We start from the raw sequence: 144179 nt of genomic DNA, 5'->3' as shown, positions 1-144179 counted from the left end.
GTGTCAGGTTAGCAAACTATCTAGCTCCTGCAAGCCCGAACAGATCCAACTTGGCAGAGCCATGCTATCCTTTGATTAACATGAAGCAAAGAGCTGTATACACCTCAAGAAATCCATATAGCATGCAGGCATAATTAAAGTAATACACCTTGCTCTTTGTCTAAACAATACCAGGTTTCCTACTGTGTAAGTTAAAAAAAAAATCTAAAAAAACAGACAGTGCAATGACAGTGCTGTATTAGGAAAGAACAGTAGCTACCTTGTGCGCATCTAAAATTAGAGCTAAAGCGCAAGGTTTGTGCACTACGAGGTCTCACCCCAAGCCTGCCAACCAAGAAACAGCTAAGACACACAGCATACAGCCTTGTGTACCTGCCCCTGCCTACTGTGAAGGCTTCATACCAAGTTAAAGGCAGCTGAGCACAGCTACCATCATACTGCATGCTACAGAAAGCACTGAATGTGAACGTGTTATCTGCCAGGCTGCAACAAAAGAGCAAGATCCCGCAGACAGCTGTTGTGGCTTTCATTAGTTCCTTTAGGATAACTTTTCCACACAGCACAGGCTACTTAGTCATGCAGTTTCTTTTAACACCAGTGGGAACCATGCAGTGGGTGGAAGATGCAGCCATTTAACTTATCTCTCCTGCCTTTAAGTTGCCCATCACGTGCCTCATTCACCAGGCACCTTACTGGCAAAGTTCCCGTGCCTTCCACCAAGTCCCTGCTACCCACAAGCCTGTGTCCACCCCGGCAACCTCCCTGTGCCACCATCAGACACTTAGTCCTCACTCTGGATGTATCCCATCATGCTTCAAAAGTAGCAAGGTGAAGAGGAGACACAGAGGCGACAGCCTGCTTCATGCAAAACAGGTGGTGAAGAGGTAGGAATAGAAGAGAAAGAACAGCGGCCAAACCCCACAGAGGCAGCGGGATCGTTCATGTTCAGACAGCTCACCCGCTCCCTGCCTCTTAAAGGTCTGTATGAGAAGAGACACGTGAGCAGTCACTGGGGAGGGGAGCTGCTCGTGCTTCCCTGCCCGCAGCCCAGCAACATCACCCTACTGCCAGATCCCAGATCCAAAGGGCATTTTCCACAAAACTTTCCTTTCTCGGTTTGTTTTAAATTGAGTGTGCTGTACACGCAGATTTTCAGCTGCTTCTGTCTTTTGCAGATATTTCATAGAATCATTAGGGTTGGAAAAGACCACTAGGACCACTCAGTCCAACCATCAGCCCATCCCCACCACGCCCACCAACCGCATGCCTCAGTGCCACATTATTTCCATTCTAGTTTATGAAAAACACTCGCTTGCAAGGGTTTAGATGCTTGAATTGGTTAAATTATTTTATGGAGCTTTTACAGAAACTAAAATCTCTCTTCCCTCCCATTCAACTACAAGGGTTACTGAAGCTATTCCTGAGCAGCGCCGGCGTCTACCTCTGAGATTGGAAACTGACAGCTCCTGATAGCCCACCCTGAAGTGTGCATGCAGTTCTAGATGTCATCTTTCTGCAAACAAGACTCAAGCACCCACCACAACAGACTCAGGTCAGAGTTCACCCAAAGGTTTTCTTCATCAAATAGGTAACATAAAGCGATCAGATTAATTTTTAATCTCTATTGGCATATCCAGTATTTGTCCCTGGCCAAACTCTCTGTGCACTTGGCTATTGAGAATGCCACTGAATCTGTCCTTTTAACAGGAAGCATTAGGAACTATCTCCCTGCAGATCTGTTTTTTATCTGTGATGTTTGCAGTGGTTTCCTCAGAGGAGCAGAAACCATGGTGAAACATCCATTCTAAACCATCATGAATGTTCATGAGCACAGCAGGAATGGTCTTGGTACCTCCTCTGTGTCACCATTAGAGAATTGATCTAGGTGAAAATCAGCTCGGTTGGCTGGGCTCTAAGAGCCAGGTAGCAACAGCCCTCCACGGAAACCTTCATCTGGAGGGGTGGGAAACAGAGAAGGGACTCCGAGCACAACAAAGCCTCTTCTCATTTCTAATAACAGGAGAGCACCTGTAGCTAATAAAATGTCTGTTAACTACATCAGCTAGTCTAATAAAAGAGAGAACCTCTCTTTACCAGCCTGGCCTCCAGGTGTTACCTCTACCTACAGTACATTAAGAAGCTTTACCATCAATTTTCAACCTGACTAAGCTTCTTCTCACTTCAAACTCTAAATGTTGCAGCCCTTCCCTTCAGCTGAAGGTAACTAAACGTGGACAGGACACCTGTGTAAACTGAGAGCACAGCAGCAAACTTTATACTGGTTTAAGCTGGAACAAGAGTGGGATGAAAAGCCAATACAGTGAGGTTGAGCAGTACACAGCTGAGACAGCTAATCTCCAATCACGCTCTTCAAAACAAAATCTGAGAGATGAAAAATAACTGGTGGGATTTGCTTGTGTATGTGTCTACATGGAGAGACTACATATACACACTATTGCATGTATATACACACCTATATATACAAATACACACACATATATATGACCTACAAAAGCCAGACAGGATAATAAAAAAAAAAAAATAAAAAACAACAAGGGATTATAAATAATGTTTTCATCCAAAAGTATTAAGTTGCAGGCTGATTTCATTTTAAAAACTTGAACAAAAAGTAGTTCCCTTCAAAAGATAAGGAACCTGGAAAGTAGTAACAGAATACATGGGCATGGTAGCTGGCCATAAGTCAGAGAGATGCCTGCATGTGGGACATGTATTCCCCTGCAGTTGGCTCTGGGGAAAGATCCCACTGGAGCAGTGCTGGATGCAGCATCACTTTCCCAGCTCCAGCTCCCTGCAGACAATTGCCAGAGACCAAGGAACTCAGAGGAGGGATCCTGAGTTTGAACAAGGGATGGTAGGGCAGAAGAACAAACTTTCTAGATGTGGTCCAAGTGAGCAAAAACTAGGTATTAAGGAGGTATGCAAGCATTTGAAAGCTGCATCTATGAAACACTGGAGAAAGGAGTAAGGCAGATCTCATTGATCCAGACAGAAGGAACAGCTCAAAATTAAGGAAAAATGCAGACTCTTGGTTGCTAGTAAAGCTTGCTGGGGTATGCAATAATTCTCAAGGAATTCACACTGCTCAAGTCAGTCCAGAACAACAGGACATGGAGGGGAAGGGAGCTCCCACCTCAGACTTTTCAGAGCAGGAGGCATGCATACATCGTACAAATGACAGCAAAGCCTTATTCCAAGTTATACATATTACATACATACATTTAGAATCAGCAAGGAATCCCCCATCGTGAGAAAACTAATAAATACACAGCTATCTATGTCTTGGCTCAGACTAATCTCTCCTCTTAATTATCCTCCCAATAACCAAATTCAGCACACACACTTATGTAACAGGCAGGAGACAGCTTTAAGATATGGAGGCACCCACTTGATGATAAGTTCTGTGCAACACTGCTGCATTAGTCATCATCCTCTCTTGGGGTTTTTACAGTAAGTGTTGTGCTTGTAAAAGAAGAAGGGCGTGTTTCCATTGAACTAGCAATATGGCTCAGCTTTTCTAATGTACTCTACTGCAAGACTGTTTCCTGGCTCAAGGGCAAACAGCTTATAAAAATCCTCCCTACCTCCAAACTCTTCTTTTGCAGTCTGCAACATCTCTTCACTCACTTTAGGATCCTATTAGGGACAGGTCACCTACTAAATTAACACTAACATTTTAAAAGTAAAAACACTTCAATCATCACCTTCATTAGCCTTCCAGCAAGAAAATGCACATTAAATGAAGCTGCAGGGTCTGAAATTTAATTACAAGTTTCACATCACACAAAAAGAAGGTTTGGGGCCATATTTTTAAAGCAAAAGCTCCTCAAAGAATATGTACATCTCTTATTTTGCATGTAGGTTTGTAGGTCTGCTTTGCTGCTTGGAGGACTTTCCAAGATGGCTACAGACCTGAACGACTTCTGGATGAAAAAGGCTGGGATTAGACTATTCTCTTCTGAGCTTAATGGGAAAAGCCTGAAGAATGTGCTCCATATATGAAACACAAAGAAACAACAGCTTAGGGATGTCAACAATTACCTCAGCTGAAAAAATTTTGGCGCATTTTGCACTTTGCCCCTCGTATTACATCACCTTGCAGATATAGCCTATACAGCAGGCAGAGTACTAGGCAGCATTTCAACCTCTTGAAATGGTGAGAAAAAAATACAGCCTTCATGTCTTGGCTCATGGATGAGTCAAGAATTAGGAATGTAAAAGTTATGCAAGCAAGCATAAACTTTAGATGAATAAATACTGAGGAAAGGCCTCTGAGAATATGTGTGAGAATATGCTTTGAACAGTTCAGATCCCGATGTTCTGACCATAATATACCAGGGACTGCCTGCAACTGCCTCATATCTCAGGCAAAAGATCTTCCTAAGAAGTAAACTTTCTAGGCCATTACACAGCCTAGGAAAAAGCTGAGAAAGCATCAGGTCTGATTCCATTAGGCACACGCTGCAGCCCTCTCAAGACATCAGGAAAGGTGTTTTTATCTACTGAAAACTTCATTTTTAGAGTAGTACAGCGAGATCACAGCCATTTGCCCACTTTGAGGAGGACAGAAAAAACAAGGAAAGGATGGATGCTGGCACTGGAAGATCTATGACTACATGTGCCGAACTGCATCAGCCAGGGTTAGAGTTGGGCCACTGATCTGAAGGAAAAAAAAAATATATATATATAGATAGATAATCAAGAAAAATATATATTTCAGTCTCTTTCCTCTCCAAAAGGAAGCACCAGAAAGCAGACACAATCTCTTCAATACAGCTGTCAAAACAGAGAAGGCCAACAAATTTGCCAGCTTACTCTGGAAAAGGATACTGGCAAGAATTCTGCAGTGAGACAGCCACAGAAACTTCCCTGAGCAACCTCTCAGTAAGCATAAGCAGTCACGACAGAGATAATTTTTCGTTGTAAATGCTCTGAACAAAAGGAAGAAGAAAATTAGTTGCCACTAGGAAGGCTCTGCTTCTATGGATTCTACTGTAAATGAGATTTGGGTATTTAGCAGTGCATACGCAGCCCAGACCTAAACAAAACAAGGTTGTCACTGGGAGATGTGGAGCAACTGTAGATGATTTAGATATTCACACTGCTTTGCTCTCCCCATTTTCATCTGCCTGATGACCCTACTTTAGGAAAACCTATAACAGAACCCATTACATTTGCAAAAACAGAACTCGCTACACTAGCACTCTACTAAAATGTCAGGAGGGTCCTCAACTCTGCCTCCATTTATATACCAAAACAGTGCATAAATCAGGTAGGCGACTTTGGGGATTGGAACAGTTAGGTATTTTTCTAACTCAAAAGTAGTGCTTCTGGGTTTCCTCCAGACTCTTGGGTTTGGCAAAAGCCATGCAGGAATTTGCAAAAGCGCATTTGGGGCTCAGAGCACCAAGACATACCTTGACGTGGTAGTGGGCATCAAGCAGGATGTTGGCAGGCTTGAGGTCCAGGTGGAGCAGTGGAGGGGACATGCAGTGCAGGAAATTCATGCCTACAGCTGTCTCGTGGATGATTCGGAAGCGCAATTCCCATGGCAGAGGTTCAGAAGCCAGGAGCTTTTCCAGAGATCCCGTCTCCATATATTCCATCACCAAGCCAACCGGCTCTTTACAGATGCCATAAACAGGAAGGATATAGCGAAATTTTGCCATTTCCATCTTCCTAGCTTCTTCCAGTAACTCCATACGCTCCCTAGGTAGGAGAGAATACACGGTGAAAGATGGACTACCTGCTTCCTCCATCAAAACAACACTTGAACCTGAAAAAACATGTTTTGTGGCCATTGCCTGCCTGAATCACACTGCATGTCTCCAGCCTATATACCCCAGGAATATTTTCACATCTACTGACTTGACAGTTCACAGTTACTGAACTGAGCCACAGGCAAGCTTGCACACTTCAGCAGCACAGGCCCCCCTAGTGCAAAGCCCACCTCACTATTTCAATGTGTACATGATATGGTTAAGAACAAGGATGAGATATGTAATGGTCAGATTCACCACTGCGGTAACTCCCTGGGGTGAAGTAATATTAGCCTTTTGTGAGTCATAAGGCTGCGATCAGAAGTGAGCATGGACAGCACTGCTTCAGCTGCCCTGCACAGACCCTGGCAGATGCTGGCAACAAGAGTCCCTCAGATCCAACATTTAGGGGAGAAAACTCCCTGCTGCAACCAGGTGGGGCATAGTAGAAGCCTTCTTTCCACCAAAATGCAATGTGGCTCTGAGGGACATGGGTTAGTGAGCATGGTGGCAATGTGTTGATGGTTGGAGTAGATTATTTGGTCTTTTCCAATCTTAATGATTCTGTGATTCTAAAATCACTTCAGTAAGACACTTGCCACACCACAGCTAATGCTGGCATTCATTAGGTAACAAGAATAGCACAGGTAACAAGCACCTATGGGTTGATTGCAGGTGGTGGCTGGCCTGACCCCACAGCATTAGTCAGGCTAAGACACAGCATCCCAGGTCAGGACCCTTAATTGCCACGACCTCCTTCTGCACAGCTGTGAGCTGCAACGCCCCAACATTATCTGTCTGCAGCCGAGGTCAAAGCACAAAGCAGCAGTCGTGTTGCACAGAGCTCCCCTTGACGGGTGCAGTACAAGTCAGTCAGAAGTTAAAATATGGAAGGGAATGGGCAGCATGCAGAGCACCTTTGGGTCACAGGTATTAGCACAGCACAGCAGCTGCCATCCACCCACTAACAGACCAGGACATGAAGTGGTCAGAGATTTAATATTCCTGGAGCCTTCCGCACGCCTCCTGTCTAGGACCGAACTGCTGGGGATTCTTGGGGATGGACAGGTGACAGCTGCAAGATTTGTGTAGGAACACTGCTGGCAAAAAGCTCCCAGTATGCTCCCACGGTGACTGCAAGAGCCATCATTAGATACCCAGCCTGTGCCCTGGGGCTTCACATGAAGGCCTACCACAATGGCATCCCCCAGGGCAGAGGCAAGAAGGCCCTGCTTTGCCCAGCATAGGACAGGCAGCTTGGGATTAGCTCTGCCTTACAGGTAACAGCTGAGGAAGCTGGAGCTGTTCAGTCTGAAGAAGAGGAAACTCAGGAAAGACCTTATCATTCTCTACAATCGTCTGAAAGAAGATTGAGGCAAGGTGGGAGTCAGCCTCATTGCCCAGGTAACAGCAATGGGATGAGAGGTAACGGCCTTAAGTTGCACCAGGGGAGCTTCAGGTTGGATATTAGGAGAAACTTCTCCAAAAGAGTGGTGATTTATAGGCTGCCTGGAGAGGTGCTGGAGTCACCATAACTGGAGGCGCTTGACAAAAGGGTAGATGTACTTAGGGACATGGTTTAGCAGGCAACATTGGTGGTAGGTAGATGATTGGAGTAGATTTTCTTAGAGATCTTTTCCAACCTTAGAGATTATATGATCTCCTAGTAGAAACCTTGATCAGCTGCAGCACTCTGCAGTGATCTGATACGCTGAACATTTCTCCGCAGGAGTGGCTCTAACCTAGCAAGAAGCTGCAGACCTATTTCAAAGGCAAGATCTGGCTGAAAAAATGATTGAAGAGGGAAGCACACAGTATTGGAAGGATAAAAAGATAAGATAAATCTTTCTTCTCTATTAACCATGTCGACTCCTGCTGCTCCCTACAGCAGCTTTCTTGTGAAATAATTGCCTTTGTAGACAAGTACCCAGTTTGCTCTGTGGCATGCTGGAAGGGAGCGCCTCTGAATAACACAACCAACTCCTTGCCCCCAAGCCACATGCATAGCCAGCATAATTCATCAGGCTTCAGCGAGCTGAGGGCTGGAGTCAGTGATGTAAAACACCCGTCTGAGCCCTCCAAGGCAGAGCAGGAACCCAGCCACAGCTGGAATGGAGCAGGAGCCACTGGGCCTAGGCACAAGGGGGTTCCCTGGCTAAGGAAGCATTGCCAAAATCAGAGATCAGCTGCTAAAATGGAGCATTTTCCCCAGCAGAGAGGGAGCTTCCACTTAGAACAAAACAAAAACTTTGTTTTCTGTTTCAGCCAGGCTCAGTTAATTAGTCAAGTTATTTACTCAACTAACAGACAAGTATCCTAAATCTGATTTGCTCGTTTAAATAAAAAAATCCCACACAATTGCCATTTTCAGGTTCTTCCCATACAGAGTCCATTTGAAAATGAAACAGATGCTGATCTGGCACAGCCATTACAGTGTAGGTAGTTTAATTTTCAAACACAGCCCCCTGTCACCTTCAGAAAACAGACAGAAAAAGTGACAGAAGAAACAGACAGAACGCAACTTAATTATTAGTTAAGCTCATGAGTGCATTTTCTTTAATCTTTTTAACACAAACATCTTAGACAGGCAAGGCCACCTCCATCAGGACAAGTAAAGACCTTTCATCTTTTGCTTCCCACTTGGTGCAAGGATCTGCTGGCACTCAGCACTCAGTCTGCCTACTGCCTCGGTACACAAATGTTAACACTACAAGGACGCTGCAGGTATCACTGTAGCTCAGTTTTAATAGATCCAAGCATGGTCGTTATGCTGCCCAGTTACTCCTAGTGCCTAGAAATTACTCTGCATTGCCACCAAGAAACAATCACCTCCCCCTCCAAATACAAGGGAAGAATCCTTGTGAGGCTTCTAAGTCAAGAGGCACAGGACTAGCCTCTGTTGTAGTTTCTTATTTTACACCCACAAGGTTGAAGAGTCAGAATTATCTTCTCTAACCACTTTCACTCCATTGCCTTTTCCTCTCCCAGTATTCTAGCATTACAGCAATTAAAAAGATTTGCATCCAGGACAGTTTAGCTCCCATAAATCTAGGGGTAGGAAGGCTCTCCCACAAAAAACATTGGAGGAGAGAGGCATGCACAGCAGGAGACCTAACTCCAGATTCAGTGGCAAGTGACACCTGCCACAGAAGACAATGACAGATCAGCCATTTTTAAAACAATCAGAAATACTGGGTAAATCACTATACACGACCTCTAGCATCTCTGAAGGCAGACTGAGCTGCATGCCTTCAGTTCTCTGGAAGGGACAAGGGAATTGCTCCTGCTCCAACTTTCAGCTCAGAAATTATGACTGTGCCCACACTTGTATGTACTTGATCTTTACTCTCTAAAGATAATGTTCTGTGTGCAAAGACACAACCTGTAGCTCATGAGGCAGTTCTTCCCACACTGCTTTCCAGCTGGGAACACACATTACCCCAGCAAGTTGCTGGCAGCGAACACTGGGTCCACAAAAATATGACACCCCTGAACTTTTCATGCACTCTTTCACCTGCATCAAGACATTTAAGAGAACGCTATGACCTCTGCTGTGCCATCTACAGTGTTAATGACCTTCATGCTACTGATCCTTAGAGAGGAATATGAATAAGAGAAGAAAAAACATTGGATGGTTAGAGCAGAATATGCTTTGGGCAGAAAATCCCTTCCTTCAGGTTAAAATGACTCTCAGACTTGATGACAGATCTCTGCTGCACAGCCCTGGCATGACAGAATTATAGGCAAAACAGCACAGTTGGGCTCATGCTGCTTCTAAAGGGGAGTGAGGTGAGCATGAAGTTCTACCTACACATCCAGTGACTGCCCGCATACATTCGTCACCTCCGTCACCTGCCTAAACAGATGCAGCACCTGCTAACAGCAACACATTCCTACACCCCACTCCATTCCTAACTTCTACCCCATTTCCAAACCCAGGTGTGCAGAAGATTTTGTTCATTTTTTCCCAGGCACAAAGGCACACCTTTCCACCCCCGCATCCAGCAGGCACCCTCACCAACCAGCACACTTAGCCAGGAGCCTGCACTGGGAACCGTTACGTCGCTCACACTCCTTACGATCCATACAGTCACGTCCAACTCTTAAGAAACCCACAGTGATTTCCAGGCTGCTCCCTTAGAGCCTGTCACCTTTTCTCCACACCAGTCCTCTGTTCTGGCCAGCGAAGGTATGGAAAAGACTTGGTTTTCTGCCTGTGGGTCCTGGGGGCTGCCCCCTCCACTCTGTTCTTTAGCCTTAAACTACCTGTAGCCTACCCATCATGACAGCACCTGGAGCTGCACGTGAGAATTCCAGGTCAGGGGAGGGAAAGTGGGAGCGAATATAGCCTATTAAATGGGATTGGCTAGACAGCCAGAGAGGGCTCAGATTTAAAAGTAAAAATATTTCTGGCTGTACACTCAATTTTTTTCTGCTTGAGGCTGCTTCACTCTACGGTGAGATAATTGCCAGGAAAATTGCTCCAAATCTCTTATTGTCTGCAGAAACACTAGAGGAGACACTACAGAGTACTACCAACACCAAACCAGTACAAACGGAGTTTTAATGTGGTCCCAGCTAAATAAAGAAAAGCCTCTGCACAATTCAGCTAATGTTTCTGATACCTCTGGTAGCTCGGATTCTGCCACTTCAGACACTTCCAAGACATGGTTCGTCAAGTTAATCTCCTGGATTAACAGTTCAATTATACAGCCTTGTTTCAACTAGCTCCAAAACCTGTGAATATGGGGAGTGTTTTATTGTGTCTGTGCCCCACTGCTATTTGAATATACAATTTGCAGAAGCAATCTTTTCAAAGGCCAAAGTCCCCTCCCCCCCACCCCCAAAAAAAACTTCTAATCAATGCTCCCCTTAAGCACCTAAAACAAATTCTGCAGCAAAACAAATACACTCCTGTTTTTCCTGGACTGCTAAAATGAAACATGTGCTGCAGGAACCCCCTGCACTCAGTGTTCCAGAAGTCTCAAACTGCTTTAGTTCACTGCACCTCAAGTTCACGTGATTTCCCTCATACTTGCAGACCCTGTAACCGCTGGAAGAGAGGCAGCTCTCCATTGCACACAGAGTACTGCTAAGGGAGACATGGACCTGTTGGAGCATGTCCAGAGTGCCATAAAAATGCTCCAATGATTGGAACACCTCTCCTTCAAGGACAGGCTGAGAGAGCTGGGGCTGTTCAGCATGAAGAGAAGGCTTCAGGGAGAGCTGAAAGCAGCATTTCAGTGTCTACGGGGGGGGGGGGGGGGGGGGGGGGGATAGAAGAAGGAAGGGAAGGGGACAAACTCTTCAGTGGGGTCTTTTGTGACAGGACAAGGGGAAATGGTTTCAAACTGAAAGGGAAGATTTAGACTGGATATAAGAGGAAGATTTTTACTGTAAGGCTCTGGCACAGGTTGCCTAGAGAGGTGGTGGATGCTCCATCCCTGGCTGCACTCAGAGTCAGGCTGGATGGGGCTCTGAGCAACCTGATGGAGCTGTAGGTGTCCCTGTTCATTGCAGGGGAGTCGGACCACATGGCCTTTGAAGGCCCCTCCCAACGATTTTAGGACTCTACCACAGAAATTTGGTGTCATCTCTCAAAACTAATCACTCGCATTACGGTAGGTGGCAGCACGGTTCATCTCACGCTGTATAACAAACTGAATACACTTCTAAAACGTTCAGCAAACAAGGAGCATAAAAACCATTCTAACTTATTTTAAGGGGTATTTTAAAGGCAAAACCTATCAGTTACGGCACTGTTTTGTTTAGGGCTTAGCAAGCATCAAGTTGGAAAACCACGTAAAGTGGCAGCGGCAGAGTGGCGGAGCTGCACGGCTCATTCCCGACGGGGAACGGACGTAAAGGTGCAGGTGGTGGCCCTGACGTGTGGCAGAGGTCCGAGGAGCGCTTATCGCCCAGGCTCCCCGCGCACGGACGCTCTGGGCTACGTTGCCTGGTCCGTCCGTCGAAAAATAAGGTGACACCAGCGGGGCAAACTGAAGCGTCTGAGAGGCTGTAAAACTCCGCGAGCACGACCAGTGTAGGTTAAGCAATAAATAGAAGGAAGGAAAACAAGAAGGATCCCTGCGCTCTCCGCGTCCCGGTGCAGACAGCCGTCCCGCCCCGTCCCCATCCGCCTTACCGAGGCGCTGCCCTCCCGCCTCGCCCCCTCTTCCCCTTCCCCAGCCGCTGCCCCGAGCCGAGCCGCCTTACTTCTCGTCCACGTGCAGGCTGGGCGAGCACTTGATAGCGAGCCAGGTCTTCCAGTGGAGGTGGCGCACCTTGTACACCTGCCCGAAACCCCCCGAGCCGATCTTCTCCCAGCTGCCGAACTCGCTCTCCTCGAAGGTCTTCAGCAGCCCCATGGCCCACGGGGAGCCGCTGTCCCGCGCCATGCCGCCCCTCGACCGCCACCTCCGCCCGACTCCGCGCTCCGCCGCCTCCCCCCGGCCCAGGTGAGTCAGGTGCGCCCCGGGGGGGCCGGGCCCGGCCCAGGAAGTGACGGCGGCCCGGCCCCGCCGCCATGGCGCTGGCACGGGGCGGTGCTCCGGGACAGTGCTCGCTGTCGGGCTGCGGGCAGCGCCATCGTTCTTGTGGCTCCTCTGGGGCGAGCACAAAAACGGTGAGTGAGACGGCGACCTGCCTCATCGAATCGCAGAATATCCCGAGCTGGAAGGGATCGTCGAGTCCGACTCCGGGCTCCACGCAGAACCACCCAAAGTCAAAGCCTGTGACTGTGAGCAACGTCCGAATGCTCCTTCAACTCTGGCAGCTTGGGGCCGTGCCCGTTGCCCCGGGAAGGGAAGCATCAATGACTCTATTCTTTGCCTTTCCCATAAACAGGGCCTATTCTGGGAGCCTCACCTGGGCTGCAGCCAAAGAGAAAGAGAAACCTTTCATCCACACATCCTGCTTCAGTCTGGGAGACACAGTCCCACCTGTGCCGTGCTGCAGCCTGCAGTCTGTCTGGGTGTGCTTGGAAGCAATGTTTCTTTGTCTCTGGGAAACTGCACTGCCTAATACTGATGTGTCTGTGGCTTTTACCTGCTCCTGGGTCGAGGGGCTTTGGTAGCTCAGTTGCAGATTTCAGTGCCTGATTCCTTCTGTGCATCTAATTGCAAGTAGAATCACAGACTTGTGAATTGGAAGGGACCCTTAAAGACCGACTGGTCCAACTCCCAGGGACACCTACAGTTACATCAGGTTGCTTAGAGCCCCTCCAGCCTCACCATGAGTGCCTTCAGGATCAGGGCATACACCCCCTCTCTGGGCAACCTATGCCAGTGCCTAAATACCCTTACTGTAAAAAACTTCTTCCTTATATCCAGTCTGAATCTCCCCTCTTTCAGTTTTAAACCATTTCCCCTCATCCTGTCACAACAGACCCTGCTGAAGAGTCTGTGCTCTTTCTTACAGCTCCCTTTAGATACTGAAAGACTGCTCACGGCTCTCCACAAAGCCTTCTCTTCTCCATGCTGAACAGCCCCAGCTGTCTCAACTAGTCCTTGTAGGAGAGGAGTTCCATCCTTTGGATCATTTTTGAGGCCTTTCTCTGCTCCAACAGGTCCCTGTCTGGATGCAGTGCTCCAGGTGAGGTCTCACCAGTGCAGAGCAGAGGGGCAGGATCACCTCCCTCGCCCTGCTGGCCACACTTCTTTGGATGCAACTCAGATACTCCAGGACTTGGACCAAGGCATAGTGACTATGAATCTGTTGCTGAGATACTGCAGTTGTGAGGAAGGAGATTGCAACCTTTGGTAAGCAGCATAATCGTAAAGAGGCTATTCCTATCTGCATCGTGACCTTCATACGTATCACAGGTCTAAAGGTTAATAAAGCTTGTGATTGTTTGTTATGGTGAATATCAGACTTTATTGTTCAAGGCATTCAGTGTGTGATCATTTAATCTGCCAAGTTAGGCAACAGATGGAGGACAATATGTTTTAAAGCTGAGATAATAGCTGTAGTCACTCTGTTGTCTTTGCAAAGCTCCATTTAGAAAGATTTTGTAGAAACATTTAATTATTTTCAAGATGAGACATCTAGTCTCTTCGCAGGGCTTTATTCCACATGAACTGCTTCCTGTTTAATTTAGTCCGGATTAAACTAAACACTTGCTTACTCTAAATGAGAACATCTATATGTACATAAATTACAATCAAGAAATAACTGTGTGTAGAGTCAAGCCCTTAGTCCCTCTGTCTGGCTTCCTCCTCCTGCCTACCATCCTAACTTCCTTTTTCTTTTGATTTGGGTTCAGCTATAGCTGGATCTGTGTGGAGAGATGTCTGTGCTCAAAGGGAGCTCTGCTTAAACTGAAGCAATCTGCAGAACAGGTGCCTTGAACACTTCCTTCCTGGGGAGTGCATGACTTGGTTCCTAGTGGCACATCAAATATTTCATTCCATCAGTGATACATTGCAATTCAAACATCTATTTCACTGGTGAGATGGCAAAGACAGTAAACTAAAATAAGCTAGACCAAACCCAACTCGCATTTAGCTTGCAGTTGATTTTAAGCAAGAAATTGATAGTACACCTTCTACCCACTCAGTGACTGCAAAGCTAATTCAGCACGCACAGCAGCAGCAAAGGAGAGCTCATGAGCAAACATGAAAAGAGCTGTTCTAAGAGAATTTATGTTGCCCAAGTGCCTTCATGAAGGTTAGGCCTAAATAAAATTCACATTTACATTGCCTAGAGAATGGCTGCTCAGCCTTGGAGGTTTTGATTGGTGGAGTGTCAGGAGGTTGGAAAAGGGCACCAGAAGAGCTTGTCTTTAAGAGGAAGATGGCAAGGGAATTCCAGTGCTGTCTGCTCCCCAATAAAAATAAACAGATAAACTATGCTAGTAGATAGGCGGGATGACAAAAGAGCAGTCCGTACTGGGTTTATTGAGAACAAATCTCTTTGTGGCAAGGTAACCAGGCCTGTCCATGTCCTTCTCTCCAGTGCATTAGCACTGGAAAAAAGCACGAAGAAAACACTCTTCCTACTTTGTTTCACTGCCTTGCAGTGTTCCTTTGTCCTATCAGAGAACAGAGCTTTAGCCTTTCCATTTTATGTGCATGTCCTTCTAAAGCTTTGCTTGATGTATACACAGTAAACCAAGGTTCAGTAGGATATGGGGCACCTTTTACTCCATTAAAGGCAAAAAGTTTTTCTCCTCTAGTCTATAAAGGGATAGCAGATTTCAACTACGTAACAGCTTTAAAGCTGATACAAAGAAACACTGATTAGTAACTTTCCAAAAGATAAAGTAGAAAATCCATCTGTCCACCCAGGCTGCAAGCCTCTAGGCTGGGGCTTAACCTTTTTTTATAGAAGCGGTTCAGTTCTGTAGTTAGCTTAAGCCAATCTGAAATGGCATCTTGCTGAAGGACGTTTACCTACCCCATTTTTGTATTGGCACTGGCGTTCACATGGCTGAAGAGTAATCAGCTCAATGATCTCATTTAAAAAAGAAAAAGAAAACAACCAAGCAACAGAAAGCCAAACCACCACTCCCTTATTAGTGTGCAGACAGATTTTAAACTGGCCTGACTTACCACAAGCTCACTGATGTCAACAGAGAGGGGGGTGAGCAGGAAGGAAATCACCTCTGAAGAAGGTGGTGAAAGGGGCATGGTTACACATGGCAGCAGATGCAGTGGTGAACTCAGCATATGGAATTCCTTGCTGATCTCATTTAAGCACAACTGCTCACTTAAAGAACAGTGACAGACAGTAACAGAACGCACACTGTATTTCATTGGATCTAGTAAGAAAATTATGGTTTCAGGGCCATAGGGAGGCTTTGCATCGTGCTTTTGACATGTCCTACTAATTTGAAAGTACAGTGAAATAAAAAAAAAAAAAGCAAATACTCATCTCCCAAATGCTATACTTTAAAGCAAGTGCAAAATAATAGAACTAGAACTAGTGATCCAGTAAGGAGGATTTTTTGCAAGGATGCTTTTCATAACTGCTTTCAACTATTGAACTGTTTTTGTTAACACTGTTCCTTTGTAAGGATAATATACAGCCCTGAAATCGGGCACTTAAATGAGAAGGATTAAGTGACAACTCATTAGGAACTCTGTTTGTAATGGTAGAGAGCTTATAAAAGTGACAAAACACAGTATAAGAATTATTAAAAGATCACATTAGCATAACCAGTGAATAGCAGAGTTGTTTCTGGGGTGTTAAGAATGCCTAGGTTTACATCTTCATTCTGAAACCTCGGCAAACGAAAAAGGTGTTCTGCATGACTTCCTCAAGCTGGATCTTGCTCTGCCTCTTGGCAGACACCATCATTTTTCAGGTACATTTTTTCCCCGCTGCTAGCTGCGCTGCAGGGCACCATCTCCTAGGTCATCATCAAAGGATTTCTTTGTCAGCCAGGAAAACTGGCTCCTTCTCTCTCTGCAAAGCCAGAGCCATTCTGCTCCCACTGATATTCACAATGGCTCCGTGCCAGACCCGCAGCGACGCGTTGCTCTCCATGTTCCGGCAGACCCGTGCCAGTTTGCCTTATCTGATGTTCTGGCTCCATGAGAACAAGTCCCTCATGACTCATGCCCACCTCATGCCTGATGTGCACGGGAAGGAGTTGTTTTTCAAGCTAGGTCCCACCGATTTCTTGCTTCTCACAGAGCTATCTACTGGGAAGCATGGAATACATACGCGTTCAAGGCACATCTCTGCCGAGCTCGTAGCCCACGTTACTTGCGGGGCGGCTTGGAGCACCCAGCCCGCGGGCACCCTCTGTGGGCTCTGCTGGAAACAGCACTCGTGTGGGTGTGTAACTTCAGAAGGGCAGGACCTAAAAACTAGTTCTCCAAACTGAATAGTTTTAGACACGTTCATTACGTTAAAAATAACCAGCATGAAAAACGCATAAGTCGTTATCAATTCCAATAAGTTCCTATTAATAAATGATCAGCCCTCCTTGTCTGACCCCACCGTTGATTTTGCCTTCCAAAATACATTCGTTGGGCTCACATATATCCTGCCCTTCAAGTGTGGTTCCACAGCTCAAAACCACGCATGTTTAAGCCTGTCATGGGAAAGCCCTGGTCCTGAATGGGCTTTGTGTAAATTAGCCCTGATACCTGCAACGCAGCAAACTCCAAATCAGGCAGGCAGAGGCAACTGCCCTAAGGAGTAAATTGTTGGATAAAGGATTAGAGGCTTTTGGTAAACTATCATAAAAGATATGCATTTTGGTTGACTAATACTTTCCATTATAAAGGACTCTTTCTTTGGGAAGCATTAACACCTCTGTTTGTTGCAGGCCTTTGATATTTAGCAGGGGAAGTCCCAGAGGCTATAGTGGTGCCTATTCTTTGCCCAGAGACACGTGAGTCAGTTTTACCTGTATGGTAAAGAATTAAAAATGTTGGGTCTCTGATTCATGCACAAAGGCAGATTAAAATCAGGTTACCACCCACATCTGTCTGGCCTGCCCCCTCCGTAAAGATGGCTCAACTGCTCTTGAAACATCAGCTGAATTGCCACAAATTACAGCCAGGCAAATTTAATAATATTAAAAGGCAAACGCAAAGATCTCAGCTGCTTGCAGAGCAGAAGCTTTCCAGGTGGTAACAAGGTAGATGGCTTTGGCAGGAAATTTTTACTGCTACTGTTTTAAGTCTGCCCGAACTGTCGACAGAGACCTTATGTTGCTTTACATTCTCTTGCTGAGATGGCCTAACATTGCAGATAGCCTGCTCTAGATCGTTAGATTGAAGCAGCAGTGTGCATTGCTCTCTGAACACGGGGCCACTCTGTCAGAGGCATGACTTCAGGCTCTCTGTGGCAAGTCCCTCTCTCATTCATAGTGGGAATGTCACAAATAGCATAATCTTCTGCTGGCTCTCCCTCCACACAATTTGGGACTGCAAATGCAGCAGGAACTGAGCCCAGCTGCCTCAGTGCATGAGGAAGTAGAAGGAACAGTTAATGTATGAGTGTAATAAGCCTGATTCTGACACCACCAATTCACCCCCTCCTACCAGCCTATGTGGGAGCCTGTGCTTTTCCAGCTGTGTAGCTGAGAGGAGAGGAGTCCTCATCCCTTCCTCCAGCACAGCATGTTGGCCCAGCCTGTCGTTGTAGTCCTTCCATGAAACAGCTGTAGGCAGTCAGGGGTCAGTTCAGCAGAGTCAGCTTTCTACAGAAGATGCACAGTGCAAATCCTCGCAGATAAAAGTGTCCCAGAATCCCTGACTGCTTTGCAATTATATGGCAAGCTCACTTTGATTATTTCCAGTCTATTTGATACTCTGTCCTTGGTGGCTGGGGACTCACCCAGGTGCAGGATTGTTCAGGTAAGGAAATGAGCATTCAGTAAGCCATGGTAATCACACCATCTACCATCCTGTTTTTAAGGGTCTTGCCTTGAAAGTTCCTGTTTGCAGGCAGCAGAGCAATCCACTCCCATAGATTACCTCTGGCTCCTCAAGGGATGCTGGCTTGTAGTAACTAATACACTGTCAACCAGTCTTCCAGCTGACTGAATACTACCTCACCTCCTTTTGTGTACAAGTCTTACACTTGTAACTTGGAGAGCTTGTTGGCTTCTTGTAAAAAAGGTTTTGAGCCATTTCAATTTCACTTTGATGAAAGAGAGCTGTCTTTCTGTCTATGCCTATTATACAATAATCAAATGAATAATTGTCTTTGCTTTTCCTAGCAGGTCAGAATAACAATGGCTATATGGGATGATTTATGGAAATACAGTTAGGCACACTGAGCCACACTGCCAATACCATTACGTTGCTTTCTTGTATTGTACCCGCAGCAGCCAACAAATTACTACAAAATTTCAATTACAGCAAAGGGCACGTAAATCCTAAGTTCAATTCTGTGAATATCTTTAACTTTTATTTACACATAACCTTTTTAAAAATTATTTCATTTTAGTGCATTCATTCTGCAGCTCAGAAGTCCATTATAAAAATGTCTCTTTAATAACTCTTGAAAGAATTTTCAAGACACTACATAAAGCTAAGAACCCCCCAGCCCCCCAAAAAAATTTGATATATCCATTTATCTTGTAAGCTGTTATCTAATTTCTAATAAATAACATGGTGAGATAATGGAATTCATTAGCTACCATTTCAAACTTTGTCTCATGTGCTATGTCAATGCTTTTCCTCATGGGCTTTATTTGTTTTATAAATAAACAGAAATACACATATGCATATATGCAGTATGAACGTGTGAAACTTCAGACTTTCTCTCCAAAGAGTTATTAATGAAAGTATTATGCATGCATAATGTTGTGTAGATCTTGCACATAATTCTCTAAGCACCTTAGAATAATTTAACATGAAAGCAGAGAATGGGCAAACAGTGTTAAATACAAGATTTCAACAAGGATAATGAAGAATAGTCTTCTTACTACGTTTTATTAAAAAATACAACAGTAACAACAAAGCTCCTTCTGAAGAGTACTCTTTTCACAGAAAAATTCACAAAAATGCTCTTTCTAAAAATCCATCTGAATTGCCCAGCCCAGCTCAATTTCTATGAGCTTTTCCTTCACATTCACTGATGTTGCTACATCAGATCTAGAGGAAGTAAAACATTTTTTTAAATGCCTGTGCAGTGGTTTGAAGTTCTGAATATACAGACTCTCGTATAGAAATCTCTGCTCCTACAGCAGTGCTTTCCCAGTAGCTTGTGACCATGGCTGAAGTTGTGCTTAAAGTTGGAGTCTCCTTCTCCTCTACAACAATTTTCTTTTACTGAAGACTTAGTTGTTATCATCCTGTTATCAGGAGCCTGACCTAAATGAGGGACTGCATTATGTACTGCTAAATTTAAACTCATATGACCCTCATCATCTTCGTTATATCCAAGGGAACAGAATATACTGAAAATACAAGTTACATACATAGTATTTATGGAAGAAAATAAGAATAACCTCTAATTAGACCACCAAAATTGAAGTTGTCATCAATTAAAAGATGAATCAGACTTCTATTTATTATATTGTATTAAAACCAAAAATACTCAATGTGAAGGGAACTGACTGCAGGAGGCTTCCAATAAGTAGTCCTCATCAAATACACAACTGAACAGAAAACAACATACACCTATCTGCAATTAAATCTTATTTGCTGATTTTTCTTCTGCCAAAATGGAGAGTACAGCACTGTAGAAGCTACAGTACAAACAGCACAGCTTCTTTCCGCAACAGATACAACTAAAATATCAATAAATGTTCTTACAACAATCTAGAATTGCAAAATTTCCCAGTAGTAAAAACTATAAGAACAAGAAGACTTACACCATCTTTACACTAGATTTTCCACAATGATAGCAAAATCTAAGTGAATTGTTTCACAATATTTCACAGACTGCTTAAAGCTGGACCAAGCTTAAGACAGCTTTTAATTCAATTCCTGAATCTCTTATTCAAAACCTAAAAAGAAAAATAAGAGTTACTTTATGATCTGAACAAGAATCAGTTGGTAACATACCTGAAATGAGAATGACCACTGAGTTTATGTGTTTTTCAGAGATATAGGTCAATGTATAATTCCAGAATAAGTATTTCTGAGAAATCTGGCATTAATATACCATAACTCTGCGAAAGAAATGGTGTTTGAGTCATTTAATCATTTGTAAAAAGGGGAAAACCACACTGTCTAGCTAAAAAATCTTGTTGAAGTTAGCTTCCTAAAAAGTTTAAAACGTATGTTTTTTAGGCAAACATATCTGATTAAGGAATCCCAGTGAACATGTAAATTTCTGCATGGCTTTCAGCACTGAAGATGTATCTTCAATACCAGTGTGACAATATAGCTTCCTCTAAAACATATTTCGTTTACAATGTAGTGATCATTACTTGGAAAGTGGAAACAGCCAAGAGGTGTACACAAACTATTACAGCTAAAGCTGTATTTTTAATGTAAAGCTGTATTTTTAATTTTAATCACTCACCTGACTAAAACTGATGTAACCTTTACACACCTGATAATTTCTCTATTTTCAGGTTACAGATTTGGTCTAAGGGTGAAGTAGCAACATGAGAAGAAAGGTAATTCTGGATGTTAATCCAATGTTTTGAGTTTCAGATTAGGATTAGCAAATTCTTAAAAATATATATATACACATATATATTTGTATATATGTATAGGTAAGGATGAAACAGGTATTTGCATAAGGTTTGTAAAAGTCCTAGAAATATGTGCAAATACTTGATTTGATGGAAAAAATGAAAGATTTCTTTCATTCATATGAAACTTAACACATGTAAATGTGAAGCTTTAGGATCATTTATAGCATTATATTTTATTCTGCTATTTAATATACTCACCACATGTGCTTTCTTGTAGTGCTGTCTCAAAGTTCGTTATGTCCATGAAGCAAAACCACATCCTTCAACATCACAGCTATAGGCATCTGAATCACTGTGTGTTTCAGCATGTTAATGCAGATCATAGGCATTCTTAAAACTCTAAACAAGGTAAAACAAATAACAGATAGGACTGTACAGAGAAGTAGTCTTGTGGTTAATGTTTAGGACTGGGAGGTAGTAATTTTTGGCTCTGAAAATGACAAGTGAAAGCGGAATATGTGTAAATCATTTCTCCAACTCAGTTTTTCCACCTGCAAAAAGGGGATAATGCAGACACCTCTTTGATGTGCTTTCTATTTCATTTTCCATTCCCTCTTTCTTCCCACACATCCATACCTTGCCTGAATCTAGGAGATTTTTCCACAACCATGTTGCAAGGCATCATCCTCTCCTTCTGTTCACACAGAGAAAATTATCTTCCAGTATCTAGCAGTCATTTCATTATTTTTGATCTAGAAATTCAGATTATTTCCTTCTGTCCACCCATGATGTGAACACAAAAGTACTTAAATATTTGTTCACTTTATCCCACTCTCAGCATACAAAGACCTCTCAACTTCTCTGGCAGAAGTTATACATAAAATGTTATACATATGCCTGCATGTGCAATCTGTTCTGTCTCATCACAATGCTACTTTTCTGTTTGTTTGGTTTTAATTTCTCTGCTCATTGACATCATATTGTGAAAACAGAAAAGAAGCCACCATAGAAACATCAGCAACCAAGACTTTAAACGTTACAGCAAACCTGTGGCAGAAAAATCATACAAAAAAGAAACCTGAGACTCTCTGAACAAATGGCCAAGAATCATTTGGAATGGCAAAACCCACAGTTTTGGGCACTACTGCTGCACATCTCAACTTGTCCCGATGAACATTTTGTAGAGCACAAAGTTGCCAAGAAAAGTCACCTTTTAACACATCAATCCAACTTCACCAGAAGTTCATGAACTACAACATTTCAACAAATCTATTGGATTTCTTAATTAACAGCTATTTTAGCAGTTGAAAAGTTTTCCAGTCTTCATTAGCTCCTATGTTAGACACTTAATCAGGGTTAGCTGAGGGTACAGCTACAAGCCTTACATTTTCATCCCTGCTGTCACAGATGCCACAATGGAAAGGATATTCATTACAATGTCAGAATCTGATGTGTGTTTCCAGTGAGAAGGCATTTGTGCATACCGTATTACAAAGCAGACACGTAACAGAGTTAACTGCAGAAAGATACTTTCAGTTCTTCAACACAACTTCATCAGGATACTGATGAGGTTCATATAAAGCTCATATTGAAAATAACATTATAGTAATTTGGGAATCAAATGTACAGAGAAAAATGAGGTAAAATTGGAACGCAGATACAATAGAGAGAATAGTCAAATAACAGTCAGACTTATAATCTTTTATATGCATATATAATCTTATGATGTTTCAAGTTACTTTCCAAAAAGGTAAGGGAAAAAGGCATAGAGGATCGCATTTCACTCTCTAGGCTCTAACAAAAGGATGATTATAGTCTTGCCTTTAGCACTTTGGGAGAATTCCTAAAAGGTGCATGTTGTCTGGAGGCCTTCTGACAGACAAGCACTGGCAAATCTACTTTTAATGTTTAAGGTATTACCACTCTTTTATAAGGTGGCAGAAGGAGTATGTGTCTGTCCTCCTCCTCCCCGTTTCACATTCGGATATTTTTGCTTAAGGCGCAATAATGGTAGGTGGTTGCTAAGCTGACAGACTTTGAACTGCACTGGCTGAGACACAGGTTGGCTCTGCTGACTCTGAAACAGGAGAGAACCTCTGGCAGGTTGGCAGGCAGGACTGTAACATCTTAAGCTGAACAAGTGCTCACTTTGCTGCAAGCAAATCAGCGACGTGATGAATGTAGTAGGAAGAGTCTCAGTAAAGAAGTTTGGGATTTAGATATAATCTGTTACATATAAGACCTTGAAACACTGCCTTATTTTATAATCAGATCAGTGCTTAACAGGTGGCCAGTGAAAAACACGTGGTTGAAATGGTCACGTAAAAAATAGAGTACTTGTTCTATCTACTCTGGAATAATTTCTTGCACAGACGCTTTCCATCGTTGCCTTAAACTAGGAAAAATGATTTTTTTCCTTTCTAAAATAAGTAGCTTCTTTTGTAAAATTAGTCTGGAATCACTTAATATTTAAAGATGAACCAGTGCTGTTCAATAGTCTGTTGAAATGGTATCCAACTGTTTACCTAGTAGTCTGGCATGTAAACATATCTACGTAGGGAGCAATTTCAGAATACCTGCAGCACTTGCATTCACATAACAACTTATTTCACACTAATTTCTTACAGGTAGGCCAAACCTGTTAAAGGAAACTTCAATAATTATCTATTACCAGAAAGCTATTACGAAATAGGCTGGTGTAAGAATCTGAAAATGTCATGTCTGCACCGGCAATCTGCACTGGCATACATATCCTGCCAGAATTGGTAAAGAAAGCTGAATCATGAACTGGGAAAGTAACTGGCTCTAATGTCTGAAGGGATTTAGGTTGCGCCTAAACAGTTGGATAAAGAATTGCTTCACAGCTTCCTCAGCCAAGTTCACGTTGTAGCTGGTTCATAGTGGCTTACTGGGACATGACACAGTAACACCTCATCCGTCTTCCTAGGCCTAGCAACCCTGTGATTTCCCCTGGCTGTGCAAGCAGAACGTAGACTGAGTTACTAGGGAACAAGGCCAGCCAGGCTCCTTGTACAGGTCACAAAGGTTTATAGCCAGAGGGACCAGAAACAAACAGTTCTATTATTCACATGCTTTATTTTCTATATCAACTCTGTTTTAAAATGTTATGCTTAAAACAAAACAAAACAAAACCCTCAGCATATTTCAACTGCTTCATTAGCTATTAAAAAATAATATAATAAAAATGATTACACTATAAATATCTAAGGGCTGGACTCTTCTTAGTAGCGTGTGATGGTAGGATGAGGAGAAATGGCCACAAACTGATGAATAGGAAGATCAGCACAAATGTGTGAAGGAATTTCTTCACAGTGCACTGGCACAGGCTCCACAGAGAGGTGGTGGAGTCTCCTTCTCTGGAGACATTCCAGACCCACCTGGACACCTACCTGTGCAACCTGGGCTAGGGAGCTGCTTTGGCAGGGGGTTGGACTCCATGATCTCTGGAGGTCCCTTCCAACCCCTACAATTCTGTGATTCTATTTCTTTTCAATTTCTATCCAAAGGAATAAAGCTAGTACAATAAACAAACAAAATTACTGTCCTTTACAACATAAAATATAAAAATTAAGATATTTTAAATAGATGCATGTCAAGTGTAAAAGCATTTAAATGCAAATTAAATGCTTAGTCCTGGTAGCTCACAGTAGCACCAAATTAAACGCATACTTGTTAAACATCAATGCGTTGGTTTGCAGACAGTGAAAAACCATGTTTTCTTTATGAATGCAGCTAGAAAGTAGAATCTTGTGCAAGTCTGCACAAAGCTATTTTATGTTTATACAACCTAAATAACTGGTACCCAGGTCTGTCTACATGGTTCAAATATTCCTGTTCCCAAAGCAAAGACCCACCCGCCTTTCGGCTTCTGCATTTCCTGTATGTCCAAGAGCAATATCACATGTTTCCTTGTACTTAGATGCTGTAGGATTCTTTCCCAGCAAGTCATAGCTGTTGTAGTATAACTTGTGGGAATAATTTGGGGACCTTGGGGAGAGTGTGGTTAGGTCAGTGAAGGACTGTTCCATCTGAGTGAAGCTGATTATGTGCTGCAAAGTGAGCAGAGCTGCAGCCCAAGCTGAGACACAGCTTTGGCTTTAACCTTTCCGCCAGTTATGAAAGCAAGTAAACAAAGATGTAAATGAAGAATAAGCATCTGCTCAGGGAGCTACTGCAAAATAGAAAAGCCCACACTGAAAAGCTCCTTAAGCTTCTTGATCAGAAGGCATGGAGAAGGGAGTTCCTATGCCTCAGAGGGACTGGCAGTGAAATTCTTATTTTCCATTGTTTGTAACTCATTGCCCTAGTTCTATTAATTTTCTTACTTGATATAACAATACCTTAGTTACTGTAGCTTTTCAAAAGCTCTTCTGTAAGAGAAGCTACCCCTCCCTTTCTCTTTAGCACACAGAAAATATGCCAATCAGTAGACAGCTGATTGAGGCAGTGAGTGTTCTGCTGAAGAAAACACTGAAAAAAGGAAAGCTGGAGAGAAAAAAAGAGTCTTTTGATCCGAAAGTAGTTAAAAGGTCATCGGGATTACTTGCAGAGATTTTGTAATCCCAAACCTAGCTCTAGTGGAGTTTCTCACTTCAATAATCCTCCACACGTAGTGCAGTAGCACCACACTGTTTATTACATAGAAATAACAAAAGTTATTGCATACTTATACTTTACTGCCCCATTTTTAGAAACCCAAAATAAAACGTTTCCTGGAAAAAAAAAATTGGACTTATGTTAGAAACATAATGTGACACTTCACCACACAAATATCCACGCCAGAGTCAGATTACTTGTCAGTAATCAGAATTCTTCGAGATATGTTGTCTATGTGTCCTTCTTATGAAAATTTTAGTTTTGAATTTGCAGAGGGCATGCTTTATACTTTTCACCCTAGTGTGTTACACATTTTTACTCCACCTATACATTCATATAGTACAAGAACAATAAAATTCATTACTATTTCTGTTGCTTCTCCATCAGAGGAACAGGAAAACAAGATGGGGCAGGGAATATAGAACTCAATGCTTACTGACCTCTTTATTTTTTGAATCTTCACATTTTCTATCTTTACATACACATTTACATAGTGGTTAACCACAAGCAATCAGCTATCCCCCAAACAATCCTTGTATATAAAAAGCTATGTCCTCAGATCTCTTGGATTAGGAACAGCCTGGATGAAGAATAAGCCTTAACAGCATAATGCCTATTGACATGTGACTCATGGGGGCCCAACAGGTCAATGAGTTAGTGTAAATGAAGCTCAAGAAGTACATTTAGCAAAAAACTTGATATGAATGTGAAGGAATACCCTTCCATATCACATAAAGAGAAGCAGCCACAAGACTCTCATCTACTTAGCAAAGATAACAGCCATGCAGAAAACCACTTTTTAGGGAGGTGAAGTAATAGCCTAGAACCAAAGGCTTCAGGTAAGAGACTAAATTCAAATTTGGGAACAAGAAGTAAGAAAACACGAAATATTCCTTTGCAGATGATGCATGAAAATGGTAATCAAGTGAGTCAAACTCAATGATAGGTTGGATATCTGTAGGTCTCAGAAATTAATACGAAAGTAATTCAATAGATAGGACTCACCTAGTTAATTTAACCAAGTGGATGCATTTCTATTACTTACACGGGTTTTCACTCTAGTAGAATAATAGCAGTATAATAGGGTTGAAAACAACACACATCCACTCTAACTTCCTGGAAAGGACTTCTGAGTTTTAGATTGACATGTTGAATAAAGGGATGGAACACTAGACTCCTCATCAAAGATAAAGGAAATCCTAAAACCTCACCTTGCCTACAATAAGGAAATAGGATCATTAGTGGACTTTCAGCAGCACATTGGAATCATAGCATTCAGTGTCACAGATAAGTGGTATTTTTTCTCCTTGAAGGACTACAGATTCTAAATTATCAGGCTACTAGAATGAGTTCACCAGCCAAAAAAAAAAAAAAAAAACCAAAAACTGATGACATCTGTTATCACTTGATCTCAGTGTAGAAAGGAAATAGGCTGACATTGCCTTACATCCACTGACTGGATTTTGCCATCATTGAAATGAAAACCTAATTCAAAAAGTAACTTCAACCTAGAAATTGAACAGACTTATGTCTGGGTGGATCACAAAAAGAATTCCAATCAAATCTGGACTTTATTGACACATACTACAACGCACACAAAAGTCGACAGGTTTAAAGCAAACACAGAATTAAATCTGTTCCAGGACCAGAGTCCAATAAGTGGTCTCATTATTCTTCAGCACAAAGTCTTCTTCTTGAGAGATTCTGCTCTCCCACCTCTTAGATCTGAAGCTGAATGGCATGTACATCAAATCACAGCCCATACTTCAGCCCTTAGTCAAACAATAAAAGCATCTGCTATGAAAGACTGTCAATGGAATGCGGCTTCTACAACAGAGCCGAGGGCAGAACATCAGCTTTGAAGCCATGACAGCAATTTTAACACAAGAGGTAGCTAGTAACACAGACAACGTAATAAAAATGTTCTTTCTCACCACAGAGTTGAGAAAAACTAGTATAGCAACAGGTGTGCTTCTCTTGATTTGAAGGAGAGATGATGGAAAGCAGTGAGTAAGCTCACCATCAAAGATTAATGTGAGAGAAATATTCATGGTCCTGATTGGTAGGATACAAATGAAAAGTCTGTTTGAACGATACAAACCAAGACTCATAGGATGAATTATGGAGAAACTCAGCCTTGTTCAGTGATGGCTCTTCTCAGTTTCCACTGATTGGGAGCAGGGTGCATTTAGTCCCACAGGTGATAAACTATTCTACTCAAACCACAGATCCCATATAACAGAAGTGTTTCCGCAAGTATTTAAGATAGATGAAAAAATATCTGAAGATCTCACAAATTCCTATGTAATATTTACTACTAAGTTAATAATAAATGTTGCAGAGAAAGCTCTTTCAAAATTGATTTTTTTTTAATTGCCTTTCCAGTGCCAATAAGGAGCTTTCTTCTGAACAGTAACAATCTTTTTCCTCAGTAGTATAAGCATGATGAGCAACATGTTGATGGAATCTCTCTGGGTTATTGAAAGTAACCTGAAAAAAAAAAAACCAACAACAGGAAGCATGGAGAGGGCAAGAGAGCTTTGGCAGGAAATCAACTGACAGGAGCACAGAGTTAAATGTTTTCAGAAACCAAAGAGACACCAGTAAATGTTGCAGTAACTTTTAATTAACTCACCCCAACCCAAAGAAAATTACATCAATCACAAAAATGTAGAACATTCTGCAGTATCCCACACAAATCAGGTCCTGAATTTGGGCCTACCATCAACTAGCTGAAGTCTGTTTGGACTAATTGAGGGAATGCCACCCATTCTTTGGGGGGAATGTGTTAAGATGCTTCTTTGGTATATTTTCATCTTCTCCACTTCCTTCACTTCTGCCTGCTCCTGCTCGCTATCAGACTATGAGGGCAATAAAAAAAGGAAGGCCGCACAATTATTAGACTGCATTAGATGCTAGAGACACAGCACTCCACCAGCCAGTAGTTACACGACAACCAGGACTAAACCTCAAACAGCCTCTGCCTCACTCCTCAAAAATCCACAGCTGTAGTGAAAGTATGCTGGGTACTGCACCTTCTTCAAGTTACACAGGGTGTTGTTCAATTGCATACTTGTCATCAGTGGCAATTTAAGGTAACTCTCTAATTTCCTAATAATTTAACCCCTTTACCTCTGCTGCACTAGCCCAGTATTTTAAAGCAACGCATTGAACTGGGTGGGACAAGGAACTGATCTGGCTTTAACAGTATCTGTTTAATCAGAATTGATCTGGCTTTAAGCACTGGGCAGAGGAAATGGGAAACAAATCAAACTCCTTAGGCTGGTACTGTCACTGCAAATAACACACAGCTGATTCAAATCTAAACAGTTTTATCTTTCTAAGATGACTACATAAATTACAAAAACCATTTATTATCCTTCTAATCATCCTAATCTTAGGAGAGTGTATTAAACCAAGCTTTTCAAAGCACCCTTTGTGCAGAACAGAGCATTCACACAAGGGGCTGAGGCAAGCAAACTGCTGCATTTTTAATTCCTACTCCAATCAGTTTCACAATAACTCCCTGGATAAGGCAAGCTCTTATTTCCTCTGAAGGGCTCAAAACATGATCTGGAAGATCCAAGATCTTGTATATATCAAAATGTGCGGGTGTATTAGGATGAACCAACTAAATGTATGGACCTAAGCTGTAATGGAAAGAAAGCCTCATTAGAGTAACCACGTGGAGGTTCCATCCACTTTTATTTTTTGGCACCATCTCTCTTCACTCAAACTTTCTTGAATATTTATTTATCTATAAATAGGAGAGAAGTTTGGAGGGCTGATGCTTGAGGTGGTAGTTTTACCTTTGGAGAAATTAAATTTAACACAGTAGGAGGCACGAAAAGAGTCAGGGAAAGTTGTATAAGTGATTCTCAAAGAGAATTATATTCATAACTGTGGGAACATATTTGCAGCAGGCTGGGAAATGTAAGCAGGTTTCCCTGCCCTCACTGTCTTCTTTCTGAGTGTGCTCTACCCTACCTGCTGGGTCTTGTCTAGCAGGCCTACTAAGTTGGGAAACATTCTTTCAATCAATAAAATTCACAATAAAGTTTGAACTTAACAACAACAACAAATGTGTAAAAATGACATGGCCAAAACTGCCCTTGAACAGAAATGAAAAAGAGAACATGAAATCAATAAACATGAAGATTTTTCTTTTCAAAGTGTGTTTTTCAGAATACTGTACTTACCGATGCAGCAAAATCAGTCTCCTGAGGGCTTTGAAGTTTTATTTCATTTTTAAAAAATACATGGATCGATCATTGCACTATGAAAATAAAAGCTGGTTGGCATTCCTTAAAAAGCGCTCATACTTTAAAATAGCCACTGTAAGAAATACGATTCTTACAAGCTATCAGAAATACTGGAAATAAGATTTGTTTGTAACAGCATTTTGCAATCCAACTATGCAAACCATTCAAAAGTTATCATAAATAATGCTCTTTGTTATATGCTCAGGCATACAGCTTTAAAAAGAAGGGAATGAGGGGATTTCCATGCTTAACCCAATAGTGAATAAAAGGCTACTTGCAGAGAGAGAATTTCTCACAGATCAACCTAAGAACAGAACTACCTCTCTATAAACTTCACCCACAGATTTTTTTTTAACGTCACTTTTTATGTAAAGTAAACATAACGAAATAAATTAAAACATTTTTGGGTCTAGATATACAAAATACAACACAGAAAGAGACAAATGGATATTTCTGGACATTCTGCTCAATAACAACACATAGATGAGCAGGCACCCTCTATATGTTTTATACAAGCATATATAATCTGCAAGCTGAAACATTAAGAGGAAACTAGAAATGACTTTAGAGTTAGTAAACAGTAGATTAGCAAAACAAGGCATGGGCTATAATCACCACCGGGAAACAAGAATAATTCCACTCTGTTGCTGCCGTTTATTTATTCAAACATTACACTTCTTTTAATTCAACAGTGTGTAAGTGAGGGCACCAGTCTGATGTTCCCTTGCATGGATATATTTTCATCCTTAATAATGTTTGTTTATAACATCCAAAAGTTTACATCATAAATTAATTTTATCACAACTTCGATATGAAAAAGTCATAGATAATAAAAAAATAGGATCTATGAGTGCTCACTGGCCATAAATAAAAGTTGAACTTCTGAATCCAACAGTGACAGGGAAAGTGTTTCACTATAATGTCATATATCAAAACTATATAGGCAGCACTATTTATGTTAAGACTCAAATAAATAAATAAATAAAGATAACAGCTGCTAATCTGCACCTAATGCAAAATAGCCCAATAGAAACAGAATGGATAATCATTTCCAATATGGAATACCAATAAGCAGTCAAGATAAAACTGTTTTAGTAGGAATCAATTTGGGCTAAATTTGAACACAAGATTTACATGAACAGCCTATTACAGATGTCTGATATCTGTCCCAGGAAAAAGAAAACAACAAAACATTTCTAATTGACCATGAAAACACGTGTTCTTCTACTGCTTTTGTTTAGACAAGCAATAAGCACTCTGGATCTCTCTATAAGCTACCAAATTCATTAATTTACCACTCAATTGGCTGTATTACAGTTTTGTGTGTATGCTCTTAAAACACAGGAAGAGTTGCATTTTTGTAAAAAAGAGAATTTTAGTCACTAAAAAGAGAAAGAAAATTTGGAGATGCAGATACTATGCAAATACTTTGCTGACATTTTCATTAAGGCTACCATAATAATTCCTATCTATAACTTAAGAGGATAGTGGGAGACGTACATTTGTAAATTTGAGCAAAAAATCCCAATGAGTCAAATCCAAAGAATGCTAAGGTAAAGTTAAGAAAAGGAAAGAAATCAGTAGTATCTCAACATTTTTCATTTACATCACAATTCTCCCACTTGCAAACAAACTCCACCTAGGTTCTTGGCAGCTGATGCCAGCTCCAGCTGCTCAACAGACATGCTGGCAAATCACTGATTTTGCCCGTAACTGAGAGCCTATGCATTTCAGTTTGGAGTGTTAACTATGGAAACTGACCTGTGTGATCAGCTCTCTGGGATCTTTTGCTCCAAATTCACAATTTCTTCACCAACACTGGTACTGCTCTAAACACAAGAAAGGAACATTTACCAAAAACTGCATGAAATATGCAACACCGTGAAACAACAGTGGCAAAACCAATAGCACTTATATTTGTAACAGACTCACGATTCATAAGTTAGAACTCATCAGATTCTCTGCTAAGCTATCTACTGATAATGAGGTAGGTAAAACTTGCACATCTCAGTGGCAAACAGATTTGGCACAGTCTCAAAATCATAGTGATAAGAGTGCTTATTATAGAACAGCACTTCATAGATTCAACAAGAAAATTTTGTAAAAGTTATTATTTTTCTTAGGTATATATTAAGATACTCTTGGGATTTGGTCACGCAACTGTTGTTAATGTTGGTTCAATTCTGTATTTTTCACTTTTAATTAAAACTCATTCACCTTTAATTAAAATGTCTACACCTGTAATTACACTTGATTATAGTGTTAAGAATAAAGAGCAGGATACACAAGAGCCAAAATAGTTACATTTAAAAGCCTAGTATATTATTGCTATTACATCCACAGGGATTGCCTATAATTTTCTGCAAAATTAGATTTTTTTTGTTTTCCTTTTAAGTACGCTTAGTAGCTTTAGAAAGATGTAGAATACAACACCTGTCATAAAACAGCACTTGTGTCTGTAACCAAATAAGGCAAACGCCACACAACCAATCAAGTTTCCATTTTTCTATAATGATTTGTACACATGCTACTTTAAACTTGGAATTCTTAAGCACCAGGTCAATTACCTAAAGGGGAAGCACTGTGCCATTCAAAAACAAAATCCCAAAATCTGTTTTAGACAATTGCACCTGCTGAAAGCCTAACCGCTAGCAAAACCCTCAGTTCTGAGGACATCACCTTTCCATTTTATGAACAATCATCAAGGAAATCTAAGGCAAGGACAAATGTGTACGGTTTAAAACCAGAAGATGAGAGATTTAGGTTAAATGTCAGGGGAAAATTCTTTCCCAGAGGATAGTGATACACTGGCACAGCTGCCCAGAGAAGCTGTGGTGCCCCATCCCAGCAGGTGCTCAAGGCCAGGTTGGATGCAGCCCTGGGCTGCCTGAGCTGGCTGGGTGGGCTTTGAGTTCCCTTCCAATCCAAACCATTCTGAAAACCAGAATGAAAGTAAAAAGCAAGTGAAAGCCCTCACCGGAATGCTTCATGCAGCTGGGCACCAGCAAACCTATGAAGGTCTGCAGCGTGAGTAACTGACATCAGTTAGGTTTGGAAGTCATCTTCAAAACTGCAGTGTAATCTGAGTGACAGATGGGACATAAGTGATCTGCTGCTTCCAGGGAGGGCTACAGATAACTCTTCAAATAATTCTGCAAAGTGATCACAAAAAGTCCTCCAAGCGTTTTTTTATACAAGGAAGCATTCTTCCCACTCACATGGTGCTATAAACTCAAGAATTCTTCAGTTTGCTTCCAGGTTAGAAGAACTTAAATTTTAGTTGTTGTAGTACATTTTTGTAGATTTCCTTTTGTAAAAACAGAAGTTAAGATTATGAGCTACTAAATTATAAACTTTTTTTTTTTTAATTACTGAATACTGTAAGAAGCTACAATAGCATCTGGCAGCCATTTACACCTTGCCAGAAGCCACAAGCTGTCACGTTTTTCACTACAACCATCCAGTAAAAGCCCTACAACAACTGCGACTAATTTAACCACACACAGCAGTGCTGCAGAACGTTTTTTCCACGTGGAACACCAGAAAGACACTACCCAAAGCGCAATCCCAATCACTTTAACCTCACAAAAGAACGAGAGAAGAACGACTCTCCCTTAAACCCCTGGGGGCGAGCTCCCCTCCTCTGTCCCCACTCACAGCCCTGACCCCCGAGCGCGTGTGACTACCCAGTGCGCCTGCGCGTCAGCAGCTGCCTCCGATTTTGGCGGCGCGGTCGCGTCCCCTCAGAGCTCGATCGCTTCTCTGAGGGAAGGCGAAGTTAATTAAGAAGGCGATGTATATAGCGTATAATTACTGCAGTTGTCCCTTAGCTAGAAACGCACTTAGGGTTGGCTGAATTATCCTGCAACGCCACTCTTTTCCGAGGCTTCAGCCAGAAACGCTTCATATCTATTTCTCTTCAACCCACTCTTACCTGAACAACCACACAAGTATATCATGCCTGGAGGAAAACTTACTGCTTGTTGGGATTTGCATGCGTTTCATGGGAAAAGCAGTGGAAGAGGGAGGAGAACGAATGAGAAATAGATGTACTTTTGCCTCCAGGACAAAGTTTCTCATTTTTCTTTCTGATTATGCAATCTGAGCTCTTTTCCATCTTTCTAAATGGTGCCTCGTCACGTGTTCCACTGTTTCTTCAGCAAAAGCCTGCTGTTTGCATCAGTGCAGACTTCGCAGCAATGGGGAAACTGTTCATTTTTTAAGACAGCCCCCAAAGAGCCCCACCCTTCATACACATAGCTCCAACTTTACCCATATCCATTTTGAAAACGCATCCAGAGTTCTGTATGATCACCAGGGCCCTTGGGTATAGGTGCCATTTGTACCATTTGTATGGCAGGCAGGCAAAGGCAATCATTTATTCCTTTGAAAGCTCACACTGGGGTCTTAACACAGGTTGGGTGTGGAGAGAAGGGAAGAAGAGCTCATACATGCCGTTACCTTTTTTTTTTTTTTTTTAATCTTCCTCTCTTTGGCAGGGAGCTTGGTTAAGAACTTCCCCACCCTTTCTTTTAATCGGCTCATTGGATTTTTGTTGTTGTTTTGCTCTGTGATTGCAAAGCACCCCTCTTTATTCTATTGTAATCCCCCTTATGTCAAGCTTACATGGATATAGCACATAAACAAGAGTGCAAGTCTGTTCGGTGCATGAGAAAGGACATTCAGTCTTGAGAAAATGCTGCCTGCAAGCTTGCTTTGGCTCTTTCCAGAAGTGATGAAATGTGGACCTAATACGTTCTCTTATCGTTTGTGCATCTTGCATTTTGGTTTCTGCATGTTCCTGCATATAACATGCTGTGTTTTACCTTTGAATTCAATTTATGGTAAACTGAGCACACATTAATGCTTTCCCTTCTACAAGGAACACTTGTAGATTCTTCTAGAGAAAAACATTTGAACATAATAATCACTAATATGTAGTTAACACGACTGTATCTACCGCAACTAACTATGCAGTTTTGTACAGCAGGCTAAGTCTGTGATTTCTCTATCTTACCTTTATCTATCTATCTGATTATATGTCCAGTCTATTTTATTGCCTCTCGTGTCCCAGTCTCATCTTTCTTTCCAGTTTTGAATCTGTTTCTTGAAGATCACAGGTACAAGGCTCAGAAATGCCCACTCCCCTTTGAGTAGAAGCTGCCAGCTGCACTGGGGCAAGATACTAAAATGAGCGCAGGGCTTGAGGGGAAGGCAGGCAAACTCAGCTGGTATCTGGCCTCATTAACAACACCCAGATCATCAAACCATACACCGGTTGTTTTAGCAGACCAGCCACAGTATGGGCTGTCTCCTTGTGCCTGTGCCATGACAAGAACCTTAAAGTCACGTGGGTAGGAGAAGGATGGAAACTTGCAGAAAATTAGCACCACTGGGTCTGCTAATTTTAACATCTCGTTTTGCCATCAACAAACTTCTTTATTCTTTTTCTAACGTATATATACATAATTTTTGGTACAATTATCAAACAACTTCAAAACTTTCTAGAATCAAACTCTAATTGTAAACAGAAAAATAAAGAGATCAACTGTCAGCAAAATGGCATTAGAATTGAAAAACTCTGCTTTAGGTGGAATAAATCCCTAAACTCAGTGGTTTTAATTGCTTTTGTCATCAGCTGTTCTAAAGTCACTGTAACCAGCCAGACGTTAATTGGTCAGAACAGCTCATGGATAAGGCACTAAGGCAACAGCATTACACTACAGTTTTGATGAAATCCTAACTTGAGAAATAAGGCTGAACTCTCTTGGAGGAGTCTCACCTTCCTGCTGCTCTCAGAGGATTCCCTTACTGCCCCTTTCAGCTTGGCTTTAGGAAGGGAAGTTTAGCAACAGTGAGCTTGAACTCTAGGAAGATGATCCAAAGCATCAGCCATCATTGGACTGTACTGTAGGGTCTCTGTATGCTAATTCCAGCTGGAACTGAAGTCTGCCTTTTGTAGCTGGCAGCAGTGCCCACACAGAGTAGTTCTTCAGAGCCTAGGAGGGAAAAGAAATCCAGAACAGCTTTCTCAAAGCATTTCAGTGCTAAAAACCTATTTCCCAACCATAGTTACACTATATGGTGAAGCAGCTGTGGCTTTCTAAAATGTTCCAACATTTTTAATCAAGAAAACACCTTGTCACTTACATTGAGAATATGGTATTAGCACCTCAGCACTGAAGAAAAGCTCTCTGAGCTGATGACAAACACTATGGAAATGCCTTTTGTTGTTGCTGTTGTCCTGTTGCCAACTTTGAATTTGCTGTGTGCCAAAACCCCTTATGTGAGTACAAATCTTGGCAACTGATCTCACAGATGCAAGTCACTTGGCTGTACAGTCTTTGCCCCAAACTACTTAGAGCAGAGCTTTGCTGTGAATTGTGGTGTGGATCAGCAGTATCTTCCTCCAGTGTTTCCTTCCACCTTTATACCAGATTAGGCCAAGGCACTCACAACCACCATGAACAGATATGCCAAAAATACGAAGGGTTAAGCATTGTCCAAGAGGTATGCTTATATCAATAATAAATATAAGGTCAGCGGTAATTACGAGGAGTGACAGTATTACTTTAAATAGCCTAAAAAGCACCAAGGAAATACCATTTCTGAAAAAATAATTCACAAAGCAATACCAAGAAAGCTGTTTTCCTTATCTATTTTCATGTAATACCTATGTTTTTTACATGATTATCATTTGGATATATTTTTTCCAGTCCTAATTTTTCCAGATGAGAAGCTCAGGAGTCTTTTTGTTTGCGCAGCACTAGTAAATCACTCTGACAAATTAATAGGAAAATCAGTTCTAGAAATAAATTCATCTGTTTTCCAGTTCTTAATTTCAAAGTTTTTCTGAAACAGTAAAAAGGTGCAGAAACATAGTTGTCTTGGCAGAAACTGACTGGTACTTTTCTGCAAAAATATTTTTCTATTGACACATCTCAAAATGAAAGTTTACAGAGAGCATAATGGCACTTAATAAAGTAGGTTTTCCTGACAAAATTCATCACAGACTGCTGCTGAGAAAGATGCAATATCTTGTTTTTTATTTAGTATAGCTATAGAACAAACATTTCAGGATGCTACCCCATTTTCCTGTGTATTTGGGGATCCTTTGGTACAAAGTTCTATGAGACAACTACTAATCTGATGGTTTTTTAAATGTGTCTACGTGATTTGAGGGAAAAAAAGTCTGATATATGTTAATTGAGGACCAGTACAGATTAAAAGAACTAGTAGAAAAGGGTTCTGTACCTCGTTGCTCCTTTACTTTAGAGCCCATGGGCCACAGACAGCATTCAATTAAATAATAGCCTTACCAATAAACAAAGACAATACACAACACTACACATCACTCCTTTGGCTCAAAATAATTCCAGTTTGTTACTGAACAGTCATTATGCAAAATCTCCAACACATGGCTGAAAAAAAGTAACCTTCATATTCCATAGATGAAAAGGCTAGTAACAAATTGGCAAATGAAGTTTGGATTGCACATCCCTTACTTATTTGTTGTGCAGGCTGAAACAGCGCTAGTGTAACTTTGGTAATTTGCAAAAGGCTCAGATGGGAGAGCAGCTGGCATTCACTAGTTCTCCAATTAAGCGCTGTCTGAAAAGGAATCAGTTTCTAACTTCTCCAAGAAAACTGTTTAGAAGCTGTTCCTGTTGCAACACTCAAGATACAGTTTTGTTCTCATAGGGATGTTAATAATAGCAGCAATAATGAAATCACACTGAGAGATGGTAAGATACCACAGCAAAGGGAAAATCAAAGTCATTTCTAAAAGGAGTGTTTTGGAAGGTTCAGCTTTTGGAGAACTTTCTGTTACCTGGCCTACTCAAAGTGAGCTTCATTTTTTCCTCCATAAGCAGAACATCATTTAAGATTCAGAGGATACTGGAAAACTGAAGAGAGACATTTCTCTTCCATGTGACCACCAACATGCAGGGCAATCAGATTGCTCCTTTTTTATTAGTTAGGATGAATCATTATCAGAAGTGGAAGATGTTGGCTTGCCTGAGTCAGATTTTGTGGGCCAGGAAGAGCAGCAGGGATGATACAGTCAGTGTAAGACTAAAGAAACCAGAAGATCACACATGAAGATAAAGGGGTTTTGTGAATTCAGAGAGATATCTGTAATGAGCGATTACCTGCATACACCATTCATTTCAAATAGGCAATTGCATGTTAAAATGGCTCTGATTGATTTGGTGCATTCTGAGTACTACAGCAGTGGTATTAACATAGAACAGATGTACTCTGAGGCAAAAAAAAAAAATCCACTTACAGGCAATTATGCTTTTATCTAGACAAAAAAAAAAAAAAAAAAGATCTTCCAGAAACTCTGCATGCAGTACTGCAACTCACTCTGTTTGTTTATATATTTATGTATTTTTTTAAGATCATACCCATCTTTTATTCACCCTGATAACTTGATCTGAGACTTAGACATTTGCTTTTCTTTCTACTTTTTTTCAGTCAACCTGACAAGTTATAACGTGCCTTTCCTAATTAGTCACTTACTCAGCAAAAAAGTTTCAAGCACATAAGCAATACATTTTTTAAATAAAACATAGTTTCCCCTTGACCAGTGGGTTTTGCACTCGTCTAGAGGACAGCTGAGGAGGTGGTTATCTGGCCTGAGCCAGTGGTGGAATAATCTGTGCAATACTGGGGTATTAACTTCTAGATCTTGGGAGGCAAAAAAAAAAAAAAAAAAAGAGACATGATCACAGAGTGTTACTTAAAAAGAATCTGGGGAAGACGTATAACGGGCTAGGGAATTAAAAATTATTTTGTTTCTGCACTGGTAAAAGATGTTTTCTCTTTCTGATATGCATCCTTGTCCCACCAAATGTAGATCTCTCTCAGAGACATTTATAGACTTGTTGACATTTGCAGAAAAGTAGCTCAGCTCCTCTGACACAAAATCTGTTACCAGAAAACTCCTTTCTTGCATCCTTTCCTAATTGCATCATATTGTGTTGCAACTGGGCTTTACACAGAGCCTAGCATAGTGTTGCCTCTGGATACTGCTACGGCACAAGGAAAGCCATGGAAAGTAGACTTTAATTTCCAGTCATTTATACTTTGGAAGAATTTGTTGCAGAGATTCTAAGGCATCATTTAGGAGTCAGGTAGTCCATGTTAATACAGACTTTCAAAGACAAACTCATTCCTACTCATTTTTTTGCTAATACATACAACATTTTCATAAATATGATAGGCACAGACAGGATTTTTACAGCCATCAATCTATCTTCACTGTTAAACACAGCAGATACTTTACACCCAGCAAAAATCTTAAGAAAGGTTCTGAGGCTGGCTCAGTTTGCGGCCCCAAAGGAACTTGTTCTTCAGCTGTAGCTGGTAGGACAAATTTGCCTTTCAGGATTCCAGACAGCAACTGTCTCTTTGTTGTTGTTCATTTTTAGTTAATTTCTTTTTGATAGCAGCTTTTTTTTACCTGTGGGAGAGATACTGTCCTTTTGACATGCAAATGTCCAGACTGCACATCAATATATGGAAAATGGAATGAAAGTGTTGAATCAGCATTGATGTATTTTCATAGAATCATAACCCTGGAATGGCTTGGGTTGGAAGGGACCTGAAAAGCCATCCAGTTCCAGCCCCCTGACTGCCTAACCCCGTGGTTATAGCTCCAGTATTCACGCAAACCTTGCCCCTTCTACACTAGGGCATGCTGCCTCCACGTGGCCAATTACGCTTCAGACTTTCTTTTGTCTTGCATTTCACACAGTTGTGTGTGGCTATGAATGCTGGAAACAGAACGGGCTAGAATCCATGCAGTATTTCTGTGAGAAAGGGCAATAGAAGGATGAAAAAGTTAGTGACTTATGTTGATAACAGTGTCCTTCACACAAATATTCACCAGAAGTGCACAGTAAAGTACAAAGGCATATATATATATATGTATATATATATAAAAAGAATACTTTCTCAAATGTTTATTACACGATGAAAGACTAATTGAAAAAAATTCACATCCTGAACTTAATCAAAGAGGACCAATTACTCTTCGGATCTATTAGCTAAAAGCAAGTTTGAAAGAGCAGTTTTTAAAAGTTACATAAAACTGTATCACATTCTTGTTTCAGTTCATAACTGGTTTGATTCAGACTTGACTAGAAGACCATAAAAGTTGCTTTAGTATTAGACCAGCTACGCGATTCAAGTAGCACTAACAGTGTTACAGGTACAGGGTTTTTCCCATCACTAAAATGGAAATACTTGTGAAATTGGTATATTTTCTTCCACAGTACGTTCAGCCCCACCCCCAAGCCCCAGCCTCCACCAATTACACCAATGTTGTTAGAAAGAAGACCAAAAGGAAAAAGAAAACAATTATTATTTTGCCCGTTTGTGTGTAAGTTTCAGTCTCTACCAGCTGACCGCATGTGTATTCCAGCTCACTCTCAACAAGGTCTTCATATAGAAGTTTCTAGACAGAGGGAAGTGTCATGTTATGGCTAAAAGGTTTTCTGAATTTCCAATGCCCTATCAGTTAGGATTTCCCTGCTTTTGTTAACATGTATTATGATGCTTCCTGTCAAATCTCAATCTTACTGCCCAAAATTCACAGTGCAAAATACACGGTACAATTTAGCAGGGGTACTAAATTCATTGTGGTTTTGGATATATATATATATATTTTTTTTAAGACTTTGCAACATTTAGAGATGATGTGAGAATCTCAAGATTCTCACAGGTGTTGCAGGGAACGATGGCAATTTCAGCTTACATTTCAGTGTATAAAAACTTTCCCATCTGTGTTTGGTATCCAGCAAATAACCCTAGTAGAAATTTTCCAAATATCCGTATGTTTTTGTCTCTAAGTACTGTCCACTTCAAATTTTCAAAGTATAAATTAGTAGCTATACATCTGTTGCTGTTGCTCTGCTTGAACCTGTTGCTGTCCCGACTGCTGTTGCGTTGGCTGTGCCTGGGGCTGCAAGACATCAGTTTGAGGCACCGACCTCCATGTCAGAGGATGCTGTTCTGTTATCTGGTTTCCTAGGGGAGCAATGGAGTTCACCAAGGTGGTTAGGTTTATAAAATGGGCCACAGAGTGAGGGTTGGCTGCCTCTGGCTGCGGCTGGATCTGAATGTCATTCTGGCGGTTGTGCAGCATGGCGGAACCGCTGACGGTGTCAAACGTCACAGTGAGAATCGAGTTGTCCAGCTGCAGCTGGCGCTCCGGTGCAGTCAGGTGGCCCACAGCCACTGGCTGGAGGTTTGTGAACTGCGTTCCAGCTGCCGTTGTAATGGGGGTAACAGTGATATTTGTCAGTCCAACAGAACTGGACGGCGCTGTGACACTTGGGTCACCAAGGGTCACCACCACCTGGGGAAAAACAGAAAGGTAACCTCAACCTTATACTGCACAGCTGACTATCAAGTATCTAACACTGCGAAAATACAGCTGAGTCTGGATGGGCTCACACGTTGCTACTGCCAGTAAAAGAATTCATACAAACAGAGGCGAGTATAGGAAGCTTGATCATAACTTCCAAGTATAGAAGAAAGAAGATAATGGGAGGGGGGCATATGTAACGTTCAAAACCATCAGTCAAATTAACTGTCAAGCTTGTAGTCACAGCTTCAGTCAGTTAGTGGTATTTGGCAAACAACGAGATGGTTACACCAAAGGAAATAGAAACAGACGTGAGGAATCGAGTGGACCAACCCCTTATTTTTTTTTCCCTCTTTTAAATCCCTATTTACCTTCATCTTACTGAAATTTATCAAACTAGCCCTAAACGTTTTGATGATTCTTTTGTGTTTGATTAAAAAAAAAAAAGTATTATCCCCCTAAGCAGTGCCAGCTGCCCACCTTCCTACTGCAGCTTACCTGCTGAATGCTCTGTACAGCTGAATTAGTCTCATCTCCAACATTTCCTGTAAATTCAGCTTCCTTCTCTGTGTATTCACTGAAGGCAGGGTCCTCAGGCACTTGAGTTTCCTCCTCCTCACCTGACTTCTGCTTTCGTTTCTGGCCACGCTTAGGAGCTTTCATATGCTGTTTTCCTTCTGGTAATTCTCCCTGTTCCAAGGCTAATTCCGGCTGAAGCAACAAATTTCCGAGTGAAACACTAAGCAAAATGACTCCATGAAGTTCCAAGCAAGACAGTATCACCTGCAGTTGGTTTACTGTTGATATTCAAGTGAAGAATCAAACTTCAGGCAAAACTTGATTTCAGGGAATAAGAACTCACCCTATAATTACTTCCATTTCATAAGCACGTGTTATATAATAAAACAGGCCGATCTTGAATCAGCTTCTACTGCTCAAAAGACAGCATGCCACACCTTAACCTGGGACTGATTCTCTAAAAGAACATATTCATTGCTTATCAGCTTGGCTACGATACATACCAAAAAAGCAACATCCCCAGTAGGCCTGAAAACCTTGCTGCTGCCAGAATTCAGCAATGGTGAGTTTACCTGAACAATCCCAATTGAAGAGGCATCAATGGTTGTAGTCTCTGGCAGCTGCTCTAAATCATCGATCTTCACTGAAAGAATCTGTGGACACAGAGGCATCAGCCTGGTGAACTGCACTGAACAAACCACAGTCAAACACACAGTATTACCTTGCCTAGTCACACAGCAAAAACCTTGCAATCCAACGTTTCATACAAACCATTTAATATAATGGTTTAATTTAATATAAAGAGCTTGTTTCATTTTAAACAGCCTTTATCTTATGCACATAATCTTTTCACTGAAAACCAGCAAAGTTTAAAGACAACACTAGAAGAACGTGTTTACTCTTGTGTTCCAGACAAACCACAACACACTGAGAAGTGAAGAATTCTGTAGAATATAAATGTAATATTTTGTAAAATGTAATTGGCTAAAAATTACTTTATAAAAAAATTACTGTTAATAATAAATATTTTGATTGTGTTTTACTCTATTTAATCTCCAGCAGAATCTATACAGCTCATCTTATTAGAAAAAAAACCAGAAACAAATTGCCCTCTAGATTGCAGATATCTAGCTGCATTTTTAGACCAAAAATCAATATACAGAAACTTTTTTCTGGCATCCTTCCTTGTTACTGTGATAAAAAGTAGGCATAATTTAAGGCAAAGCAATACTGATGATACTTGGCTTGTAAAAAAAAAATCTCAAATGGAAAGGACAAGCCTTAGGCAACCTAAAGAAGAAATGCTGAGCAAAAAGCATATACATTATCTATTCGGAAATTCAGAACACAGAAAAAGCTCCACTCGAGTCAGACAAAACATCCCTCTAACCCAAATTCTCCACAGTCAGCATTCGTCTTTAACACTGAGAATCATTTTGTATCATCACCTCCATTCACCATTTCTTTCAGATCACTTCTGAACACAAAAAAAACGAGGAAAAAAATTAATTATGCTTACTAATGGATGAATACAATGTATGAAAAAATTGTACATTTAAGCTGAGGCAAAAGAAGGATTTAAACAATCAGAGGAAATTCAGTTTTGGGGAGTGACAATCGGATGTGTTTACTACTGGAACGTAACATAAGGGCTCATTCAGCTAAGTGCAAGCTGAAGAGGGATTGCTTAAAGCTGAGATTAATTCACCCTTAACCAAAATCTCGTTTTACATCACTGAAGGCCATAAGGCTTCCTAAAGAAAAAAAAAAAGATCTAAATACCAGCACCCCATGATCTGCCTGCCAAACAAACTCACCTCTGGATGTTTACGCCTCATATGTCGACTCATGGATGCTCTGGTAGAAACCTTCGTCCCACACAACTGACAGCTCTGGGCTTCCACCTTATCGTGAGTGAGCTGTATGTGTTTCTGGAGCATGTAATCAGTGACATACTTCTTATCACAGACTGAACACGTCCACTGTTTTCCTACTGGTGGCAGACGGAAGGAAAAGCTGTTAGCAACAGCCCCCAAAGGTGAGTATCACATTGCCAGCATCTCAAGAAGAGGAACTAGGAAAAAAAAAAAGGAAAGAAAAGGAACTAGGAAAAAACAGTGCTTGACTACTGTTTCTTGGAGGATTTACCTGTATGAATCAGCTTATGAGTCTCCATTGTATTTCTCTCACTAAAAGTCTTCCCACAGAGCTCACACATGAAATCTTTGATTCCTGTATGAAGAGTACATTTAGCATAAGAGCAATAATAGTTGAAGGCATCTGGGATAATTTTAAATCTCATATTACCAAAAAACCCACCACACAGCCAAAGAAGTAAGGGAGGCTCAGCTTCCCCAGCTCTTTTTATCTAAACCATACCACTCTATCAGTCAGAAAATAACATTTTGTTCTGGGAAATAAGAAACTAAAGACTAATTTAAAACAGAAGCAACACTCTAGGCCTGCCCTAGACCAAACCAATCTCCATTACAAAAGGAAAACATGAAACCAACCAACCAGGGTATCAGCACTGTATAATATAATAGCGGTGCTGGCTGACAAAAAGTAAAGATCTCGCTTTTCACAAACAGAATACGTGTATTTCTTTTAATAGTGTTTCCCCTATGCTCTCAGTGTTCTAGATAAGAGTTCCCAGGAAGAATATAGTTGATTTTGCACATCCTTAGTGACCTCACCTGTGTGTCTTTTGTAATGCTTCAGCATGTTGACCTTCTGTGCAAATTTTCGGTGACATTCCTTGCATTCATACTCCTTAATTCCTTTATGAAGTTTCATGTGGTGACGCAGTGCATGCTTTGTCTTCATTCCTATGAGAAGAAAAGATACAGCTATAAGCGTGGTGTTGTGATTTTCTCCATTTCTCCCACCTTCAGAGGAGAACTCGAACTGAGTACATCGTTACCAACAGCTCTAAGATCGTATCTGCAGTGTGTTCACAACTGAATGATTTTTTAGGTAGCAGTGCACTTCACCACTATTATTTTAGATCCAGGCAAAAGCTCTGGAAAACATCTGAAGAATCACTGAGGAAGAAGCAAAACAGTGAGGCAAACAAAAGAAAAAGCATCACCAGAGATATCCCATTCAATCCCTTCCACTAAAACACCAGTTCGGTAGTTGTTCCAATTGTAACAAATAATTCAAAAAGTACAAGCAACTTTGACACTTAAGGCTCTTAGTATGGCTGAGAACAACCTAGAATGGAAAACAACCCAAACCCCAAGACACTTGTTCACTTTGGTGCTGCAAACACAGCAGAATTCAGCCAGACGAGCATTTCTCAATCTAACAGAACAGAGGCAAATTGCATTAAATTAGATGCGTCTTACAGGTCATGGAAGTAGATCGTAACATTACAAGTGTTTTATATATCCGTAAGACTCCTGGTTCATAGTTTCTAACGCTCAGAAGTAAAGAATTTACATTCTGAGGACCTTCCCAATATTCTTAGAGTAGAATTTGAATTAGATATTCATCTGCTATTCGGTACCACAATTAATGGAAAACGAGGCATTAGACATACCTTTGCCACATTCTGCACACAAGTATTCTCGGATATTATCATGGACCCGCATGTGTTCTTTTAACATGTCTTTCCTAGCAAATGATTTGCCACATTGCTCACAAGCATGACTTTTTACACCTTAAAAATAAATGTAAAAGACAACGTAAACAAAAAAAAAAATGTTAATGAAAAATGCGCATCCCTTAAAAACTGATTAGATCGGTGAATTAGGGGGCAACAGTCCGTCTGGGCTGTCAGCCACATCCTTCATGCATACTGTAGTCCAAACTACACTAGGAGATGTTAGAGAAAGAGAAGCTGGCCTTTTGTGTACAACAAAGCCTGAAGTAGGGAAATACTGTATAGCATGAAATAATAATGAGCTGTTAAAAATGATTTTGCAGTAGCAGTTTTCAGCCTGTGTAATGGTGAGAAGGTGACATGGGTAAGAATTTGAGGAAGAACAGAATACAGATTTAGGATTTTTAGCAGATGAATCCTGCACTGGATTGACTAAGGATCTGCTGCACTAAGGATCTGTGTGCTTTGACCAAATATCTTCATTAACACTTTCTGCTTCAGAAAACTGGTCTCCCTTCAAAGCATAAACAGACAATCTACCTTAATGTAACTTACAGTAGAAACCCAGAAATTTATTTCTCAGGGAAAAAAAAAAAAATGACAGGCACTGGCAACAGAAAGGTTTTTTTTTTTTTTTTGTAATATTGATAATTATAAAGAAATGCAACAGTTTTACCTGTATGTATAAGCTTATGTCTTTCCAGATTCCCTATACTGTTAAAAATTCTTCCACAGATTTCACATGGATGGATGTATCTGAAACCAGAAAGAACGAAACTGTCATGCTTTTCTTGAGACAGAGATGATTTTCAGATATCTCTGTCAGAGACTCTTTTTTATTTGGTAGTATTAATTACTAGAAAAATTCCTTGAAATGTAAATGCAAGCTTGGAACAGTTTGGTATTTCTATGCCCTCAAATCATAGTTGTGTTGATGTTTTAATTCTTACTAAAAAGCATAGATTCATACTTTCCAAAACCCAAACTAGGAGGCTGTTGACTAATAACACTAACTGAATTACTAATGTTATATAATACATTTTAGTACAACCCAGTTCTTCTAAAGCATCAGATGACAAGAGCCACCATGACTACAAAAAGACAGCTCCCCTTATCAGTCCAGCAAGTCATCTTACTTCTGCACATTAGGATCAGGTAGGTTCTCCCGGTGAATGACCATGTGTGCATGGTACGTAGCCTTCAAGGCAAAACGTCGATTACAAATGCTACAGCCATAGCCTTTCTCCTTGTGCACGTCCATTATATGCTTCAAGTACTCCTTCCCTCGGCCGAAAGTTAACTGTGAAATGAACCAATAGTGAATGAAAGAGGAAAAACGTCCTTGTGAACAGCAGTCATTTATAACACAGAAGTGGGATCTAGAGTCAGAAGCAGTCGTCAGAAATATTCTGCTCGTCTCTAGATGAAAAATCTTTGAAAGCTAGATTCAGCACTGAACCTGTTTGGCCATTACAAGTGCTCTACCCCAGGACATCAACCTACTTAGAAAAACAGCTTAAGAAGGTATCTCTGGCTCCTTGCTGACAGTGCAGAAGTCAAGGAGAACAGTCCACTTACTTTTGGATAGAGATGTGCTTCTTACACTAGTAGATCTCCAATTATCTGTGCACCAAGGAACACACTCGAAGAGAGCCACGTATAACTATCACTAGCTGTTTAAACAAAGGATATCACAGACAGAGGTAAATGTTTTTTGGGCTCTGGGGGCATAGTATAATCCATTCTGCCGAGGAACCTTCAGACCTAGCTCCAAAGAGTTTGTATTTCTTGGCATTTACAGGGCAGTGATTCCAGCTCAGCTCCTGGAAGCTACAACAAGCAAGAGCTCCACCTGGGCTAAGTAATGTTGTGTATTATATGTTCCTGTGTATCAGGGCAAAGTACCATAACAACACGTTCTTTCACCTGAATTTTGGGCCTATTCAGGATATAACTGACAGCACTGCACAGTTTGGTGAAGATGTCCTTTGGGAAAAGGAAACTAAGTGAGAAACTCCCCAAATCTCGACAGACATATTTCACTAATACTCATTTGTAAGTGGTTCTCCTTTAGGAGCGCGTGAGTTTTCGGCCAAAAAGAGCCTCCCTCTCTCACAATAGCTAACACTCATATTCCACTGCCTTAAGGTTGTTTACTTCACAAACACCTGCATAAGCACTAATATATCCCAGCATCCTTCTAATTTGAAGTAGCAAAACTTCCCTTATTTAGAAGCATATCTCATTAAGATACAGAACCCGAAGATCCCATTCTTCCACATTACTTCATTACAAAATGGCAAAAGCCATGCAATTAAAGGTTGAAAGAGTCCTCCTCTACTTGCTGATGAGTAAAGTATATTCCAGTAGTACCATCCTGTTAGTAATACAGTAGGCCAAGAATAAGCACTCACGCTGAATGTTAACAGCAGTGTTAATTGCCCAAGGTGGATATCCACTAGAGAACATTTGATCTTTTTGAAATGAATCAAATTGTGGATGTTGTCATTCAGAAATGCTATTTTAATTATTATTTTTTGTTTTAATTTGCACATAATTAAAAGGTAGTCTAAGAATTCAGAGTTCCTTTATTGTTTCTTCCTCCAGTTTTGCTCGCCGCCTTGCATACAGAGAAATGTAAGCACTTATCTTCTTAAGCATTTAGCATTCACATTGCAGAATACCACCTGGTGTCATATGGGATGACATCACTTTGCAGATTAGAGCACTGCAGAGTGCAGAGCTGTGAACTGGCCTTTTCTTTCCTCATCTTCAACATTACTTCAAGTTATAAACAACTGATAGACATCTCCATTCCTTCCCCTCCCCCTCCACCCCATCAAATTAATTTGAAAGTATTTAAAGCTACCTGGCACCTTTTGCAGCTATACTTGTGAGGTTCAGAATCTGCACTTTCATCAGAATTGTCATCGTTTTCCTCTGATGAGATTCCAATTTTACCAATGAACTCTTCTCTCTGGTGATCATCCATTAGTGCTATATCCTGTGCAAAGTAGAAAAGAACGTTATGTTTTAATAGATCAAAGATCTATTTCAAAATGTAATATCTTGACGGCATTTTTGCCACACTGACCACCTCACCACCTGCTGTAGGACTATTTATCAACATTATCTACATTATCTTCCCAATTCATTCCATTAAGATAAATAAATTCGCTCCGTCCATGATTAAACAAGAAGCAACCATTTAGCTGAACAGATAATACTCATATTTTGTGTACAGAATGAATTTTAATGTCAGCAGACCCAACTGGTTCTGTATTACATCCATATAAGCATCTTTATAAATGTCACTGAGAGATATAATTCCTTTAGATTTGGGGTTAACCAAGATACGTCAAAATAATCAGCATCTGTTTAGGCACTGCTGATGCTCATAAGTTTTTGTTGTTGGTTTTTTTTTAATGATTTGGATCATTTTGACAAAACTAGGTTAGGAATTGAGCACACAGTCAGTTATGCTGGCGTATACAAGAGAATCACAATCACTGGCATGGAAAAGAGCAGGAACAATAATTTCTTCTTGTTGGCTGGTGAAGTATTTTTTTGGTGCAGTGAGGGGATGAGAGTAAGCCCTCATCTCAGCCAAACTACACCTGGAACAATACTTCTCTTAGCAGCTGTCTCGTGAGGTGGTTATTCTTTCTACTTTAAACCAATCAACCTCAATGATTCACCCAAAGTCACAAAAGTGTACTGACTTTATAGCAGACAGTTCTGCAGTGGCACCTGAAATAACTCCAGCTGCAGAAACACAGAGCCAGAGGTAAATCAGAACACATCACTTGCTAGACTGCAGTAGAAACATCACCATGCAGGCTACACAATCACTTGTGCTGCCAGTAAAACACGTGGCTTTAACGGTCTCAATATATTTATTGATATGTTTATTAATGTTTGCTAAATAACACGACTTTTCTACAAACAATTAGCGCAATAAATACCTTAAAATGGACATGAATGTGATCTCTCAACACATCCACTCTAAAAAATTTACGTCCACAGATTTCACAGGTGTATTTCTTGTCTCCATGTGTTAAAAGGTGTTTGTTCATATTGCTCCTACAGGAAAACACCTAAAATAGAGGGAAGGATGGGTTTTTGTATTACATCCAGCAGGACTACAGTTCTTTTCGAGTTATTGAACAGGTAGCTCAGAACACATTTCCTGTCTTTTTTTATTCATTCAGGCCAGAAGCACATAGGAACTCCTGTTATCCAGCCAGCAGATGACCTCAAAAACTGTTGACACAGCAAAACACATATATGCAGCTCCAAAGAGCTGTCTGAAATCGCCTGATCATCAAGGGTGGGCTTACAAAAAGATGCAGCAGAATTACAGAGGGTAAATTTATTCAGACAGTGTCTTTTGAACAAAGAATGTTGCATCTATCTGTAAAAACAAAAATACATACACAAAGCCCATCTTTGCTGATATTTAACATACTGAAAGCATTAAAATCAAAAGCTTACACCCCAACTTAAATGTTGCTTGAGTACATCTTCCACCATGAATCATTAAACATTTATAAAATCACTAGTAAAATCTACAGTCTTTCCACTGGTGACAGTACCACTTCAGAATGGGAATGTTAAGCTCCAAAACCCAACAACATCATGATCACACGATGAATTCACTTTGAATTCTAACAGAAAATTATTTCCAATACATTCAGCCAATTCTAGCCATTTTCATTCCAGAAGAAAAACTTAACTCTAAATAGTGTAAGCCATGAGATTTCACTGGCAGACAGTGGCCACGTTACATGTCCTGAGGAAAGTCTAGCTCGACCTGCAGTTTTGTTCTCACCTTTGTCATTACAGCTCTCACTGTCCTTGGCCACAGTGGACTTGAACATATAACAGAGCTTAGGCAGTCAAAAGAGGAACATCTTGGCTGGGCATCAGGACTTGCTGCTAACTGACCATGCATCTGTATGAGTTGTGAGGCAGTCTGACATGGCGTATACTTCACTAAACATCATTTACCTCAACCTTTTGGCAGACAACGTGTCTGTTCAAGCAGATACCTATTGTGATTTAATGCATGGGTGGTAACATGTTCTGTGCCACAGTAATTCATTCAGAGGCTCAGGGCTGAGGCACCATGCCCTTGGCATATTGCTGGAGCTACAACACGTAGCCTGCTGTGGCACATGCTGGCAAAGCAGCCTACCTTCCCACACACGGGGCATCCCGAAGGCTCCTTCTTGTAGCGAACCATGTTTTCCGTGCTGTGTTCAAAGTCTTCTCTTTTCACACGCCTCACCCCTTTACAGAACAGTCCCCATCAAAAAAACAAAACAAAAAAAATAAACCATGGCTTTCCACTCCAATCTGCATGCCCTCTCAGGTGAATACTGTAAAGAAGAGTGAAACACTGGGAAGAGCCTCAATGCAGAATTTAATTGCTAGCAAAAGGATCAGTTCTTAGTTAAAATGGCATCTTAAGAATACACAACAATTCTGCCAAAGGGAAGTACTGTGGCCTGTTGGATATTATACCAACCATAACGTGTCTGAAAACAAAAAATTACTGTCAATAACAGGAAACAGGCAGATCTAGTAGGCCTTGGTATTTTTAACATATATCTGGCCAAGAAATCCCCGTCAGTCTCTAAGGAGAGGGAATAATCCAGCATCACTTCTGATGTTCAAGGAAGATTTCAGACCTCTTAATTTGCCACTTTCCATGGAAAAAAGGGCTGCTGCTGTTCCATGACAACTGAACGTGAAACTTCTTGCCATTGCTACTCAAATCCTTGTACTCTAGTTCAGGACACAGAGGGCTGAATCATGAGAAACCAATGATGGCTGGCAGTGCCCAAAGTGCTGAATTACATAATTTGACTGCTTTATAACTTTTTTTTTATATATCATCTTCGTTCTTATCTTCTAAACCACTAGTGGTAGATGTATAATTTGGTAACCTGTCATTAGAACAGCCAAATCTTAGAATCTCATTTTCTTATATTCACTAGATTACATCATACAGCATTCCGTTTATATTATATTGCTCAGGCAGCAGCCTACAGAATAGATTTGTATTTATACAGTAATCACTTTCAGTTAATTCTCTGCCCGTGAATTTTCTAGTTACTACACATTTAAAATAGGAAAGAATAAAAATCTAAGAAATGTAAAAAAAAGAGACTGATAAAATTAGCTAGTCTCAGCTACTGCATGAGTCAAGCAGCTTTCACGTCACTGTCAGCAGCAGTGGATCCAATCATGTGAAGGAAAAAAAAAGAGGGTGCAGCTGCTAGAAAGGTTTCTAAGATTAAATAACTCCCCTCCAAGATCCATTACTTCTATTTTTCATAAATTTCACATATTGCTGAAACCTGCTGCTTTAAAGCAAAAAACTGACTAAAATTGGCACCTACCATAATGATGAGGTTCATAGGTAGTATGCTTACCTTCCAAGTGTCGTCTTTGATGGTCTAGCATGACATCCTTCCTGTAGAACATCTTATTGCAGATTTCACACGCAAACTTCTTATCCCCATGCTTTTTCTTGTGTTTGGAAAGATTACTGTTTGTCGAAAAAAATCTGAAGCACATCTCACACTGGAATGTCTTGTCATCTGTAAGCAAGAGAAACCACACAGCTTTTTAAAAAGGAAAGCAGGCTTTCTGTTTGTGACATATGTAGCTCTTCCATAAAACCCGAGTTTGAACGTATATCCAATCCATAACTTCCTTACCTGGTCTATTTCTATTGTGGTCTAGCATACATTAAAATTACATTCAAAGTAGATTCAGTTAAAGCTGATAGTTGTGTATATGGCAACACATCACAACACCAACAGCTGTATCTAAACATCAGAACACTGCCAGCACTGGCTCCTAATGCCAACCAGTACATTATACCCCAGAAGAAAGTGCAAAATCTCACAAGTAGAACATAACATGATAACGAGCCTATGGGAAATTTGTTTTGTATTCAGTAGTTGAGACTTCTGTCAGAAAATGAAAGCACGGTTCTGCAGGTGGAATCTGCCAACACTACAGCAATCACAAAGAAGCCAACTGCTTGATCTGTCAAATAGGAGAGCAAAAACTGCTGCTCGTTTGTTTTTGTAGCAGTCAACTCAAACAGAACGAGCTGGTCTCTTTGACTATTGAGGTCATGCAGCTTTGCTTCCCATTCTTCATGAGGCTGTTTTTATTCAAGCTGTACCCTTTGAAAGGAAATCAGAAAACCTATTCTGAGTGGTGCTGGAAGAGGCAATTACGCAGGTGATTCTGAACGGGGAGTTATTGTGTGTCTATAAAAGTAATCAGGCTGTCATTTTCTAAGCATAAGATCATTCAGAACATTTAATAGGAGTAATCAGAAGGGACGGCTGTGGAAGGAAAGGACAGATTCTAGTGACAGCAAGAAAGAAACATATGGAGAGATTACTTCAAGTATAAAGAAAGCAAGAAAAAGCAGAAGAAAACTAATCCCTGAAAACTGCAAACCATCAGTAATTCTGGCCTCTTTTCCAGTTCTTCTCTCTCAGAAAAATCAGGTGAAACTTAGTTTCAGGAAAGAAAGTTAAACAGAAATAGCGACAGGGTGTCTGTGAACATACAAGAGAAATACCAGTGAGGAGGATACTGTAGGGCTGAGCAGGAGAAACTAAAAAAGGCAACACATTAGTGGACACATTATGGGTTATTGATTCTATTTTGATTATCACAAGAAGAGGTTTTATGAGGGAAGGAAGAAAGGAGAATGGCAGGTTGCCCGTGATGAAGAAAAAATCCAAATGCTTACTTTCCCTTTGTTAGTTACCATACCGACATGGATTTGTAGGCATACCCATAAGGATGAGAGGAAGCTGAACAGTTAGCCATGCTCACCTGTCCTGCAGTTATGGAATTCCAAGGCACTCTCTATTCGAAAAGCCTTTTCACATGTTGTGCACTTGAATCTGTACTCGCTGTCAACCTGAGAATTGCAAAAAGTATTTCAGAGGGGAAAAAGCTGAGTCACGATTGGCAGAGAAATCTCAATTACTTTTTCTGCTTTTTATTTTGACCAATTTTTCTGCCTTCAACATGATGTTTTAATACAGTGATGCAAAATTCTAATGCTATATGATCATGCTACATTCCTGTGTTTGAGCTCTACTGAAAAAAAAACCTAAAAGAACAACAGTAGACCAATAGACAATGCACCTGTGTGCACGTAACTGTCTTGTTGATTACTGCTAGTCTGACAGAATTTCTGAAAAGCAAGACGTAACCTGACTCATCCCCTAGCTTCCAAAAAGGTGCCAGGAATATGAGAGTGTAGGGCCTTGATGCCAGGCAACAATAGAAATATTCAGTAATAAGGTCCCTCCACAGGCGTGTTTAGTTATTTGTATGGTGGCAGCAGCACTGACAGGCTCTCAGCAGCAAGGCACAGCACTCTGCTATAAGCACTCTAAGTTTACACATGGGCTTATAGACCTCATTAATGCAGCCTTCACCCAGAGCATTCATACACTATCTCTGCCACAGGCAGAGATAAATAAATGAGGACAGGCAAACAAAACTAGAGCAATCCTGCATGGTACAATAAACCAAAGTCCAGTCCCACCTCTAGGCCATGTAGGTGCAGCTAATTCCAGCTTGTCTTGCTGTAACTGATGCCTGTAAACAACCTTCTACAGGAAACTCAGACAAAACAAAAAGTACCTTCTGTCCTTAAGTAAGTCCACTCTTTCCAAACTAATCAGCTGTTCAACAGAAGATGTTACCTCTCCTTATCAGTCTTACCTCACTTATAAGAAATTCACAGAGCAATCCGCTCAAGTGTCATTGACCCAAACTCCCCAGTGAGCACCAGGAAGCTCACTGCACATTTTCACCTGACCTCAGAAAAAGCCCGCTGGTCATTTCCACTCACTTCATTCCTGCTGTGCTTGTATGAAACATGCTGCTTCAAGCTCTCCTTACGGCTGAACAGCTTTGCGCATTCCTCACATTTAAACAGTTTGTCACCTGAGGGGATTGATCAAGATTAAAAAAAATAATAAAGTAGTCAAAAAACTGATAATAAGCAACTCTAATCAAGACAGGGGAAATCAAAGCACAGACAAAACAGACAGGCTAGTGATCAGAAGCCTTAGTAACTCAGGAGATCCAGATAGCAGATCTTGACCTTTTCCATTCCAGTGAAGTTTACCTAGGGACAATTTTGTTTGGCTCCCCCCACCCTTTTCTGAATTGGTGTTTTTTGCCAATTCTTTAGAAGCAGATCTGCTTAAAAGACTCTTGGAACTGCAGATCACAGAAAGAAAAGCACTTTGGTGATATTTACACTGCATTGTTGACCACAAGACTGTTAAGATGGGGGACTGTAAAGGGAAGAACAGTTTTGGAAGAGTCATCAGATGCTGCCCCTTGCTTAAAATATGAACCTAGATTCAAATTTTAAATAATTTCTGCTCCCATGGTCTACATAACTTAGAAGAGTTTCCTTGAAAGGAGTTTAAGAATAAAAGAGAGCTCTATTAAAACAACACGTACCAATATCTAAGAATAGCTTAAGATGTTTTGCTCAAACATGGTACCAGTGAGAGACAGAAACAATGCATAAGCGAGGCAAAAGCAAACCTACCATGAGAACGGATGTGCCTGCTGAGGTTGCTGCTGTTCTGGAAGATCTTACTGCAGATACTGCACTGATAGACTCTTTTGTGCTCCCCAAGTTGTTTTATCAGCTTCCGCCGTATACCATGTCTACTGGAGAGAATTAAACTTCTTTTGAGGGACATGGTGTTTTGGTGATGAGCAAACCTACTGGATCAGAGAAAGAAAGGCAGGGACTGAAAGGTATCCCACAGGTTGCAAAGAAGTCCCATCAGATGGCAAAAGCTAGAGGATGTTATGCTCAGCTTCTGGCAGGAGAGGGAGCGCTGGAGCTTCATCATCGCCAAGACGAGCTTATGGCCACCTGCTTGAAGCAGCAGGTGTTGGAAAGCAGCCTGCTTCGAACTAACTTCCCCCAGGACAACAAAAAGAAGGAAAGCAGCAGCCACCAACCCCACAGATTGTCTTCTCAGGCCTCTCAGAAGAGCGTAAAGGATCTGTTCTGTTTATCCTCAGAAAAAAAACCATTAGCATGCTTTCAGCTTAGAAATCTTGGCAGTTTTCATGTGAAAAGCATGTATGGTAAGAAGGCAGGGCACTGAGAAGCAACACTGTTCTATTTCCCAGTACCACCACCAGTTGGAATGCATTTTTGATGGCTAAGTATCTGCTAAGGACTTCAGTAGGTAACATTACTAGCTAATTTTGGAATATCTAACAAGCACTTTATTCTGAAAAAAAACCCAAAACAAACATACAGAAAAACCCAAAACAACCAAGAAGCCAATTTAACCAAGACAGAAAGACAAAAAAGAATTTTAAAAGTCTTTGATATCTGAAAGTCTCCCTGAGGTTGTGTTCTACTTAAGCTTTCACTTTCTACTGCTCAAAGTCTGAGGTAACATGCTGAAATCAATATGAAGTGATTCACGCGTTAAAATACAAACTAGACTGAATAGTAATTGGTAGCTTTCTTTTAAAGCAAAATCTGTTCACCTGTTCTATTACCAGCATTCAACAGGAGTATATAACCTCCATCACCCTACAGTATGTGAGCCATCTTTGTGGCCCTACTAGCAGCAGGATACACATTTTTTAAGTAACAAAAAAGAGCACCTACAGACCCAGTAGAAGAAGCGTTGCATGCTACTTAAGCTTGATTAAGCCTGAGAGAAAATTCTGCATTCCAGAGCACTTACTTTGTGACTGAACTGATGCTATTTGTGGTGTTAGGCACCTTTCCTAAAACCAATTCCATAATCCTCTCTTCTGCAGCTGATGGCAGAGCCACCTCTTCTGGTGGGACTTCAGTTGCAGTGTCAGCCACTCGTTCCACTGCGAACGCATCATAAAAACACAGCGTTAACGTGAGAGCTAAAAAGAAAACCTTAAAAGCAAGGATTTTCTTTTGTAATGATGTGTGCATGATAAATAACAGATTGCTAATGAGTAAACGTGACTTGCAAGATACAAAAAGAGGCTACACTAAATTGCATGTCAAAAGTAATGTCTTACCTGTTCACAGCCTGCTCCTAAGGGGTCAGCTGACTATATGCACAGTGACATTTTTTACTAGACCTTCCCGTAAAGGGCAGCAAGGTACTGAAAAAAGCCCCTTCCAGGAACACACCTTATAGCAGAGAAAGGAAAAGTATCTCTTCTTGAGGGAGGATGCTTCTCCTGTTTCCTTCCTGCAGCAATCTAGGCAGGTCTCTCACAATCACTATCCTGGGCCTTTCTATTCCTAAAACTTTTGCAGGAGAATGCAGGTAATCTAACTACAAATGCTGCAACCTTTATTGCAGACATGGAACTGACATAAACATAGGTTTGTACATATCTACTTTAGAGATCACCCTGTCTCTGTGCTATTTTGTAGGCCTTTCTGAGAAATAGACACGTATGAAAGGGGTATGTACTTAGCATTTTTCCAGTTTTGTTTTACCGGCAGGATCTTTCTCTTCAGCAGCAACAAGGGGTGCTTCCGTTTCTGCTTTTGCTGTTTTGATCTTTCTTCCCCTCCTGGCCTTTCTCCTCGAGTCTGCACTGGCACTAGCTGCCTCACAAACCACTGGTGGATCTGCAGGTGGAGCCTCTGTTACTTTCTCTGCAACAACCTCACTTTGGCTGGTTTGGGGGGCACATTTAGCTTGTTCCAGGTGACTCATCAAGTGCTCTGAATGGATGGAAAGAGTATAAAGAGGAAAGAAACTGCCATGAAATACCCTCAAGGATAGATCCCACTGAAGCCCATTGAACAGGCCAATCTCATTTAACAGCGACTCACTTCTAATTATTTCAAAAGCAGTCACAGTGCCTTTCTGACTAAAAACAGTCTGATAAACATTCAAACAATTACTAACATGGACTGCAATTTTTGAGAGGTCTATTAGATGTAACTGGAAATAGGCTGTGCCCCTGATAATTTCAAAAAATTAAAGAGGCTAGATCTAGGCTGGACATAAGGAAAAAGTCTTTTACAGTGAGGGTGGTGAGGCACTGACACAGGTTGCCCAGAGATGCAGTTGATGTTCTGTCCCTGCAGACTTTCAAGGCAAGGCTGGTAAAGGCCCTGAGCAACCTGATCGAGCTGTACACGTCCCTGTTCATCGCAGGGGAGTTGGACTAGATGACCTTTAAAGGTCACTTCCAACTCTAAGGGTTCTATGATTCTCTGATAATGGGTACATTTTTCCAAACACGCAAGGTTATTTAGCAACCCAAGCATCCTTTTCAAAAATGACTCAGAAAATTCTCAAACCCTTTTTTTTTTAAACCGAATAAAATAGCTGCAAATTAAATGCAGAAAAAAACATATTTAATTACAGTTAATATATGTCACAAACACCAGACAGATAGTCTCACTAAGCATAAACTGAGATCACTCACTGATCTTATACACTGTTTATGCAGTTCCCTGTCCTTGATACTCCTAATCTTCGTATCATTTTCTTGATAATGATTTTCCTTCTTCTAGATTCAATATCTGTTGTTAGCCTGGATATTGCTTTGTTGCCACATTAATAACATCATTTTACCTACCTCTCACCCCTACCCTCATTGTCAAAGGAACACAAACATAAAACCTTTATCTCGCTACATTGTGGACAAGGATATAGCTTCACAGTCGCCTGCTCCAGAAGAATGGAACTCTCCTAACTTTCTTCTCAGTACTCTCATCAATTTTTAATACTCCTCACCTGTCAGCAGCTGAGGCTCCTGGAAAGCAGATGAACACACTTTACACGTCCACTGGCTGGGCTCTGCTTCTGCAGCTCCACTGCCTTCTGGAGTGCTCACTAAATCACAAGAAAAAATACTTTAAAGCTTTGAATAAGGGAAACTAGTGAATCCTTATAGTCTTATTCAGCTTGCAGTGACTCCCTCCATACCACATACAATGATTTAAACAATAAGAAGCCATGGAGGCATTTGCTTAATTTTTGACTTCCCAGCTATATTCCACCAGTGTAGTCAGTTGCCTGCACATGTTTAATTCTCAAGAAAATTAAGTTTGATTTATTCTCTGGGACCACTTCAGGATGTTGCAGAAATGAACACCTGAAGTCAGAAAAGAATGTAAATGGTTGCAGGAGCGAACACTGGTGCTTTTGTAAAGTCCTAAGGGTCCCTTTATCACCTCCTAAAGAACTGATGATCAAAGGCACAATAAAAAGGATTTTTTTTCACCATTAAATCTGGAGCTGCCAGTACTCATCTGAGTGAGCTGAAGACAGAAGTAGAGAAATTCTCCTTGCTCTCTCTGCAGAGCATCACAGATTGAAAACATTTGGATGAACAGACGTATGGGCAAGAATAATGAAAACCTGTCAGTTTGCAACAGCTTTGCAGGACTTAGGGTCAGTGTACAAGCCAAAAAAGGCATATTTTGTTGTGTAAACACTAAGCCACTGCAACAGCAGGAATACTTCAGGGTGCTCAAAGTATAACAGCAAGCATTTCGTTTCTGTTAAAGTTGGGCTTTAAGTGGAGTGAAGGATGTACAAAGGGCTGTTCAAATTCCTCATCATTTTTTTTTCCTGGAAAAATCAGCACGCTAAACTGAAAAGCAACTGTCTGGCCAGCTTCACATTTAAGCTGTGACAGCATCCAAGTAAAATGAACAAACCTCTTACGATGAAGTTCCTTGTTACACATCTGCAACCCTCTCCTCCTCTTATCCTCTACTATTAGAAGTAGTCTTATCCTGACTACTTCTAATACTAGTAAGTAAAATCTAACAAACTAACGTTTTAAAAGAGCAGACACAGAATGATTTCTTTTGATCCCAATCTCCACGCTATATACTTTGAGTTTACTTCTAGACATGGTAACTTTTGTTAAATGGGTTCTAAATCTGTTTACAATTTACCAGAGATTACACATGGATTACTTCCTAACTAGCCTTGGGGACTCATCTTCTGTGACAGCACTAGTCATGTCCTGACCTCCATATTCTTTGCCAATAATATCTGCATTGCTTATAGATTTAACTAAATTTGAGTTCATGTACTAGTCGGTACAGTCTGAGCTCTTCTAGACTTCTAGTGTGATTGTAATGTGGGAATGGACAGTGTTCCTGTTGTTTCCAAACAGCACTATTTTTACACTCACATTCTCGTGTTTTCTTCTAGATCCTGAGCATTTGAAGAATTACACTTTGCAGAGAAAGTTCAGAGATTTTCTTTGCAACTCCCCCTACCCAACCCTAATCACCTCCAAAGTCAGATGTGTTTGTTTTCATCAAAGTCATCTGGATAAAGGAATTTTTGTCCCTTTTGTCCCTTTTTAACCTGCAGAAGTACACCTGTGAAAATGCCAAGAAAGATCTAGACTTTCAAATACTCTCTAAATAAGCACTTGCTGAATGTTATATATAAACTGTGATAACTATGAAGAAGTGCCATACCTAGAAGATTTTTAGATTTATATCTGTCCTCTGTCTCTCTTAAAACTACTGTAACTTTGCATACCTGTTGGATCAACTACTGGTATGCTGGATTTCTTCGTTTTTTTATGGGGGAAGACAACAGTCGAAGGCTTTGAAGAGACTTTGTTCCCATCTTTATCATATTCCATCACTACCAAGCACATATCTACAGAGAGGAAAAACAGTTTCATTTCTTTACTTTCCGGACCCTTTTATTCTTTTGCTCTCTGCTGATGGCAGCAATTATAAACAAAAAGTTTTGCCTTATAGCAGGCCTGCAAAAAGAGATTCTCATGCATAATTCACACATTCGCAGAATTGTAGGGGTTGGAAGGGATCTCCAGAGATCATGGAGTCCAACCCCCTGCCACAGCAGCTCCCTAGCCCAGGTTGCACAGGTAGGCGTCCAGGCGGGTCTGGAACGTCTCCAGAGAAGGAGACTCCACCACCTCTCTGTGCAGCTGTGCCACTGCTCCGTCACTGCACTGGGAAGAAGCTCTCACACACATTTGTGTGGAGCTTCCTATGCTTGGTTTGTGGCCATTTTCCCCCATCCCATTGCCACACATTGTTGAGAAGAGTCCGGCCTCATCCCTCTGCCTCCTGCACCTTAGATAACCCTAACCAGGACATTCTTGCTCCTGAATCTCATACAATGTACCTTTCATACTCTGGCATATATAGTGAAAGTGCTGAAGAGAGAAAGCAGGATATACCTAAAGAATATTTTTAAATACCTTTTTGAACATGAAAATATATGAATGGGTTAAACGAAAGAGAAAAAAGATGAACCCTCCAATTAATACCACTTGGAAATATCTTAAACTCAGAAACAAGTTAACAGGATTGATTCTGTATTCTAGTCTGTGCTTTCCACCAAGATTAGCTGTATAATGTGCCATTAGCATTGTCCTCTCCACAGGCTATTTGTCACCCCAAATTACTCTCAGTGTAGTGATAATACCATATGGGAGTATACCCAACTCAACAACAGAAAGCAACTGCCTTAGCAGTGCTGAAGGATAGTGCTTTTTAACTAAAGAAATGCAAAACTAGAAGAAAATAGAGGGGCAGAGGGACAAAAGACCTCTGGCAATTCTAATTCCAACTCCAATAAATCCGCTGCCTTTCTTTGTCAATGCACAAGCAATCAAGTGGAAGGGAGGCTTACTTCTGAGCTTATGTCATTCTAGTGGATTCCATGTAAAGCTGCAAAAGTTTTTCAGAACTGTACAACAGTTCTTAGCAAAACCAAAACATTTTCACTACAACTGAAAAAATGTGGTTTCTTTACCAAACCTGCATATACATTTAGACATACACCGACAACCGAGCCCTTCTGTCTTGTATGCTTGAGTGTTCCTGATGCAGCTACCAGTTCTTTAATTAAGTACTAATTATCCAGTTTGTTGAGCCTGCAGAGACTGAATCATCAAGTTGGTTGCCCTTCTGCTTTTGAAAGCAGAGACATATCACAGTGAAGAATGTATGCTTTCTGCTTGTAAGGTAACAACATATACAGTTAGCCTGACTCTGAAGGCTAACATATTCAGGGTCAGAGCCTAATTGATAAACAGCACTGTCAGTTATAACTATCAGTCCCTAACAGGATTGGGCCCTTAAGAAGGAAAAAAGGCCCCCACACATACCATTGGAAACACTAGTGACCTGCTTCAGCATTGGCTTTTCCATTTTTTTGGCGTAAAAAGCCGCATACCACACTCGCAGCTCAGTTCCTGGTGGGATGTCCCGGGAGGTGGTGAAGTAAATATCATTGTCATGCTGGAAGGCAGTTAAGTTTTGATGCTCATGCTCAGTGGCTGGTCGCACCATCATCATCCAGTTGCAATCATCTTCATTTGAGGTGTCAAAGTATAACAAGGGCCCATCTTTCTGGAACACCTGCCGAGCAAATTACACATGTAATACAACTGTAACAAAAAAGGCAAAGTTAAAAATAATTTTTATTCTCCACTTCTGCAATTGTTTTCATTCAAGGTACATCAGAGATGCGTCTTACAGAATCACAGGGTTGGAAGGGACCTCCAGAGATCATCGAGTCCAACCCTCCTGCCAAAGCAGCTCCCTAGCCCAGGCTGTGCTCCATGCTCTTTATCATCTTTGTAGCCCTTCGCTGGACTCTTTTTAAGGCACCCCGCCTTCTTGTCCACCGGGACACACTGCTGGCTCGTGGCCAGCCTGTCATCCCCCAGGACAGCCAGGTCCTTCTCCTCAGAGCTCCAGAAGGTCATCCCCCAACATACTGAACGAGCCTCATCATTTGCATCATGAATCAGTGACATCTTCAGAGGAATAAGTCTGTGACAGACCACCAGGGGCAGGATGGGAACAGAGAGAACCCCATCTTGAACTGAAGTCTTGGGATAGCCACTGTTTTTTTCACAAAACATGAATGACTCTATGTAGGAGAACAGAAGGAGACCTTAACAGCACACTGTGACATGTCCATCAGGCCCCGTGTCACATTTCTAAATCTCTGCTTCTGAGTCATGTGTTACTGGAAAGATAAGGACGAAGTATATTTTTACCATGGTTATTTTTCCTAACAAAACTAAAAAAAATAAAGCAAATGTAAGGGAAAAAAAAGTATATTATTATTCTGCACGTTCCATAAGACTAATGAACACGCCACTGATTAAGCAAACGGGACCAAAGCAGAGACTTACTAAAAGAACCTGCAGTGATCTGCCACGTGCACGATGCTTCCTGTATTATCACATGTAAGTGACAGACAAGCAATTGTATGATTGGATTATACCCTGGCTCTTATCTCCTGTAAGGACATTAACTTGAATCACGCAGCCCCTAGATCAGTTCTTCTGCATTCTGCACAGAGAATGCTTCTGTAGATAAACTGTTACAGTGGATGCCTAAAAAGTAGCCCAATAACATTCTTCACACATTTTTTTTTCCATAGTGGCAGATAGCATAAAACCATCACGGGTACAGCTGATTTCCTTTCATTGCTTTTCATATGGCACACTTTACCTTTAGGGGAAAAACTGTTTCTTTTTCAAGCTTGGCAACTCTCTTGGATTCAAACGGGCCAAACTGGGTACGTTTCACTAGCTGAGTCAAAGCAAACACTCCTTCAGTCCCATCTTCTAACTGTCGTATCTCCAAATTAGAAGGCAGAGATGATCTAGGAATTTAATAAAGAATTGAGTCATTTATGGGACAAAATTGCAAGAACCCATGAAAGAAAGATGTCAGCATCTACTCCTCCACTCTCCAGTGACAGAAAACTGTTTTCTGTCAACATACCTTGATTTCTATGAGGATTCATAAACAGAAGAGAAAAATTATCAGTGGTGGGGGAGGGTCGGGTCAGCAATTGCTTAAGAGCACTCCACCCATCTAAGTCCAGGGACTATACAGGCTGAGCCTGTGGGTGGAAGGGGATGGTCCAGCTCCCCAGTGAAGCTACTCTGTATCATCTTTAAATATCACAGGCATTAAAGTCCCTGGTGATATGCACAAAACAAATGCTTCTCAGACCTTCAGGAAAGCCTGAAAAGGAAGTTCAGGTGGTTAGCCCCACTTCAGTCCCTGGGAAAAGTGCAAAGCAAGAGCTTTTGTGAGGTATTTATGGGCGTACAAGGAGCAGGGCACTGGAAACAGTCACACCTGGTTAACTCATTGCCAAAAAGGTTTGGGATGAGGGAAGGGCAGTGGATGCAATTTCTCTTGACTTTAGCAAGGCTTTCAGGAGTCGCTCTGACCACACTGCTGCATGCACATTGGGGTGCTTCGGTCAGACAAGGAATACAATGCTGGTTTTTCAGCTCTGTGATAATGGATGAAAATCTAATCAGACAGGCTACTGACTGCTCTATAAAGGTTGACACTGGCTCATCCACTTACTTCCCTAGAAGTAGAAAAATACAGATTACAATCTGAAATACAGAGATTACAATCTCAGTGGTAAGCAAATGAACTGAAAGAAAACAAAAAGCTTTTGGTTTTAATAAAAGGAATATACAGTAGTAGAGTTGGTAAAGTTCAGGAGATATTTCTTTATGCTTTTCTTTCCTACCCACATAGGAACAATTTTATCTTTTCAGCAGAACAGAGGAAAACAGCTACCACATGGTTACGCAATCAGACTAGGTTTTAAGAGATCCATATCCAGCTTGTGGTTAAACTTGCCCTCAACCTCAGACAAATCACTCTCTCAGCTACTGTTCCCCAGATGTAAAATAAATTACATCTTGTTTCAATCACCTTTCTTGTTTCCATTTCTCATCCTACCTGGTTTTGCCTGTAAATTCTTCAAGAAAATATTTATTTTTCTGTTATACGGTCATTTTTGAACTCTGCTTTCAAATCCACTACCCGGCAGCCAGCACTTCCACTAGGGAACACCTACACATCTGCTAAAAGCAGCTGAAAACCAGTGCACACACCACATTCACAGTGTTCACTGGAACATCTGAGTATTACTACAGCCCTCCCTTACGAATAAACAAGAGTATTAAATCACAAGGCGATAAAAGCACACCCCACCATAAATGGTAAAAAAAAAATCAGTTTAGCTTGTCACTGAATCTGTTTGCTATGAGTTGGAGATGTACTGCACTGCCCGCTTTCTGTGTACCAGAAAAGCACCTCCATCACCAGTTTTTACATTCCCTAACAAGAAGCACATGAAGCTATATGAACTCCCCTCCCTTTCTGGGTTGGTCCTACAGCTTCATTATAGCTGTTTGTTTCTCTTTAGCAAAAGCTCCACGTTGTACACCTCTTTATGGATTTTGCTTACAGTGCCAAATGTACAGAAACGTGCTACTCAGTGCTGTTTTCTTCCGATGAGATTTAGTCTGTTTGTTTCCTTGAGCAAGCGTGACTGCTTCTGTTATGCTGCTGTAGATTTACTGACAGGAGTATTATCCACAATCATTTGTAAAGAGCCACAGAAATGAGAGCAACTTGTTTTGCTTCTCCATGGAGGAATTACAGAGATAACATCAAGCAGGAAGATGCAACCATTCACGGCACTGGGAAATCTGCATGTGCTTGTCTGAAGCCAGCATGCTGCTTTTGAGGAGAGGAACGACCAGGACAGAAGTCATCCCTCCCATCTGGTGCTCCCTGACTTAAGCAAAGAAGCCAAATCCTGATGAGCAGCAAGTTACTTAATTGGCTTTGATTCAAAAGAGCATTGGCTTTCTATTTAATAAAGGCTGCGTCCTTTCCACAGACTAAGGCCTCATTTCTCAGCTGTCAGTGATAAAACCCATTAAAAAGCGAATACGACTTAAAGAACTAACACGAGCATCTGTTATCCAAATGCTCCTTACCTGGCCCTGCTCAACACAAAGGAATCTTTGACTGTCACCACCGGGCCCAGCTCAGGACACTCTGAGTCATGGTACTGCCCACAGTCCTCGCACCCTGCAAGGAAGCAGACAGCAAACAGAGTTAGTTGAAAACACTGCTGTAGAACAGCTGCCTCTTTCTCTCAAGAGTCAAGTACAGATCTATCACAAAGTAAAACACACCTGAAGGCAGCAGTTTCATTTATGTTGCTTAAAAGAACACATATAACTGGACACCAAGGTGATAGCTGGCACCTCTGAAGGTGAGAAGGAAAGCAGATGCTGCCATCAGTGCTATCAGAAGACAATTGTTTAAATTTTCTCTGTGAGGAAAATAACTTCCTTGCATGCGTTGTAAATTTAAGAATGGGATTATTCCTCAGAGAAATGTCTAGCAGGTTGAGACAACTGAGTTACTACTTTTGTCAGAACCCAAGCTTTGGAAACAGCTTGGACAAGTTAGTCTTTTTAGAAACAAGAGGCATAAACCCGGTCCCTGGGCACCATCAGGGGATCCTGTGCAGGACATGAGGGGATAGCAGGAGCCCAGCTCTGCCTGGAGCCACAGCTGATGTGGTCACACTCCTCTGGTATGGTGTGGACAGCAGCCGGCACCGGGTTAGCACAAGTCAGCAAAGCAGTGCATTCAAGCTACTCCTTAACTCGCTTTCAGCTCACCTAAATTAAATTTAGCACAAGTGTAAATTACCCAGAGCAGAAAGGCTCAAATAATTTTCAGAGCAGGATAATTTGAAACTTTCTAAAATAAGCCAGCTTAGCAGGACTTCAAATGCATACACATTGCTTCACTGTGACAAACAGCAAACTGCCATGCCTGGTCAGCAGCTGACGCAGCATAAGAGATCATCACACACACAGGTTATCCTCTCAGAGCTCCACATTCACAAGGGCAAGTCAGTACGGCTGCAAAACAGAGGGTGGTTACACTTTGCTTGGGATGAGAACAAGAAAGAAAGCAGTTCTGCTCCAGGGTATAGCCCCTCTGGGAGAAACACTCTGCATTCTTAACAGGAAACCTCTCTCAGCCAGTTTGTTTCAGTGAGCTAACAACATATGCGGGGTTCCTGCAGTTTGTGGTGCCCCTTGGTGAACCAAGTCACAAAACGACCATTTCTTCCCATCACTGCCCTTTCCAGCTGAAGGAATTTCCCAGTCCAGTTTGCTGTACAACACCAGGCAGAGAGATCAGCGGAAAGGACATGTGGGCAGGTGTTACTCACACTGCCATCAAACCTCAAGCCTACAGCCAAGACACCTCTCCCTCCCCTATTATAGTGCAGCTTAACATACCACCACTCCCGCATATTTGACATGCACCAAATTCAATTACTTGCAGTTCACACTGTACTCAGTATACTGATATTATCTGGGTTAAGCATAAATTTCCAAAACCAACGAGGGTGGAGGAGCCACAGAGGATTGTGTAAAACAGATTGATGACAGGAATTGGATCATCACCCACAAAGGTCATCACCATCGACGGGAACTGGAAGAAATTGCCACAATGACAGCCTATCAAAATGGCTTTGCTGCCAAAGAAAACGAAGCACTCTGTTCTCTATTCCTCTTATCATTTGACTGCACATGTCATTTATAACAACTCGCTTCTTCAGAACTTCAGCAGACACCATCTTCCATGGTAAAAATCTTACAGAGAATACAGGAAAGCTCTAGAAATTCTGTGACTAACTTTCACTGGAAGAAGAAAAAAGACTGTGTGACAGCTTCCGTCTGCAATTAGGGAATGATGTCACATCCCCATCCTTACATGTATCCACCAGGGTGGGTTACAGGAACTCTAGTAAATTTGTGGTGGAGGGAGAATTTTCTTTCCCATACAGTTGCCATAAGGTTGATGTGTAGCTGTAGGATCAAGAGCAAAAGCCTGTGGATGAATACTGTAAAGGACATAGGCTCTATTCTGCTCTTCATTCTGCTCTTCCCAGATCAGATCCCCAGTATCTGAGTGGCACGAGCAAGACCTGATAGGTCAGGCAGCACATCTCACACGGGGCTTGTCCTGGAAGAATGACCCTGCAGCCCCTTCCCATGGAGGTGCATATCGTTAACTCAGCCTACAGGTCTGAGCTCCACGTGGAGCAACCTCTGGTTGCCGAAGCCAACAGTACAAGGACAGGGCATAGACTAACCCCTGGCAAGCTCTAGGCCTTCAGCCACACTTATTTCAGCCACAAAGAAGCTGTTTGGGTAAGTCACATCCACAGAGCACTTGGCTCGTTTGCCAATGAAAACAGGAATATGGGCACGCTTAAAATTAGCAACCTTCTCTGTCCTCCTCCACAAGCTGTTTCAGCTTCCTTTGCATAAATTCTTATCTAAATAAAAACCAAGTCTGTTTTGGTGCTGTCACCCCCCTTTTTAATACTTACAAACAAACATAGTCTCATCACTGCCATCTTCAGCCATTTTTTAAACCTGCCAAAACACAAAAGGTGACGTTAGTTCTGACTGAGTTTTGCTTCAACATAAACATCCCTTTACGGAGTGATGATGATGACCAATCCGGAACATATCCAAATGTACTACTGGCCCCTGCAGGGGTACAAATGGGAAGTTAAATAAAGAAATAAAGTTGCTAAAAATGCCCCAGCAGCTGCTGCAATACTGCAGGGATACAGTCAAGAACAAGAACGTACAGAGAATGAGGCTGCAGAAACAGTAGGGACGTTGGTCAAGAAGGAAATGGGAGAGAGTAAGAGCTTGAACCTGTGAGAGAGAGGACAGAGGAAAGAAACATGATCAGGGCAGCAGAGCCCCAGGCGTGCTGCGGTGCAGGGATTCTGCTGTCAACTATCTGGGCAGCAACCCAAGGAGGGCTCTGGCCAGGGGTCTGCAGCAGGGCCCTGCTCCCCATGTATCCCTCCCACAGCCCAAGGCAGCACAGATCTTCATAACACCTGCTTGCTGGTTAAGTGGCTGCAACTGCCTCTGAGGCACAAGCATGCCCTGCCAATGGCTGCTGGGGACTAATCGTACCTAACAAAACATTTAAGCAGAAGCAGCAGTCCAGGGAACTTCCTAAAACCTCTTTTCCTGAAAGCACTGCACACGATGAATCAGAAACCTGAAGTAAACCAGTACAAAACAGGATGAATCATAGACTGAGGGCAGACACAGCTTGCTTTGCTGCCTAACTCCTGCTTTGTGGATGGTCTGTGCTATCTCAAGAGGTGCACGCCTACTGATTATCATTCAGTTTGTGCCCTGACAAGACTCACCCTAACCATGGCTAAATTAACAAATCCTCTCTTCAGACAATGGTTTCCATACACAGGGCACAGAGCACAATAGATCAGTGCTGCTGCTGTGCAAGCAGCTCCTCAGAGGCACCCGCCCTTTCGTCCTCCTCTGTCACATTTCCAAGCAGCAGACTGATGACCTGCAGCATCACTGAGGCAGCAAGGTCCGTCTCGCTCCAGCAGCCATAGGCTGAGAACAGCAATAAAAGGGAGGAACTGTAAGAGAACAAATGCTGGTCACGGTGATGGAGAGCAACTGTAAGGGTCACTCAGCTACCCCTCACTCAGCTGTCTGCAGTCGCTTCATTTTCACGCTCAGAGTCACAGCGCTCATCTTCCACACAGCAGCATTTCAGATTCACCGCCCACTGTTCCAGTGACCCTCTGGGCTTCGGAAAAGGCAGGAAAGGAAATCGTGCCTCAGACAAACAGGGTGCAGAAAGCAGACTGCCCCACTACCTGGTCCTGAGAGGCTGCCCATCCCTCCTCCCTTCTACTCCACGGAGAGCATAAGTAAGGGCAGACTGAGCACCGTGGACAGGCTTTGGGGCTTTTATTTTCGTCTGCTGCTGTTCAGAGCCACATCTGATTATTATACTTTTTTGACGTATTCGCGTCGGGAAAACACTCCATCAAACCGCCGCACGCAATGACGTTCCCGCCTTCACAGCGACAATCGAAGCTTCTGTGCAAACTCCAGCATAAACCAACAGCCGCCGTGAAGCGGCGGAAAGCGGGGCAGGTACGAGGCCTAATTCCGCCCGCTGATTTTGCGCCCTCACGGCCGAGCGCAGCAGCGCCCGAGGGGGCGGCAGCACACAGGCGGACGGCGCCGCCCGCCCCGCTTTCCCCCGCGGCGTACCCCGCCCCTCCGCACCGCCGAGCGCCCGGGAGGCGCGACGCGGCCCCTCCGCCCCCCGCACGGAGCCCAGGGCGGCTGTTACGAAGAGCGCGGCGGCGCCGCCCCTCCCGCCCGGCACCCCGCCCCGCGGAGCCCGGCGGCGTAGCGAGCGCTGCCGCCGGGGGTACCGGCGGGCGCCGGAGGGGGCGGGGGATGGGGGGTCCCGGAGCCTCATGGGGCGCGGGGAGGGCCGGCCGGGACGGGTTTAAGCTCGGAGCTGGGCGCGGGGCGCGGCCGGCGGAGGGGAGCGGCGGCCCGGAGGCAGGCGGGCGGCGGGGCACGGGATCCGGGAGCGGCTCCGCCGGGTTTTGCCTCGGACCCGCCGCCTCGCCCCCCTCCCTACTGCCCTCCCTCCGCGCGGCGCGGCGCGGCCCCGTAACAAAGAACAGGCGGCATGGAGAACGCGGCGGCGGAGGAGGAGGAGGTGGAGGAGACGGCGGGGCCGCCCCCCCGCCACCGGGAGCCCTCGCCGCCGCCGCCCCCGGTCCGGCCCGACCCCGAGAGCCCCGGGGAGCGGAGGGACGGCGGCACCGGGGCGGCGAAGGGGAGAGGGGAAGCGGAGCGCCGGGGCGGGGGGGGTGGGAGGAAGAGGGAGATCCGCGGGGATGGGGTGCGGGAACGGGGGGAGGCGCGGGGAGCCGGCGTTACCTGCCCTGGGAATGGCCCGAGCCGGATCGGATCCGGACTCCGGGTTCCGATCCGCTCCGGAAACCACGCGCCAGCGGAAGCCGCTCCGGCCGCGGAGCGTGCTGGGAGGCGTAGTCCGCCGCCGCGGGGTGCGCCGCCGGGAGCGGGGACGGGGCGGTGCGCGGACGCTGACCGTGACGGGTGGGCCGGTGGGGCGGGAGCCACAGCCACGCGGCTCGGAGCTTCCGAGAGCGGCCACGGCGCGGGGACCACGCGCGGGTGAGGAGCGAGGCCCGGCCCGGCCCGCCGCGCCTCCCTAAGGAGCGATCTGAGCTGTGGCAGCGCCTGGAAAGTCGAAGGGAAAGGAAAGAGGGCTTCGGGGCGACCAGGGAACCCCTGGAAGAGTCAGCAGAAGGCAGCGAGGAGCGGGGGGAGCTTGCACGGGGTCACTGAGCGCGGTGACCTCGTGGCTGCAACGGGTCTGCTGCAACTTTAGTGCTCACAGCATTGTAGGGGTTGGAAGGGACCTCCAGAGATCATGGAGTCCAACCCCCTGCCACAGCAGCTCCCTAGCCCAGGTTGCACAGGTAGGCGTCCAGGCGGGTCTGGAACGTCTCCAGAGAAGGAGACTCCACCACCTCTCTGTGCAGCTGTGCCACTGCTCCGTCACTGCACTGGGAAGAAGTTCCCACACATTTGTGCAGAACTTCTTATGCTTCGGTTTGTGGCCATGTATCCTCACAGAACTGAAAGCAGATAACAGCCGAACGCTCAGGGTAAGAGCACGAGAGAAAATGAAGAAAGCTGGTTGGGGGAGCAGCAGGGAAGTTCAGACAAGTGCTTTGGGAACATTAAATAAATGGGCACGTAAGCATGAGAAGGTGTGCTCAGTGAGGCAGCACACACGTATCTCTGTGAAAGGAGGAACAGAGCTCATTTTTGGGAGGGAAAATAAACAACCACCACTGCAGCTACTGTAGCATCAATGGCTTGTTTGTTTTTTTCTTTAGAGTCTGGTGGAATAAGGTCATGGATTTAGAACATAAGACTTGCAGTGAAATGATTGCAAAGGAATCTTGTTCACAGGCAGTATTCATGTTAGCGTTCATGTCTTACGTAGGACCTGGGCCCTAACACCATCATTCTACAACTGAAATGCTGCACTATGATAAAAAGAAATTGGGCTCCCACCTTGTGACACCTAGAATTACCAGAGCTAAAAGAGATGTCAAAAGAAGGGTTTTGCTTCCCTTTATGAACTAGACAGCTTTTTGAGTGTGTGGTTGTTAAAAGTCATGAAGACTGAAGAACGTAGAGCAAAATGATTCTGGCATCTTTCACACAACTGCACGGGACGTGCTCAGCGGCCAAGGGTGAAAGGTGCAGTGTTAGTGCTGCCAGCTTGCAGATCCTGCCCCGTGTGTGGGACACAAGCCCGGCTCTCTCTGGTAGCCAGCGCCCAATTGACACAGCCTCTAGGAGACAAAAAACCCACCTGATCTGATCCTAAAAGGCAATCTCATCATCCAGGAGGGGAAAACAGCACTGAATTCAATAGGCCCTTGGGGTTGCCACCACTGAGGAACGCAGCTGTACCTTGGGTTCAGTAGTTCAGCTTGTTTTTACAACATAACACAAACTGTAGGAAGAGGTGAGGAACACAGCAGCCACATGTGGAGGTCACACATCAAACCAAATGGTGTTTATTTTCCTGAGGAGTGAAGGCAATGAAAACCAAGATTCCCTCTTCACACAAGTTGCCTCACTTTCCTCCCCTTAATGGTTAATTCTCTTTTAATATAGGCAAGCCCAAACCTTCACACAGTTTGCAGTATATTATATATGTACACACATATATATTGCAGTTTCCCACCATCAAGACATGAGTTTAGGCGATAACCAAGACCTTCAGAGGGATCAACCAAAAAAGAAACTGACCCAAAACATTCAGCTTCAGGGTCTGTCCGATCTTCTGAGTAACACACAAGCAAACCCTTCTCCTGCAGTCAGCATGTTATTCAGTGTTATTTCCACCACATTCTACAGTAAATGATAAAACTTCTGTAAATTAAAATCCCGCTTCAGTAACACAGACTGACCTCAAGCAGCCCCCAGTCCTACTGCTCTCAGTGTACAGAGGTGATGCCACCCGCGCAGCTCAGTCTCGCTTTGACTTCTTCAATTTGTGGTTAGATTTTCTCCTTGAGTAAATGAGACTGACCATGTAAAACATCAGAAGGATCTCACCTCCTATACCACCCCACCTCCTTTGCATGGAAAAAGCATGCGTTGAGGGAACAGAGCTTTGGTGTTTGGAATGCTTGCATCATGAAGAGTTCTACTTTGTGTTAAACTAAAAACAAACAAAAGTGCTCAAGCACGCTCAGGCCAGACAAACCTGTATTACGGAACTGGGATTTCACATTACAGCTCCAGGACACTCATTTGTAACAAATTTCCAAAACAGAAAACATACAAATGCCTTCAAGTGTTCTTGTAATAAGCAGCATGCTTAGACATACAGCTATCTGATAGGCTGGACTGCTGCACTACAGTGATTTTACTAGGTTACATACAAGTGGTTACTTTTAAGCTGTAGACTCAGTTAAAAGATTCTGACGGTTAATTTATTTCCAAATCTGCTGGTTAAAAAGCAACCAACAAGCATTTGGGTTTTCTCTGTAGAAGTATTTACCTAGGAAACTGAAGCCCATCACAAGTTTAGAAATGTGTTTCTGTTCCTCAGTGACTTTCTGTTTTTGAAGAGTAGTTAAGGTGAAAACTGAAACATCTGCAAAAGCCTCGTGTCTTTTAAGGGGCGAGATGGGGGGTGAATCACTGTTGGCAAAGCAACACAGATCCATCATTCATTCAGTCAGTAGCTCTGATGGAATGGGTGTTTTTCTTTGCTAAAGACAACAGGCTCAGTCCTTTGTCCTCAGCAGGAATGTACAGAATGGCAAACTACAAGGTGGCACCTGTGAGTGAGAGCCTTCTGCTCTCTGCAGCGGCCCAAACAAGAACTACGCCGTAACTTTCACCATGTTTTCATTCTAATTTAATGAGGAAAAAGAATAATCAGAAAGCCCGACCAGCCACTCACCACACAACAACACTGGTGGATCTAGAAACTGAAAGACTGAGGGAATTGTCATCATTATGTTTTGTAAAACTTCTCTTTGCAACTGCGTTTTCTAAGATCTCAGTAAATATTTGGCAAGTAAAACAAGCTGTCTAATGAAAAGCTTATATAGGGTTAAATATGCTCTATTCAAGACTTATTGCTCCTAGCTTTGCAGTTGATATGATGGTTTATATGCTTGTCTAACAAGTACTTGGGAGAAGGAAGTAGAGCCCCTAGGACAGATTTTTGCATTAGCAGCATAGCTTCTCACACAGGGAGGAAAAGCTACAGAGGAGAAGTTGTAAATGTTTGCAAGTAGACTCACGTAGATTCTTTAAAAAGTTCTGTTTTTTAAGAGTATAACTTAGGTACAGAACATCAGACAATATGCTAGTGTAAGTGTTTGCATAATTTATTGATTTATGGCTAATATAAAAGGCCTCTCTCCACCTACGTGGACTGAGTGGTGTTTGTAGCAGGCTCCAGTTATTACAGTAGGCTCTCCTCATCAGCGGTTTAGTTATGTTTCCGAAAACGTACCCGTTTCCAAATCACAGTACAAAGTGGATCTGGGTCTCTTTTCCCTTTCAGCCTGACCAGAAACACAAGCTGAGACTCGCATTGCTACCGCTCCACGGCACAGCAAGGAAGCACAGCGGTATCCTCTCTCCTGACCGTGGTTCAATCATAGAGCAGGTGTGGTTCTCAGCCCCCTGCTTCAATCAGCTAGGTGCTCACAGGCAGCTCCTCCCCACCTGCATCAATCCCTGCTCTCCCTCACCTCGTACAGTAACACCACGCAGTCCCTCCAAAAACGGTCACGATGCAAGTAGTGCTGCTTGTATTCAGAGTGACTCCGTAGCAATTGGAAAGCTGGTCTGGAGGAAAAAACAGAAAACACAATCCTTCTGTTCACTCCTGGACCACTGTATTAGCAAGCATCATGTTACGCAAGTCATCCGCTGCACTCGTGTCCTCCAGCAGTGCTCTGTAAACAACTGATGTGCAAGGATCCCGTCAGAGAGCATTCATCCAACCTTATAGAAACGGTTCTGCCGAAGCACCGTTCAGTTTGCTCTTGCTTTTGTTCTTGGAAAGCAGCTTTCTGTTAAGAATACGTGAAAGCGTGCCTCCCTTCTTGCGCGCCTCCTCTGACAGTGGCTGCTGCAGGTAGATGAGATCGTTGTGTGACTGACTCATTCCTGGATCCTTCTGATGGTGTCGCCGACGGAAAAAGAGCTTTGCACTCTTTTTCAAAATCCCACCTGCAGAAGCAAAGAGCAGAGGCACAGGCACTTTAGACAGTCCGGGCTGCTCACTTCTAGACTGCAGCTTCACCTGTAACCGCATCACTACTGAAGAAAGCCTTCGTGTCAGCATCTGGAGCTTAAGCACCACTCTTGTAACAATTTAGAAAGCCAAAAGAGTGGTGCATCCAAAGCCACAACGCTGATGGTCTGTAACTGAGAGAGGGTACGACTCCCGTGCTGGAATGAAGGGATTTTGGGTACTGGCAAAGGTGAGCAGTCACCGTGCTTTCAGCCACTCATACGTGTGCTATCATGCTGCTGAATCTGCCTTCCCCCACCACTGATCAAGCAAACACCACTGAGAAATTCAGGCTTTGTGAAGTTATGTGTTTTTCTGCTTCTCCTTGTTCCATGCAAGTATCATGCAAACTGAATCACTGAGATTCGTGACAGACCATGTGTCTACCACGGCAGTTCTAGCTCTATGCATATGCACACACTCTTACAGTTAGCAGAAGAGTACTGCTAGAGGAGCACTAAAGAAAAGAAGCCTTTTCCTTCAGTTCTCTCTGAACCGATGCAGTTGAAAAGGAAGGAAAGCTACCATGCAGCTAAGAGGAATTGAGTGTTAATCCTCTGATTTCAACTTCTAAAGTCAATTCACACATCTTGTGGAAGTTGCTTTCCTTCTACTTTGTTTCTAATATTCTTCTGAGAGCTACGATAGTGTTCACACATACGCGTGCACAGCGCTTAGCCTGGGTTGTGTGCTGGGTTCTCAAATGTCAAACAGACATACCCCAGTGCAATAAAAGTACAGGGTATTTCATTAAAAAGGAGGTAGAGGAAGAAGTGTTTCTCTCTGTAGCCTCAGTCATCAATGGAGTTGAAAAGATTAGCCCATGATGCACAAAGTGAAGTTGGCCTTCCAGTTGGACATGGAGGATGATGCTTGTGCCTGAGGTCAGCACCACACTCAGCATGCTCAAACAATAAGACTGCCCACCTTCAACATGAATTCGGCAGCATCACCTAGAGCAGCTGTTGTTTGCTGGTTTGAAACACTACTGGGAATAACAATTCACTTTGAGCATAACAAATTCGCTCAAATCCCTCCTGTGGCAAATTAGCCCAGATTCCTTTATCTTTTCACACCCCTTCTCTTGATCTCACGTGAAAACCAGCTGCCGTTGCTTTGGCTGCATAATATCCCCTCACCACACACTCATGCTGGCAACACGGGATGCCGGTGGTCTTCCCTCTTCGCAAACCCTGGTTAGTTTTGCAGGCAGCATTCTGCCAGCTCCCCTCTTCTCTTCTCACGTCCACGCTGTGCCTGATGCACAATGAACACAGCCTGCTCCTCATACAACCACCCAATGTCTAAATAGCAAGAGTTTAATGCAGCACTGGGCAGTGCCACAAGCCAATTTGAATGAAGGAGGACCCAGGTAGCAAGCCAGCAGAGGGAGCCTTGTGGCAGACAGACAGGTACATGAGAGCGGTCATCTTCCTGGCTAAGCTTCCTCAGCTTGTTTCCACGCAACCATCAGATTTCCTTACTCTTCCTCCATTCAGCTATTAGATTTGTCACTGCACAACCTCAACTCTGCTTTTCCTTCCCTTGCAAGTGGATACAAGCAACACACGGCCTAATTCCTGCATGTGACCGTGCAACAGCTAGGATTACATCATTATCATCTAAGGAGCAGACACAGGCTGCGTGTCATTTTGCACAACAGCAGCTGCAGAATAGGCAATTCACAGCAGCCCTGCTTCGTGCAGCCAGATGCTGCTCCGCTCACACTGGAACAGTTACAAATATACTCAGCATTATCACCTTTTTATTTTAAGGACTGAGCACTCAGCGTTTGGAAAGATATTCTAGCGCACTCTGCCTTGCTGTGGCCAAGATGTGTCTCACCAGGCACAATGGGACTGATGCAGAAGGCAGCTGAAAGCAACTGGAACGCACAGATTTGAATCCTGTCTGCCGTCCCAGCACCCTGTGACTGATCATTTTGGCAAGGCAGCACCACTTCAAGCTGTTGTCAACAGCATAAAAGAAACAGTGTTTTGCCCCCTGATACAGACAGTTGTTAATATGCAGAGGCTGTGGGGTTGCTGAGGCCCTGCTGCTGTGTGGCTTTTGTTTTAGCCCTCAGCTGCTCTGCCCAGCAGTGCTGGCAGCTGCAGCTGAAGCCGTGCCAGCAGGAGGAGCAGGACAGAGCTTACCCGTAAACAGCTATTTTGTGCTATCCATTCAGACTGATTTCCCATCCTGGGGAACAGAACCAAACGAGGAACACTGCAAAACTCGTGCAGGTGGCCTGGGATAACTCGTCGAAGCCCCAAAAAAATGTAGGCAGCACTTCCCTAAGAACAACACAGCCTCAACAAAAGCAGCAGCCCACAAGGTGAATGCTCCTCGTGTTTTCAGAGGTACCAAGATCACCAGTACCTGGAAGCTTGTCACGTCCCCACTGCCACCCATCAGTCTCCAGCAGGCTGGGTGTGTGCTGCCTGATGGCAGCCCCACTCCATGGAGGCATGCACCCCTGCTAGGAAGGCATGCTAATCACAAGCCTTCACATGCTAAAGACACGCAAATCACAAGCTCGGCGATGCTCGTGCTGCTTGCATGCTTACTTCTCAAGTTCAACAACATCCATGTGCCAAACTCTGCCCCTAATACCAGGGGATAAGCAGAGTGCCCCAAGAAAGCTGTACAGACTGGCTGGTCTTCACAGGCTCCTGAGTGCCAGCTCAAGCCATGTTAACGGGCTGGTGGGGCTAGGCTCACTTCTGAATCCTTTTTTTTTTAATTATTTTTAATTTAATTGAAGGAAGATTTCCTTCCACATCTACAAGGACATGAATAGAGATTGCTTCTTTCCATTCCTTCCCAACTCCAAAACAGTTTTTAATTGAGGTGACTGCTGGTATCTGCTGAAGTACTCGTAGCTCTAGGAGTTCAGCTAGAAAGGAATCTGGACAACTGTAAGGAGCAGTTTGTAAAATAAACATTCTGTGTATGCATATCCATTACGGGGTCACACATGGGTTTGCATGAGCAGATGCTGAACTGATAATCAGATACAACAGGAATGGGCATGATGGAGAGAGAGCAGGAGCACACAGCACCCCTCCAAGCCTTCCTTGAAGCTCGTTCCGCATGACCCACTCAGCACATCCACAGTGGAATGATTTGTCTGGGCAGACAAAGCTGCCAAGGCTTCTGAGCACAGGAAGGCAGTTTTGGAGGGAGGAAAGAAATGGATGTGGGAAGAAATCAGGTGCCAAACTACATTTTGCTCTGATTTTTTACAATGAGTGCACCACTGTAAAGCTACATTTTCTTTAAAAGATAAGACAAAAGTAACTTACTGTGTAGGTAATTAATTCTGGTTGGCACAGTGGTCCTCTTAAGGTTATAAAAGGGAATGGGTAAGAGACAGGAAGTCAGAAAAGTGAGAAACAAAGGTATTCAGGAGTAGAAATCACAGTGAAAGACAACGCTAACTTTAAGACATTCATACCATAAAGGAGTTTTTTTAAAGCAGAAGGGTGGTTGCTTTGTTGTTGTTGCTGTTCTTGTTTTTGGAAGGGAAAGGGAATTTTTGACAAAAAAAGAAAACCCACAAAAAAAAAACACAAAAAAAACCTCACTGAAGCATTCAAATTGAAGTGACTCAGCTGTGAGCACAGCTTCAAGACTTCCACAAAGATCTGGTATTTTAGACAGTTTCAGAAAGCATTTTTCAAGCTGAGACAACTGTCTCAATATTAGAGACAATATGTCCTTCCTAGTAGTCCTGCCCTACACTGTGCAAAGAGAACTTCTGGAAGCCTGACCTCTTTGCAACACACTGCATGTGGAGAAGCGAAAGTAAACAACAGTTCACCTGCAAACTTCCACTTGCTTGCTTTGGAGTAAAACATTAAAGAGTCCAGAGGTTTTGCGGAGTGTCATAGAGCTCCTAACCTTCTCCAGGCTCCAAATAAGTCAAATTGCTGAGTGCTTAGACACCTAAATCCACTCCAGACTTTCTAATGCCTGACCATCTGGGCTGAACTGATGCTTGCTGTGCCATCCTGAACTATCAGATGGAACAACAGAGCTGTGAAAAGACCAGAAGACATCAAGCCTTGGTGAAGAGGTCTCAGGTACACCTGATGTCAGGTGAATTAGAATCATTAAGGTTGGAAAAGACCACTAAGGTCACCTCGTCCAACCATCAGCCAACCCCCACCATGCCCACTGACCACATCCCTCAGTGCCACAGGCACAGTTCTTGAACACCTCCAGGGATGTTGACTGCACCACCTCCCTGGGAAGCCTCACAATATTCTCATACTATACTAAGGTTTTGTAGTAAGCCACTTTGTACCATCTCTGAGTAAGTGTAGGAGACTCTGGGTAAGAAAATCAAATAAAAGAACAAAGAAAAAGAGGAATGGAGATGGGTGAGAAATACAACCATTTTCCCAACTACAACACGCATCCCATGGGACTGGCGTGCCAGCTGTTCAAGGCACAGGTGGGAGACCACTGCAATGAATCTTCTTCCAGACTTCCTAACAGTCACCTCATAGCCACAGACCAGCACAATAACCTCAGAGGTTACTGGGTATATAAAGGAAACACAAGGAATCCTAAGGCATTTTCAAGCTGCAGCTATCCAGGCGTGTAACTACAAAAACAAAATGGTCTGATCCTTCATTCAGTTTAGCCTCCCAGATGAGAGCAGGGCCTAGTGATCTGCCTTTTAACTTCTCAGGGTGAGTCTTTCATTTACTGACAGAGAAGAGTATAATAGAACCTGCCACATCTCTGAGAGAAAAGAGAACTGCATTCTTTGTGGCTGCTAGCAAGACAGCTTCCACCAACACCACAAGCACATGGAGTTTAAGGAGAAAAGTCAGTACCAGAGGATAAACTACTATACACTGTTGCATGACACTGCCAATGATGTATAGGCCGCAGTTACTCCCCAAACAGAGGTAAAGGTCACGTACCTTTGGACTTTTTCACACTCCCAGTTTCTGAAACACTTAACGAGCTCCCAGACATTTCTTCACAGCTCTGGTCTAAGAGTGTGTTGGAGTCCCACTGCTGGCTGCCATTCTCCAAACCCCAGGCCTTATGGGCACTTTGCTGTGGGTCAGTATCAGGTGCTGTTTCTGAAACACCTGACAATAGCTTTTCATCAGAAGTGACTTCAGCGATCACTGCCTCTCCGGCAGGTGGTGGATCTGCTTCTTTGCAGGAACTGTCCATGGCTGCAGCATAGTCCATCATCAGTGCAGCTTCACTGTCCTGAGATAAAGAGGTCTGCCCAGAGAAAACAAACAAACAATGCTGACACAAACCAATCTGCTGGAAAAAACAAATACAAAACAAGCCACCCTGAAAAAAAATGCATAAAGAAAAGAACATTCTTATTTGCACTGCTCAGGGCTGTCAGAAAACCACTGTCAGGCTCCCTAAGCTCCACTAAAGGAGAGGAGCATATAACCAAGGTCTAATAAGAACTGACCATCACCATCTAATTGTCCTGTTAAAGCCCAGTGACTGGACTTAAATGCTACACAGCACAGCAATGACAAGGGAATCTATGCCCCATGGCTGGACTTTCCCTCAGCTCGTTAGGAAACCTGTGCAGAACAGCAAGACTACAGTAAACATCCACAGAGCGGCCTGCAGGGAAGGGACAGCAGGCAGGGACCAAGCTACAGATGGAGGCTGTAGATGGATAACAAAAACCTGGAAGAATGCTTCATGCCAAGCAAGGAGCAGACTTCTGTTTCCCTTCCTTGAGAACAAAGCCCAGAGGGAGGGCTTTTACAGAGGGTTTTGTTTAAGCAACTTTGACACGTAGAAAAATCACTGATATTATAGGCATGCGCGTTCCCTCCATCAGCAGAAATACATAGAAAGGCTGATCTTTTGTCCTTACCTAAGCCAGTTTTCCCAAATGCCTAATCATCCCACTCCCGGCTAAGGACACTGTGCATTTTTAGTTAGGCTTTCAAACCTAAGAATAAAAAAAACAACCGACCCCCCAGTAAGCCCACCCTGATTTGGTTCTACTCGAAACAGTTACTGAAACAGGCAGGCCTGGGTTCTGCAGAGACAGATGAGCAGTAGGCAACAGAATGCACATCATGCTCGGTGAAGCAGATGACTTCACAGTAGTAAGAAGTAAACCTGTTGTTTTCTGCTCTACCTTGGATACCCCTGATATGATAATGGTGCTTTTCTTTCTGGGAGACTTCAGCTTCTGTTTGGCAGACTCACTTAACTGTCGAATGGCTGCTTCTGCAACAGGATCGCTGCCATTCAATATCAGTAGCTCTGAAAAGAAAGCATTATTTCAGAGTGAAGAAAAAATAAAAGCAAAGAGAGGCAGAGTTTGTTCTTAATTTAAAGTTTAAAGGAATTAGAAGAAACAGTATAAACACCATGTATAACAAAACATTTTCCAATCCATCACCAAGCTACTGGGTCTTGGCTTTCCATCCTTCTCAATCTGGTGTATGTTATACAGCCTACACAGAAATGGTACAGAAGTTGCACTTACAAACCCATGCCCTGCATGCTCATAAGACTTTGGAAACCCAGGCCAAGCAGCCAATTACTTCATCACGTTGCTACACTGCAGTGAATTCTGGCACAGCAAGTTCACACTAATCAAATTCATTAAGCTTAGAAAAACAAATCTAATAAAGTTAATAAACAAAAATATTCACAGATTTAATTGTTGAAGGTGGGAGACTGTTGTTCAGTAAGAGATTTAACAACAATGGGATACAGTCAGGAAGAGCAATAATTGAACTGAGCGGTGTCTTCTGTCATCATGGCATTAAGGGACTGAAAGATGAGGCCTGAATAAAACTGCATCAAGTACCTCAGATACTTTTGGAACTTAGCAGTACGTATGCACAAGTGGTATGCACTACTCCCACACACACATGCACACTCACAACAAACCCCACTTCTCACCTTCAGAGCCACTGCAAAGCCTCCATGAACTCCTGAGCGCCCAGCACAGCATCAGTGGCACTTGCTAATTCTTACTGCCACCACTATTTACCAAGGATGAAAAGGCCACAGGATCTTTTGCACAGAGCTTGTAGCTAAATCAGCGTGATGTTTGTAATAACTACCACCAGTGCTTCTTTGTGTTTCTTTCATTTGCCTCAAGGTTTTGTTCTAATGAGCAATTCTTCCTGCGATAGTGTATGAACATTTCATAGGAATCCCCCTGCACTTCCACAGAAAGGAAAACATTGTCCATCTCAATGTGCTCTGAGCTTTATTTAGACAAGTTTTCCAGTAAGTGCTTTGTATTATTGGTATCAGAAGCAGTTATGATCAAAAACTCGGATGCTTAGGGCTTTCCAAATTGGCTTAAGTAATCCCACTCTCCTTCATGGTATCATTGTTCTAATGCTGGAGAAAGAGTCAAGAGCTATTCAAAGGTATTTGTGGTTATTGGTTCACACTCTTGCCCAGATTTCTGTCTTTTGGCCAACAACAGCAAGCCTTCTGACTGTCTCAGAAGCACTCTGGATCACCTCCAGATCATCCCATGTGCACTCAAACGTGTACAGAGAAAACAGAACTCCACATCATGTGCCATTTGCAGCTATATCAGACCACGTTTTTCATCACTGTTGCCTACAGATCTAAAGAACAAATGGTGAAGATACAAAGGACTGACAAACATGCTGAAGGTTCAGGGTTGCACCTCAAAAGGGTAAAATGCCACCAAGTCAAAACCAAGTTTAATTCAGTCAAAGTGAATTTGTAATTGAAAATGTTATTGAAGCTACCTGGGGCTCTGAAAGCTCTTCAACTGTATGTCAGGTGACTGAGGAAAGCAGATAAACAGGCTCAGCAAGATTACATATTTGCATCAGCATAAAAACAAAGCAACAGCAAAACAACAATGGCAGGGCTAGGAAGAGAATTCAGCCTTCCTACCCTTTCAAGTCTGCCTTACCTAAGGGAAGCCTCACGCCTTTTCTTCAGACAGGAGATTTAAGGCCTTAAGGTTAAATTTCAGAGAGTTTGTGTGTTGTGCAGTATACCTCATGCCTTTATAAGGGAGGAGTTTTTCATTCAAAAGCAAGAGGAAAGCCAGCCTGGCTTTTCTACAGCCACCTCCCCTTTCCAAACCGCAGCTCATTGTTGCTTTTACAAAATTAATAATTTAAATCTCTAGTTAAAAACAGACCTCTGCAAGGCTGCTATACCACTAACCACAGTAGTTGCTAACATAAACATCTCAGTGCCTGTTGAAAGCCGGTAGCCATGACAGTTTGCTGCTATTTTAGCTCTGTTACATTCATCCCATGTGCAGTCTGGAGAGACATTTTCTGATTAGAAGCACCAAAAGGTTCCTTTACCTGTATCTGAAGACGATAAAGTTTTGCTGACAGGAGCACCATGAGAGTGGAGGGCTTGAACAGAAAAATCCTTTTCGATCACCTTAACTTTGACTGGAGTTTTCACAGGAGAACCTGAAAACCAAGCTTCTTTGTGATTTGAACTATTTAAGACGTTTACTATGAAATTAACAACAACTCGTTATATCAATTTAAAAGGCAGTTTAAACCATAACTGTTTGAGAAAGTTCTCTATAGAAATTCTCAGGGTGTGCTCTCTATGGTTCCATGACCCCAGAAGACCTGTGAACATAGGGATCTGCTGTTTTTAAACACCTGCAATATATTAGACAACGTATGCTTCAGTAAAAGGTCTGCATTGACAGCTTCAAAGAATGCACCTCTTTGTGAGACTGCACGCGAAGACTGTAGAGGTTTTACTCCCACACTTATCCCAAGAGAAATCAGTCTACTCCAAAAAGGCACGCTGAGAAGACTTCCACAGGATGACACCCATCCTCATCTGAGATTACGATATGCACTGAGGTCAGAAGGCACAAGACTGCCATCAGCAAGCGCTCATGTCTGATACTTCTGCCACGTGGAAAAACACGTGCTCAAACCAAGCTGTTCTGCATTGTCACTCCAGCATGGAATTTTAAAGAGCATGCTACAGGAAGAACTATCCATTCCTCTTGCAACAGCAAGGTTTCACAAAAATTAAAAGCCTGATTTTGAAGAGTACAAAAAAACCCAAACATCACCATCGATGCTTCAGAAGTTTGGATGTTGCCCCTCTTCCCATCCCTGTTCCTCCTTGCATCGACTTCTCTCCATAGAATCACCAGGGTTGGAAAAGACCGACAAGATCATCCAGGCCAACCGTCCACCTGTCACCAACCGTTCTTTCCAAACCATGGCCCTCAACACTTCTCCCCCCCACAGTGAACCCTAAGGCTGAACACAGACCACATCAGATTTCCTCACCTGTGCTCAGTGGGGACGATCTCCCTTCCAGTCGAGGTTTGGTTTTCACAGCAGTTACAGTAGTGACCACAGTCCCGCAGGGCATCACAGTTCGATCCTTTTCTACCTTAGTGCTTGGCACTGGAGAAGAAGCTTGCCAAGTCTTTAACTCGTTAGGTTCGATAAACAAGAACTAGGAAGACACAAAATATTTCAGGGACATTAATATTTCTAACTAGTGCTCCTTCAACCTTTTCCATTAACATCCAGGAGCCAGCTAGTACTTTTGATACACATAAATACAGCGTGATGTGCTATCATAAAACACGACTATGATACAGAAATTTGACCAGACATTGCTCCGTGAACTCACAGATAAGCATTCACAAGGATGTCCAGAACCAAAGGATCCACTGTAATAACGAACATCCCCATGCCATACCTCTGCAGTAATGGATCCTAGCCCAGGCCTCAGCTCTGGGCTACCATCACTGGCCCTGCAGTTCAGTGCAAAGCTTTGGTGGCCAGAAGGTTGCTTCCTGAACAAGTCTAGAGGTACAGTTGCCTTCGCGGATGAAGAACCTAGAAGAAATAAAAAGGCTGAGAAAACAGGAAAGGAAGCAAAAGAACTGTAGCAGCTAACGACAACAGCTGGTTCTACACCACTGGGCAGCAAGGGCAGAAGCACGGCAGTGGTCAGAGCCTTCTTTCCATTTTACAACTCTTCCTCAGCCTGGCCTAAATACTACTAATACTACTAAATACTACTAATACTAATAGCAACGGGAAAGAACGGAGATGAAAATTTGCCACTGCTTCTGGCCATTTTTTTTCCCTATATATGCAGAATGCTTAGAGGAAAAGGAAACAACTAGAAATATTGCAATTACATTCTTGTACAATCCCTTAATTGATTACTTTTATTCTTTCTTTTCAGAGAACACTCCCTGGGTTCCTGGCAAATTGGAACATCATTAAGAATATTCCTTCTTTATTTATCTTCAGTTCAAGCTGAGCAGTTCTCTTGTTCCTCCCCCTACCTTGTCAGCTACATTAGACTGGAGCAAACTACTAGCAAAACTACCACAGCACTGCAGGGTTTGTTCTGCCAAACACAAAGGCAAATAAGAGTTTTACATTATAATCACATTCCTCAGCTGTCCCCTTACTAATGTGATTCTACTTTGAGTTTTCCATTACAACTTCTGGGAGAACAGCTAAGGTGGAGGCAGGGGAGGAGAAAGATGATGGTCAGTGCAATCAATGGGGATTTGGCTCTTTTAAACCAGGCCAATAATTACACTCTTAATAGGACGTGGAATGTTGCTGGTATCGTCTGAAAGATCCATTATGAAAGGTGCTTGAGAATAGACAAGAATAGATTTTATGTAAGAAAAAAATACGCATTTGCTGACTGTACATAGGCCTCATATGTCTGCCCTCTTTTCTTTAATAGAAAAGCAGCATCCCTGGAGAAATTATTTTTAAATATTTGCTTACATTTGACTTCCCAATCCTTCATATAATCATGGAACTTCTGTTTTCTCTTTGTTTTATACCTGAAATCTGGCATAAGAGGGAAAAAACAAATGGAACCAAGTGATGAAATAAAGTTACTATTTCTAACCACAGCAAAACTCTCTCATCAGCAAAAGGATAAGCAGCACAGATGAGAAGAATTTCACAGAATCCAGAGTATACCCCAAATTAGAAGGGGCCCATAAGGATCACTGAAACCAAATTCACCCAAAAATCAGACCATGATTTAGGGAGTTGTGGCATCGCTTCAATAAAGCCCAGCTAATGAAGTATTTGGAGCAAGTCTGCAAACCTCACACAAACAGCTCAACTGCTCCTTTGCCTCAAAACCTGCCTATCCATTATCCCCACACCGAGGCAGTAATTCTCCAAACAATCAAAATGTAACAGTTAAGTGGCAAAGAAAAACCTACCACTAAAGGCTAATTGCAAACTATTATTTTTCATAATTGATTCTGTTATGGTTCTCTGTCTTTGAAAGACAGGAGAGCCATAACTTGAAACTATAACTGACATGACTTGTTAGAAGTTTAAAAGGCCAAATAAGAGGGTTATCCACAGCTACTGACAGCCCCTGCAGGAAAGGCTGACTTAAGGTTACAAAGAAACTTTAACTCTAGGGACACAGGCACTGTAACAGTGTATTTCTCTTCTGCCTAGGCTTACTGGTGGAGGTAAGGAAGTACATAGACAGTGGTTGACCCAGGTGAACAAATGAGTCACCCAAGAACTTCCCAGTTCTCTAAGAATTTCAACTCTAGGAGCTAAATTTGAAGCCAGACTCACAAAGCTCACAAACTGAGCTTTTTCCTCAAACTGCCTGTTTCGTGTACACTTGGCTGGCTATTTTTAGACAATCTCCTTCTGCTGTTGTCTCTTGCAGGGCCATTCTGAAGACGTGCCCAATGGGACAACCAGAACTCAACAGCATCAGAGCCAAACTTCAGCAGGTTTGGAAACTGAATACGTTCTTATATGGCTCTATCACAGAACTAAAAGAGGACTTATGTCAATGTCCAGCAGTTTAAATACTTACTATCCAACTTTCCGTCTTCTACTATTTGCAGTAGCAGTGTTTTTGATTTGGCACTTAGTTCACTGTAAAACAAATGAAGATGTGTTAGGTCTCTGCAGCAGGTGGGTTTTCCTTCCCACATTAATTTTCCCTGCCCTGCTCTGGTCCCCAGCCCCACTGCTTCCCTCACCCTGCACAGAACACAACCCTATGTTGCTGACCTGCCAGGGCACATGGCTTCTTTTTGACCCGTGAGAACGACTAGAGGAATCTCAGCCAGAAAACCACAGTTTGGCTTCTTCCCAGCTCCCATTTTAGCTGCCTAAAATTTCAGAGGCTTTCTTTCTCCCCAGCAGTTTGCAAACACTGCCTTTCAGGGCAATGTTGGTCCCTAGTCTGACTGCTAACAGCAGCACTAAGAAGCCATTTCTTCCCTGGCAGGATCAACAGTGAACATTGTTGACATTTTTAAGTTAAGATGCTGGAACAGACCCAATTGACTGCCTATTCAGAGCTGCTCAGTGTCCTGTCAAAGCAGAAGATGCCCTGCAAGGCAGGAGAGAAGCAAGCAAACAGTCACAGGCTCAAGTGAGGAGGATCAGTATGACTTTTTCAAAACAAGACTCAAGGATGCTGCAAAATGAGAACTCATTCCTCTGTGACAGAATTAATATGTACTATTATCAGAATTACTGCCATCTGTAGTAGCCTGTAAGATGAACCAGACAAGAGATACAAAACCTTATCTCCTGTGAAGTAAGCTGGGTATCTAACTGAGGAACCTTCCAGTACAACTGGATTTCATACCCTTCTCAGAAATGGTCTGCCAAAAGCCTAAGGGCAGGCATGCATATCTTTTATTTTTCCACATATCCTCCTTAGGATGGATGGCATGATCTTGGCTGCAGATGCTCTACTTCCATCAGATGCCCTGAGACATTATCTCACCGGCAAGTTTAAATATTTGCTCTGTCACAATCACTCCTGATCTTGCACCTCCAAAACTCACACGCATGCGCCCTGAGGCTGCCCACTGCTGCTCCTCCCATGAAGCCAAAGCAAAGCCTGACACAGTGGTCAGCACATCGCTCTTCAGACTGGCAGGTATTTTTGCTTTTTAATTTAAAAAAGGCAGGAAGGAATGAACTTGAAAGAAAGTATGCAGCCAAATCCCGATCACTTGTCTTTGTAAGTCCCCACGCTCACCTCATGCACTTCTGAATAACAGCCAGTGCAATGGGAAACCCACCATTATCTGTAGCATCTAGGCCAAATTCCAGTCCACTTAATCACATCCTGCCTGCCCTCCTTCTGCACTTTCAGTTTGAAAGGGGCTCATTCTTGTAAACTTCCTGTCCAAAAGTGCTGGGTACAAGTCTGTTCTGCAACATCGAACTCTCCACCAACTGGAGAGAATTGCTGCTCCACCAACAGATGGCGGAAGTGGTTTGCATACACAAGAGGTGAAGTATTTTGAGACAGTCCAGAAAAGAAAGTCATTACAGAAGTGCATTGTTTCTCTTGCTGTGGAGAAGAAATCACATCACTTTAATCCCTAAGCTGCAACAGCAACACAGCGCACTGTCACAGAAGAATGCTGCCTGCTCCGCGGCTTCCCACAAAAGCTGGAGATCCTCCAACTAAAACCAGACTTAAAAGACAAAACATCTTGAGCCATTCATGTCTCAAAGAAGGGAGTTTCCTAGCTGGTTATCCACTTGCCAGCAGGATGAGACACAGGGTGTATTTCTCCATCAAACTGCAGAGAAGAACTGGGACTTTTCAGTGTTGTTCCACATCATCATTTTTTTCTGTACTATGATCACTGCTTCGGTGGATCACAATCCTAAGGAGTACATGGGAGCAGAGCAGCTGCCTGCAATGGGGAGGCAGGAGAAGGTTTGTGCACCGCACACTCACTGCTCCTTGGAGCTGAGGAGAAACACACAAACACATGCACCAATCCTCAAAGAAGGCAGCACTTGGCACTGACAGGCGCAAGTTGAGCACTCACTCAGCTCCTTGCAAGCCAAGCTTCTGCCTTTCAGAGAGGAAATGGATGCCAGGCTGTGAATACACAGCAAAGAAAAATGCCACAGAAAAACAGATGGTCTTTGTTGTGATGATCTGGAAGGTCTTCTCCTATCTAGATGATTCTATGAACGAAAGTGAGATGGGAGAGGAAAGCTATATCAAGAACCACAACATACCTAGTGGCTCTCACATTACTAAGCCAGAAGCAGGAAAAAAAATGCGACACCTGCAGCACTGCCCCATTTCCCTGGGAAGCTGCTTCTGCCTGTGTGCGTGCATCTAAAGGCAGTCGAGATATGCACCTCAGACCATGCCATCAGTGGCTTCCTCATACAACACAGAACCTACCAGACGTTTTCTGCTCTGCCTCTGGGAAGTGGAAATGAAAACAGTTTTAGAACAGCTCACTTCTGACCCTATTTACAGAAGCTGTCTAAATCATACAATACCGTGCAGGTTGTCCCAAATTCCCATTTTTGTTCTGAGGAAAAGAAAAACCTACTTATTTTTACACTGTGCTTTTTATAATGGCCATTGTTATTTTAGACAGCCAACTTGTTTGCACATTCACTTTTCCCACCTGGGGGAAGGAAGGGTTAAACATCAGATTTTCTCAAATGCCGTTTAAAGTGACTTCAAAACCTTGCTAACAGTTATTGACACTAAATTAAAGTATGGCTGATTTATTATGCCTGTTACTGCTGTCATGAACTGGAGTCAGATATCTACCAGGGAAGACCCAGAGGCTTATTTGATCTCATATCCACACACAGGGTAATTAGACACTTCGAAGTCTCTACCAGCTCCAGATTTTTCTGAGGCCACCTGACAGGCCGTGCTTCCAAACATTGTTCTGCTGAAATCTCACATAGTGCCAGTTAAAAAACAAATAAAGATGCTTTACTACAAAATGTTCTCAGTAGATGAATTACTCACAAGACAAACTCTTCCTTCCAAAAGGGATTTGCAGCATTTTTGGCTACGGAGCTGGAAAACTTCTGCATAGGGTCATTCAGCTGAGCTATGCACACAAAGTTTGTGCTGCCTGTAAGAACAACAAAAAGAAAGTTGTCAATCTTCCATCACAATGAGACACACTTATTCAAATGAAAGTGAAGAACCTCTTTCCTTACATATTGCTCTTTTGAATAGACCATTTGGAAACACTTCCTCACCCACCCATACAATAACTTTTTCACTTCTGACTGAATGGCATAACAGAGTAATTATATCACTACTCCAAATGCAATAATTGGCACAAATGTGTAACTCTAAAAACAATTTATTGTCTATTACTTCCACAGGAATGGAAATCATTTCAGTCTTAGAGCTCCAACACAGCAAGGATATCAGCAAAAAGTTCACTGCTGACTTTGTGCACAGCAAACAACAGACACGCTGCCTACAGCTCTCCTGAAGAATCCAGTTTAATATTTGTTATCACCAACTCTCAGTTGTGCTCCTCTGGTGCATCTGGGCTGTGAAAGAGCACTATCTCGGGCACAGAAGCAGCTCAGGCCTGGCGAGGTTATCAGAGGAGACAAAGCACCATGGACACACAGCTTATGGGGATCCAAGCTAACCCTGCAGTAAGCAGTTTAGCTGCTTTCCCAATGTGCTGAGCCTGAGTTAATGAACCCTGGGTGGTTTGCTGTTAAAGCAGCCATATGCCCCCACAGCCCCTGCTGAAACCTGCACACAGCCCTGCATCAGAGCCACCTGGAAATTGACACTGCAGGTAGCAAGTTCTGTCCAGAAGCCAGCATCTGCCCAGCTGTGCCACTATTTCCACTGGATTTACAATGACCAACTGAACACCACTACGAGGCTTTATTTCTCATACTCAGCTCCAAAGCATTCACACCCCAGGAAGTTGCTAGGGAACGAGCAGAATTTTCTCCACCTCCTGTTACAAATGCAAGAAGTGATTTCAGGATCTCCATATCTGTATTTCCAAAGAAGAGAGCATTAACGGTTCCTTCTTCTTCACACTTTGAGGGAGTGGCCAGAGGGGTTTCCCATAAGGCAAATCCTCTGCCATATGCATCCTGTGCTTATAAAGCCATCTCATTTCATGACTGTTAATGGCACCTCTTTTGAAAAGCTTTCTTTGCACTATGAAATTGTAGAGTAACATTGAATTCTCAGTTAGTTTTCTTGCTGCAACCAACAGTTTCCAGCACAGTTCTATTTACAGATGATATTTCACTGCCAAGACTTTCAGAACTGCTATAATATATATACATACACACACATATATATATATATATGAACAGTCTGCAGAAAGTTTTAGGGGAAACACTTCCAGTCAGGATGAGCAAAACAGCACTATGCAACAGTCTGGGGCAGCAACTTACTACATCTAACTGAAAAAGAATAAAGCAAGAAAAATACATTTATCCAAAACCCATGCTTTGCCCCTTTTTAAGCAGCTAGAAGCTTCCATTGAAAAGACTGTTATGGAATTTTTAGCAACCATGAGTCACAGGGATTCAAATTCACATTTTCTCTGACACAACCCACAATAACGCTCGCTCATGCCTTGAGAAATGATGCAAGCAAGTTTGCACTTGAAGTCTGAACACCTGTCAGACAGGTTTGGTGCTTCTTTCTTAAACCAGCCATTCAACTTCACCAGGCTGGGAGCTTCTTTTGGCTTTATTCTCCATCTGCAAGAGGTATACCTTCCCTTGCCCACAAATATACTCTATTAAGGGTAAAATAACAACAAAACCCTTTGAGGAGAGCTTACATAAAGGAGGAGGGTTATAATCAGAAAACTGCCTCCAAATAAGGGAAAACAGTTGTAAAAATAGGGCAATACTGAACCAAAGCAATGTCACTGCTAACAGTCAATGAAGAGCTGGTTCTTAGCCCAATCCAACTTGTTATATCAAAGGGATAACTTCTAAGGTAAAACAAACTCTAGAGAATAAACAACCAACTTTAGAAATATGCTCATTTCAATTTGTTTTCAAACGGTACAGATTTGTTTACAGAAAGATCAAGATGTCTAAATAATTAAATAAACCAAAGCATTCACAGTTTTGTACAAGCATGACTAAGCTTGTTTCTGGGAGAACAGCAATTTTGTGCATGCCGTTCTGAGCCAAGCTTGTAAATTAGAACTTCCAAATGATTTCAGCTGAATTTAAAAACAAAATAAAAAAGAAAAACAACAACAACAACAAAAACAACATCCTACTTGAAAACAAGTGGCACCCTTTGGGCTATGTTACCTGCAGCACTGTGATCAGTGAGGTTTACAGTGATGTTCCTCACCAGCAGTTTCAGTTCATGAGCCCTTGGAGGTTTAGGTGGACTGGTGCCCTGAGGGATAGTGCTCGTGTTCTGTACATTCTGTGAAAAGGAAAACAAGAAGGATGGAGCATACACAAATGCTTAACTTCTGTCACATTAATACAAGGAAGTACATGTGATGTGGAATAGCATCCACAAATAACCACATGGGAGTTTATAATCACAAAGCCTTCACTGCCAAAGGCTGTTTTGTTTTAAAGCAAGTGTTCCAGTTGTATCTAATCACTGAGTGGTGTTAGATGTACTGGTTTCTGGGTCATAAACAAGTAATAAAAAACAAAGAAGGACACTTCCCAAAAGATCCGGGTAGGACTAGGAACAGGACTTACCTGAACCTCCTTTATGTCTGTAGGCCTCGTACTCAACACTACAGATGGAGTAACTGAGCTAAAGAGATCCTTCAAAACATCTCTGAGTGTTTCAGATATTGCACAAGTCCCTTCTCCCTGCCCCTAAAAGGAAACGAACAACCACACTGCTCAGTATTCAGGAGAACACACTTCAAGGAAAAAAATAATTAATCTGGCATATCCAAACTACCAAAGCAACTGCCAATTACCTTAGCCAGAGAGAGACAGTTTATGTCACCAACAAAGTATACCAGGAGATCGTGCAAGTAATTACTTACATTTCTACATTAAGCACTAAAGAAAAACTAGGAATGTACACTAATAAAGCCGCATGCTGTTCAGAGTGTTAGGAAGGCAGAGAGCTCTTATCCACAAAACTAGGCATTTCACTAACGCTTCATGGTGCCATTTTCAAGTTGCTGTACTGCTTTGCACTCTGCTGAGAGCAGATCAGGTCCCCAGATAAGCAGATAGGCACTGTTCCACTGATTTAATGGGAGTTCTGCCAGTGCACGACAGTTGAGAATGTGCTAATCCTCCAAGAGATGCTATAATAACTCTTCAGCGCAGCAGAGGTCTTCAGCCCTGCAGAGAAGTGCATGGAATTGACGGGCAGTCAAGCCACTCCAAGGGACTGACTCATGAGTTTGCCTACTCAAAAACCCTGCGGCCGTCTGCATTTCGCACTGCCTGCTTGCACACTTCCTGTCTGGAACATCAGAACTTGTTGCAGATCTTGCTTCTGTGTGGCTTCACAGGAATAACTGTAACTGTAAAGCATCAGAAGAGAGAGAACCATTCAACCCATCCCCATCCTCTTCACATCATGCTGCTGGAAAGCTTTCCTATGCTCAGTCAGCTACATGGGAATCAATCTATAAATGAAGACGTCAAGGAAGGGCAGTTTGGTGCTACCTTTGCTGTGGAGGCAGCCCAGGAGAAATCTCCATGAGGTCTGTTCTCTAAGGAAAAGATTTGCTTGAATGACAGAGGACTCAGCCATGCTTTTTAACTTGTTAGCACATCTGAGTGACTACTGTGTTACAGAACAAGGCTTTAAAATGAAGGGAATCGACTTCCAGATACTGAATATCCAGGCAAGCACAATAAATATACAAAGTAGAAAAAAAAAAGTACTCCTCTACATGCTGCTGTCGGATGAGAGCAGGTCTCCAGCAAGCAGCATCAACAAAGCAGGCCCAGCTGCAGAAGACGAGGCACACTGGTGACAAGGACACACAGTTTGCACCAGTGGGAAGATCTGGCAGGGAATTGAAGGCCTAATTCCTGCAGATTATCTTGATAATGCTTAGGCTGGGCAGCATCAGCTTCCAGCATTCCCATCAGCTTAAGCAGACCCGCAGGACTGCAACAGCTCAGGTATCAAGCTACATCCCCATGAACACAGCAGAACATCCTGCATCACCCTCCTCTGCTAGGGCTGTGCCCCTCAGCATGGAGAGCCCAGCACCAGATTCTGTCACTTGCAACCCTCAGTCCTCTTTTAATGCACACACAGTCACTCAGCACTCCTGAAGGGTGAAGCTTGCACAGCAGGTCAAACCAATTTGGAGCAACACCCCTCTCCCAGTTACTCAAGTGTTACAGAAAGCCTGGGTGTTTCATAAAAATCCCAGGAACGCTGCATACAGAAATCCTTTTGCACCACCTCCTCATGCACCCACCCTTTGATGATATGCAGCCACTGATGAAAACCTGCAACAGTACTGGCTGATCCCAGCCACTTTGCAGCAACTTTGCTTTGTTCACACTGTGCTCCCCAGCACAACTGCTGGAGAAAGAGGCAGAGGAACTGCTCTTCTTCCTGCAGCTTCCAAATAATACCTTTGCTTTTAAAATTACTGAAAAATACACTTGTTTCAGTAACTTTGGTTTTCTGAGACACTTAAATAAGCAGATAAATCATTGGTTGTTCTCACTGCTTTGGGGGCGAGTTCCTTCCCCTGCCCTTACCTATGCACTGTTGGATAAAGAATGATGCCAACTTGCAAAATTCCAGCCAACCCTCAATCTGTTCCCAACCAAAACTGGTAGTAGTTATTCAACAGCTGTCACTGGACTTCTATTGATAGGCATTTTCTGATGTTCTTCCATCAACAGAAAATAGACGATATCCACTCGTTTGACTGATGGCAGAACTATTGCATTGATGATCATCAGCAATTGAACATACAAACAATGTACATAAAGTATCTTTTCTGTAAGAGAAAAAAAGAACTACAAACACAAAAGCTGATGTTGACAGTTTTAAGAGCTGAAGGAATTACCAAGTTGCTACTTGTTTTATCCATTAAACAGCTCTCCATTTGTCACCTCCCCACCTCCCTGAATGCTAACAGAAACTTCAAAGTGAAAAAGAAGCCCTTAAGTGGTAAGAACTTAACAGGCTTGTTTTAAAATCACAGGCAAAGCACAGGAGGTTACCACTGCTTTGTCACTCGGTGAGTCTCAAAAAACAGGCTTTGAAGGCCAGAGACAGTGCCAGACTCATTTGCACGTGTCAGTGAATACTCACTGCTTGCTCAGTAAGTGGACAATCAGCACACCACTCCAACACGTGTAGGTCAGTTGCACACACAGTGTAATTATATCACGTTTTAATTAAAGCATTACAATACACTTCAGAAGACCTGCCTGTCCCCAGTTATAAGCTTAATATTTCTGTGTACAAAAACTATGGTAATAAATTTTTATGATTCTGTCACTCAGCTACAGGTCTTCAGCAGCAGCCTTATCATTTAGTCTGGAGAAGAGGAGGCTCAGAGGAGACCTTATTGCACTCTACCACTTCCTGAAGGGAGGTTGTGGTGAGGAGGGGGTGGGCCTCTTCTCCCTGATAAATAATGACAGGACGAGAGGGAACGGCCACAAGTTGCGCCAGGGAAGATTTAGATTAGACCTGAGGAAAAATGTTTTCTCTGAAAGAGTGGTCAGGCACTGGAATGGCCTGCCTAGGGAGGTGGTTGAGGCACCGTCCCTAGCGCTGTTCAAGAAGCGTTTAGATGAGGTGCTAAGGGATTTGATTTAGTAGTTCAGTGGGTAGGGATGGTGATAGGAGGATGGGTGGACTAGATGATCTTGTAGGTCCTTTCCAACCTAATGAATCTATGAATCTATCACAGCTAGTACTGGGGGCTGAGCTTACGGGAAGGCGTTCTGCAAAGAAGGACTTGGTGGACAAGCTGATCACAAGCCAGCAGTAAACCCCTGTGATCAAGAAGGGCAACAGTATCCTGAGGTGAATTACAAACAGCACTGCCAGTAGGTCAAGGGAGGTGATCCTTCCTATCTACTCTACACTGCTGAAGCTTCACCTAGAATACTGGGTCCAGTTCTGGGCTTGCCAGTACAACAGAGAGACAGACATACTGGAGAGAGTCCAGCAAAGGGGTACTGAAGTGATGAAGGAATTGGTTTATCTCATCTGCAAGGAGAAGCACACGGAGCTGGGCCTGGAGAAGAAAAGGACAAGGGGATCTTATCAACGATGCTCTCAAGAGGATGGCTCCTGATGCTTCTCAGTGGCGTCCAGCAACGAGAGGCAGCAGTCTCAAACTGAAGCACAGGCAGTTACAAACAGACATAAGGAAAAAGGTATTTATTATGAAGGTGACAGAGCACTGGCACAGGCTGCCCAGAGAGATTAGAGAAGCTCCTCACTGTAGCTCTCCAGAAGTACCCTGGAGGTGGTCTTGGGCACCCTGCTCTGAGTGTCCTTGCCAGAGCCGGGGTTGGCTAGATGAACCCAGAAGGGCTCTTCCTACCTCAACCATTCTGTGATGCTGTAAATGTAGTCTTTAGCAAGACCTTCAGTCAGGAAACCAACCTCACATAAAGCAAGCGTGTGCTCACTCTTTCAGGAAATGTCTTAATAAAAGAAAGCACAACAAACAATGAACCAGAATTTACATATGAAGATAACATGCAGTTGAAAAAGCCTCAATATATCTCTAAATAACTTATCATTGCTTTAAAAACTTATATTTTTTTAGAGCTGTATCTAAATGAGTCCTACCAGATTCCAAAACTAATTAAGTTAAGGCAAGGAAAATGGCTTTGATGGGAACATCATTACAACTGTTTCTTTATATGAGAAGCACTCTTAAGGCTTTTAGTAACACATTTTTCACACCTTTGAATTTGGTCAAAAATGTTTGCCAGGTCACTTGTCTGTCAAATACAGATTTATCTTCAATGCCTCAGTAATCTTCGGAGATGCTTTTTGATTTCAGAGATGTAGGATTTTGATGGATGAGCAATGGCAAGTCTCCCTGAAGCAGTTTAAGAACCCACTGCCAATAAGTAACTGTCCCATTCCACTGCTAAATGCAGTCAGCAGAAAGGAACAGGCATTTTTGCTTCAGTTGTTCCTGCATCATCCGATATCTTAGCTCAAGCTACTGTTACTGCTAATCTAATGCACTGCATTGGGTTTTGCACTGGAGAGATGCTTTTGGACACCTTGAGCAGAGGGACAGAGTGACTACCAGGGGAGCAGCAGCAGCAAGGTTTGACAGAACTTAAGTCCTCTTCCAGTCTGAACTGCACCTTGACATTAGAACCTTCACTACAACAAATAAAACTTACTGACTGACCTCCTGCACTATTGGCTGGATTTCAAAGTTGATTTCATCGACATTAACGAGGAGCCACTCCACTTTGACATCATCTCCTTTGTCTTTCACGTAGAGGTGAAGCTGTGGATAGGAAAGCAGTTATTGGAATGTGTTCTGTAAGGAAATTTTAAGTCAAGCTCCAGACTTAGGCTCACTAAAGTAAAAATACCAGTTTCTGAGTTGGTATTCATCCAAGTGACAGTGTGAGAAAGCAAACTAAATACCAAGTGAGGGTGCATGCCAGTCAAAAAGGGTACTGCTGTTCTAGACATTGTAGCAGTCTATTGAAAGATTTATTTACTTATCCACAGCCTTCCTAAAGCAGAAGGCAGAACTGTAACATTATTAAATGTTTCACTGGAAATAACACAAGCTTGTATGCATTCTGCAAATACCAAGTGAAAACCCAACACAACCTTTCAGACCTTTCATTTGAGCTGTGGGATGAGATGTAACTAAAGGAAAAAGAGAAAATAACACTTAAGAGGCTTTACCTGCAAGTGAAGTGGAGACAATTTCACACTGTATGACCGACTTTCCGCAGCTGTGGGTGAAGAACTTGAGACACTGACAACAAATGTAATGGAATCTCCCACAACATTACAAGAAACCACCTACAGAAATTAAAGAGGAGGAAAAAAGGAAGGGAAGAATTAGTTTAAATTTAATTTAATTAGTTTAAATTTAGTTTAAATTAGTTAAAATTTAGTTTTCAGAAGAATGTTTGGTAACTTTATAAGCAAGTTTTTTCTCCTTCCTTCCCTAATGCAAACCAAGCATCCTATTTCAGGATAGCTGGTTTTACCAAACATTTAGCTGGTAAAAATGAACTGCACAAGATTCGTTCTAGTGGTATCCTACAAATGAGAAATTTGGTCAAATTGCTGTTGTTTCTGGAGAAGATATTGACTGAGTAATTCCAGTGGGGTGGGGATGGGCAGAAGCCTTCAGAAATTTATTCCAGTCTTTGACCAAACCAAAAGGAGAGCACTGAAATTTGGTGGTGAAGCTAAATGTTTGGGACAAGCTTATTTGCTACTTGACTGCTATATGCTTACATACATACACACCTTCAGCTTTACAAGCAGTAATTTAACTTGTTATCACACTGAGTATATAGTGTTTCTCTCGTCCCTCTCCTCACAGGCCAACTAGGGTTGCAGAGCTGCTCAAAAATCAAAGAACATGCAGAAGGCACCTGGCAGCAGAGGAAAGGCCCAGGTACAGAAGTCAGAAATCATGCATTAAGCCAGAGAGAGATGTTCACTTTGCTAACAGCCTTGCTGGCTGAAGACACCAGCCCGTTGCTGTACCCACAGCTCCACCACTGAAGAAGTGAGTTAAACATTTCATAGAGGGATTCAGGCAAAGTTAACCATGTTAATGCAACGCGCAGACAATCTGCTGCAAGATCTGTTTGACAGAAACTCTGCAAATGCCAGTAAATTATATTTGTGCACTTATCGCTTTGCTTATATGCACTGGATTGGAAATTGAAGGCATCAGTATGAGTCAGGTACCCTCTGAAAGATCCTTATCAGTCTCTCCTTAAAAACAGTCCATCTCCCAGGACTCTATACACTGTAAAAGGCACCAGAGGGCTTCAGAGCACATCTGTGAAGGCAGAAATTACAAAGGAGCAAGTGGATTTGACAAATAACAAACGCAGCCATACCTATGAGCAACAAGAGTTGCAGAAGGTGCATCTTCTGCAAACCATAGTTGGGAGGTGAAGAAATCTGCCTTCACCTCTCCTCCTTCCCAAAAGCTAAATTCCCTCTAAGTTGATTTATGTTCCTTAATCCCACATAATCAACATAAGAAGCCACAATTAGGACACAGCAGAAGTTAGTTAATAACTAAAAAGCTTGAACGCTCATTTTATTTGTAATTGAGCCAAAATACAGAATACAATTCATTCACAATGAGGACAGTCTGACATGGCTTTTCCTTCAGCACAGCAAAAATAGACAGGTTCTTCCACCTTTTTAGAGCACAGAGAGAGGGAAAAGGACAGGTCTGATGCAAAAAACACTGGTGCTTGTATACCCTAAGCACAGTGCTTCACCACCCATATGCATCCGATCCACACATGCATGGGAAGCTCAGTGCATTTGGAACAAGTTGGACCTGCTGCACACGTGATGTAGAGCCACATGGCTGGAATTTCAGGAGGTCTAAAAGGCAGGGTTACCAGGTAAACAGGCAATTACTGCTTTAAAAACAAACAACAGAAGCCTGGCAAGAGGGTTGGCAGATGTGCTCATGTTCTACCTTTTCTCTCAAGATGTGTTTATTTTCAAGAAAAAGATGAAAACAGAGAGTCTGCAACTGCCACTTTCCTTCTAAAGCGACGTTTCTTTAAAGTAGCAGATGCTTTTGATAGACCTCAGCAGAAATATGTAGGCCATTTGTACGCCCCTCCCTGAACAGTACCAGGAGGAAAAACACTGAGGTTCCCTGTGCAGTGCTCCTCTTCCCCCACAGCCCCATCCAACATGCTTCCTCAGATTCTTTGTCTCAGAGCAGGTGAAGAGCAGTCACCAACAAACCCCAGCTCATTTGTATCCTCTGAAACTCTAATTAATAGACAAAAAGCATTTGCTAGCACAAGAGGAGAGGGTCAGGCAAAGCACCCTTTTCCGGGTGAAAGAGGAGAGAAAGAGAGAGGATAAACATTTAGGAGAAAACAGAGGCATCTGAACTGGTAAGCTGCCCTTTGACTTCATTTATCTTTTTTATCTCTTACCCAATATTCCATGCAAGGGACACCTCATCATCCACCTTTCATTTTCAATGGAAGCTAGAAAACCTGTAGTTTCTGTGACAAACTTTCCTCCAAAATGAAGCCCTTGCACCAATGCACAGCAGCTGTGGCTGGCTAACTGCACTCCCAGAGAGTTCACACATCACTTTGCTGTCTTGTAGATAGGCAAGGTAGTAGCTTCTACACAAACAGAATAAAGTGAAGCAGCAGCACACGACCAGGACTCCCCCACCAGCGAAACTGAGGTGCCTTCTCCCTACAACATCTCCCCATACATGGGCATCCCACTACCAGCAAGGAGTCTCTCTGTGCACTTTTGGGACCTTACACCCTGCAGAGGTTTGGTGTTCAAGGAACATTTAGGGTGTTCAAGGAACATTTAGATGTTGTGTTGAGGGACGTAGTTTAGCAAGAACTATCGGTGACAGGCAGATGGAATGGTTGGACTGGATGATTTTGTAGGGTTTTTCCAGCCTTGGTGATTCTATGATTCTGGCTTTCCTCTAAAACTGTTCATGCAATTATCCTAAAAGAACTGTTCCAGGTAAACTTCAAGAAAGAATACGACTGGAAAAGCATTATAGTTGGAGAAAGACAAATATTTTTCTAAGAAACTGAAGTGTCTGGACATGTGTCCTCACAACTGCTGAGATCTGTCCCCTTGCTCTGCCCTCCCCTCTCTACATCTTGATTTCACAGTTCCTCTGGACAGAGCTGAAAGATTTCATTTTCTCTTCTCCCTGAAGTGGCGGCAAAAACCAATTCAGTTCAAGAAGAACCAGAATACCTCTGCTTGTCACACAGGGTTAAGATGTTTCACTTTTGGAAGTAGCGCTACACAGATTCATGCCTTCATTGAATCATTTGAGTTGAAAGGGGCCCTTAAAGGACATCTGGTCCAACCCCCCTGCAGTGAACAGGGACACCCACAGCTTCATCAGGTTGCTTAGAGCTTCATCCAGCCAGACCTTGGGTGTCTCCAGGGATGGGGCATCCACCACCTCTCTGGGCAACCTGTGCCAGTGTCTCACCACCCTTAGCATAAAACAACTTTCTCTTTGTGCACAGCCTTTCTGTTATTCGTCCACATCAGTCTTCCTCCCTCATTTCTCTGTGCAGGACAGTAGAGTCCCTTCTATGGCAAAGGGGACAGTGAATGGCTGCGACTTCAGAAGGAAGTTCTTAAGAGCCCAACAGAGGAAGTCCTCCACCTTCCCCAAGCCCAACTGCATCACATGGGTATCTAAAACTCCCAGCATTATCAACTCATTTGCCTTTTTAACAGAAATCAGCTTTACTACATTTTGTTTCCAGACGTTGAGTTACCTGAGTTTGCAAAATACCTATCATTAGCATGTAAGTAATAAAATATTAATACAAACTTAAGGTCTGCATGAGAAAGTGAGCATACCATGAGGCAACTGCAGAGTAAAAGCTGCAGGGATCAGGATGCTATAAGATTTGGGAGTTCCACAATTTCCTTTATTTTTTTTAATATTATTTTTCTGGAGTATTACTGTGAAAAAGAGGAGGTCCTTTTCTGGCACAGGAAGTTTCTCTTGTCAATGGTCGCATGGATAAATTTGTGTCCTCAAAGTATAACCACTCCATAAGAAAATTTTCTTGTCAGAAACTTCTGTCTTTTCACAACTATTTCACTCAGCTATTCAAAACAATAATTGTATCACCTGCTTTGGCTACCTGAGCCTATGCATTGGCTTCTTAAGGGGCTTTCTGTAGCTTCCATACAGTTCCCTCTTGGCCTAAGTAGTTTATCACACAACACAGACAATTATCGAGAAGGGAAGAGGGAAGGCAGTGTCTAACTCAGCACAACTTGAAACAGATTTTTAGAAGCCAGCATGAAAGTAAGCATGCCTGCAAGCATGAGACAAATTCGGGGCAGTTCTTCAAGATGATGATAAGCACTGAGGTGAAGTTAGGGGGGACAGAAGAAAGAGTTACCCATGTAAGCAACAGAAGAAAAACAATATCAGATAAACCAAGTGAATTTAGTTGTTCTTTTGCGACTGACAAACATGCAAATTCAAAGAAATGGAGAAAAGGGAAGGAAAAAAAGCAACTACTCAAGACCCTCCTGGATGTCTACTTGTGCAACCTGATCTAGGGAGCTGCTTTGGCAGGGGATTGGACTAGATGATCTGTGGATGTCCCTTCCAACCCCTGCAATTCTGTGGTTCTGTCTGTACAAGCAGATAGGAGAGGGAGAATTTTCAGTGAGCCTACCAAGCCAAGTGAGCACCAGATGGTGGGAGGACTAGAAACAGTACCTTATATTCAAGAAGCGGGAAAACAAGTAGCAGAACGAGACTTGGTACTTTGGCCTCATTGACATGCATTCTTTGCAAAGAGCTTAGAAGACAGCATAGATGAAGACACCGAGACAAATGAAGACAGTAAAATGCAAGAAGTCAGCCAGCTTGCCCTACAATGACTGTGCCAACAGGAGTGAGATAAAGTACATGGTGTCACTGGGTCACTGGGTTACCACTGACACCTGAACCAGGCTGGCGGATGTGGCGAAAGCCTAGAAGGAGGACCACATGCATCTGCAGCAGGCTGTCTGACAGAGCCCAAACCAGTAATTACCACCACTGAAACAAACAAATTCCAGCACAGATACCTCCCTTTGACAAGATACTCAATTCCAAAGTAGGTTAGATCCACTATGTTTTCTTGCCTATTTTAATTGTAATGCCTGTTTCCAAAATTCAACAGTAGGAGGTCTGAAAAAAGTGAGGAAAGAAAGCTGAAAACCTTGAAGACTAGAAAAGAAATGCAACCCAAAATACAAAGTGTATATGCCAGAAATAACAAGAACTCCCCTCTATAGGAACAGTATATCTCTAAGAAAAAGCCAGGACCTGCACACGGGAAGTCAACAACAGTGTGAAGCAGCCAAGGGAGAGACAGGTCAGAACCTCAGCGTTGTAGGGATTGGAAGGGATCTTGGTCTCATCTAGACCAGCCCCTGCTAGAGCAGGTTCCCGACAGCAGGTCACACGGGAAAGCATCCTCAAAGTCTTTGAGAAAGCACTGTCAGGGAGATCAGCAAGGCAGTCATCTCAACACACTGTGAGACTTCACTGTAGCACTGTTGCTACTTTAGCCATCACATTCAAGAAGAATGAATACAACCCGAGCAGCTGCAGAGAGGGACACACAGGAGGGCCTGGCAAGTCAGCAACGAGAAAGGAGACCTGAGGAACAACTTCTTTAGCTGAGCCAAACAAAGGCTGGAAGGAAATGTAACTCCCTTGTGATATACTCACAGACAGCGAGCACCAGGGGAAAAAGTGAATACATTCAAGATAAAGGATCATGCTAGTACAGGAAGGAAAAAATATAAATAAATGAAAAAGCTGCACAAGCCATGATTCCACTTAGGCTTTTTAAAAAACCTAACACAATCATTAAAGCAGCAAATCCCTGGGACAGCTTTCTAAGCAAAAGGAGTTACTGGACAACACAGACTGCACGTGATAGGGCAATGCAGTGCAATCCACCAAAACCAGTCAGAGATAAACACACATACATAAGTGGAGATGAATCCCAGTCAGTGCTGAAGCATTCATTATGAGAAAGCACACTATCCTGGAAAGGAAAGCAGCCACTGCACTGCAATGTCCTCACAGGCTTTGAAACGAGGGGAGCTGGGAGGCTCTGCACCCCAGCGCAGTGCTGGATGGGAACAAAGCAGCAAAGGCACACAGCTGAATGAGGCCTTTTTGGGCATGCTGCATAACCTGTCTGAAAATGAGGCCTCACACCATTTGCCCCCGTAGAATTCACAATAGAAAAACTGACACAAAGCTTTACTATCTGCTCTTGCCCGTTGTGCTGCAGGACAGCCACGCCTTGTGCAGCAGCTTCTACTACTGCTTATCGAAGGAAAAGCAAACTGTGGGCACTCAGAGGGCTTCTTCCCCTCTTTGTTTAAGCACGAAGCAGGAGGAAGATTTCTGCTGCAGCTTAACAGTCAGGAAACAGACGAGTTTGCTCTGTCCAAACTCCTCCGTGCCAAGCTCCCAACATCTCCTCTGTTGCCTTTTATTGCTGCTGGGAAGTTCAAAGCTTCTGGAAATAGATTCTGGTAACGGAAAGGTTGGCAGAAATAGCTGAAAATATTGCAAATGTTTACTTTATTGAAACAGAACAGCCAGCTCCACACAATGAAAACAGCCCACTCCATCCTACATATTTAGGCTCTGGCCCAAACCTGGAGCTAAGAATACAACCAAGCATAGGTTCTGTCCAGGGGCAGTGTGGTGCCACCTTCCTGACAGAGGAGCTCTGTCATGATGGCAGTGCCACCTGCCAAGTTCACACCCAGCAGCTCCCCCACCATGTCTGCATTGGCACACTCCAGAATGCATACCAGTTCTACAGCCTCCAGCTCCTTCAGCATAAACACAGCTGTACACACCTAAGGGCCACACGTGTCACTGTGTGCCCCAGACATAAATAAGGCTGTCAGTGGCAATGCAGAATTACAGCAGACTGACAATCCTCTGTCAGATCGGTGTGGGTGTGCCAGGCATGACACCGCTCACCAGATACAGGACAACAGTCCTGTGTCAAGACGATGGCACGGGCATGTGCAGAGCTCTAAGGGATGGTACAACATTGGTAAGCAAGCAGCACGCTGTCACTAGCCATGTCCAGAGCCAGCCATACCAATCATGAACCACCAACATAGGATGACAGAATCAGAGAACAGATTGGGTTGGAAGGGACCTTAAAGATGATCCAGCTCCAACCCACTGCCATGGGCAGGGCCAACATGCATGTAAAGATGATTGTGTCCAGACAAGCTGCTAAGGGATATTTCAGTTTCATTTAGCTTTTTCAGGTAATACTTGCAGAGATTAAGGGTTGAAGCGCAGAAAAGAAGAAAAATATGAAACACTTTGGACGCTAAGTATTACCCCCAAGGAGCATGTAGGAGGGACAGCGAGCCTATGAGAGAACTCCTGGGATGCTTGGAGATGGGTATGCATCAGAATGCCACTCTGAGGCCATTATATACTGAAAAAGAAATAAATTATTCAGCTGTGCCTTAACTAAAGGAATAGGAATCATTCAGAGAACTTTTTTCCAGCAGCTGTGCACAAGATTATGGAAACAGGTTTGGGGGGAATTCAAAACCACCCAATTACGTAAGCAAAACTCTCTTAATCCAATACGTTTTTAAATGTGCTTATATTGATTTAAGCTGCTGCGAAACCACATCAGATTGCTGGCTGTAATACTAACAGCTTGATTAACATACCAAAATGGCTCAATCCAAGGTCAGATAAGGCAAGAGGGAGGGTGCCAGGCCACAAAGCCCCCAGGAGAGGAGAGCAAGAGCCCAGCCACACCACAGCCAGTGCTGCCCAGCTCCTGCCACCCACGCTACTACAGCTTTGCCACAGCAGCACCAGGCTTCACGGACTGGAGAGTGCCACTGGGGCAGGGAGCACTGGTATGAAAGGGAAACACTGGGGGAAAAAAAAGCAACAAAAAAAAATAAAAGCAGAACAAGTGCACAAAGAGCTTTACATGTCGGCAATCCCCAGCTGCCACCAATCAGGGTGTGACTGTAAGTTGGGTATCAGACAGATAAGCATGCATAATTTTCAAAGGAATCATAGCAGAGCTGCTTAACATCTAAATGAAACGTGCAAACCAAAGTAAAGAAGCAGAACTAGAAGAAAAGTAATGGGTTCAACGGGCTCAGGGGCCTAAAACTCAGCAAACAGTCACTAGCTAATAGTTATTGTAACCAGGATGGAAACACAGGAACTATCAGTGCCAACAAGCACACATATATTCCTTTCCTCTAAGTGCATTTGTACATGGATGCAAGAGCTACATCCCACCTTATTCTAATATTGCCCACACTTGGCATGGGAAAACCCACTTCCCAATAAGCGCTGTGCAGGTGGGAGTGGAAGGATGAGACAAATCCTCTTCAGGAGTCACCTGGAAGACTTCACACCTGCCCCACTAACCCTGTCTGGTTGTGAGCCACAAGGCAGGCCTGCCTCAGACACGGCACAGCAGGAGGCATGCAGGACTTTCTGCCCCAGGGCATTTCCTTCTGCATGAATCCCTGACCAACTTCAACAGGTCTGGGAACCACAATGGCTGTAGGAGGACATGGAGGTATTTCAATCAGCTTGGCACAGCGCTGGCTGTTGTTCACTTGGCAGAAGCCCTGCAGCACTCAGCTCACAGCTTGCACAAGAAGTTAACTAAAGCAAAGAAGTCCCTTTGAGGCAGTCTGTAACCAATCGTCACCAGCCTGGGTACTGACGAATAAAACTCCCAATGCTTTTTGTATGACTATCAGCATTTCCTACTAAAAGTACCCTTGAAGCACAATGAAGATGAAGTTTACCTTCTCTTGAACAGACTTCACCACACTAACAACTTGTTTAACTGTGAGCTCCAGAGGTTCTGCTGGGTCATCTTCCTCAAAGGTCAGCAGCTGTGAGTCCTAGGGAAGAAAAGAGGAGCACTGTCAGGTGGTGAACCCTTGGAGACGAGGGATGAAAACACAAGGGAGAGCATAAAAACCTGCACTTAGGGCTCACATCTAGGCCCAACTGCACCTAAGCCTTCACAGAACACATAGAATTGTATGAATTGGAAGGGGCACATAAAGACCATCTGGTCCAACTGCTCTTTCAGTGAACAGACACCTAATGGCTATATCAGGGTGCTCAGAACCCTGTCCAGATTGAGTGTCTCCAGGGATGGGGCTTCCACCACCTCCCCGTGCAACCTGTGCCAGTGCCTCAACACACTGTAAAAAAACCATTTCCTTATGTCCAATCTAAATCTCCATTCTTTCAGTTTGAAACTATCTCCCCTTGTCCTATCATAACAGACTCAGCTAAAGAGTGCTCTTCTTCCTTACTGAAGATACTGAAAGGTCACTCTCAGCTCTCCCAGAGCCTTTTCTTCTCCACGCTGATCAGCCACAGCTCTCTCAGCCTCTTCTCGTAGGGGAGGAGTTCCATCCTTCGGATCATTTTTGGGGCCCTCATCTGGATGTATTCCAACAGGTCCACGTCTCTCCCGTACTGAGGACCCCCCATCTGGACACAGTACTCCAGGTGATCCTCACAGATCAGAGGCAGCATCACCTCCCTCACCCTGCTGGCTACGCTTCTTTGGATGCAGCCCAGGACACGGTTGGTTTTCTGAGCTGCGAGGGCACAAAGCGCACAAGCCACACAGCCGCCTTAGGCCATGGCAAAGCCACTCGAGTGGAGAGCGGTGCCACGCCGATCCTCCCGCCCGCAGCCAAGGGCGGTCGCGGGCCGGGCTGCGCTGCTCTCCTTATCTCTCACACACGCGCTACCCAGCTCTCCCTCCCGCCCGCCCCAGCCTTCCCTCCGTGGCCGCGGGCTCCATCAGACCTAGAGCGGCGCTCCCCACACAGACGCCCCGAGGGGCCGCTCCCACGCTCCCCCCTCCCGCCTCACCTGCGGCCCCGCACTCACCGCCCGCGCCGCCGCCTCGCCGCGCAGCGCCGCCACCCAGGCCCGCCGCCACTGCCGCCGCCAGCTGCCCAGCGACAGCGCCCAGGCCAGCGCCGAGCCGCCCTCTTCCAGCAGCTCGTCCCGCGCCGCCGCCGCCGCCGGGGGCTGCTGCGGGGAACGCCGCCTCCTCCTCCGCCGCCGCAGGGCCAGCAGCACGTACTGCACCAGGTAAACGGCCAGCGTGGCCAACGCGGCCACGAACAGGGCGACCAGCGCGTACCAGCGCAACTCGGCCAGCCCGCCCGCCGGCCCCGCCATGCCTGACCATAATGGGAGCCCCCCGCCCCGGCAGCCGCAGCCCGCGCAGGGCCCAGCCGGCAGCCGAGTCCGGCGGGCAGCACGGGGACGCGCCCCAGCGCCGCGCCGCCCCCGCCGCGCTCAGCCCCCGCCCACGCCGCCGCCGGGCGGGAGAGGGAGGCAGGGGCCCGGCCCGGAGCTGGCCGAGTGCCGTCGGGAATGGCTTCACCTGCCCGTGGGCGTCGGGGTGCAGAAGTGGAGAGGGCGCGCAGACCTGACGACAAGTGCTCGTTTGCTCGGCGTTTTCGAGGAGATTCTCAGCTAGAAGCAAAGGCGGGAAGAAAACGGGAGTACAGTACCGAAGCACCGCACGGCTGAGGCTGGGAGGGCTCTCTGGGTCCACCTGGCCCAACCCCAGCTCCAGCAGAAACGCCCAGAGCAGGGTGCCCACGTCCCGTTGGGTTTTGAAGGTCTCCGAGGAGGAGACTCCACAGCCTCTGGGCAGCCTGTCACTCACGCAGCACAGCAGTGCTGCCTGATGCTCAGGGTCAGCCCCCTGTGCTCCAGCTCTGAAACCCTGGCTTCATCTTCTAATATAAGATATTTTCCAGATCCTATCTTGTTACTATAAATAAAACATTTTTACTTTGAAACCATATTAAAGTTATGCAGTAGCTAATATTGAATTACTTTCCTTTTCCATATACTGGTGAACTCCAAATAGCCCTCTCTGAGCATCTAGAATCATACCCATCAAAGTATAGCTTTGGGGATGCAATTAGTGAAGTAATTAGTTGTACTTTGAAGCTGGGAACTGTGATTCTGACTTGCTATCAGGCTGTCTATTAATCAAGCCTTGTATTTCCCAAATCCCAGCTTTCCTTTTAATTAGCAAGTACATATCTTTGTTAGTGACGATGTCAAAACAAGCTGGAAATAATATGAAGCAAGTAAGAATGATACAGAGTTGATCATAGAATCACAGAATATTCTGAGCTGGAAGGAACCCACTAGGGTCATGGAATCCAGCTCCTGGTTCTACATAGCACCACCCAAAACTCAAACCCTGTGTCCAGATGCCCCCTGAACTCCAGCACTTGGGGCCGTGCCCACTGCTCTGGGCAGCCTGTTCCATGCCTACTGTTCTCTGGTGCAGAGCCTTTCCCGATCTTCCAAGGATTCTGAACAAGAGAGTTATAAACATATTCATTCATCACAGTTCCCTCACATGTCCAGATTTTGAGGTATGAATTCACTTACTGTGTTAGAAATACGAGAAGAAAACCACGTACCTGGAACAGGTTTCTTGTAGAGTTACCATAGGCAGATGAGCAACTATAAATATCTCACCTGCTGGATTCATCGTGCATCTGGCTTTCCAGAGATGCCCTTTTCCTCCTGCAGACAGAATGAGGAACCTTGATTATTTGTTTAAAATTTCCTGATCTGTTGCAGGTGGATGAAACAGTTGTTAGGGGCTGGCACGAGGAAAAGTTAAGAATGGCAAATGCCAGGGTCCTGCCCTGCCTTAGACTGGGACACAGCAAAGTGTGCACTCAGATGGAGGACCTGGAAGGTGACCCTGAGTCCTGTGGTGCAGATGTAAGCAAAGGACAGATGAGATATTTGTTTTTTCATCAATCTCATTTTTAAATCTTTAAGTAGAACAACAACAACAAACAAAACCCAACCCACAATCCAAACCAAAGAGCAACAACAAAAAACCAAACACACTCACAAAAACACAAACAAAAACAATAAAAAACCACCAAAACAGTAGGCTCAATTACTGCAACTAAAATGATCACTTACACAACTGTCACACACACGGAAAGAAAAAGTTCAAAAATCCACTGATTCTCTGTCTCTGAGCTCTAGAGTTTTTACATGGACGTAAGAAATAAAAGATTTGTATGAGGCTCCCCTTGCAGTCTAACGTGAAGGGCAAGGGTTTTGTCAGGACAGTCCAAGTGTAAGAGGAGCTTATTTAGCAAACTTGCACATTGCCCAGGCTCCACTGGGAGAGACAGACATGTCCATTTTCACTCATGAGATGTCACTTCTTGTTAGGCTGCTCGGTCCATATAAAGGGGACCATCATTCCCTTCACATGCAGCATTTCAACCTCTCTCCCATACTCCTACCAGCTGTGCCAGAGACTGGTGACAGGCATTCCTCCTACCTGCTGACCCTAGCAAGTCTGCTCAAGGGTTGTGGGCAAGGAGAGGTACCATCCTAAAGCTAGATGATCTCCTTCATCTTGACCTGCCCTCCAGACTGTTTTCTTCAAGGTGAGATGTGGCATGTTCAACCCATTTTGTCTCGCACAACTTGACATACCAGATATGTCCCCTGCTTTTTGACAGCTCTCTGCAGAAGAGTGATGGTTGTGCCAAGGGCTGGGACAAGGACGGGGTGGGATGCCAAGGGAAGCCTTTCTGGAAGATGGTCAGTAGTCCGCAACTAAAGGAGGTGCCACTAAACAAGCTTTAATAGCTAAGAGCTAGCATGGAGGCATGGCTAGCACGGGACTAGCTGTAGACTGGGAACAGTTCCTCACACCTCTTGACCTGCAGAGAACATCCTCTTCTTAAGAAAGGAGTCATGCTCCATACAGAAGGGCTCTGAGATGGTGACATCATTAGAACTTCAGTTTGACTCATTATTCTTATTTTTGGTTCTTTTGTGAGATCAGGAGATATCTGATCTATCTGCTATCTACTGATGCTTACCAATCTCTGCTGACAAAAAATGTAATATTTCTACAGTGACGTCAGTAGGAAGACTTCATTTAGGTCATTTAGTTCTTCTTTGCCCAAATGCCCACATCTCCTAAGTGCTTAAGAAGGCATACTGCCAGGAGCTGAGTTTTTCATTTAATCAGGAAATTGCTTTTGTAGATTTGTTATTACGTGTGTTATTAATATACAGGTATAGTCCCAAAAATAAAAATCTTGAAAAAAAAACAATGGCCCATTAAATGTAACTGTTAGCAAATTGGGTAAGTTTCAAAACAAATTGGTCACAATGTTTAATTTGGACCAAACATAATTTTTTTCAATGTATGTATTCAGATATAAAGCAAAACTATAAAGCCCACGACAGAACCAACTTGGTACACTTTGGATATTTGTTCTTTCTTTGAAAGCCATTCACACTTGAAGAATGGTGATGGGACAATGGGAAATGGTTTCAAACTGAAAGAGGGGAGATTTAGGTTGGATGTAAGGAAAAAGGTCTTTTACAGTCAAGGTGGTTGGCACTGGCACAGGTTGCCCAGAGAGGTGGTGGATGCCCCATCCCTGAGACAAACAAGGCCAGGCTGGGCAGGGCTCTGATGTAGCTGTAGGTGTCCCTGTTCATTACAGGGTAGTTGCACCAGGTGGCCTTTATGCCAGCCTTCCAACTCATATAATTCTATCTATTCTGTGGAGGCTGAGGTGTGGTTAGGCCTGGATGCGTGGAAAAAAAAAAACAGCACAAAACCAGAAATGATGGCGCTGTCCTGCTTGTATTTCCTCCATTACTCATACAAGTATAATTGTATCATGTTATAACCACTTTTCTTTGTGGGATTGCATCTTCCTATTGTCCAGTATGTGGGTAAATAGTCTGTACCAGTGATACGCAATCACTCAATTTGATCAATTTGCCATTCCTTTCTCTTACTGTTTGTACCGGGAGATGCAGCAGAAGAAAAGGTATTCCTGAGGGTATTGTTTTCCTATTAAGTTGACCCTTCAAAAAGATCTTTACTACGCAACAGCTGTTGGACGAGATGACCTTACTGGTCTTTCCAACCTTAACGACTATGATCCTGTGAAAGCACGGTGAGCTTTTAGAAGCGGAAACATGACGTCAGCCTTTTATTCTCCGCTGCATTTTCGTCTGCTGGAGCCAGTTACATTCTATCCACCAGAGAGCGGCAGTAGTACTGGAGGCCGGCAAGCTCCGGCTCCGTCGGTGGGATGGCTGTGCTCGCTTGCAGTGCCGTGAGCTGCCTCACAGGAGGCGATGCGTGACCTCAGCTGCACAACGCTTGTGTGTGAGGATGCCCCCGTGAATAACATAGGCAAAGGTGAGGGATCGGAGTATAAAATGCTTTTCGGCACCGCTCTTTATGCATATGGTCGGATTTTGGGGTATGGAGACAGGAGTTGGTCTCAGTGATCCTTACGGATCCCCTTCCAGCTCAGGATAGTCTGTGGTTCTAAGGGAAAAGAAAAAATCTCTTTTCATTCATGAGCTCACTTCGTGTGCAAGCATATTGGCTATACATTATCATAACAGGTGTTAAACTATAACTCATCCCCTTGTATTTTCTCAGACAACTGTGTGCATTGCAGAAACCACTGAGGTAAACTGGCATCTGCCTTGACAGTCCCAGCGAGGGATAAAGACTGAAGAATCTGGAGGTGCACTTACTTAATCTCTCCACTCCCAGGTGACACCTGAACAGAAAACGTTTTGCTTTGTGGAAAAAGCACCAAAGAAGACAGCATTCAGATGAAAGTCTAAATATAACGTATTTGACCAAACAATGGATTTTCTTCAAACTCAACAATTGTCACACAACAGAGCCAGTTTTAAACATGTTCACACTTTTATGTACAGACATACATCTATAGAGAGAGGGTCATGTGTGTTTGTGTGTTTGTGTGGGGCTCTGCTCGTAGATATGATGTTGCAGTCTTAAGTTTCTGGCTCCTCCTAGTGCCCATACAGCGTTAGAGGCACGTAATAGATGGTAAGACGGTCTCCAAAAAACTAAGATAATTCTCCTCTTGAGCCTTCTGAGCTGTATTATACTTCCCAAAAAGCTACCCAATTTCAAAAGTGATTATTACTATTAGCAATTATCCTCCTAGAGCAGTGGTAACTGCCCTGACACTAACTGGACTCCACACAGGGTGCCCCACAGACCAAGTGTGTGCTTGAAGGCAAGGACTAGCCACCTCTGAAAGGAGAAAGGTGGATGGTGGCCAGCAGAACTGTGTTTACTATTCTGTACATCCCCCTCTGCTTTTAGATCCCCATCTTTTTAGGACCAGAGGCACAGGTGGTGAGTTAGAGAAACTGCTAATGCATGTCCACAGGTATAGTTGCTGTGCCTGGTGATGTCCTCAGGGTGTGTAGATTTCAATGCTTGTTCTAAAAGGACCCAGACTTCCTCCAATGCAATACTGTAGGGGAAGTACTATTATACAATCTTTGGGAAAGTCTTTCTTCCCTAAGCTCTTTAATGGGCTTCATAGCTTAGAGGAATAAATGCAGTTTCTTATCAACCAGAAAGGGTTAGGAGGTGTCAATCCCTAGGGACTCCTAGCTGTTCATTACGGATATAAGGAAAAGGCAGGAGCCAAAGAGCAATATTCACAAATGACACCTTAGAACAGAAGCCACTTTCTTGTTTTCACTAGGTCCACAGTGCACTCCCTCCTGCAACTCATGATCTGCTGTCGTCATGCTTCTCTCTTCCACCTTTTCCTGCACACTGCCCTTTGTTCCTATGGACACACACCTGTGGTGTCTGCAAACTTCAGCATGGTCACTTCCTTCCAGAAGCAGCTCTGGATGCTAGTAATCCCACCAGACCATACTGCCTCAGCACTGCTTTGTATTAAAGAAGTTCATTAGCTTCAAGCACTTTTCACTTGATGTACACTGGTATGTAGCTAGGTAAGAGCCTGTGCCCTCAAGTATCAGCTCAAACTAAGGAATGCAGCCAAAGCTCCATGACACTGAAGAGCTGTATCTACCCTAGGTTCTGGATGACACAATTAAGAAATTGTTCAGGGTTGTATTAAAATTGCAAAGACAATGTCAAAAATAGAAGGAAGCTTTGCTTTCCATGTACTCCTTCAGCACATGCAAACAAGAGAGGAAATGAGAGTTGCATGTGTTGCTTCATTGCAGCCAAAGCCTTGAAATTTTCTATTGCCAGAGCATTTCAGAACTGGAAACAGAAACATTAGCCATGCGGGTTTAAGACTAAAATGAATCCAGTGGGAATTAGAAAAAGGTGATAACTGGAAACATCCTATGAGTAGTAAGAAAAAGTTGCTGGTTATGTCTGCAGAGCAATTCTTAGAAGCACACAGTTGGAATTAGACCAAAATGTAACCACGAGGTTATCTGTTGTTGTACCTGGAAACAAGAACAAAGTTCATGTCATTATCAGTAACCTCTTATCATTTTGGATTTCTTCTTGACTTTCATGTCAAATAGAGGTTCTATGGTCTCCAGAGCAGACAACTTCTGTGAAACATTTAAGCAGATGTTAGTCCACTCTGTAGGAGTAACAGAGGGGGAACAGTGCGTAGATCTTGACTGGATCCAAATAAACCCTGGAGGTTAGTTCCTCATGCAGAAAGAAGAAAGAGGGAGCCAAGCACCCAGTGACTTACCTCTGTCTGGGTCAAACAACAGCCCTCCCCACTCTTTCCACAGCTCACTTAGTTTCTGACACACAGGATGGTGCTCTGTGGAGGACCAGGCCAGCAGCTCTTTGTCTCTGTTTTCACAGAGATCTGAGGATTATCAAAGGCAGAAATCCTCTTGACCTTAGAGAGTCCTTTCAACCCTTCATTTTGAGTATTTGGTGGACTCCGTACTTCAGCTCTTTCTAAGCATTCCACTTTACCCACTGCCCCTCCCAACCCCCAAGACCACATAGGTACCACAAATCAGGTAAGTGTAGGCACATGCTCTCACTGCAAATCTCACCCTTCCCATGAAGGCTCTTCTTTACTACCTTGCCACTGATTTTTGTGAAACAGATTGAAGTTTAACTCTTTTGAGACCATGGCTCCTCTTATGAAATGTAATTTAAATCCGTCAGTCCACAAATGGAAAACAGTAAAAGGACAGAAGATGTTGATTGGAGAAAATTCAGAAAACAGCCCTAAAAGTTCTCAAAGATAGGTCTCAGCTACTTTGAAGAGAAACCTAGTAAACGCTGTCCTCCCAAAATATAATTTTCTGGATCACAAGAATCTACATATTGTACTCTCATCCACAGGTTTTTGGAGAAGGAAGTACATGAAGGAAAACTGCTTATGATGACAGCACTGCGAAATGCCATAAATATTCCTGCCGGAGCATGTTCAAATATCTGGTCCAACTCAGTCACAGATGAAAGAGACTGAGCTGACGTCACCTTGCTTCCAACAAATCCTACTGTAATCACTGACTGAAGAGAAAGCAGAATGTGAGCTCTGCTCAAGCATTTATCACTTTCTAGAGCAGTTGGTTTTCTAGTATTTTACAGTAAAACATTTGCAAGGGAACTTACTAAAACAAAGAGCCACTATTTCAGTAGTGTGAAAGCTATCATTTACTTTCAACAAACAGATCAAAAGAAGCTCTTTCGTAAACAAAATTCTCATCCCACAGACACAATGGTATGCACAGTAACATCACAATTTGCCAAAAGATTCCAGTAGAAAACACAAAAATTCAAAAGAAAGTGTAAGTTTATTGGACGCCAACATTTCTTAGTCAAGATCTAAGTAAAGAAAACATACAGTAGAAAAAGTTGTACAAAGCGGCAATGGATTTACATTGCGTTAAAGAAAAAGTTACCCTAAGCTATTAAGTCTCTGTCCTAAAAAAGTAAAAACCCATTCTTAATTACAATCCAATACTGGTGTATCGAATTGATATACAATGACTGTAAGGTATACAGGATTAGAAAAACAGCTTCTTTTGTCTTACCTCCATAACACTTTAAAATGACAAGTGATTTCTGTGTAACGAATTGGAAAATTCTATAGCAAATATATTGGATACCTCCAGCTTCTAGAAACTGCATCCGACTATTTCCTCACACCCAAATACTACAAGTGATTCTGTTTTCCTGCTTTAGAAAAAGGGACACTGTCAAGAATAAGCTTTAAGATGTGTATGTCGTATGTATTCTGTAAAAACATTGGGTTTGTTTTTTTCTCCTGCTTTTACGTACACGCTTTAATTAAAGATGCTGCGGTAGTGAAAAGCGTGGATCATCAAAAGGTACCATGTATCACTGAAAAAACAGAAGGGAAAAAACAGATCAAGTCCTTTATTCTGGATCAGGGAAAAAGCAACATGAAAATGAGCTCCAGCCACAGAATTCAGGCCTGTTTTTCTGGCACCTTCACAGCCATTTAGGAAAATGCCTTTAATAGGTATTTTCACGTGTAACGAGCTCAACTGTTGCGAGTCCATTCATGCTTTATTTATTCATTGATTCATATCAAGTATTTTTAATACAGCTAAGTATATTTATAGCACACAACCTTTCTCTTGATAGTGTCCCTTTATGTACAAACAGTTATAGTACAATTTTTCACAAGTTGTTTTAAATAAACAAGAATCAATGACATTAAAAATACTATCAGGCTGTGTTAAACAAAAAATAATAAAAAAAATTAACACTGATTAATTAACAGCAACATTGAAAAAAATCCTAACCTTACTTTGATTTTTATCTAAGTCTTCTGGTAGGAAAATGTAAACAATTTTATTGAACAGTATATTATTGAACAGTATAGGCACATGCCAGATTACAGGCTCATGCCAGATACATGCACCCTCAATGTTAGTGCCAAAAAGTTCAGCATTAGGTCTGTCCTTATCCCATGTGTGGAACTTCTAGTTTTATCACTTGAAGTTTGGAACAAAAACAGAGTACACATAGCTTTGGACCAAACCTGCACATACTATATGGGGGAAATAAGAAGTTGCAAAACAAAACAAATTCTATTAGATTCACTAGAATGCTTGCCTTAGTAGGAAATGCAGTAACAAGTCTCACAGCTGTGTGTTTTGGTTCATGGATAAGGTTACATCTCTGCTCTGAAACACATGAGAAAGAGTCTAGTGTCACCCACTGCTTCAGTAGGTCAACTTCTCAACTGTCAACATGTTTCTATTCTCCTTATGCAAAATAAAATAAGCACCATAGCATCATAGAATGTTTTGAGTTGGAAGGGACCATGAAGACCTGGTTCCAACCCCCCTGCCATGGTCAGGGACACTTTCCATTAGACCAGGTTGCCCAAAGCTCCATCCAACCTGGCCCAGAATAGAGCCAGGGATGAAGCATCCACAGCTTTTCTGGGCAGTCCGTGCCAGTGCCTCACTGCCTTCTGAGTAAAGAATTCCTCCCTAATATCTAATCTAAATCAATCATCTCTTAGATTAAGGCTCTTTCTTTCACCTTGTCCTATCACTATGTTGCATCATAAACAATCCCCTCCCGGAGCCTTCTCTTCTCCTGATGGAACGAGCCTGTCACCTTCAGCCTGTCTTCGCAGGAGTGGTACTCAGTCCTCTGACCACATGGACCCACTTCAATAGCTCCAGGTATCTTTTGTTCTGAGGGTCTCAGAGCTGAATGCAGTGCTGTGAGTGGGACCTCACAAGGGCAGAGTAGAGGGAGACAATCTCCTTTGTCCTTCTGGTCAGCCATCTTCTGATGCAGCCCAAGATACAATTGGCCTTCTGGGCTTTAAGTGCACCCTGTTGGCTTGTGTCAAGCTTTTCATTTACTAGAACCCCCAAGTCCTTCTTCTCAGAGCTGTTCTCAATGCATTCATCACCTGGTTTACACTGAAACTGAGAGCTGCCTTGACTCAGATGCAGGACCTTGCTCTTGACCTGCTGAACTTCATGATGGGGCCTACTCCTCAAGCCCATCGAGGACCCTCCAGATGGCATCCCTTCCCTCTTTAGTATCAACTACATAAGCTGAGTAGCTTTGCATCACACAAATTTGCAGAGGGTGCACTCAATCCCACTATCCATGAAGACACTAAGTAGTATTGATCCCAGTATGGACCCTCAATAGATGCCACTTGTTACTAGTCTACATCTGGACAATGAGCTGTTGACTGTAACTCTTTGAACACGACCATCCAGCCATTTCTTTACCCTTTTAACAGTACAACCTGCAAACATATACCCCACTACTTTAGTGGCAAGAACATTGTGGGGGACCATGTCAAAAGTCTTGCTGAAGTTCAGGTAGATTATTACTGGTTGGTGTCCTTTGTTTTTCTAAGACTGCAGAATTATAATTTAGATGTACGTGCAGTTCTTATGCAGAGGAAAACTCACTTTAACTTTTCATTCTAGATCATAAAAAATAAATTCATATGTCATTTCTCACTTTCAGTGGGTGACCATGGTCCCAATTTATCAAAAAACCTAAGCACATTTAAAAAAAAAATGTTAAGACTGATCTCACTGGAACTTAATCCCATGCTTAGACCCTTGCCAACACAGTGCCTCAAAGGAAAAGAAGTCCCAAAACAAAATGTATTTCATGGCTCAACCCTGCTTCTCTTAAATGCAACAGAAGTTTTCACTGTGCTTCCACTGAAGCAGTATAGATCTCAGAGATTTACCTGACAAACTACAAAAATAACCAAAAAGGAAAAAATTAAAAAATCTAATCTATATATATTAAAACATCTGCACATTCCTGTCACAAATTTAAAGAAAAAACCCTTCTTGTATTCAGCAAGAGTTCTGTATTTGCATCACTACAGCACACAATTACAAAATTAAACAAAATATGACAGGCTTTTTGTATCAATAAATTTGCCTTTTATTTTGGCTGTGGCCAAGCCAGACACTCTTCAGAAGATATTTATAAACAAGCAACTAACATTTTTTTTCCATAATTTAACTTTTTAAACATATATTAAAGTTATATAAGTGGAAGCATATTTATTCTGTATCCTCCAAAATAAACACTTCTATCAAGGGTTTTTTAAGGTACTGTATAAAAGCTAATAGAAAACCAGAACTACTATATAAACATCTCATATTTAAACTTCAGATACCCTTAATTCTTTACGAAGCAGGAACTGAATTTAAAGAACAAAACTAAACACAGAGCACGCTTGAAGTTAAAAAGAGAACTTAAAATCTGAAGAAAAGCTTATCTGAAGAGCCTATTTAGACCCAACTTTTTTTTTTTTTTAATATAATACAGAGCATACTAGCAAGATCAACGTTTCTTCAAAGATACTGTATGAACTTTAGATTTTAAGTGTGGTTTTTTTTAATCATCACACCATATATCAGATTCCCAGTTGGAAGTTGTCAACTATATTGCAGTCATCATAGTTGCCGTTTTCCTTTAGAAACTACACTGATTTTTAAAAGGCTGGATATAAACTACTATGCTGTTGTGAATTGGTGAAAACTTAGGTACCAGTTTGCAAGAACATCTTCCTATTACCTATGCAAACAATTCTTTCATACATTTAAAACACTCTAAGAAAGTCTTCACATTTTTCTCATTTTGTTAGATCAGGTTAAGTGCAGTAAGCATTTGATGTGTTTTCTTTTAAGAAATAAATTTAGCCTTATCAGGTGATACAAAAAAATCTCAATATCAAACAAGTACATAAGAATCCTGTTCCAACTGCAATTTCACCTAAATGATTTAACTGATAATGACAAACAAACGTGACTAAATTGAGAGCAAGTTTGCCTGGAAGAGGACAAAAAAAAACATTTATCAACAACGTTATATTTTCATCGAGAAACGAAACAAGAGGCTTGAGAATAGTGCATTTTTTTTTTTGGTAGCTTAAAAAAAAGCCAGGGGTCCACGCTGAGCCTGTATTTTTAAACTTAATTGCAGGAAAAACACTAAAAAATTCTGTTAGGAGAAAACTAACAGTGGCACACTTGCACTTACACTGAGAAAAATATTTTCCAGCGTGTACCTAAATGAGGGCGTTCATCCTCAGATTCTGAAGAGTTACATAGGTGCTTTATTCCACTAAATGCTGGTATGAGCAAGCAATTCTTTTTAACTTTGAGTGGAGGATGCTGAAAAAAATGCACAATTAGAGCCAAATAGAACTAAAGCTGGTTCACTCTGGTTCACACTGAAACTGGTGACCAAACTCTTCCTCCTCTCAATGAACAAACACTGGGCTCTGACTAGATAGTGTGGATTGCATCCCCAGTCTCTCAGCTTCCAGGGTAAAGTTGGTCAGGACCACAAATACCATTTGCATCACTGATGTTCTCATTGTTCACTGCAATCCAGCACTACTCAATTAATTTAAATTCCAGCATAACAATTTTTTGCTTAATTTACCATGACTTCTGGGTAAACATTTTTCTTTGACTTATAGGGTAATTTTGGACCCTTGCTGTAGCTTCCAATAAATACCTATGCTCCTATTTAACACGAAATGCTCCAGTTGTGATTTGTGGTAAAATAATGGAACTGCACAAAATATCTGCAGCGCATTATTCTCATCATTTTCAACAAATTAGAAAACGGCAACACAGTACCACAAAGGATAGGAAGCAGCAGAAAGGAATATTCTAAGCATTGTATTCATAAAATACAGCAATAGTAATGTGACGTTTTTTCTTCTGCTTTGAGCTGGATATGCACGCTGAATACAAATTTCAAATACATACTTCTTCATTTATACAGATGTCTATATAAATATTTACATTTTTACTTTGTGTTAAAACTTATCTTTGTACTCATGGCCACGCTTATTTCTGAGTGCAGGAACACAAGTCATCTTCTATCCCTTAATAAGTTCTCTCTTTTTTTTAATAGTTATACATTCCTCTGCAGTTAGAATTACAAACAGCTGTACAAATAGTGGAAACAAAATTATGAAACTTATCTGACATCCATTCAATCTTAGTTCATATTACAAACAGTAACATTTGCCTTATGATGGCTGTTAATACAATGACTTTAGCTACTGAAATAACCATAGTAAATTAGTCTTTGGGATGTTATATAAAGCGATGTACCCCCTCCCCCCAGTTCTTCTTAGAAACGTATAATTAAATGGCTGAAAGCAGGCTTGCTGCTATTTTTTTAAATTTAATATAAAATCTTATTAATAATATTGCTGATTTTAAATTCTACTTTAATTTGCACAAGTTCCATATAACAACAAAACAATTTTATGCTCCCTTAAAATATCAAACATTCGTATCCAATAATATTGGGATTACTGAAACTTGAGGTTTATTGGTTATTGCTAAAGATCTCTAAGACCTACGTCAATACAGTAAGACACTCCATCCACTTCCTCCCTAACTGCAAGTGCATGGCAGCTATTTATATGGAGCTTCTGTGTTGGTTTCTTAAAGAAAAAACGAAACAAAAAAAAAACAATGAACAATGAAGTTGGTTACAGTATTTCACCACTATGAACTCACAGTTAGAATCCAAATTGTTGTTGCTCTTCCATTTAATATATAACTCTATATATAATACACACGCACACACCAACATCACAGGATGAAGATCCATGCATACAATCCAGATGCGATCGCATTTCAGTGTTAAAAGAAATTAAAATTATTCTGTTACTATTAGATCCCAGTCTATATTAACTTCAATTACCCAGCTTTCTACTGACTAACAAAGTTAGTTTACCTTAATCTCCAAATCTGAGCAGCATCACAAATTCAGAATCTTCCATCATCACTGTTGTTTTGATCCTCTTAAATTTCAAGTTTACATGGCATACATCTGAGACCCCCAAAACAACCTCCATCAGATCAGCTTTTTAAGTTATCTCAGAAAGCTAATTGTGTGTCTGCTCATGGCTCCAAAGACTAAAAGCTGTCTTGAAAGTCCTGTGACAGAGTTTACACATGTACTGTCTTTTAAATGTGATTGCTGAGAGCGGGGGAGCATGATAGAAGAGTGTATCTGACTCCTGTGGTACAAATAATTTTTCAGTAGTAGTGGAGCTTTCAGACAAGCCCGTTGGACTATCAGGCTCCAAAGGCTGGATTTTGGGTAGTGGCGGGGGTGGAGGTAAAGGTGGTGGTGATGGGGAATTGGCTGGTGGACATACCTCAGGCTCCTTATTTGCGGACTCCTCTGCAGCCTGTGACATGTGGGACTGGAAGTGACTCCACAGACGGAAGTTGGTTCGGAAAGCCTTGTTGCACACATGACAAATGAACGGCTTCACAGAGCATAAGAGCTCTTGGTGACGCTCCAGCTGTTTGCGTACAGTGAAAATCTTCCCACACTTTTCACAGGGCCACAAACCAGCATCTTTGTTGGAGACTACTTCCTTTGGTTCTCTGCTTGTCTCAGTGACCTCATCCTCTACGTCATCTGCAGGCTCTTCCTTGATTTGAATTTTAAACTGCTTAGAAACACTTAAGTCTTCAGGCAAGCAAGAGGAATCTTCAGAATCAAAATTTATCTGTTCTGATGAGTCACTGAATACTCCGTCTTCCTTTGCAGCAAAATTGTTTATTTTATTAGACTCTGACTGAGGAGGCAACCTTGACGAACTAGTTATGTCCCCGTTGTGATCCAGGATAGGTAAAGAAAAGTTCTCTGATGGAGCCATTGTGTTCTGATTGTGAACTTCAACTTGATGACGCCAAATACTAAAGGATGATTTGAAGGTGCGCATACACTCAAGACAAGTAAGCTTCTTGTATTCACACTTGCTTTCGTGATCATGCTTCAGCTCTGGGGATGAAAATCTAAGGCTGCAGTAAGGACAGACAGTAGCATTTCTACAGAGTCGCTCATGATTTCCCTGCTCAATAAGTGAAGAGAGCTTCGCGTTACAGAGACGACACTGATAAATCTCCTTGCTTTCTACAGGACTTTCAATATGAATGTGGTCTTTCTGCTTAGGAACCTTATTTCCTCCAATTGGTTTTTCCCCTGGATGCATTTTTATATGCTGCTTGAACTGAGAGAGGAAACGATAAGCTTTTCCACAGTAGATACAAATATAGGCTCCTTTGGTTCTTGACCTTAAATTCCTTTTGATGACTTGTTGTGCTTGTGAAGTAGACTGTCCTTGAAAACCTTGCTTGCCACGTCTTAGTTTAACTATTAGAGCTTTTTTAATTTCTCTCTCTCTCACTATATCAATCAGTTTTCTTTGGAATTTTTCATCCAAAACAGCATGTGAACTGGAAGCTGGCGAGGGATTCTTCACAATTCCATGTTGTGTCTGGCAGTGCGTCCACACTTTGAAATTTGTGTGAAACCTCTTGTGGCATATGTCACAAGCGTAGGGCTTTTCAGGATTATGATACATGTTAACGTGACGATGAAGACCTGCTGTTGACCTGAAAATTTTAAGGCAGTGTTTGCATTTAAATTTTTTATTTGGTCTTGCTTCTTCCATCTCACTGTATTCATCTTTACTGACATCAGAATCGGCAAAATCAGCATCAAGGTGTGTAGGGCTTGAGCCTTCCTCAAAATTTTCTTCTGATTCAGGAGAACCCTCTTCATTCACTTTGAGTTTCTTGAATGGCAGCCTTCTATCAGCCTGAAATCTCCTTTTTGCTGGAAGTCTACTTGGTTCCTTACGATCATCCTCAGTTTTAAAAGGAAAGTCTTTATTTGTAGATGCATCGCCCACTGTAACTCTTATTATTTCAGATGGATCTGAAAGTGGACTGCTAGGTTCAGTTTTTATTCGCACCTCTGTGAGAGGGGAAGCAACTTCCCTATCAGTTGTCTGAGAGGCACTGAAAGACCTAAGGCGATGTGGGTGCATTACCTGTGGCTTTTCATCTAAGACTAACTTCTCCGATGACTCTTGCAAGCATGCCTTTTGAGACGCAACATTAAATACCTTCTGGGAATCCGTAGTTCCTGGTGAGGAGGAAGACGATACCTGCAAAGATTTTAGGTCAACAGAAGGTGAATAAATAGGAACCTGGCTGTCCATAGACAGTGACCTTCGAAGGAGACTTTTTACAAGTGGACCGCTTCTGTCAATGCTTTGGTTTTCATGACCAGATCCACCAGATGGGATTACTAGTCCTAACTTTGAGTAGTATAACAAATTCCTATCTTCACCTTGACCATTTCCTTTTCCTGCCTCTCGCAACAAAAACGTAGATTCCGATGAGCCACGCAGAGATAAGACTGGTGGACGTGGTCTTTTTAATAACTCTGAAGCCTTTCCTCTTAATAGCTGACTACTGCTTCCTGGTTCATCGCTTGCAATTTCTTTCTCTGCTAAAGGTTTTTGAGGCAACACTGTGTTCCTTTTCACTAAGCTACCTCTGCTCTGATCCTCTACAGTTCCAGAAGTCTCATGAAACTTGGTATAGCTCACAGGGTTTTCTTTTAGCCATCTCCTTTCATTCAGTGATAAATTGTGAAGGGTTTCAGTTGGCTTTGCTACTTGTGGTCTAATGCTAGTTTTGACAGCAACAGAGGGCAAAGGTTTAGAAGTATGGCTTAAATCATGCTGTGTTTGATTTACACTCTTTCCTTGTGCTTCGCTTCTGTTCTGACAGACGATGACACTCCTCTTCTGAGAACTACTTTCATCTTCATCTTGATATAGTATCTTCTTAACAGGGCAAGCTGGAAAAGGAGCTTGAGGGCTCTTTGAAATAATGTTTGTAAGAAAGGATATTCCAAGGCTGTAGCCAAGTTCTTGCACAGCTGCAAGACTGCCCTTCTCAATGAACAAGGACGAAGAATAAATGTAGTTTAACACATTATCAAAAGCATCTGGTTCACAAAAGTCAAGTTGAAACACGGACTGAGATTCATTCTCCTTATTTGTGAACAGAGTCTGGAAGTATTCACTGCTGGCAGCTAGAACGTTTTTATGAGCTCGAAATTTCTGATCTCCTACTATAAGAACAACATCACATAGCTGTCCCTTTAGACGCTCCTCATTCAGTGCACTTAGAAGTGAAATGGCATGTGCTGGATTTATGTAATGCAAGAGCCCCTCCATGATTCTGATGTTTCTGAAAGAGAACAGTAATAAAAAAAATTATCAGAACTTGCTTTACGTAGACAGTTGTTGGAGATAATGTAAATGAGCCTAATCTCTCTGTACTTCATAAGCTAAACGACCATCAGTATTGCTGAAGAAAACAGCTTCTTTGAAGGAAAGGTATGGGAGTTAACATAATATTGTTTCATTTCAGCAGAGTGCAAGCATTAGAAGCAGCTCATGCTAAAGAACACTTCCAAATACTTTCAGTTGATCTTACACTAAAAATATCACATCTAATGGGGGATGGGGGTGGTACTGTGGACAGCTACACTGCAGGTAGAGAACAGATGAAGGAATTCCATTTAGTGGCTTCACTTGATCATCTTTTTCTCAGGTTTATCTTTAAGAAGATCTACCTTGGCAATTACTTCAATAAACTTTTGAACCAGATACTGTTGCAGTTTAGCCCACCAGGCAGCTAGGTACCATGTAGATGTTCACTTATTCCCCTACAGTGGGATGGGGGAGAACTGAAAAAAGTAAAAATCTAAGAACTCCTTGGTTAAGATAAAGACAGATAAGGACAGGGAGGTGAAGGAAAAAAAAAAAAAAGAAAAGAAGACAGCAAGTGATGCACAGTGCAATTGCTCACCACCATCTGACTGATTCCCAGTTAGTCCCAGAAAAGCAGCAGTCCCCCAGCCAGCTCCCCCAGGTTTGTTGTTCAGCATGACACCATGTGTTATGGGACATCTACATGGGCCAGAGTCAGCTGTCCTGGTTCTGTCTCCTTCCTGCTCCCAGGGCACCCTCAGCTCCTTGCTGGTTGGGCAGCATGAGGAGCTGAAACATCCTTGGCTCTGTGTAAGCACTGCTCAGCAACGACTACAACAACAGTGTGCTATCTACATTATTCTCATCCTAAATCCAAACACAGCACCATACCAGCCACCATAAGAAAATTAACTCTATCCCAACCAAAGCAAGGACACATACCTAAAGTTAGTTATAACTAGTCACTTTTTTAATGCTAAGCAACCCTAACAGTTTCCTGCTAACTGAACAAATTAAAAGGTTTTTGCTGTTACTTTTTTTATTGGGTGACGAAAATGACATGAATATTGGGAGAATTATCACCTATAATCTAGACTAATTCATCATGTCTGCTTATTTAATGACTGTTAACACGTATACAGTTCTAGCTATGAAATATGCATTTAGTTTTTATACCTGCACTAACAGGATTAATTGAATTATCCCAGCAGCATTTTGCTCCTGCTGGAAAATAATCAGTTAACTGATTTCCCCATTTTATTCATTAGCTTATATGCAGAGTTTACACCCATAACCTAAAATTACCCACAGATGCATCAAGAGTACAATAAGCACAAATTAAACCACAGTGCAGAAACCCCCACGTTGCTTCATAACACAGCCCACTCTGTACTGCAGGATGTCTCTGTAACTCAACAGGCTGCTCCTGACTAGGTCTTAACAAGAGAAGACAAACAGGTTTTAAACTAGTTTGAGCCAACAACTTCTGTCATATGGATTGAATTTTATATATCTGTGCACATGTACACATACACAAAAATCAGGAATATCCAATTTTATTTTGTTGCCATGGACACTCTTACAGTTCTGTTTAAGACAACCTGTAGCACAAATTTTTAACTACCTTCCTCTGCGGAGATGAAAAACAAGTAAATTATGTGTCTGTTAAAATCAGTTCTTTATGCACTTGATTTAAGACATTTATGATATATACTACAAAAATGTAGTATTTTTGTAGTATATAATGTAACAAAAGGTTACAAATGTAACAAAAAGGTTTCACTATTGATCCATTTTCAATCAAAGCTGACAATTTTATCAAAATAAAAAATTAAGAAGCTATAACCCTGTAATTACTGAATGGGAAATCTTGCAACCGGTGGGCGAAGAAGCAGTGATAGAAGTCTAAATTGGTGATGCTGAGAAGATGACTTAAAGTCTGCTGGACACAGTGTCTCAGGACATTGGTCATTTTGTAGGACTGAGCTACCACTTTTACATCTGAAACTGATAAATGAATTCACAGTATCAGGGCAATAGCAATGTTTCCTGTTCAGATCTGCCTCTTAACTGTTACAGTGCGCTGCAGCATTACTTCATCAACACTAATTTATCCTTAGTTCACCTCAGATAGTTATAAAAAGGTAGAACAGTTACGCTTCTATGAATGTGAGAAATCCATCTGTTTTTTCCGCTTTTTATGCTTGACTTTAAAGTACCATCTAGAGCGTGAGCTATTTTTTGGATACCTCTGCAGTGTGAAATGGTGGTGTTCAAACAGCTCTAGTCCAGTCTGGAGGTCTGTGCACTGGTTAACACTCAAAATGTTATTAGCAAGTTCTCCAGGAATACATCCTTCCCTTTAGTTTCGTCTTAAAGAAGCAGAGTTTACATACTCAAATGATTTGTCTGTGTTATCAATTAAATAGTCTACCGAGATAACAAAACAATAATGTATTTCTGAAGGAAACTTGAACTAAAATATAGTGGTAGAAACATAGACTAGAAGTTGCAGCTGAACCCATACCTCAAGGACACGCTGGGCAGCAGATGGTCAAATGTTCTGAAGTATTTTCAAACCTTTCATTTTAATCTGCTTTACCCAGGCCTTGAGTACTCTGTAAGACACCTGAAGAAAACACCATGCAGTTACTATATGTTCCTTTATTCCTCGTAACACAGTAATGCTACTTCTACAGATCGGTATAAAATCCACACATCTAGAATGGAATCCAACAGACCCATTTTCCTTCCTACATACTCCTTTTTATTCGTAGGACACCCTAAATGTACTACATTACACAAGGCAGAGTTAAGCATCTAGCACAATCTTGCATTTCAATCGCAGAGCACAGCTTCTTCTGCGTGCGAGAGGAGGCAGACCTCTTTGGTACAACGGGCACTTTAAACAGTAACCAAGGCTGCAACATACACAACTGGCAGGGGACCAAATTAATCCTGCAAAGGCAGCTTTAATCCTGGTTTCTCCTACTTGCAGTGCTTGACTTTCATCTCCACAGTCTTTAAACACAACGGTCAGAAATAAAGTAAGTTATGGTATATTAAAAAACAAAACCAGAACTGGTCACGCAGAACCATTTCAACACTTTTACACAGGCCATCAGAAAGCCTTTTAACACAGATGTAAAAAATAAAACAAAAAGCCCACAAGATTACCAGTGTAAACGTTCAGCATACTAAAATTTCACTGTATGAACACTTCTCGGTAAAAGTTAATCGGAGAGTTTCCTGCTCCCTTTGGTTCATCCTATCTGCATGCTGCTGGTCACAACTCCTGCAGCTACGCTACAACAAATATTTGCAGGTCTGCATTACAGAACAGACAGGTCAGACAATACACAGAGAACAAATATTTCTTTTCAAATGCTGGTCGTTTCTCGTAGTAAAGCTCAATCCCAGGAAAAATTGCATTGGCATTACTGAAGAGAAGGCAAACTGGGAGCGGAGCAGCACTGGGAATACAAGAGGTTCTTATAGCAGTTTGCCATTAAAGCTGATGTAACTGTGACAGCACTCAACTTCTTTATAAATGGCATGCCTAACTGTGTGTAAACAACAGATTTGATTCCAGGTGTCTGAGGAACCATACTTCCTTGGCTGAAGGTTATTTTGCCACTAACTGCCTAAGCCCTTTACTGATAATCTGCTTCTTTTTTCTTTTCCAACCAATTTTTCCAACTGTTTTCAGTACTGTCTTGAAAGAAAGCTATCTCCTGTTTTGTTCCCTGATGTGTGGGTGATGTCAATGAGACAGAGTGTACCACATCTCTCACTGTCTGTGCTCTGGTGATACATGCGAGTCAGTCCTCAGTAGGAATAGTGATGGTGAGACTCCAGATCCAGGAGAAAGAGGTGCAGCAGCAGCACCTTTGGGAGATGAGGAAATGATTTTACTGTCAGATCTTCAACAGCCCTCTACTGATATCAGCCTTCAGAGACTGAAGTACCACATCTAATACAGGACTGCAATAATAAGAGCAAGATTGTTTTGAACAAGGACAGAAAAAGACACCTCTGACTTCAAGTGACTGCAAAAAAAAGGAAGTATCTACTCACAAAAGCTCTTCACAGTGAAGAGTGAAGAATCTTTCTCTTGGGCTCAGCAGTTCATTGATCCTCACAAGCTCCCTGCCTTCAAAGTGTGAGATCCCCTTCCATCCTCTGTCCCTTACTCTCATGCCTCCTGCTCCCAGCCCTGGGGTCTTCTGCCTCTTACCAGCTCAGTTCCTCATGTGACCTCCCACTAAGTTGAGTCAGCTCCCTAAAATGAGGCAGGAAAAAAAAAAAACATAAATCAACCCAACTTTCTATATATTTGCGAATTTAGAGGTGAGAAACTTAATCAACTCATGGAGAGGTCAGATGCATCAGAGCTGCTGTAAGAGAAGCAGTGAAACTGCCTGTTCTTTGTCAGCAAGTCACTCCATCGGCGTTGCCATCTGAAACTTCACTTTCAGAAGCAACGAAGTCACTCAGGCTGAAACTTAACAAATAGAATCAGGCAGATGTATGAAAAAAGTTCATCATAACATCTTATGCTTGCAAACACATAAGCAACTGAAATAAGACATTGCTGTTGCTTGCTGACATCCATTATAACCACGCAGCTGTAAGCTAAAGCCACTTTAATAGTGTCCTCGGGGTGGCAGTAGGAAAGTGTGTTCTGTAACACCTAATGATGCAGTGCTGTAGCAAGAACGTGCCACAGATGACAGAAAATGCAGTGAAGGATGAAGAAATGCACACAGATGAGACAGACAATGAGGGAGAGTTAACAGTGGGAAATACATGCATAACTGTGGTGGGGGGAAACCCACTAAAACCCAGAGAGATATGAATGGTGAGGCCCAGCCTAGGCACACAAGAGGCTTCCTGTGGTGTCACGCTTGGCTGAGTGCTCTGCAGAGGCTTTGATGGCTTTGGTTGCTCACGCAGGGCTTCAGACCCAAAGTGGAAAGAAGTCTCATTATCAATCAAGAGTCCAGATGCAAAAGAAATCTATGCTGCTTAAGCTTCTACTCAAGTACCCTGTGCTGGATGTTATTATTTGAGCTTGACTACAGCTTGTCCACTGTCTTTTCACAGACACATAACAAAAGCTTTAAGTAAAGGCTTTGAACCTACAGAACAAGATTGTCTGTACTTCTGTGATTTTTTTTCTAAGTAAACATTTGAGTGATTTCTTGCTGCAAGCTCAGGGATTTTGTCTTTCTAGATTTTGAAAAACATGATTTCAACTGATATTGCTGTGTTTTCCACTACCAACAACAGCTAAAATTCCACAAAGATATATCTTCTCATTTCCAGGACGTTGGCAGCCAAGAGAGATTTATGAAGACAGGCATAAAATCAGATAAGTAATATATTTACATGTGAAACTGATACATTAATTTCCGACTATTTGATACATGTGCACCAACAGAAATAGAAATTTAAAGTCAGGAAAAGGAGAAATTCTGTCCTATTGCAGAATCTTAATTTTGACCTCCACTACAGACAGAATAGCGTTTATCATAACATAGACTAGATGTTCAGGAATCAGAAGCTGTCTTTCACATTCAGATCATACCCATCATTTTGCCAACTGACTCTCACAACAGCTCCAAGCTACAGAGTCTCCTGTGTACCACAATGCCCTTCACATTCTTGTTTACAAACAAGCAGCACTTAAGGGTGTGATTTCACCTTAGTCTCAGTCCAATCTAATCAGGGATTGAAGGGATCAGTCCGCACCTCCTCCCCCTCTAAGGACAGACAAGTTCACTGGCAGCTCAGCAAGCTGATCCAGCTCACTAGGAGATTGCACAACCACAGGATATAAGGGAGAGGGCAGGAACGTGTGCTGGCTGGGAGCTCTTCTCACTCTTCTTGGAAGAGTTCATGGAGATTAGCCATGGTTTGATACGATATTTGTCCTGGCCCCAGCACCTCAACAGCAAGGTATACAACTCATCATCCAGACTGCTGCAGATAAAAATCAACACATTTTAAAATCCTTTTTCCTAAGGAGGTATTCAGTTTTCATTCTTCTGAGTTCTGTAACACTCCCCATCAGAATCTCATGGGAAAAGCCCTGAGACTTGATGGCAGAACGTACACTACAATCATTGAACAAAAAGCTCATCCCCAGCAATATTTCAGCTAAGAGGTTTTTTTTTTTGTTATGTTTTTGTTTGTTTTTTAATAAGAAATGAATGAAATCAAGAATTTGAAGAAGGAGAAATGCACACCAAATCTGTACAGCTGCACTCTTTCTACAGGTTGAATCTATTATTTTATTGGTAATGCTTGAATAATATTTGGTCACCTGTTTCGCTGTATGAGCCGCTCTTTGTTTAACTGGTCTATGTCACAATAAAATTCTATTTACATACTACTTTCAATTCTGCTGGGATAGTAAAAATGACAAATCATAATTACAGAAATATTCCTCTTAATATTAAAGTGCTTTTTACTGGCTTAGTATATTTTGGAAGGGAACCCATGTAAGATTATTTCCAACAAATGCAATTTCTTACACTAATGTTTGCACAAGAATGAAAATATAAGGGTAAAAAGTCATCAAATTAATGTGAAGCATGCTGAACTACTATAAAAGCTGGAACATGTGTGGAAACCAGAAAACTGCCAAGCGAGCAATTTGGCAATTTTCAAGATTCATAGAACGCACTTGCTGAAATTATCCAAAGAAAACTCCTTTCAGCCACTGTAAATAACGGACAAGATATGAAGAATCCAACTTTCCAAGGTTCTTTGACCGTTCAGGGTAGCAACATTCATTACGAAGCAGTTCACTTCTCTAAAGTTGACAATTAATTTTACGGAGTTGAAAACAGCTGCAACTACGGCCTGTGACTCACAGCTCTGCACCTCCAAATGCAGCACAAACTGTGGTGACTACAGCCCCACATCCTCCACCAAGCTCCTCCTCCCTCTACCCCCCTGTTAAGACCGCACTCACTAACAGACCGGGGTTATCACTACTTTGCAGACAGAACAGTTTTCAAAACCTTGAAAATTAAAAATGGAAATTACCTGATGTTTTTAAATCGTAACTGCTTCACAGCTATTGAAGTTCAAAAACAAACAACTTCAATGCAGCACAATGGCTTTCTGTAAAGTTGTACAGCTAAACCCAAATGTTGGCATGTTCCTGTGTGATGTCAGCTAACTGTAAGGGAAGCAGAGGCAGACTCTGCTGAGAAAATGATGAGAGCACAAACTGTTTAATTCTGTTAGTATTCTCCAGCATTGCATACACACAAAAGATGAGCCCTGAAAACACCATGTCTTAGCAATACCAAGCTTCTGGTGATACAGAGTAGAGAGGACACAAATGGTCTCATTTAAGATCTTTGTGTACAATTAAATGTATAGCACAAATATCTCCTGGCGCTTCTTACAAATGACTACCTCTTCCTGCTTTAAGTTCAATTGCTAATATCAAAAGAAAGGCTTGTTTGGAAAGAACCTCAAAGCTCATCCATCTCAACCCATGCTGTGGGCAGGGCTGCCCCTCCAGCTCAGACTGCCCAGGGCCCTATCCAACCTGGCCTTGAGCACCTCCAGGGATGTGGCACCACAGCTTCTCTGGATGTACTAAAGGATAAGTTACGGTAAGTGTTTAAATAAAACACCTAACTCATAACCACTTGATTTCTGAGTTGGATCAAAGGCAATGTTGAAATTAGTGGAAGAGCAATTACACACTGGAAAAAGAGACACAGTTTTCATCCACAGGGGTGAGCTTGGATCCAGCAGGCTCTGAGAAGCTCACAGCTGGTGAGACCCCTGATAAACTCTCTTCTGGCACACATGCCTATATCTCAGTTCTCCAAAGGTTGGGATATTTCCCTGCAAGCCCACACTGAGGGACATGTAAATTCTTCAAACACACTTGTCTAGCTATTGCTGGTGGACTTTCTACAGGAAGAGAACACCAAACACTCATCTGAGAGGACAACTCTCTGTCATGAGTGCAAGAAAAGACTCAAGAGAGAAAAGCGTGCTAGACCCTAATAGGGAGAAAGTGATAGCCACATCATTTGTTTTTTGCAAACAAGGTTTTTAAAAACAGTTGCTAAGGTTTGCTCAGAATTTTCCCCCCCTTCCCTATGCCAAGAACATCGGCATAAGGGTGGTGGAAAATTTTAGTCAAAGCAGTTAGATTGTCAGTTTGAGCAAAGTCAGAACTGAACACTGTAACTAGCAGCCTTTAGGCAAAACAGATTGAGCGCAGAGCTTGCTTTTATCTGCAATACAGATTTACTACTCCTAATGTAATTTCGAAAGCATTGTTATTTTAAAAAAAACAACGCCCACAACCTGTATTTTCACAGTAATATTGCTTTAAGGATAAAAGATCGTACAGTATCACAACTACAAGATTTTTGCTGTACTTGGAAAACCAGAAAAAGAAGTGAGATTATATAATTGACCGCAATCTCCTACTGACAGATGAGCTGCCCCACTGTGCTCCCCCAGCAAGAAGAGGACAGCTTTCAGAAGAGTGCCACTTTAGCTACTAACAAGTGCTTGTCCACTACTCGAAGTCCCACAGCACGCCTTTCCTCGCGAAATTAAGCCACGAAGATGGAAGCATTGCGGAGCTTTCATGCTTCACCCAAGCCATCATCCAGTCTGGACAAAACAACGAGAGTTATGCTATCGCTAGACAAGTTCGGACGTGCAGAGCTCCCTCAACTCCTCCCTACCCTCAGACCCGCAGCCCACAGCGAAGCCCCGCTTCAAAACCGCCGTGGAGCGGCACTAGCAGCGAAGCCTGTCGGCGCACCCCGCACCACCGGCGCCACCCGCCCGGCGCACCGCGCGCACCCCTTCCCGCCGCTCCCCACGCGCTCCGCGCATGCGCCTTCACGCAGGCACCCCGCCCCCCCCACCTTCCGTCCATCGCCTCCGCGCAGGCGCAGTTACGGCGGGGGAGGGGGGAAGGGACAGTGTAGAGGCGGAGCTGGGGCACGACGCATGCGCAGAAGGCGCAGCGGCGAGTCTATGTGGCAGGTGCGTGCCTGCGCAACGGGCGCCCGTCGCCTCCTCGCGGCGCAGTGCGCGTGCGCGAAGCAGAAGGAGAGGAGTTTCGTAACCGGCGCAGGCGCAGTGCCCCGCTCGGGGACCGCAGCCCCACTCGGTGGGGGAAAAAAAAACCACCTCAGAGTTACGTCAGGAAAAGACGCCTTTGTACACGGGGAGACCCAAGCGGCGCGGGCGGCCCCCGAAACGGGCGCGAGACGCGGCCGTTACTCACCCGCTCCGCCGCCGGCCGCGCCCCCCCCTGCCGGCCCCCCTCGGCGCCGCCGTTCACGGTTCGCCCGCGCGCGCTGCCGCCGCCGCCGTGATTCCATCCATCTTGAATTTGACGTCATCCCACACCAGGGATGAGGTCATCGAAGGGAACGCTCGTCACGTGCGCAGCGCTCCGATTGGCCGCCGGCAGAGCGGGGGGCGAGGCGCCGGCGCGGCGGGGAGGGCAGCGGCTGAGGGACGGCGACGGGGGATCCCCCACCCGCAGCCCCTCCCCTCCTCTCCTCGTCTCGCTCCGCTTCCCGGTCTCTCGCTCCGCCGTGGTTCTCCTGCGGCGCCGAGCCCGGCGCGCCCTGTGCCCCCTTACTCTTTCCCAATGGCTGTTTAACGGCAGACCGCACGCGGGAGAGAAACTGAGGCAGAGGCAGCGGGGCGGTGCGTGGGGCTGCAGCACTTCCCCCATTCCCCGCACGCAAACACGAGCACGCAGCCGGCTTCTGAGGACGGGGCCGTGTGGGGCTGGGGTCGGAACCTGCGGGGCCGCGCTGAGGGACTTAAGAACGCCGCGAGGGGCGGTGTGAGGTAGCTGGGGCAGCGGGGTTGGGCTCGATGATCTCCAGAGGTCCCTTCTAACCCCAGCAATTGTGATCCTGTGATTAAAGGCAGCTCAGCTTCTGGAGGCGAACGTCTGATACCACGCCCTCGCTGCCAACGGGGTGCTTTTAAATGTTCCACACAAACACCCTCAAATAGCTCCTAGAATCTCTACAGTGCCTTCCGTGTTGAACCAGCCCCCCCCCCGCGCCCCCCGAACCCCCAAAATATGCAGCACAATTGGGCTAACGCCCACGAGAGATAACCCCGTTACGAAAACTGTCCCTACACCTCACCAGCTCCAGCCTCGCACTTCCCTTTCCACGTACAATTTTTGCCACTGCGAGCTTTTCTTAGTGGTGGTGCAAACTTTTTTAAGCTGCCTGTAGAAGGAGGATGCACTGACGCCGGCAGTGCTGCCAGCGAAGTGCTTGTGAAACCTACCTGAGCTCATCCACCCAGCAAGGCCATGCTAATGCTTTTCATATGTCTGCAGTTATTTCTTCGCCAAGCAGAAACAAACTGGTATTGCATAATTATTTTCTTGTCTGTGGCCCTCCAAAAGAGCCTGTGTCACAGATGGAGAATGTCCACTCCAGATTTATTCTGGTGAAAAACTTTGTGCTTCAGAATCTGTGTGACACGCACACCCATGTAAATATGTTTTAATGTGGAGTTGTTAACAGTGCTTTTTATTTGCCAATTTCTAGTGAAAAGTGTAGTTATTAAAATAGAGCCTGCTTGTGTTACATTGGTACCAGTGTTTGGCTAGTTCCTATAGTCCTTAAGTAGATATTTCCTTGGAACTAGCTAATCATTAAGGTCCCTTCCAACCTAAGCCATTCTGTGACTTAGTGATTTTGAGAGAAATTTGAAGATAGTTCTCAAGGATTCTGCTGTTTCAAGGGACATATGAATTTGACTGTAGTTCACGAAAGCATGGAATCATTATGGTTGGAAAAGACTTCTACAATCACCTAGTCCAACCATCACCCCACTACTACAGTGCCCACTGACCATGTTCCTCCGTGCTGTATCTCCATGGTTCTTGAACACCTCTGCAGTCTGCCTCACCACTCTTTCTGAGAGGAAATTGTGCCTATTATCCAACCCTGTGTCATGTTTGAGTCTCATTGACTTGACATCATTAACATTGCTTGGATGACTTAATTCCCTGTAAATCAATGTTTTCTTGATTTTAATTGAATGTAGACAAGTAATTTATGAGCTAGTGTTAGGTGAGATTTAAGTTGTCTCTTAATTTTTTCAATGTAATTTTTTCAAATGAATTCATTTACAGTTGAACACTTTCTCATTCTTTAAGAATAGCGTGGTTATGAACTTTGGATTTAAAACAGTTCTAATTTTAAGTGCTTTGATGCAGCAATTTGATATATTTTTCATCTACATATGTGTGGTTGCAGCTGTTATTACCAGATGCGTGTTTGTTGAGTATAAGGTTTGCTTTCCATTCAGGGTATCCAATAGCTGCTCAGATTAAGTTCTGTTGACTCTTGCCAGCAAATTTAATTACTGAAAGTTTGTTCAGAACTCCTGCAAAACATAAACAGAAAGCAAACTATATGAGAAATATGAGTGATTATACATGGTCTTTGTGAGAAACGTGTATCTGAAAACTAAAACACTCAGCAGTGGTTGTATGTGTATGTATAGGACGTTACCTCTCCCAGATGCAAATGCTGTACTCTAGGGCCAAATTGCATACACTGTACAGTGTTTTTATGTTAACATTTATTTCATTTTCAAAATAAAAGTATTTGGAATAAAGTCATATCCTGGAACTAGGCTGTCTTTTTCTAGATCCGTAGTTTCAAAATTATTTTTGATATATAGAGCCCTTAATTTTTTTCAGTGAAGGTTTGATTCCTGTGCAACTGATTGAAAACAAATGGCATCAGCTTATTTTGTCTTACAGAGCTTTAGGTGCATCTCAGATACCCTTAAACATCCATATATCAGCAGCTGAAGACACTTGATTATGAAGGAGAAGATAAATAATGGGCATCAGTAGGAATGACACACAATGTAACTTTGGTACATTTTGGTGGGCGAGCTTTGACTATGTAGAGCAGCAGGATTTTTTTCATCTTGGTAGATTCTTGAGTCTTGTGTCCATTCTATACTGCAGGGGCTTTATATACTTTGTACATATTTGCCACAAATATAGCAGGATATACTGCTGCCACATCCCCTCCTTGCAGGCAGTGTGGTTTCTCTAACACTATGGTTCTCATGTAGCTGCTGTAACAGCAGAAATACAATACTATGAAACCAGAGTATGATGTCTTTGTTGTTTCCAAGAAACAAGAGTCTGGAATTATTAAAAGGAAAAATACTGGAAAGGGAGTTAATTCATACCTAAAAATGTGCCAGCTTTTTTAGAAATGAATTAACCTTAGCAGTGGAGCACCTGCTGATGCTATAGAGCATTCCCATTGCTCCCCACTCCCTCCGGAGCCTCCAGAATCACTGGGGAGTGTAGCACAAAAACAGCCACGTGAATCACTTCCTCTCTGCCACTGTGGCATGCTGCAAATGTTCCTGGAAATACTAGAGGTCTACCTTCATTGATTCCAAATATTCTGCCAAATAGGTAACTTACAGCTTGCCAAAGTACACGCACACACAATTTTCCAGCTATTTCTCATTGTTGAGAGCTGTCCATGAAAAAGAACATGTTTTATCTCTGATTTTGTTTTTAGCATGGTCATATAAAACTTCCTACAACAACTGTTAGGAGTCAAAAAGAAAGCTCTTTCTTTCTAGTAAGAACCAGTCGCTCCTTGTCGCAGAAAGACTGATGGTACCAGGAGTCAGAGAATAGGAGCAGACTGACAACCAGGCAGAAAGATGTGTAATGACAATAGTACAAACATCACAGTGTTTCCATAACCTGTGTGCAGATAAAACTCCATCTGGAGATTTACATTTATAACAGGAAAACAACTATAATAAAATATAATGTAAAATGCGGATCTCCACCTTTGGTGTTGCAATTTCTGAGTGCCATTTTTTGAGCTGTTTTAGCTGTCACTCTCATTCTTCTGCAGATAGCAGAATCTAGTTAATATTTTCCACTCAGAATCCATGTGCCTGGCAGCTCGGGCAGTTTCAGATAAAAGCTGCCAGATAATGACAAGCTAGATAATGTTACCATAGAAAACTGCTCAATAGAAGTGGGTGCATACCTGTTTGAAAAGGTGATAGATAGTTCCATGGGTCAAACAATGATTCAGAGAAATATAAGCTTCAAAATATTAAGGCATTCATTCTCTAAGCAGGTAAATGGTCACAGCACTGCAGTTATTGTTTAAAAGAATAATGTATCTTCATTTCAGACTGGTAAGCAATTCATGGATACTTTTCAAAGTATGCTGACTGAAAACTGGAAGAACAAGTGAAATACACAATTTGTCACATGCAACTGATAGGGAGTGATTTAATGTTATCAGTTTTCACAGCTCTGGTTAACTTCAGCTGGAGTTTGGTTTCTCAGGTCTTCTAAAAATAAAATGCAGAGTATTCTGATTACAGTGGACATATGTGAGACAGGTTTATAAAGTAGCTTGGATTTCCTAGTTACGTGTGTATGTATCTTTTATTTTAAGCAAACTGTATGTGTAGAAACTCTGGAAAGAGCCAGTGGAAAGACAGACGATATGGCAAGTGTTTTCCATAATTCTATCTGCATACTAATGGCAGATGAAGAAAAGCTAAGCAAAATGAAGTGTCTGGTGCTTGTTATTAGAAAAAGTAATAATAATAATAAAGGAAGACTCCTGTTTAGCAAAGTTTATTTCAAGAAAAAGATAAATGGATTGACAGTGGGAAGCATGCATGAACACATTAATTATGTTTATTGTCCAATTTTCCTGTAAATGTGGCTTTAGGGACCAAGTTTCTTGGCAGGGAGTGACTGTAGTCTCATTTCTCTGGAAGGTGTGTAAGTGAATCAGAAAGCACCGAAGAATTGTTACTGCTATGGAATATTTTAAAAGTCAGCTTGATGCTCTAATTCCTCAGTAGCAATCAGACAGATCGGCCTCAAATAACGATCTTCTGGGGTAAGAGATTATACAGAGATGGATAGCAGTTTTCAGAGCTGCAGCAAGTGCATTTCTGTTTCTGTGTTATTAAGATGCCATCATCCAGGTTATTTTTCATTGAGACGGCTTTATCAGAATGCTAGAAAAGATTTGTGGTAACTTCCAACTGAATAAAAATGCAAAAGTCAGGAAGCAAAACTTTTGGCTTACTGAGAAACTGTCTACATTTGACTGTTTGATCACATAGTGTCTGAAATGTTGAGTTATTGCTATATGGCATTATTTTATGCAGCTTAAAGCTGCCACATACAGTATTCTTGAGGGTACTGTTATGTCACTGGGTTATTTCACGTTGAATGTTTACATGCTGCTCCTGAGACTGCAAAATACACATTTCAAGGAGCGTTTGCAATTTATAACAACTTTAAATTGAACATAGTGCATTTTTGTTCAACATAAAGACATGACTGTAATCTGAGATCAGGAATTAAAACTGAATACAAAAATACTGCCCTATAAGAACTAGGGGTCAGCTTTTGCAGTTTTATGGCCCGTGCAATCCTATTGATGGCATCCTGATACTGATTTATTTATTACTGAGTAGAAAGGACAAGTGGAATAGCAAAAATAAACAGAGATACAAAATTATTGATGTCTCTATGTTTATGCTACTGGCTGAATTTCTTACTGTCAATTCTATACCATCAATTTGCAATTTGTGTGTGATGAAACAAGATAGATAATTTATTTTGAAATGCTTTTCAGTTCTGACTGCCTGAAATCTGTAGGAGGGTTGGGGAGTACAAAACCAATGCTCTGGAAGAGGTCTTTTCACATGACCTGCTTTTCTGCAAACATGATGCTCTTCCCCCAGCTTCCCTGTGGCAGTTCATTATATGTGAGCCAGTTATGTATGGACAAGAGAGGCTGATTTCCTCTCTCCCAGAAGTATTTTGCTTAAGGCTCAACTGGCTGGAATGTGTTATTTTCTATTTGAGAGGTGTACTTGCGTATATGTTTACAGACTATTCCATTTACACGATATTTTGAATGCTGAATATGAAGAGGCAAAACTTGTCTATGCCATAACAAAGCTGTCTTCCCTTCCCTCAGCTGCACGAATGTTATCACTTCCAATGGTCACTCTCGGTTATTGTAGCAGAAATGCTAAGTCAGGGTTTGAAACAGTGATGGAGCACCTGGTGGGAAGGCAGGGCCAACCCAGAGGAGCTCAGGTGCATGCAATGAACCTGAGTTACCAGAATGGGTTGAGCCAGGATCCACTCCTTCGCAGACCTCATTTAAGAGTTGGCAGTGGAGGCAAGTGGATCCTGCTGGAGATCCTTACCTATCTGAAGTCTTTCAAGAGTAAGCTGCTTTTATTCTTTTGTTTCTGTGCTGTGTTTGGGTTTATCCTTGCTTGCTACAGCCTAGCACTTCAGCACTCTGCTATTGTTGTGTTTTCCATTGCATTATAGCATTGCATTTATGTTGGCAGGAATCATCACTGTAGACTACACTTCACCAGTACAACTGAAATACTTATTGGTGAGCTACAGGACAAATGCTTCTGATTGGGAACAGCTCAATTGGTAAAATCTTCCACACAAATCACACTGTTTTAGGTATAAGGTCTTACGCAGTCTAGTGACTTCTTATAACATTTTTGTCTTGTCATGGAAAAAATCCCCAAGGCTCTTAAACTTGTGCAGTAGCCAAACTACCCAAAGACTTAATTGATGTTTGAGGCTTGAAGGGCACTTCTTATAGAGCTAACTAGGTAGCAGCTCTCCCACTGTGAAACCTCATTTCTTGTCAGAGTCAGAAAGTCAGTGTACTAGAGTCAGTGAGATGGAAATGTAGAAGGGAAGGCCTCAGCTCTTGAGTCAGCATGATTATTAATGCAAATGCATATGTACTGGGTGTGTCTCAGTGCACAATGTGTAAGTTCTGCTTCTGCTGAAACTGTGGGCTTCCACCTTGCTTTTGAGTAGACTGCAGTGAAGCCTTGGCATTATAGTGCATGTGAACTGCCACAAGTTACTGAGTAACTTTTTCTGCAAAAGCTAGGAAGTTGAACAGAATCACCACAAAAAAAAAAAGACGTATAGAATTTTTTGCCTTAAATTGTTTTCAAATTTTCTACACTGTGTTGTTTGTATGTCTGAAACAGTGTTGTCTCTAGATAGCTAGTCAAATGTTTTCTATAACATCTGAGGGCTTAGCACTGGAGAAGTTTATAGCTTTAAGATTAAGCAGGTATAATCTGCTACAGTTAGAAGATGAGAGCATTTATCAGACAGCTCATTTAAAGCGCAGAAAATACTGAGAGACATAAAGCAGCATAGAAATCCCTAACCTGTGTCTACAAGTATATCTGGTTGTTCTTTCTCTTAAGAACTCTTCATATTTCTGAAGTAACACAGGGCAGTTTTGAAGTTGTCATCACAGCAGAGATGCTCACTGTTGGAGATGATCCAGTCAAAAAACAAATTTCCTACTTGCGTAGTGAAGTTGGAGGGAGAAGAAGTAGAGAGTCCCATGTTTCCAGGATGGCATAGAGGGGAATTACTGCTGGAAGCTGACTTTCCTGCAGAAAAGATAAGTCAGTCTTTTTCAGACCAGAGGAGGCAGTAGGCTGCGGTGGTTTAGAGCAAGTCTTAAACCTGAACATTAGTGGTTGAGAAATCTGACCCTTCAATCTCTTCAGTGGACACTGAGGTTGCTGGAATAGTGTGCTTGTTCTCAAACATCTGCAGGAAGGTGTGATGTGGAACAGAAGCTCCATCCTCTGCTCCCTGGCATACTGCTCAGCTGTCTGTGCATGTTCTTTCTCCCCACTCAGTTGTTTTTTCTTTTAAACTTGGACTGTGAATTTAGAAATGTGTTCAGGCTGTCTGCCTTGGAAACTTTTTTGTGGTTGCCTCACACTGCTGCAGACCCACACTGCAATGGAAGTTAGCTTGTGTTCTCATTTCATCTATTAGTATATGAATGACCAACCTTTTGGCTTGCATGGGCTGCATTGAGTGAACGATTCTTGTCTTGGGCCACGTATTGTAGGCCACTCTGGAAGTAAAGCCTCCAATTTATTTATATGGGGACTACAACAGATGCGAAGAGCACAGTAACACTGATAGAGCGCGTATTCAGCTACAAAAACAGTCTTTTCAACAGTCTTCTCTGTTTTTGCCAGTGATAAACAGGGTCTTGCATGCCAAGCCAGTGTATCAAAACACAAAATTTACCATAACTTGCGCTGGCTCTGCACTGTGCCTCATGCCCTGGTTTCAGTCCAGATAGGGTTAATAATGCACCAGTGTTCAGTTGGTGCTGAGTGGTAGGTGCATGGCCAGGCTGGGCTGCTCTGTGGGGTGGAGCTGTTGCCATGATGGTGTGTGGCAGGAGGTGGCCACAGCGAGAGCTGGGCTGTGCTGCATGCAGGCTGTAGATTGGGCATGCCTGTAGTAGTACAACACTAATCTGGAAGATAAATGAAAAGGGATTCTATGGCTCATGACATGCTTGATGTTCTACTTTTATCTACTTTTAGAATCTGATAAATAGGTCTATGTATTGTTTGCATCCTAAATGGATAGTGTCAGTCTTGGAGACTGGCTAACAACTGTATGTTGGCTAACTTTGTGCAAGGCACCTGCAGAAGGGCAGGTATGTCCATTTTAATCTATACCTTCTGATAGATATGTCTATGTTGTACCTGGATAAAGCTATAGTAGCCAACAGCGTCTTGAGGTTTCTGTTGGCCCAATGTTTTTTGAAAGATTATGGCTGGAATTATCTTTCCATTAAAGCTAAAATTACACTTTCTTCCCTTATATGCTTCATAGTTTCTTCTATTTTAGGTCAGATGATTCATCCCTGCATTATTGCTGTTTCTATTGCCTTAATTGGGTCTTTGTGAGGCATTAAAATCTATATGCAGTTGACAAATGTTACTTGAAGCAGCGTGCAGCTTTGTCCTTTTTTTTCCCCCTCTGTCATTGTCTATGCTTTCCCAAGCTTCCCCCCTTCACCAAGACTAGTTCTCCATCTGAGTGTGTACCAACACAGGGCCAGCTGTTTCTTGTATGTATAGTGATTAAAAACTGGGCTCAGACTAATTATGTGCCTTTGTCTGTTGGCTGCAACTGGTGGGTACAGAAAGTATTCTAGCAATCCATACCTTGACAAACTATCAGGTTTGTCATCTCAACTGGAAAATGTGGCTGGAAATATGTTTTTAGCCAATGGCACAGAAAATAAAATACCACTAAAGAGGTTGATCGTATTTAATATTTAAAAATGCCATTTACGATGCCAAATTGGTAATAGCTTTGTGTTCAAAGATGAATGCATTTACATCTTAAAGCGTTTGAAATCAGTGTTATGTACACAGAGCTCTCTGTATGGTATTTTAGTACTGAGAAGTCAGAGAGGACTATTGCAGTCATATGGTGTGCATGTGCATGTAAATAGTTCATAAAACCCTTAATTAACTCTGCATTGCATTTATAACTTCTGGTTTAAGCAAAAAAAGGTAATTGCTTTAGTAGCAAAACACATAGCAAGTTTCAAGTCATAGCAAGTCAGTGGAAGCTGACTTCAATAAAGCAACAGCAGCAGGGTTATTTTAGCAGCAAGCATCATATCCACTGGGAGAGTTTGTCAGGGGTTATGGTGGCTTCTCTGCCATCCGGAGCAGACTCCTGTCTGCAGATTGTGCTGTAGCCCATGCATGGGCCAGGGCTGTTCCTGTAGCAAGCACTGTGGATAAGGTGTGTCCAGAGCATATGAAAGCTTTGAAACAAGGATGGCTCTCACAGGCTCACAGCTCTGAAAGAAGCAGTAGGAAGGGCAGCATTGCGTTGGCATAACCAGACCCTTAATCCTCATTAAACAGTACACCCATCGATACCGATTAATAGCTACAGATCTTATTGAGTTACAGAGATTTAGTTCTGTTTTCTACTCTGCAGAAATTTCTGAACATCTGTTGAACTTTTAAGTATGGGCTCATTGAAATATAAAACCTAGGCAAAACTTTGCATTGTGTCACTGATGGATGACCTAAAAATAACAAATTTAGGGAATTCTCTCAAGATGTAGTAATAATTTCCTGTTGCCTGGCAATATCTCCAGAGCTGAATACAGAACTGGGAATTTGTTTTATGATGTGAGCAGAAATATTTGTTTACAATTTTCCACTGTGATTTCCCCCAGGAGGAAGAACCCGTGGTTCACATAGATGGAGCAAATGTTAGTGACACCTTCTATTCATCTTGGCAGATTTATGACCAAGTTTCTGTTGCTCTTTCTGTATTTGCATAAATACTTACTGAAATATGCCTTTGCATTTTCTCATATATCCCACTTATCTTTGATGGGGATTAGTTTGAAATATTTAATTTTTTCATTGTAATATAATTTAAATGTTAATTTATTTTTAAATGTTTCCTTTTAATAACTTTTAAGGATCCTGTCTTTGTATGACATGCAAACATATTTTTGCCTGTCTGCAACAGGATTTTTTCTAATGGTACTGTAGATGATGTTACCCATGAAGTATGTGTAGCTTGTGTTAAAGGGAATGTTGTATGCCAGAACATCATATGCCCATGGTGCTGTGCTTGACAGAAGAATGCAGAGATTCAATTCCATAGTACATTTCAGGCAGGTAAACTGCTGCTTACTCCTGAACATCAGTAGTTTTTCTCATTGCTTATAGAACTGGGATATTTATGTGACTGAATTCAGCCCCCCCCCCCAAAAAAAAAAAAAAAAAAAAATTGAATCTCTTTGTCCTTCTGAAATATACTGATATGAAGTGGGTGGCAGCCTTCCTTTCTTCTTGAGCTTCTTTCTTGCACTGCTTGGGTTAATTTTGTCTTATGACCTTGAATACACCCAGTGTATGCCCTCATTCTGCATTTTTTGGAATGCATTTATGCTGGAAATAGGTTTATATGAAGTGACTCTATGAACAAAGTCATGAAATAAATCATCCAGAGCCATTCTGATGACAGCTGCAGTGGACCTATTACACATTTAGAAAACAAATACTTGCTGATTTCAACGGTTTCAAATAGTTCGTTTCTTCTCAATGTTATCGTAACATTTGGTCAATCCCTCTGACAACAGAAAACGCCTGAATCTCCTTTTATGGTGATAATTCTATCAGAGCAGATCTTGCTGTTGATGGGAGATCTGATGAAAATTGCGTTTAGCTGGTGATGAGCTCAGATGAACAAGTGAGATTTTCTTGTTTTTCTTTTGTTTACATAGTAACTGTATCTTTCCTTTTTCACATACAAATACATGTCATGCAGCTGTGCTGCTTTTTTTTTCCCAGAAAAATGTTACTAATTATTGAATCACTTGAACACTG

General features: G+C 42.6%; 4 protein-coding genes across 9 annotated transcripts in view; all 4 read right to left on the bottom strand.

Annotated features, from left to right (window-relative positions):
• RIPK4 (receptor interacting serine/threonine kinase 4) overlaps positions 1-12214 on the bottom strand; it is a 20047-nt gene extending 7833 nt beyond the window's left edge. The window contains exons 1-2 of the mRNA XM_065741664.1: positions 11994-12214; positions 5436-5727 (exon numbers count right to left, since the gene is read on the bottom strand). Coding sequence (XP_065597736.1) covers positions 5436-5727; positions 11994-12175 — 474 coding nt within the window. The 5' untranslated portion in view covers positions 12176-12214. The remainder of the gene's footprint in view (positions 1-5435; positions 5728-11993) is intronic.
• A 27975-nt stretch (positions 12215-40189) lies between these two features.
• Positions 40190-69968, bottom strand: PRDM15 (PR/SET domain 15). Of its 5 annotated transcripts, none has more exons than XM_065741658.1 (25): positions 69905-69968; positions 67486-67531; positions 65057-65150; positions 62745-62898; positions 61385-61637; positions 59779-59901; positions 58006-58104; positions 56751-56981; positions 56005-56140; positions 54834-55015; positions 54120-54214; positions 53087-53174; positions 51655-51822; positions 50412-50506; positions 49180-49311; positions 48084-48218; positions 46351-46514; positions 45891-45970; positions 45152-45271; positions 44304-44435; positions 43756-43839; positions 43425-43600; positions 42180-42260; positions 41587-41799; positions 40190-41079 (listed from the first exon to the last, which is right to left on the bottom strand). In XM_065741658.1, exons 2-25 carry the CDS (start codon positions 67520-67522, stop codon positions 40603-40605), a joined length of 3549 nt encoding a protein of 1182 aa, XP_065597730.1. In that variant the 5' UTR covers positions 67523-67531; positions 69905-69968; the 3' UTR covers positions 40190-40602. The 5 variants fall into 5 exon arrangements, with proteins under 5 accessions (XP_065597730.1, XP_065597732.1, XP_065597731.1 ...); XM_065741660.1 differs by having other exon boundaries at positions 43425-43597; XM_065741659.1 differs by having other exon boundaries at positions 54834-55012.
• A 3913-nt stretch (positions 69969-73881) lies between these two features.
• Positions 73882-107225, bottom strand: C2CD2 (C2 calcium dependent domain containing 2). The gene is made up of 14 exons (XM_065741657.1): positions 106798-107225; positions 105687-105785; positions 97008-97127; positions 96493-96594; positions 91856-91978; positions 91445-91565; positions 89142-89250; positions 86193-86254; positions 84060-84199; positions 83639-83810; positions 82673-82786; positions 80488-80615; positions 79277-79592; positions 73882-74272 (listed from the first exon to the last, which is right to left on the bottom strand). Exons 1-14 carry the CDS (start codon positions 107092-107094, stop codon positions 74046-74048), a joined length of 2130 nt encoding a protein of 709 aa, XP_065597729.1. The 5' UTR covers positions 107095-107225; the 3' UTR covers positions 73882-74045.
• An 11417-nt stretch (positions 107226-118642) lies between these two features.
• On the bottom strand, positions 118643-133227 carry ZBTB21 (zinc finger and BTB domain containing 21). 2 transcript variants are annotated; one of them, XM_065741656.1, is made up of 3 exons: positions 127929-128014; positions 126379-126480; positions 118643-123825 (listed from the first exon to the last, which is right to left on the bottom strand). In XM_065741656.1, exon 3 carries the CDS (start codon positions 123810-123812, stop codon positions 120648-120650), a length of 3165 nt encoding a protein of 1054 aa, XP_065597728.1. In that variant the 5' UTR covers positions 123813-123825; positions 126379-126480; positions 127929-128014; the 3' UTR covers positions 118643-120647. The 2 variants fall into 2 exon arrangements, with proteins under 2 accessions (XP_065597728.1, XP_065597727.1); XM_065741655.1 differs by lacking the exons at positions 126379-126480; positions 127929-128014 and adding an exon at positions 133138-133227.
• Positions 133228-144179: the final 10952 nt, after the last annotated feature.

The sequence above is a fragment of the Cyrtonyx montezumae genome, unplaced genomic scaffold (genome assembly GCF_038088225.1).
Source record: "Cyrtonyx montezumae isolate F1298 unplaced genomic scaffold, pur_monq_1.0 scaffold_3, whole genome shotgun sequence".
Lineage (NCBI taxonomy): Eukaryota > Metazoa > Chordata > Aves > Galliformes > Odontophoridae > Cyrtonyx > Cyrtonyx montezumae.
The sequence above is the reverse complement of the archived record's forward strand: the minus strand, read 5'-3'. Positions and strand labels throughout refer to the sequence as shown.

Coding starts and splice junctions, on each gene's coding strand:
- C2CD2 (XM_065741657.1), bottom strand. CDS start 107,094: ATGGCGGGGCCGGCGGGCGGGCTGGCCGAGTTGCGCTGGTACGCGCTG. Junction 83,811..84,059: donor TAGGATCCATTACTGCAGAG/GTATGGCATGGG, acceptor GTGTCTTCCTAG/TTCTTGTTTATCGAACCTAA. Junction 82,787..83,638: donor ATCGTCCCCACTGAGCACAG/GTGAGGAAATCT, acceptor CTTGGTTTTCAG/GTTCTCCTGTGAAAACTCCA.
- PRDM15 (XM_065741658.1), bottom strand. CDS start 67,522: ATGGCTGAAGATGGCAGTGATGAGACTATGTTTGTTT. Junction 61,638..62,744: donor AAACAGTTTTTCCCCTAAAG/GTAAAGTGTGCC, acceptor TTTGCTCGGCAG/GTGTTCCAGAAAGATGGGCC. Junction 46,515..48,083: donor ATAGCTGCAAAAGGTGCCAG/GTAGCTTTAAAT, acceptor TTCATTTCACAG/TTAACTTTCGGCCGAGGGAA.
- ZBTB21 (XM_065741655.1), bottom strand. CDS start 123,812: ATGGAGGGGCTCTTGCATTACATAAATCCAGCACATGCCATTTCACTT.